This window comes from Coregonus clupeaformis, chromosome 4, assembly GCF_020615455.1.
Source record: "Coregonus clupeaformis isolate EN_2021a chromosome 4, ASM2061545v1, whole genome shotgun sequence".
NCBI classification, from domain to species: Eukaryota; Metazoa; Chordata; class Actinopteri; order Salmoniformes; family Salmonidae; genus Coregonus; species Coregonus clupeaformis.
The window spans coordinates 44,860-171,699 of NC_059195.1; the positions used below are offsets into that span (position 1 = coordinate 44,860).

Consider the following 126,840-nt stretch of genomic DNA (forward strand, 5'->3'; position numbering starts at 1 on the left):
ACCTCCTCGCCCTGGGCTGAGCAGCAGGGGGTGCATGATGGCGCTGGGCATGAGCTGGATGACACGATGGGGGGCAGCGTCCTGGCACCCGGGGCTGCCTGGGCAGGGGGCCTCGCGGGGCGTGGCGCAGCGGCCGTTAGGGGTGGCCGGGGACACCGACAGAGTGTACAAGTCCTCGGGCAATTGGTGGTTGCTGTCAGGCAGCTGGGAGGACGTCTGGAGGTGGTCCTCGGCTCCAGGGCGTGGGTGGTTGAGGTCCAGGGGGGAGAGGCGGGGAGCGGGTTGGATGGGCGAGCGGGAGCGGTGTCGGAGCTCGATGGTGGGAGGGTGCTGGGGTAGGGGCTCTGTACCACGTGGTGTCCGCCGTACCGTTTCTGCAATGAAGGGCATATGTTTCAAACATATTTACATGACGTCCAGTAGATGTCACTACACCCATTTACAAACGTCATCATGTCTCACAATGTATGTGGGTGGTAGATTATTAGTGATTGGTTTGGACTGCCCTCTACTGGGTAGGATATTACTGTACTTACAGTATTTGCAAGAAATAAATATCTTTGCTTCTGCTTACCAAACAACAAGGAAGTCATGAGCATCTTAATCATCTAACCCAATCACTTCCCCTATAAAACATGTAGAGATGAAGAACTGTAGATAATGAACTGCTAGACCAAAGGTTGTTTAAATATAGAAGCATTTCCTTGTGGAGCAGGTTTCACTGTCAACACTCCAACCCCACACCTCTCCTCCCCTCTCTCCTCAAATTTCCTTCTATCCATACCAGGGAAAGGAGTCCAAAGTGTAGCACGAAGAAGTCCCTCCCCTTGTCAGGTGGATATTAAACAGAGACGTAAACAGCTCTCTCTAGAGTCTAGAGTTGAGTTGCCATTGAACCACATTACTTTTGTCAGATTCACTTAAAGCAAACTTGAGATGTTTTCTCGCAATTATATTGCTACATGACCAACTGATTTTCTCTGATCGTGTGTTATTAAATACTTGAATTGAAGCCACTGTCTAATATTGTTGAGTAACTCCTGTGAAACAGAAGTCAGATCAGTTGGGTTCTTCAGGGGAATTTACTCACGACAAATTCCCCTAGACAAGAACAGAATTGTGAAATCCTTCTGGCAGACAAGTTTGATGAATAACAAAATAATAATGTCAGGAAAGTGATGCAATGGTCATACGTTCAATATTCCACTCCATGGTGGGCCTCAAATGTTGTTGTTTTTCCCCCATATGCTAATAAGTCAATTTCATATTGGTCTGATTGGACTGGCTCTCTAAGATCACGTTATAATAATCAACAACCATCCTAAAGTTGTTGAACTCAACGCCACCGTGTTCCCCCCATTCAATTCAACGCTTTCCTGTAATCGTCTCTCTCGATTCTTTCTTCAGTTTGTGTGATCTCAGGAACATCGTCAGGCTGGTGTTCAGTAGGGAGAGTGAAACGTAATGTACAACCTGAACTTGTCTGAACACAGATTTTCATTTGCCATTACAAAGCCTTTTGCTACAGTGTGCCTATTGAACATCACTGACCTTCCAGTTTGTGGTGCTGGAGAGCTCCCTCTGGCAGAGGGTGAAAGGAGTTGCCGGGGAAGTAGGCGGAGGGGTAGGGGACGTGTGGCTTCCTCTGCTTCAGGATGTGCTGCAGCAGCTCGTACAGGACGTCCCCTGCAGGAGACACAGGTCAGTGGTTAGAGGTCAGAGGTTACCGTATGAGCCCCTCCAATGGCGTACCACATAGACATGGCAGCTGCTGTCAATCAATGTCATCAAAAGGATCAGGCTCCGACCAGTGATCTTTACTGGAGTCTAAAAACATGTCTGGACCAAACAGATAGGAAATTATGCCAATAGATCAGGACAAGAGTCATAGCGTTGCTAATGATTCAGCATGCCAAGAGACAGTTGTAACTCCATATTCTTAGCACTCCAGATTGCTGGTTAAAGCTAAACAGAGTAAGACAGTAAAAAACACATACAATGTTTTTGGGATAAGGAAAGGTATAGGAAAGAAAAAAAAGTATATGCTCAATGTGTAAAAATTGCATTACTAAGCCACCCTGAAAGATTTAACTCATTACCTGTGTATGAAGGGCTCAGAGAGAGTATTTCCCCTCAAAGAAAATGGAGGGACTTTTTTTTTTCTCTTCAATTTGAGAGGCTTCCCGTCAGAACATCAAGGAAATGGTTCTCATAAAGGAAGTGAAGCCGCAGGCACACACACACTCCAGCACACACACGTACTGACACAGTCACACACATAAGGAAGTGAAGATGCCACAGGCACACACACACGCACACATACACCCCTTTCAGTTCTCACTTTCTGGCCCTGCTGTTTAACACGGCGCTGCAGGGGAAATTCCTGGTGTTAGCAGGTGACAGTTGAGGTCGGTTTGCACTTCCTGATCGGCCATTTACCCAACCAGTCTCCTACTTCCTCCCCCCAACAACAAAGACAGACAGCAACTCCACTAAAGCAGCTGCTGAATCGCCTGATATTGTTCTTCCTCTTGCTTTCTTCCAGCTGAGCAGATCTACTGACATATTTTACAAATATCGTCTATCAAAGACATTCAGTGTATGCTCTAGACACGACTATTATCTTAGGTCACTGTGCCATTTCTCCAAAGTCATTCCCCCTTCAATATTAATTAATTGTTAAACATGAGCATGTTGTTAGAAAAATGTGTTATAATAACATAGCAACCCTTTGATTTAACAAGGGCCGTGGGAAGTGGGCGTACCGGAGTGGGGCGAGCGGTAGCGGAAGTCCTCCTTGGTGAGGAGGAGCAGGGCCTTGCCGTTCATCTGGAAGCTGCCGCTGGTGTTGGGCCGCAGGGCAAACTCCCTCTCCGCCCAGCGCAGCCACTGGCCCACGTCCTCCCTGCTCCAAAACACTGGCTGCAGGCCTGGGGGTGGAGGGAGAGATGAGTGGTAGGAGAGAGAGAGAGGAAAGAGAGAGGAGGGGGGAGACCGGGGGGAAGTAAAGGAAGGAGCAAAGGGAGAGAGGAAGGAAGGAGACAGAGGGGGCAGTAAAAGGGGAAATGAGGGAAGGAGATCAAAGTAAAAGAGGGATTGATTAGAGGATTAGCGGAGAGGGGGAAGAGAAGGGGTATGAGGTGAGATAAGCAAAGTGCAGGAATGGAGGAGGTGGAGAACAAGAAAGAGGAAACTTAAGTCAGACATGTGCTCACATACAGTACATTCATTTCATATTTGCTTCATGTTTGTCAGTATTTGTGAGCTAACCTTGGTAGACATGTAGTTTGCAAAGGAAAGCCTGTGACTTTCTCTCAGTCAGTCTAAAACATAGTGTATGAATAAATGTGTATTAGACTAATCTAATAAATAGTGCATAATAGGCAAGGATACACTGAGGAATACCAGAGGAAATAGTGCTGACATTGTTCACCCTGCAGTCTCTGAAATATTTATTTCACTGCCGTGGGAATTTACGAGAGCGAAACATCTGCACTGATGGATTGCCCAAACGTATTAGTGACTGACTGCAATGAGCAATAGCCCAGGAATCAACGCTCACCACAAATGTGTGTCTACGACCATGACTTACAAAATGATAACCTTGTTCCTTGTAACCTAAACAATAACAATGTGGTTAAATCAAACCTTGAGGTGCATTCCATTCATTCTTTTAGGAAATGGATGTCATAAAATCACATTACATTCTTCGTTAAACCCACACAATGTGTTGCATGGACTAATAACGGTAAAAATCGTTTTAGTTTTCTGCTAGAGGAAAAGGGAAAACAATGGTGTGTTTGACTGCGGTAATCAGAGAGCAGTGGATGTCTAGAAAGTAAATAGCATGTAATTCATATCAGCTGGAAAGCCTTACCATGGGTTTATACAGCATATGAGTCAAGTCATATTGTTTTCCCAGTCTTGCTCATCATATTGCAATAGGGATTACTATATGTTTAGCACATAAATCATTGACAGAAAAGTCAGTGTTGTTTTGTGTCAGGAAATGTTTTCTCTGGCGTCTGTAGCAGGAGGGTATCTCTCCAGGAAGAGGGTTGAGAGCCCTGATCTAGATGATGTCATTGGGTACTGGGTGGCCTATATTTACATGAATATACCTGTGTATTTGTACTAGGATTTACAGTATCGTTGTGCCTCATGGACTCCCTCACACACACACAGAGCAAACCACCAGAGCAGCATCCATCACGCCCACACCAGACAAAAAGCGGCAGTTTCTACGTCTCACTTATCGCCAGGCCTCAAACACTTCCTCTTGGAATGGGACAGTTGTTATCTTTGGCCGGCGGCGCGCGCAATGTCAATGTCACACGAGTAATCGGAACCCGTGCTCTGTTTCAGAGTGATCGCTTCCCCCCGCCCGTCAAACAAAGGACGTTTTATACAGGGAACAATCAATATAAAAAGAAACCTCTCTTAGATTGCCAGTTTCCCATTTCCCTCTTCATTTCCATATTCAGAAAGATAGAGATAGAAAGAGAGAGACATTGGCAGGGCTTGTGATAGCCTTGTGAAGGGAAAGTTTATCTTGAATATAGCCTATGGACATAACCCACAGTAAACAACTTGATGAGTAGATGTGTCATGGAATGTTTTATGTAGTCTATTCCATCACTACACAGGGTACACAGTGTCTACTTACATAGTCTCTACAAACAGTCAAGCCAGAACCAAAGTCAGAAAAATACTACAGATTGTCACAGGGGCCAATTGGCACCCCGAGGGGTAACATATGACAGGTAAAGAGCCCTCTTATGAGTAAAGAGGTGTAAATCATATAACAGTTGGATACCAGTGTTCAAGAATAACATTGTTTGTAGGAATTTTAGAATGCCAAACAATGTCCCAATGAAATATGTTTTCATATCCTTTTACCCTTCCAATCTAGATGTATTTTTCTAATACCAGCTCTGGATTTTAGATTGAACAACCAAACAAAGCCATTGACTCCCGTGGTGAAAACAGAAACGCCATCAGTAAGTTACCAGTATCACCTAACAAGAGAACAGATCTAATTACCATATGCTCAGCATCCACCAGCTGTGTCGCCTACGGGTGACCCCTTAATCACATGACCTTAGTGATGTGTACAGCGTGCAGGGAGGCCCTGGTTGTGAGGTCACTGCCGTGGTATGTTCTCTCCAGGGCTGGAGAGAGAGGGGAACAAGAGAAGGAAGGCACAACGCTGCCAAAACCCCTCTGAGATCCGGCCTGCCGGACCCAGCCATCTGCACAGGGCCCAGTGGAGGAAGGAGTGGGGGGAGAAGGAGGAGGAAGGGGGCCCAAACAAACGTGTCCCACAACGCACTTGGGCAGGAAGCGATCCAGCATGGGCTCCGTTTCAGCACAGGAAACTTCCTGCGGTACGGTTAGGGAGCGACGCTGTGAGGTTTATCAACAGTCAGCTGCAATGAAGAGAGCAGAGTGAGAAAAGGATAGAACGCGGAGGGGGATAGAAAGAGGGATGGGAACCAGAAACAATAACGGAGAAGTGGTAGAAAAAGGGAGAGATATGGAGAGGTAAAGTAAGTATGAGGGGGGGGGGGGAAAGACAAGGAGAGGGGGAAGAGCAAACAGTATCCAGAGGGAGAAAAGAAGGGGTTGAAAAAGAAGGAAAGACCAACAGGAAGAGAAACGGATATTAAGAGTCAGCAGACACAAACACATGCGCAGAGAGAGAGAGAGAGCTCACAGAGGCAGCCAGAAAAAGAGAGAGTGACAGTGCCTCTGATTAGCCCTGCATCTTACTCTGTCCCTCACGGGCTCAGAGAAGTTTCCCCTTTCGCCCAATCCTTTTCACATTTCAGTTGTGTAAGAACATGCAACAGATTTCTTGTTTCAGTGTTCATGACCAAATCAATTTCAGCCCCCGCTCTCGTTTCACCATCCGTGTCTTTGTTGGACACCATCTCGGGTTTCTGGTGTGCAGTCTGTTTGTGTATGGGATGAAACAGTCTCGAACACGACCGGCGGATCCAACCGAAAGGCCCTTGACTAAACCGTGGGCTACTAATCCTCTCTGATGACACATAATTTTCACTCTGTGGATTTGCAGGCCCCCGCACGCACACACACACACACACACACACACACACACACAGTGGTGCTCGCTGTTGCCGGGGCAACTCGTAAGCGCTTGGGATGAATGAAGGAGAGAAGGGATGAGATCACTTGTATCTTGTTTCGTTGTTACCCTCCACAACCCCCCAACCTCTTTAACGCCTCTCACCCCACCCCTCTCTCGGCAAAACAGAACATTCAGGGGAAATATGTGTCCATTCTGTAGAACTCTAAGGTCAGACCAGTAATGTGTGTGTGTGTGCAGTTTTACCTGGAATGAATAACAAAATATTTTTTGTGAATGTACTGTAAATGCTATAGAAGTCTGCAAATACTTTTGACTGCTAAGGACTTTGGTCAAAACATCAAGTATGTTTCCTGAATCAATGCTCTCTCTAGTCAATTACCTCTGCTGCAAATGTTTGCTTTCCCTCTTGAATGAAGAGGCGGATATTGCTCTTTCATTCTTGATTGAAAATAGCTTTTCTTCATGCAGAGTAGGAAGGAGAAGAGGAGGGAGGGGAGGAGGCCTTTTGTCACAGACATGAGGGTGTGACACCTTACACATTTCCCCTACTCACACCCTCACTCTCCCAGTTTCTGTCCTTCACTTTATCGCCCCTCCTCCAAACTACATACTTCACCTCATTGGAAACTGCCTGTTCCAAGTCTAGCCGGATTGGATTTCATCCAGTCAAAACAAGCATAAAACAGATTACCAATCAAACGCTTGGTTTATGGGGAGGAAGTAGTGCAACCTGTTTGATAGTATGTTGCTCATTGGGGGCAAGTTGGCTCATGTACTGTAGTTTGTTTTCAATAAGTTCCTGCCTTCACTGATTCTATTTATGTTTTTTTATAAGAGAAGGTCCGCCCTCTTTTAGAAAATGCAGGAACGAGTAGTACTGTACTAATGCTGCACCTCAAAAGCTACACTTGTGAATCTTAAATGCACACCTACCAGCTACCATGCATTCCTTCTCTTTGGGCAAACAGACCACTGAACATGTACATGCTAGATAGAGGTTATTGTTCAAAACAGAGCTAGCTATACCCTTAAATGTTTCAACGGACTGCTTTTTAAAATCTTATTGTGGACACTGGTTCTCAAACGAGAGCTTAGAGCCATAGAATACCAACCAAGTACTTAACGTTAACCAAGAACGTTAACAGACCTTAAAGGATTGAAGGTCATATATGACATGCTGCATACTAAATCATGCAGATGTATTAGGAACATACAGTTGAAGTCGGGAGTTTACATACACCTTAGCCAAATACATTTTAAAACTCAGTTTTTCACAGTTCCTGACATTTAATCCTAGTAAAAATTCCCTGTCTTAGGTCAGTTAGGATCACCACTATTTTAAGAATGTGAAATGTCAGAATAATAGTAGAGAGAATGATTTATTTCAGCTTTAATTTATTTCATCACATTCCCAGTGGGTCAGAAGTTTACATACACTCAATTAGTATTTGGTAGCATTGCCTTTAAATTGTTTAACTTGGGTCAAACGTTTCGGGTAGCCTTCCACAAGCTTCCCACAATAAGTTGGGTGAATTTTGGCCCATTCCTCCTGACAGAGCTGGTGTAACTGAGTCAGGTTTGTAGGCCTCCTTGCTCGCACACGCTTTTTCAGTTCTGCCCACAGATTTTCAATAGGATTGAGGTCAGGGATTTGTGATGGCCACTCCAATACCATTACTTTATTGTCCTTAAGCCATTTTGCCACAACTTTGGAAGTATGCTTGGGGTCATTGTCCATTTGGAAGACCCATTTGCGACCAAGCTTTAATTTCCTGACTGATGTCTTGAGATGTTGCTTCAATATATCCACATAATTTTCCTTCCTCATGATGCCATCTATTTTGTGAAGTGCACCAGTCCCTCCTGCAGTAAAGCATCCCCACAGCATGATGCTGCCACCCCAGTGCTTCACGGTTGGGATGGTGTTCGTCGGCTTGCAAGCTCCCCCTTTTTCCTCCAAACATAACGATGGTCATTATGGCCAAACAGTTCTATTTTTGTTTCATCAGACCAGAGGACATTTCTCCAAAAAGTATGATCTTTCTCCCCATGTGCAGTTGCAAACCGTAGTCTGGCTTTTTAATGGTGGTTTTGGAGCAGTGGCTTCTTCCTTGCTGAGCGGCCTTTCGATATAGGACTCGTTTTACTGTGGATATAGATACTTTTGTACCTGTTTCCTCCTGCATCTTCACAAGGTCCTTTGCTGTTGTTCTGGGATTTAATTGCACTTTTCGCACCAAAGTACGTTCATCTCTAGGAGACAGAACACGTCTCCTTCCTGAGCGGTATGACAGCTGTGTGGTCCCATGGTGTTTATACTTGCGTACTATTGTTTGTACAGATGAACGTGGTACCTTCAGGCGTTTGGAAATTGCTCCCAAGGACGAACCAGACTTGTGGAGGTCTACAATGTTATTTCTGAGGTCTTGGCTGATTTCTTTTGATTTTCCCATGATGTCAAGCAAAGAGGCACTGAGTTTGAAGGTAGGCCTTGAAATACATCCACAGGTACACCTCCAATTGACTAAAATGATGTCAATTAGCCTATCAGAAACGTCTAAAGCCATGACATCATTTTCTGGAATTTTCCAAGCTGTTTAAAGGCACAGTCAACTTAGTGTATGTAAACTTCTGAGCCACTGGAATTGTGATACAGTGAATTATAAATTAAATAATCTGTCTGTAAACAATTGTTGGAAAAATTACTTGTGTCATGCACAAAGTAGATGTTTGTTTATTAACAAGAAATGTTTGGAGTGGTTGAAAAACAAGTTTTAATGACTCTAACCTAAGTGTATGTAAACGTCCGACTTCAACTGTACATCAGCCCAGCTAAAGAGGTTTCAGAGATGTTCAAGTGAATAGCTGTTCTCAGTTTGACCTCGTTGTTCAATCCAGAATTATTCTGTATTAAACCACAATGACCAAGGCCATGTCATGGAAATTAGCATGTCATCTATTCTAATGATATCTGCAGTAGCCCCTTCACTTAAAAAGGTAAACTGCCCCTTAGGCCATTTGAAACCAGAGAAGTTGGTTGTGCCATCGGTATGAGTTAGAAACATGAATTCTAGTGTCAAAATTAACTACAAAGTGTAAATAGGATAATTTTGGTCATAAAGTCAGTCTCGTCCAAAACGGAGTTCTGTAAATTAGTTTGTCATCCAATTTACTGGGGTTGGGTATGGATTATGATCATGCCCACTAGCACGTCATTTAGCAGACGCCCAGAACCTCCAGACAGTGGAGACAGGACCTGACCTGCCCACTTACACAGCGCTTCAGACTTGTTTACATAAGATAACACGTCGCCAACGTTATGATGAAATAACCCTTGGCCCTAAGCCCTTTATGGACTGGCCACTTTCTGATGTTTGATAGTGTCAATCACTCGAGTCTGCCACTTTTTTGGGCAAATGAGAATTGAGACGATCAGAGAGCACTTTTCCAAAACCCATTCGCAAGCATCTTGTTTCCCCCCACGACCTGTTTTGTATCATGATTCCCTTTGAAACACTGTCAGACAGCTGCACACTCTGGTAATAGATAGTGAGAAAGTTGAATTTTTTATTTATTATTTAAACGGCACCGATGCACACAATTCGCCAGTTATTTGATAAGCCGATTGTGGCCTGGCTGCTCAATGTGCCTGCTAGCTTCTACTTGCTAGCTTCATTGACAAACACAGAGTTGGAACTTCGCAAGCTAGCAAGTGATTTTGTACACTGATAAACAGTGTGTTGCTTGTGCTTTATTTACAATAGTTTGACAGCTTGCAGATGATGTTGTAAAGATATTATTTGTTCTCAGAAATCAGTCCTGAGCGCGGAGCCAGACTTTCCCAGCTCGATGGACTGTATGCAGTGCATGGACTAGTTTTTCATGCAAATGTTTTTACTTAAGGATTACTGCACCAGACACCTTAGCTAGACGCAAAATTGCACGACTAAGACCTCCTCTGCAAAATTGTCTAAATTAATTAATATTTTGAGGAAGTGGTTGTTGTTGCAACAGTGACTCAGGAGGGACAAACAACACATGCCAGGGTACAATAGACCCCTTTCTGTGTTTGCAAACATTGCCCCCTTTTTCTCCCCAATTTCAATCTTGTCTCATCGCTGCAACTCCCCAACGGGCTCGGGAGAGTCGAAGGTGGAGTCATGCGTCCTCTGAAACATGACCTGCCTAACCGCGCTCCTTAAGCAGGAAGCCAGCCGCACCAACGTGTCGGAGGAAACACCGTTCAACTGGCGACCGGGGTCAGCCTGCAGGCACCCAGCACGCCACAAGGAGCCGCTAGAGCGCGATGAACCAAGTAATGCCCCCCCGGCCAAACCCTCCCCTAACCCAGACGACGCTGGGCCAATAGTGCGCCGTGCTATGGGACTCCCGGCCGGTTGTGGCACAGCCCGGGAATGAACCTTACTGCAGCCAAGAGTCTATATACTGGAAAGAGTCTATATGCAAACATAACACAACCACATCAAACCACACCCCCAAGACAACTCTGGTTTGCCTTCAGTCATGGTCTCTAGCATTTCTTATTGAGCAATCTTCAAAACAAAGCCAAAGGAAGTGCAGTCACCCTTTAAAGGGAGCATGGGTAGCATTAGCAACATAGCTATGTCTTTTAAGCATCAATCTGTCTGGTGGGCTCAGTTTGCTCCCTGGTTGGTTTGGGGTGGGGAACTATGACCCCTACTTTCCCCCCAAAACCCCTTCTTTCCTTGATGTCATGTGGAGTGTGTTTCAAACAGGAAGAGAACGGGGCTGCTCTCCACTTGGCTGTTGGCATGTGAGAACAGTTTCCCTTTCAGAGAGAGAAAAAGGAACGAGGGGGGAAAACAACAACATTTATTCAGGAAGCGCCGTCTGCCCACTCAGGAAATTCCTGAGGACGAGAACGGCTTCCAGGGGCAGGAAATTTCCGCTCTGCAAGGCACTGGCATATACACACAGTCACACACACACACACACACACACACACACACACATATATATACAATGACTGCACACACACAGACACTCAAATACCCTTTTGTATGTACTGTACCGTAGATATGCATGCAAACATCTTTACAAATACAGCAAGACTCCAGAAACGAATATGCAGGCACACACACACACTGTACAATTACTCACAGTGACATGCGGACACGCACACACAGAGAGATTGATTAATACACAAGCACACAACAACATGCCTGTGCACAAAGACAGTCTCACACTCTCAGCCACCCACACACACACAGTAGAAACCCAGCTGTGAGCAAAGCAAACAATCTATTGAGAAAGGTTTACAAAGACCAACAGCAGCAAGCCAAGTTTCCAAGAAGAGGCTTCTTTCTCTGTCACCCAGCAAGAGATTTGTCATGTTCAATAAGCTTCGATGTTTAATGTAAACGGTGCTCTGCATACAACTTCCCACACAGACACTCACTCCATATTCTTTGACCTTGTGTTACTTTGCACAGGTGTCTCAATGTTACATCCCCATCAGTACCCACCCGACTTGTGACGTCAGTAAATAGTGTGAATCCCTTATTGCAGTGAGCCTAAATGACACCGCTACGCTTCTTAGTGTCTGCTAGGAGGGTGACCTTGAGGCTGACACATAGCAAGACAATTAAGTAAACACGATTAATGCATGTGATGGAATTGTGGGTTGAAAAGTCATCCACTTAACTCAAGTGCAAGCAAACAGTAGAATTGAGTGTTTTACAGTTATGTTTATTTCCTTTTCATTTGCATGGTCTATAGTTCAACAATATGCGACAACTAACAGACAGGAAATTGGAGGATTCAAGTGAAAATCCACCAATGTGATGGAGAGATGGAACCCTAAATTCACTACTTCAAAAACATTCACCCAGACACACGGGTAAAGACAAACCTCTCCCATTCAGAGTGGGGTGGTTTCTAACACTCCTGGCTAAAGGGGTTAAAAAGGAGAGTAGCCTTCTTTGAGAGTGAGGAGCAGGCTGCAACTCTCCCCCTGATCTAATCCACTTCCTCTTCAGGAAATGGAGAAGGCTGTTTTCTGCCCACACTGCAATTTCCTCTCTCCCTTTAAAAAAAAGTGTATTTCTTTCTTTCCCCCTGGACAAATTGCCTTTGAATGTGGACAGTTTGTCTCTCACAGTACATGTGCCAGTTGGATCCAGCTGTGTGATGTGTGTGGAGGGGAGCAAACGTGTTATAAGTTGTTTGAGGAAGAAAAGGGTACTTGATCATTGTCAGGAAGAGCGATGGCTTTGAGCCAAAGGAGGTTCTAATAAGAGGATTGGGTAGTGTAGGCCTACAGGTGAAGGTTTGTTGATATATTTAACAGAGTTAAAGACAGAGTCAACATGTAGAATGCAGGAAATCTTCCCTAATCTAAAGATTCAAATAAAAAGTTGATTGGAAGCTCACAGTCCAGGAGTGAAGAGTGACCGAAAAAGAAAAAAAAAATTTTTAATAAATAGAGAGACCACATTTACCACGCCCAGATAAACGGCCATAACAGACAACCTCAGACCAAAACAGACATGTTAAACGTTCTTCCCTTTTCTATGACAATGCAAAAGGGGAAGTGGAACTGGGGAATTTCCTCTGTATGGTCCATGTGCATAGACACTACAGGTAATTTCTTTTAGACATTGAGCTTACCACAAAGTGTGTTAATATACTGGTCTAATAATTGATGAGTACTGTACCATATTTTCGCCAAACACACATCAACAAACCCCCAATATTTAGGTCTTCTCACTTAAAAAGAGGAGGCTACATTACCAAAAAAAGGAGAAAATCAGAAAAATTTAAATTAGTGGAAAATAAGTTTGTAAAAATGCTCTCATAACTAACTTCTTTTTTTTTTGTTTTTTGTCGTGTTATTTCCTATGGTGAAGTAAAGCACCATTTAGTTTTAAGTTCCCACAACAACCCATTTGGCACACACTGGTAGAATCGACATTGTTTCTACGTCATTCCAATGAAATTATGTTGAACCAACGTGGAATAGACGTTTTAATTGACGGCTGTGCCCAGTGGGAAAATGTATATCCAAACTCACTGAAGAAATACAAATATCAATCTCACTAGTCTTCTAAACCCTAAAAGTCCTACATGTTAAAAGGTGCCTGGTTAAATATAAATAGTTTTTCATAAAGAGCAGGCCCAGTGACTCTACAACTCTTTAAACACCCGGTCTATATCCTGGCCGTGATCCAACCCCGCCTGTTGTTTTATTGGCTCAGGCAGTGGCCGGTTGAGACCTGCCGTCAGCTCCACCAGACAGCACACGGTTGTCATGTTCCCTCCTCTCCTTGTCCTTCTTACTTCTTCCTTCCTTCCTTCCTCCCTCCCTTCCTTCCTTTTTTGAGGCCCTTGGGGATTTTACTGGTCTTAAGAATAGGTAAAAAACATGGTTTCCACCAATGCTCTCACTTTTCCAACCATGTCAGATCAGTAAACACCTCAAATCAAAGTTTATTCGTACAGTGAAATGCTTACTTGCCACTCTTCCTCAACAGTGCAGAATAATGTAATGTAGCAAAGTTAATCAATATACGCATCTGCCCTCTCGATACAAATCAAATCCTCTCCACCTCACCTCATATTTACTGTCTTCTTGCTTTCCTTCCTGTCCATCCTGTCCTATTCTGTCCTGTATTACCTCCCTCGCTCTCCTATTTCTAGACTCTCCCCTGTCCAACCCATCTCCTACTTCCTTTCTTCTCCTGCCTTCTTTCCATTCTATACTCCTCCATTATACTGGGCTATTATTCTGTGCTGTTCTCTATTCTCTTGTACTGAGCTGTGCTGTGTTGTGTTGTGCTGTGCTGTCCTTCAGTACACTGAGGTGTTATCGTACTGAACACTGCCGTGTACTGAGTTGTGTTGGCTGTCACTGTCCTGCTGTGTTGCATTCCACCGTGTTCTACTGTGTAGTGTTCCAGTACAGTGACTCTGCTACAGTATGTTCCAGTAGACGTCTTGTGTTGGTCTCTGACCCTTGGTCTGCTTCAGCAACTAAGAGGGGGGATACATGAGTAGGTCTGTCTGTCCACATGGGGAGAGTCATGACGTGACATGCAAGTAGCTATAGTAAATCATGGCTTTCAATCAGCCATTTTCTGAGGTCAAAAGCTCTCAAAACCAATGTTTATGGGATAAGGAGAATGCAGGCTGCAAAGACAAAGAGATTTCTTTGTTGATTATGACTGTCATGTATTGTTTGTGTGCGCCTGTGGGTGTCATGAATTGTGTGGGTGTCATGAATTGTGTGTGTGTTATGTGTGTGTGTTTGGCATGCGTCTGCATGTGTGTGTGTGTGTGTGTGACTCACGCAGGTGCACTGGCAGCCTGGCAGGTTCGTCCTCCATTCGGCTGGCTGGCCTGGCTGTGGGAGCATGGACGGGGGAGGAAGTGGAGTTTGGCAGGGGGCTCGCGGAGGAAGGACTGAATGAGCTCCTCTCCTGCTATGAATAGACACACAGACACAAAGCATGCCTTAGTTACAAACCTCCCCGAAAACCATCCTTAAACCCAAACAGCCTGAGAATCACCATGCAGAGAAACTATAACACCCTTTAAAGACATTCTGTATCTAAGCGATAAGGTACCTACACATAGCCAATCTTTTTATTCATTAAATCATATTTGACTTATTTCAGAAAGACGCTGCTGCGTTTGCATGGTCAATGCAGCCAGTCACTAAACAGGAGGTTGAACTTACTGGTAATTCTGCACATTTACTTATACAAAATGTAACCCCTCAACATGACAATGTATACATGTGCTGTTGTGTAATATGTTATTGTAACATCATTAATTTGCCTCTTTCTGTTCAGCATCTTCTATGGAAAGCAACAGTTAACAGGTGAGTGTATGTCTGGGCCAATCAGTGCTGCTGAATATTATGTTTATAGGCATTGTATAACACGGATTGGTGATTCATTCAACCAGTCAATCTAAAATGGCTAGTTCCTATTAGCCTACTGTACCAGGAACTCACTGTGGGATATGTAGCAATAAGCTTTTAATCTCATTTTATTGCGCAGACTGCTCTACTCTTCAAGAATACTTTATGTTTTCGGAAGCCTATAGCCAACATTAGCACACTATATCAAGTCTTACTTTTAGAAGATTTGGCATTTGTACAGCCCAGATTTGACAAGGCTGTGTACGGTCAAAAAGGTGTTCAGGTACAGATGGGGTCGAGAGGGAGCAAGAGAGTGAGTGTGTGTGTGCGTGTGTTTAGAGGAGCATACATATAGCCTACATTAACTCTGCTACGTCTCTCTGCAAAACAATATAATTCCAAAATATATCTAGGCCTACTCTCCTAGGCTACATCCCAACAATCCCAAATAGTTTCCTTGTCACCTGAAATTTGAAGATCCAACTTTAGACCGTCATTGTAATGTAATAACATGATAAACAGCATGCCTTTTTGCACTGCAACTATTTTACATATTTTAGGCCTACATATTTCAGGTTTACATATACAAAATGTATTGTATAGAAAATAAATTATTATCTGTGTGTATGCTATATAATCGTGACAGATACATGTATATTCCCATGAATAGTTGCAACAAATAACATTAACCACATTTCGGGTGGTTTTCAAACAAGCCATATGCCGCGTTCACAACAACTGGGAACTCGGAAATCTCCGAATTCCGACTTCAGTGGTTCAAGACAACTGGTAACTCAGATAAAAACGAGCTCCGCCTGGGAAAAATCGTTTTGAATGGTCATCCAACTCGGAATTCCAAGTCGGAAACATGGGCATCTTTCTATAGCTCCGACTTTCCGGACTGAAATTCACTGACGTCATGATTAGACCTCGTTTTTTTCCGAGTTCCCCGTTCTCTTGAAAGCACCAATAGCCTATGAAAATGAACGTCGTGACGAAAAACGTTTATCTCAGGTGTGCTGCGAACTCTGTAAACTTGCGCGCAGCATGGATGGACTTACCAGGCGCTGCTGTAGTCTATAACACAGCCGCGAAACGTTCCCCTCAGCAACAGATGATTACCAACACAAACGATGCAGTTGTCAACAACACGACTGCGTCTAGCGCATCTCACCGCGGGGTCCTAGAACTTGATTCTGCTTTATAAAATCAACAAATACCTTGGTTGTGATCTGCGATGGAGATTCTGACATGTCTCGCTAAATTCAGGAAGTTCTCCTCTTCCCACTTTCCTTTTCCCGTTCTCTTTGAAATAAACCAGAAGAAAAAAAACACCCACACCCGACTCCCTGACTTGGGGAGGGTTACGGGCCACGTAATAAATACGTTTAAGGTTTGTTATCAATCCATTATATGCCCATGTTTATCATAAACGCGTTAAAGTTCTTTGTTTTCTGTTGGTGCTGTGCCCTACATTTCGGCGACGCGTTGGTTAATTCTCTTCCTGGAAGACTGGACTAAAAGGCGGACATCTCCGTGGTGCTGCTCATTGATTTGGATGTGTAAACGGCGAAATGACGTAAATTCCCAGCATTGAGCCCAGCCCCCTTGTCGCACAGGATTTGATTGCAGCCTGGATAAAAAGGCGTTCCTTCCATAGAATTATCTTATTGGCTTCCCGAGTTTCGTAGGCGTTTCTTGTTGGGGAGAAAGGTCTCCAAATAGTTCATTGCTAGAAAGAGACGCCTACGAGATCCAGGGAGCCAATGAGATAATTATATTCAGGGTACACACTTTAGTCTAGCCTGCAGCCAGACTCTGTTCTGCAGCCATTTCTCTCTTAAAGGGAAACCCCATATTGGGATATTGCTGATTGTGTTTACACATCTGCGGGTTTTCGCTCCACCCTTGTACATGAGCGATACATTAAGGTCACTAATTAGTAAGGATCTTCCCTCACCTGCTTGTCTAGGTCTTAATTGAAAGAAAAACCCAAAAACCTGCAGACACTCGGCCCTCCTTTGAATGAGTTTGGAACGCCAAGGTAGTGGGTTACGATCCCGGGACCACCCATACACAGAAATGTATACACGCACTGACTGTAGAAGTCGCTTTGGATAAAGCGTCTGCTAAATGGTGTGTACTTATGGGAACCCAACAAATAGAGGGTATCCTGAGTGGCGCAGTGGTCTAAGGCACCGTGCACGCAGTGCTGGCTGTGCCACCTAAATCCCTGGTTCGAATCCAGGCTCTCAGTCGCAGGCGGCGCGACTTGGGGAGACATGGCGGCGCAATTGCGTCCAGGAGTAGGGGAGGAATGGCCAGCAGGGATGCTAGCTCAGTTGATAAGTATAGGCGTTTGCAGGCGCGGGGTTGTGGGTTCCGATTTCCCAGGACAGTATAAAAAAAAATATGTATTCACTAACTTAAGTCGCTCCTGAATCAGAGCGTCTGCTAAATAAACTAAAATTTAAAAATTTAACCCATTCCATAGCCATAAAAAGTAGAGCCCAGTAAAAATGCAAATTAGTAGGCCCAGGTGCCACTGGGGCTGCAAAGGGCCCTGTTGGTATCAGGTAGAACAGAAAACCAGCAGGCTCCGGACTCGTAAGTAAGAGTTGGTACCTGGGTAGGCTATTATATGCATACTATCGGCTAACAGTGGCCCTACTCTCCCTATGTGTACTTTTGCATGAGGCCCAACATGGTGTTCGTGGTACACACTTTCAACATAGACCAGAAACAAAAGGGGATATCCCACTATCTGCCACCAATGTAATATGAGAGAGTCTCAGTTCTAACATGCAGCCGTGAGTGTAGTGTGTAACTCCCTGGCATCTGGTAATGGCAGCACATACCCAGTGTGGAAGGCTGCTGAGGAAGATGGCTCATAATAATGGTTGGATAGGTCAATGGAGTGGTATCAACCACATGAAAACCGTGTTGACCATTCTTACTCATTACAGACATTATTGCCGAGCCATCTCCAATCAGCAACCACTGACACTCACATAGTATGCAGCTTTACACTGAAAATTATGCACAAATGTAAGGATGGAAATTACACGACAAATTCATATGGTTTATATTTTTAATAATGACATAAAAAATTCTGATCACAAAGTGGTTGACTGACATGAATTTCCCATAGGCTAGGGTTTTTGGATGGGATGCATCTGACATCTACTGGGCATAGTTGGTATTTGTTTACAGTAAGACAGTAGAGCAGGGTTCTCAATTCCAGTCCTGGAGGGCCCAGGAAACACCTCTATTTTCATCCTCTCTCCTTCTAATCAGGGCGCTAATTCAGACCTGGGACACCAGGTGGAGTGCAATTAACTACCAGGTAGAAATTAAAAACAGAAGTGTTTATTGGGCTCAGGACGTGAAGAACCCTGCAGTGAAAAATAGTTCAGGAGATTTTTGTGAGCTGGTGAAGAGAGATTAGGAAGGGGAAGATAGAGGGAAGCGGATGATGAAGTGGAATCTGAATACAATGGCGGAGGTAGAATCAAGGAGAATTAAAATTATTGTTCAAAGAATGGAAAACAGAGAAAAAGTAGGGTACAGTGATGAGAATGACCCTTCCATTATCTAGTAGGAGTACGGTTTGTTAATAAGGAGCAGCTGAGCAGAGTACGAATCTTGGAAGAAACCATTTGAGTTCTCAAACTGGTGGGAAGTGTGCTGGGTAAAGTGGGGATGTAGAGGGTCACGAGGCGGGCTTATTTTAGAGTTTTGTGATTCTGTGGATCAGAAGAGACGTGTGTTGTGTCTTAATTGATTTGATAAGTTTGATGTTGTATGTGTCTCTTGAACAGGGCACCTCAAAGGGAGTTATATCTGGCATTTAGTAGGAAGTTGATTAGAAGGAATTCCTGGAGTGATTGAAGCACGTCGGAGTAGTGAATGGGAAAAAAGTGAAGAGTTGATCAGTTATTTTGTTTTTAGTCTTTATGTCCAATATGTATTTATTTATTTATTATGCTCAGAAAACCAGGAACCAGAACTAAGGGACCGTTGCTGCCAGTTGGGAACCCTGCTTTATGGCACGTTATTGGTGTGTATGAGAACCACCAGGGTTGCCAGGTGAAACAAGCATTTCTAAACCAAAGCGGCCCCTCAAAACCAGCCACAAGGCTGAAACAGGCCTGAAAACTAGACCCCCCATTTGTTTTCTGGCAAAAGAGAGGAGTTGCTATGGGCAATTAGGAAGGAATATTGTAGCGTAATTTGTAACAACATAGGCTAAAAAGCAAAATCGGTTGTCAGTAAAATAATGGTGTGTGAGCTTAGAAGAATATGTTGCAAGAGAAAAGATAATTCACCCTTATTAAATATTTTCCATCAATGGATATGATTGGATTTGTTTTGACTACTGTGATTATTAATAAGGCCCCAGGAGGTGTGGTATGTGGCTACAATATACCGCGGCTCAAGAGCTGTTCAGCCATATGCAGTAATTATATTATTACATATATGCCAACCACAAACCCTGAAATTACTTGCCTTCTGTCTCAAACTGAATTACCAAGCGTAATTAGAACAGTAGAAATAAATGTTTTGTCATAGCTGTGGTACACTGACTGATATACCACAGCTTTCAGCCAATCAGCATTCAGGGCTCAAACCCACCCAGTTTATAATTAAGCAATAAGGCTCAAGGGGTATGGTATCTGGCCAATATACATGGCTAGGGCTGTTCTTTTCATGTTTAGTAGCGCAGGGTGCCTAGATGCAGCCCTTGAGTAAATGTTAATATTAGCCATATACTCCACAAAGTCTAAGTGCCTTATTGCTATTATAAACAGTTATGCTAATAGTCGGCAGTAAAAATAAATGTTTTGTCATAATCAGCATTCAGGACTGTAAATAAATACAGTTTGTGCATGGCTGCATAACTGTAGAATAAATCCGACAGGAGTTTGAGAGTGATGAAATCTCTGTGCAAGAAACACTTGGAACAAACTAAAAAAGAAAAAAGAATGTTAGGCTATTTTCTGGCAATTGTGCCGTTATTATGTACCAGATGTTAAGACTACAAACTGTTATAAATGGCCTATTTGCTTGCTTGACATTATTTCAGGGTTTATAATTGCAATTGAACTTTTATATAGTTTGCTGAATTAGTTTCAGGTAGCCCATAGCCCCTGATAGGCCAACATCTCATTTCAGGGAAAAGTCCACAATTAAACTGACATTGAGTTGTGACCATGATTACAAATGATAACTTCCAATTTAATTAACTAACATTGCCATTAATAATTGCATAATAACACAAAGAGCTACAACAACAAACTGAAGTTATAGGCTATTTATTAAATATGTTTACCAGCTTCAGGTAGGCTACACCAGAAGTGGCACAAATTGATTTGCAATGACTCAGTGATATCATCATTTCAACTTGTTATTGCTTATCAAATGGTAAAACTCGATGTTTTTCCCTTTCAAATAGGAATTTGCTTCACCGTGCAGAGGTGGTACAAGCAGTACACACACAGCTTTTAGCTAGTTGAAGCGAAACACGTGCCTCAAGTATACTTAAAAATGCAGGGCTAGCCTAGGCAAACACAGACTATCTGAGTTGACCTTTTGTAATTTATTCTTATTTTTGCACTGTCTCTATACTGCACACTCTGAAGGCCCACTCCCTTTGCACTGTGATACTTCTGTACACATACATACCTCACACTCTCATTTGCTCACACACATAACATGCACATACATTTATACAGACTCTACACACACCCACTCATACAATAATCATATACGCTCTGCTCTATTTATCATATATCCTGATGCCTTGTCACCTTACCATACATATCTACCTCTATCAATCCCAGGACCCTGCACATTGTAAATATGGTACTAGAACTGACCCACTGTATATAGTATGCTTACTTGGATTTATCTTGTTCTTCTTATTTCTATATCTCATGTGTTTTTGTTCTACCTTGTTCTTTTTTTATATTACATTGTTATTGATTACTATATTATTTGGGGTTGGAGCTGCAAATGCATTCACTTCTTATGCATGTGACATTGAAACTTGGAAACTTGAACACCTTGCAAAATCTGTGCACCAATGAGTCAACAATGAGCAGCCTTATCCCTTGGTGCTTCTATGTGGTAGTATTGATCCCATAAGCAACTATATTTTTTAACGACTATGGAGGCTAGTGAGCTACGTAGGCACACCCCATTGAAATGATTTATTTTAGGATCCTGAGGACGGGGCTGTGCATGTATTTGGCCAGAGTCAAGCTGCTCTCCAAATTAATCAGCTGGTGATTATCCTTCAAATAAGTACGGTCTCATGGTAATTGACCATTGAAAATCAGCATAAAGGCGATTAGCATCTGGCTCCATGCACCTTTCCTACAAACCACTGATGGACCTTTGGAACATCTACATGTTAAAGTCAAATAAATCCATTTAATATAGCATGACCTACACCATAACAATAAATCCATTTGTTATTTTGAGTCAGGTCTAAAAGAAAATGTTTACCTATTCAGAGAATAGAATGGCATATTCTGAGACAAATTCATATGTTAGGCCCTGATCTGACTATGCCATGTGGCTGTAGGGAACACTAATTTATGAGAAAGATTTAGCAAAATTCCCATGGCGTTTGTTTATAGTAAGAAAGAACAATACAATTGAGCCTTACAGTGGCTGAATAAAATTGAAAGGATATTTTCTTCAACTGATTTCAAGTGGGCATCACGGCTATTCTGTGTTGTTTGATTAACTCAAGGAAACAGGTTCTTCGTGTGCTTAATTGAAAGTTATTTATGCAACTAGTTGTGATACAAATGTTAGGCTATATATATGGATTTTAATACATTCTAAGGCTGAATGATACGACTAATAATGTTTTGAAAAAGTCACATGAAAGGCTGCACACACTTCATCAGTCTCTCGTTCACAATTTGACAAGCACTTGATAATATTCTTACTTCCATCAGACTTTCAATTTAATCTGGTCTTTACATACAGTATATCATGAGTGCGCTTTGGCATATTAACTAACGAATTTATAGAGCAAACAATACAGATTGTCTGTGCAAGGTTGTTATATGGCTTTTTTTCTAGCTTCCCCAGTGATTTTACCCACCCCTATTAATAGCGACTGGCCGTTAGCAAGTTTGGTAGGCTACTAATGACCATCAGGCGGCATCAGGGCGCAGTTTTGGAGAAACCTGGTTACCGCTGACTCAACAGTCAAACAGGTTTTTGACTCTGAATGAAGCTTGTGACTGCCGGTGTGGCGGTGTAGCAGCAATTTTACGTTCCATTATTATAACCTAACAGATCAAGCCACTAGCCTTTTATAAAGGTGAACAGAGTAGTAGCCTAAGTTAGCGTTATAGCTGGGACAAATAACTTCTCTTTTTGAGCCTATACATCCTTCACTCCTTCCATCCTTGACGACATCACCCGATGATAGATGGATAGTGAAAAGGACATAATGGCTGAGCACACCACCAACCAAGTCATGTCAGATCAGTGATTATTTCTTTATATAGGCCTAATACCCATATAGCCCTCTCATTGATCTAATGAGCCTATATTTAGATAAATGATTATGTCAAGAAAGGGAGTTAATTAATGAATATTATATTGAAACAGCCCTCAGATTAGCTGCTTTAAGCATGCAGAGTGGTCCTAAAGGTTGCCTCTCCTCTTACAGACACGTTTGCGATAAAATCCTGCTTCATTGTTTCATTCCTCCATGGCCGTTGGATGGGCTTCTAATTTACTTTCACTTGCCCTGCTTGTCTGATTAGTGTACATGTTAGAATTACCCAATCTGATGAGCCGCTATAGGATTATAATGGGATGCAAATAAGCGGTGTTTTAGCAACAGATTTGGAGAGCAACTTGACATGGGACACGCACACACATATAACCCAGTCTCCCAGGATCCCAATATAATTTTATTTCCAATGGGTGTAGGAGTGCTCCGTAGCCTACTAGCCTATAGTACCGTTAAAAGGATAACAATTCAGGTAAGGGGTAAATACTATATTAATAAAGCACCATGGATAAGGTCGTTAATAGTTTATATTATGCACTGATTTTTTTGCAAGGTGGCGGGCATGCTGACAGCGACTCAACCCAGGTCAGTGACAGTGCCAAGATTAGTGGTTTTGTTTGTGCTCTTAACACACCATAGCCACATTAGAAGAGTGTATGCCTATAGTCATAAATTGCAGGGTTTAATGAAGTGTGCGTGCGAGTTATTAGATCATTAGGTTGATAGACATTAGTGCGCAGTGACGCCTGTTTGAACAAGTGTATTAGATGATTATTATGGCCGTTTGTTTGTTTTAAACGCACCCGTCTCTACCTATTTATCACCTTACACGGACTTGGATGAAATACCTAATCCAAGTCATTGGTTTCCTCTAATGAAAATGCAATCTCTTGGCAGTCACAACTCTTCTAGGTTCTAATACTTGCAATAATTTGGTTGTGTGCTAAAAGAGCAGGATTTTCTAGCATTACTAAAGCCAATTCTAAGAGTATAGTTTCAACCAGTCTTCTATCAGGCATTTCAAGGTGGCGCGCACACAGCGGCAGAGAGCCGAGAGGTATGCATTTATTAACCAAATCCCTACTTTAATCTTGAAATGCAACTGCGACTTTATTCTCAAAATGTGCCCTTTATTCTCAAAATATTACACACTTTATTCTCGAAATATTGCCACTTTATTCACAAAATAAAATGTTATTTATTTAAAAAGTACATTTCAACTTTGTTCTCAAAGTATCTACTTTATTCTCAAAGTATTTCAAGTTTATAAAGTACAATCTGTAAACAAAAAAATCCAGAGTACCTCTTACACCCATAATGTATATTTTATTTTTTTGTCTTCACTTGGGCTAATACTCTTCCATATCCTTTTATACCAAAAATCTGAGGGCACAAAGTATATGAGAGACCCTCTGGGGTGGTCTGAGGGGGCTAGGGCTTGTTTGGATGTTGGAGAATGTGGCATTTCAAACAACTGAAACAGCTTTTCCTGCAGTCTAAGTCATAATCATTATGCTTAATTCTATGTCAGAAATGTTTTGGTGCATGTTGAGCATACAGTGCATAAATTCTCCCCCAATCGCGCATTGCATTCGAACACATCTTGAACCCTCAACGCTGCTCAAAAGTATTTCCATTGACCATAGGCTAAAAGTTCATAAAATATAGGTCTAGTAGTTGCAATAAATTGTAAGAAACAGGCCTGGGCGTGTTATCATGCATTGATCAAATACCACTGAACAGTCAGTTCAAATGTTGATATTTGGTTGCATTGACAACCAAACACAATTCAATATCTACAAATTAATAATTGATATGTTGGATTCGCGTCTCCATCTCAACCCAAAATCTAAGTCTAAGAATAGGACTAAATCAAATAAAACTTTAAATGTAGTTTGATTTGATTTTGGTCCTAATCTTTAACTTAGATTTTTGGTTGAATAGAAGACGTGAATTCACATATGGTTGAGAGTATTGAAATCAGCCCAAGCTTGAAACCCCAAAGCCTACATGGGTTGTCTATTTTTTTGTTGAACCCTGGGTTGAATTGAAACAATAGTTGTTGATTTCTCAAATGCTACATAGGCCTATTAGATTATATATGACTTTTAAAGTATGGTAACATTTCATTTTCTCTGTTAAACCTACCCTTTAGAATGACTTCGATAGCAACAGTAAATCTATTTGGTTATTAAGAGATCATTAATAATAATTCTCACAATAGCACATTGGTAGTAGTCAGTGACAAATATCAAAGCTGTGCAGGGCTGGGCTTGGTTAAAATCCTGTATGGGAGACCAAAAGGTAGCTTTAGATCGATCAATTCTCCAGTTGGAGATGCTGCCGATCTATTGTTTTTTTGTTGATAGTCAATATGGCGTTGAAGGTCGTGATCGTTGTTTCAAAGGGCTAATTAAGCATATTTGTAATAGCTTGTCTATGTTGAAATTTACACCCTCAAAACCTTTCAAATCCATGTGCTTTGAAAAATTCTGCACAAAACATTAGGAATACCCTGCTTTTGTGAAAGCTATGATCCTTATTGATGTCACTTATTAAATCCACTTCAGTCAGTGTAGATGAAGGAGGAGACCCGGGGATTTTTTATTTTTAGCGCCTAGGGAGACATGGATTGTGTATGTGTACCATTCAAGGGGGAATGGGCAAGAACAAAAATGTTTAAAGTGCCTTTGGACAGGGGCATGGTAGTATGTGCAGGTACACTGGTTTTGAGTGTGTCCAAGAACTGCAGCTGCTGGGTTTTCTCGCTCAACGGTTTTGCACCTGTGTGTATCAAGAATGGTCCACCACCCAAAAGGACATCCAGCCAACTCGGCACAACTGTAGGAAGCATTGGAGTCAATGTGGGCCCAGCATTCCTGTGGAGAAGCTTCAGAGCACTGCTGTAGAGTCCATGCCCGGACCGAGGTGAGAGGAGCTACGTTCTGAGGGCAAAAGGGGGTGCAACTCCAATATTAGGAAAGGTGTTCAGTAATGTTTTGTACACTCAGTGTATTTTCCGCGTAGATTTCAGTCACATTACGTTGAAAATCACGTTAATTCAACCAGTTTTGTGCCCCAGTGTGATGGAAGGTTGTATCAAGAAAATGTTTACTTTTGACTACAGAGGAGGATGCCACTTCAACCATGACCTGATCTCGGGGGACAACAGCAGAATCCTGAAAAAGAACACGGACTGGAGGAACTGAACAGAGTCTGAGCTGTGCACTCTGCTGCTTCAGAATGATGGCTTCCTCTTACCACCAGTACGTCACACTGCAGGCCCCTATGCTAAAGTATACTCTGTCTGGTTAAGGTGTTGTGTTTAGTGATCATGATCTAAATTAAGCTAATGTTCCTCCAATCTTGTGCCATGGTGTGCAGAACTATAAATGGAATACTGTGTGTGTGTGTATATTTTTTCCCTTCAAACATTTTCCTTCTGCTAGTGTGCCTACAACTCCAACAGCAGATTTGGAGAGTATGGCAAATGCCAGGATAGCGAGACAGCTCCACATCTGTGAGATGTATCTCAGGGGTAGCTGCAACTGTCCCAGGTGTCATGATTTCTACGAACCCCACCCATTAAAAATCCTGCAGGACAGAGGGGTGCCCAACGAGCTCATTGCCTCCCTGAAGTCTGTGTACATGAACATCGAGTGGTTGCAAAAGCAAGACCGTGCCAAGCGGCAACATCAAAGAGCTAAAGCTAATGCAACCGCTAACACAAGTAACAAGTCTAACAGAGGCCCACAGAGTAGTCATGGTAAGGGCTACACTGTTATTAGCATGCTAACTCATAAGTCATTAAATAATATTGTGTTATACTGTAATATCGTTTTACTAATGTGTAAAGATAGTAAAGTGAGTTTGTATAATTTATGAGAACATAGCATTTAGTGGAACATAATGCTACTTCCTAATATCTTGTAAGTGTTAGAAGAAATAGTGTGTGATTATAGATACATTCTCATAACTGCAACCCACCTCTCACATGCCCAGGACCCACTTTGGGTCCCGACCCATGGTTTAAGAAACCCTGGGCTACAGTATAGGCTACTAAATAAAATATCCAGTGGCACTGGCTTAGCCATGATAAAGATAGCATGAATATATGTAGGCTACTCACCGGTGATGGCCGCGGTCAAAATATGCATAGTTTTCCGCGCTTTAATTGTTGGGAGTTGTTGAGAGAACATTTGGTAGCTTCTGCAGACTATAGATTAGTCTTCTCTTTTTTAAGCAGGAAGGCACATTGCTTAAAATAAGATTTTCCCACAGATTGCATTGGAGAGTATTTCGCGAAAAGGCCTATAGCTGCTCTTCACACAACAACTGCTTCCATAGCAAAATATAATCCGCCCAGAGAGCGGTTTGTGTCTATTGAAGTCAGGACTGGCAGCCATTGTGAGTGTACCATTGAGTTTACCAGTCAAATTACCAGGGTTAGAGGTTCCAAGACCCTTCCATGGATTATATTTCTATGGCCGCAACGCAACAAGCAGTTCGATATTTGGCGCGCTTGCTTCCCAAATTGCGGCTCTCTGGTGTATTATTTTGAATGCTTTTATAAATGTCTGTACAGACCGGAATAGGCTAATTATATATTTTTGGAAAATATATTTCAATTTATCAGATGATGCTGCAGCAACTCCAGCACCCCTATTTCCAGCTCCTATGCTCGCCAGACTCAGGGCACTCCACCTCCAAGAGACTGAGCATGATGCTGCTACTCCTGCTGCTACCGCTGCCCTTAACACAAACCCAGAGGTCAACGGACCTGGTCAAGGTAATACCAATACTGCTCTTAGCATGGTGGTCATGCGGTCATAGCCCATCATTGATGACAAGAATCAACCGCGTAGTTTGATTGTGCGAATTTCTTGTTTAAAATAACCTATAATTTCATGTGCTCAGTTAGGTGTATTTTGGTTGTGTATGTATTAAGATCCGATGAATGATGAACAAGTTCCCAGTCACAAGCTATCAAAATGTGTAACTTTTGTTTTTATTGCTGCTGATAAATGGAAATGTTCTGTTCTCTTTTTCAGATAAAACTGAAATATGTATGTACTTCATCAAGGGGAGTTGCATACAGGTGGTAAGACAGCATTTTTGCATGGCTGTAATTTTATGAATAATCAATGCTTATAGCTTAATAAACATAAGACTTCCAACTTGCCTAACTTTACTCATATTTCAGATAAGTGCTTTAAAGCCCACTCTACCATACCCTACCAGTAGGAGATGAGGAGGGACTAAACTGGACAGCTCTACAAGACAACGAGGTGATTGAGAAGGACTATTGCGACCCAGCTTAAAGACTTGTACAAGGTGTGCTCTACGTTTAAGAAGAATGAACTTGAATGGACAGTAACGTGCGTGGACACTTGGTCAATGGTGGGCAAATGTTGCTAGTGAAATGAGTTAATACAATTTATAAACTGGTGGTTGAGCCCCTGAATGCTGATTAGCTGAAAGACGTGGTATATCAGACTGTATACCACGGGTACTGATCAAAACAGTTATTTTTGCTGCTCTGTTTGTATTGTCAATATACCACGGCTAAGAGGCTGTGTCTAGGCCCTCTGTGTTGCGTCGTGCATAAGTGGCAATGTGTTCCGTGGTAATTGCAATATACCACACCCCCTCAGCCTTATTTCATAAATATGCTTCTAGTTAGTATGATATACAGCTTCCCCTGTTGCCATGATTGCTGATGGTTCGCTGTCCCTTTATCTTGTCTAGTCAGTCCAGCCTGTGTGTTTCGACACGATGACCTGCGGTCCTGAACAAAGCCGGGCGTCTCTCCACGGTCTCCTCTGTGCTCCAGCCTACCTTCATCCTCACCACAAGTGGGCCTGGTTCTGGGAGGGCCGAGTTTGACAAACTGGATCCAGGACGCATCAGCGGTGAGTAGACGGCGGGCAGTGTTGAATAGTGATGGTTGAATAGGACAGAGTTCAGTCCTCTTTTGATCAAAGTATGCAAATAATGCATAACCCTTTTTTCTGTTTTGCCCTACAGAGCCCGGTGGACACAGGGCAGCCACCATCACCAGTGAAGACCTGGAGAAGAGGTTCCGGGAAGACAACAAGGCTGTGACGGAGTTCACGCGGGGCTGTAACCAACTCCCAATAGTTTCCCAGGTGAAGCACGAGGCGACGTGATTTCCAAGATAAACCAACTGCAGCATTAAAACCACATACACCAAACGCAGTATATTACGAAATGATATGCGGTGATTCTTACCGGCCTACTACTGCATATCTAGTGACAAATTGAGATAGTTCTGGATGGAGTCACTACAGTAAAAAAAGACATCTGCATGTGAAGTGAACTGTCTAGTTGTTCGCGACAGCTCTGCTCCTTTTCAGGCCCATGATTCAAAGCAAACAAACAGTACAGCACCAAGAGAAAGGTTGTGAGAAGACGGCCTGTGTTTGTCTCCTTCAGCTCAGTGCACAGACTATCAAAACCAAGGTAAGATAAAAGTTGTGAGCGTTTTGTATGGATCAATTTGCTCTTTAAATGACTCTCCTTCACCACTAGGCTCCTTGTGTGTTCTCTTAACTTGAAAGTAGTCGATAGAAGAGAAAACGCTGAATGTAAATGTTTAAACTGCTAGACTACCAAATGTCCAATCTTTGCATGTGCCATTACAGGAACTATTGTCTGGTAGGACCTGTACAATTACAGCTCATTGTCTTTAATATGTATTCTTCTTCTACATTTCAGCAAAAGGGCTCCGAGCAATCACTCAAATTTCAGAGCTTTGGCAGGACACTGGGACAAGGCACAAACTCCTGGGAAACAGGATGCACAGGTGTCCTACCTAGATGCATGGAACCTGCTATTTTAGACCAATGGGAGATGGCTGTTTGTTTTGTTCCTGGACGCAAATAACTGCTCCAATCTGTCCCTATATGGTAGGCTAAGGTGTATTGTGACTGTATTCCTCTGGCCGCCCATCATGTACCTATCAAGAGTCGGCCTTCCGTGCTCGTCCAGTGGAGTTTAAGGAGATTCAAAGGGCTTTTTCAGAACACCATGAGAGGCTTCAGCATCACAAAGCCAATCGAGAGGATTCCAGAACAAAGCACTCTGGGAAGTCTTTCAGTGAGTACGTTCCCTAAACTACATAAACTTCAACTTTGACGCTTATCACCTACAAGGCTATTGATTGGTCTAGAATAGATGCTCACTTCTGACTGCTCGCACAATAATTGCACACATTTTACAAGCATTCTCTCTCTCAGCTTCTTTCTGTCACAAATATCATGGTTAAAAAGAAATACAAGTGATTTCCAATACATTCTGCATGCTGTCTGCAGTGCTTCTAAGAGGACATACACTGATTGCAAGGCAAAGGGGATTAATTGGCATTATTTTGATTTGCAAGGCAAGGGATCTCATGAAGAAGAACAACAGAGGGAGGAATGTACGGCCGGAGAAAACAACTTTTCCATGGCACAGACTCCAAATACCCCGATGCCATCTCCTTGGCACCAGCTTTGACTGGCGGATCTGTGGACTAATACGGAACAGCCTATGGGAAAGGTGGTATCTGCGTGCTTGTGCTGTTACATTTTTTCCAAATTATTGACATAAAGCGAGATGATATCATTTATATCATATATTTTCCTGTGATTAGTTATTGCTTACCCCTTTATCCTCCTCTCATCGCTCATCATCGCCTAACGTCCAATTTCGGGAGTTACTTTGCCAGGGATGCCATGCTCCAGCAGCTACACTGGCCAATCAAATACAAAGTCCATGTTTGTCTGTCGTTAGTGTTGGCAGGTGATTACACCAAAAAGGGCACTCCAGCTACCTCCGGCCCCCTCAAAGGACGGAGGGGACTCCCATCTTCTACGACAGCTTGTGGATGACGTCAGCAAGCCCTCCATCTTTGTGGTGTTTGAGAGAAGCACCAGGTGTACCCAAGAGTACCTCTATCCATTATGGTGAGGATGAGCTATAATGAATACACGTCAGCACCCGCACTGCATCACCAGCACCTTTATACACCGGCGCTGCCCCGAGCGCTCCGCTTTCCATACACCCAGCTGCCCACACGCCCACACCAGCACCAGCATACAACCACGCCAGGCGGCTGCCCCAGCGCCTCGAGGAACCTGCACCAACACACAACCAGCACACCCTGCACCTAAACACTAAACTCCTGTGTCATTACTTGAGGCCCATCTGTGAGCTGTGAGCTGTGAACCCTTTGATATTAAACTAGGTTTTTGTGATTTAGAAAATGGTTTAGCTTCTTTCGGTTAAATGTGTTTGACAAAATTATAGCCTAATCTTAGCATGCACCTTACTATGATTACTAGATGTGCTATTATCCGTTTTTCACAAAGTACAAGCATTTTTTGTAGTGCTATTGACTTGACTTTATATAATGGTAAATTACAATCTATCTATCTATCTATCTATCTATCTACAGAATATAAATGTAAATTATGCACCAAAAATTAAACCAAGTGATGAACAATTTTAATGATGGGTTGGCAGACATCACATAAATAATGTGCCTTGCATTGATGTGGCCTGGAAGCGTGCTCTGTTATGATTCCTGAACAGTCAGATAGCTGGAAACAATGACAAAGAAGCTGCCATGTGGGAATTGTGGGTGGCTTGCGTTCAATAGTTTTATCTTGTGCTTGATACCCTGTCTGTTTTGACCCCATAGTTGCGAGTTTGGGTTGGTTTTTGTTGGCTAAACAACCAACCTGCATCTATGAGACTGCTCCTTCTGGGGAGTACCAATATGGCAAAGGTGGCAAAGCCTCTCATTGTGTCACATATAATCTGCAATCTAGGGTTTTATATACATCATTTGGTAAAAACAAGTTGCTGGGTCCAAAAATCAACTTGTCCTCGTATCCATTCGGGTCCTGGTCTGTTAGTGTTTTTATTGACCAGGTCGTTTGCAGATCTGGAAGATGGCTTGAGACCTTCTGTTTCACTTCGACTGTGCTGAGCTAGTGCGTAGTAGCTAATTGCTACTCACGCTTACCCCCCCACCACACTAACTTTGCCATACTAAATGAGCTTCAACCCCACACCCCCACTTTGCCATATCCTAGGTTTAGCTGAAAATGACGCCCCTGCCATTCTCAACCCCTGGGAACTTCATCCTCATTCTTCATTGAAGAAATTACAACTTGCTAAGGTTTGTCACTAGGGGGTGCCATCCAACCAACCAACTATGTGGGTCTCATACTGTACCACTGAAGGAAGCCCCCATCAATAGTTCTATATCTTATTCCATATTATAAACTGGGTGGTTCAAGCCCTGAATGCTGATTGGCTGAAAGCCGTGGCATATCAGACTATACCACTGGTATGACAAAAAAATATTTTTACTGTTCCAATTACGTTGGTAACCAGTTTATAATAGCAGTAAGGCACCTCTGGGGTTTGTGGTATATTGGCCATATACCACACCCCTCGTGCCTTATTGCTTAAATAAGTCCCATATATTCTCCTGCTGCGAAAGGTTGCCTCCATGCTGATTTAAAATTGTTGCCTACACAGCTATCTAGCACTATGTGGACAACCTTTTCATAACAGAAGTCCAATTTGTGTTAACTGTCGCTGTCAACTACTTTATAGTCCTGACATGGAATTTTGCAGGCAAATAATGACACTCAATGCTGTTTTAAAATACTGTATGTGTCGACCTCAACAAAGCCCAACAATAAGAAAATAGAAATCGGTAGAAATGAATGGCACTTAGCCCAGAGGCCGGCAGAGGGCGATATAATGGACTCAGTTTCGTTAGTTTCGTTTTTACCTAAAGTTTGCCAGAAATAGAAAGTGAAAGTGAGTCAAGTCGCGTCTTTTCCATAGTATTTTTCCCCAAGGCTGTGGATAGTCAATGAGATCGATTAAGTAAGTGACATCTTTGCTTAAAATAAATAACTATTATGTTATATGCAGTGTTTTGGATTCACAAAAAATATACTATAGCCTGCAGTTGCATGCAGTTCACACAAAAAAATGCACCCCTTATGTTAGCTAAGTTTCTCAAAGTTGAGTAAACTCAGCTATGTAAAAATGTATGATGACGATCTAGTTATTGATTTGTATTTCACTCATAGGGAGAAGAACCCCATGGACTTCTCAACTCAACAACAGTAGTCCAGCAATCGATGAGCTAAAACGATAGCCCTGATGGCAGGAAGATTTTTCTCAGTGTTCAGCCGTAGTTTGAATCAACCTTTCAGGAGTAGGTTACAAGGTAGGGCTTGGACTATATGCATATGGTGGAAAGTAGATATTGAAACAAGCCAATGGGCTGGTTATTTTTCCCTGATCTCGGAACATGTTTTACACTATTCCCTATAACTGAACCCTACTGAGCCGCTATAGGGTCCTGAGTCTCCCTGTTCTGATCACATGGTCAGGAACAAATTCTGACCATAATCAACAGTAGCATCACTGCACTTTACACCACACACTTTGCATTGATCAATATGGTCACTAGCACAGGAGGCTGCTGACGGGAAGACGGCTCATGATAATGGCTGGAAGGAGTGAATGGAAATGGCGTCTAACACATGGAAACCATTCCACTGATTCCGCTCCAGCCATTACCACCAGCCCGTCCACCCCAAATTAAGGTGCCACCAACCTCCTGTGAGACATAATCAATTATTATTACTTAACTGTCTGGATAGAATTGAGGCATGCAGCTATGTTGTTCTGATCATATTGATGCCCATAGGCCTGATGAACTATGGCCTGTCATGCTGTGTGAACGCTCTGCTGCAGTCCTTCTCTGCCACCTGGGAACTGGTAGACCTGCTAGACAGGTAAGCAAGGTGGCAGGTTACAATACTTTGCTATTAAGAATCAACATGTAACAAAGACATTAGTTAGGATACTGGTGTTTAACAGGCCGCTTGTGGGAAAGCATTGAGTGCTGGGAATGTTATGTTCTTAGGTGGAACCCAGTTGATAAGTACAAGGAGAGTGTCCCTCTGCAGCTGAGGAAGGTGCTACTAGCCATGCAGAGTGACCAGTCCCAGCCTGCTCCTCATCAAGACTTCCTGCACTGCCTGGACAGAAATTACATCCGCCGTATGAGTAGTCTACCTGTCATTACAGGGAGAAAAAAAGCAATGACATGGGTCAATTTCACCCAACTCAAATTCGGACTTAAATTATGAATTACAAAGAATATAATATTTCTGTCTGCAACTTTAACATTGACAAGAATGTGTTTCTCAGTCCATGTTCAGCAGGATGCAGTTGAGGTATTCCTCTCCATTCTAAACCTTATCCAACAACAGATGAGTGACAAGGCCTTGGTATGTACTACTTAAATTTACATTTAATTAGATCAACAAAAAATAACAACAGGGACACCCAACAAAAAGCATGTTGGAGATGATACGATAGGAAGTTTCTCTGTCTGTGTTCTCCATCCCCAGGCTCAGGAGATTCAGTCTCTGTACAAGGTTACAGTGGAGACGTACCTTCAGTGTCTAGAATGTACATACATCGAATCTGGGACCAGCTTTCTGCTCAGCCTCCCCATGCACATAAAGGAGAGCCACAACTCCCTGGTGAGGGTTCCCTCAAACTTGGCTCAAGTTTTCTCTTATATTGGGATTCTGTTCAAAGTACTTAGCCCTGATTGTTATATTGCCCTTTTTTTAAACTGTCAAAGGAAGGATGTGGTTTGTTTAAAATGAAAACTGAGTCTCTGTGTCTTTCCCATACTGTTGTCTTCCAGGAGGACTGTATACGGTTATTCTTCGAGCTTCAGGAGCTAAGGGACAGGGATAACTGCTACTGTGAGAGGTGTGGAGAGAAGAAGCCATCCAAACAGGTCAGTTCTTTCTAACTGAAAGGATGTTCCAATGTAGAGACTGTTGTGATTTGCCTGTTCACTGAATTACTCCATCTTGGTTCTTATGTAGGGCTTCAAACTCATCTCCCTGCCCCCTATCTTGTGTCTTCACCTGAAGAGATTCCGTAATTCCCGTGGTTACACCAGGAAACTACACTGCAAAGTCACCTTCCCAGAAACCCTGAACATTTCTGAGATCTTGACAGCAGAGGCACTGTCACAAAGTTATGTACAGGTAGGTAGGCATATGTTTACCATTTTTGTTTGAGGTATACTAATATACAACATTATGCACATAAATAAAATGACACATGGGCCTACATAAACCCAATTACATTTTATCACAACATCATTGGAGGGGAATAGTACAGCTGTACTGACAGACATCAGTACAGGAATTGTTCATGCTTTCAGAGTGACAGCCAGTATAGTTTGTGTGCAGTCATAGTGCACTCTGGCGATGCCATGTTTGGACACTACACAGCGTACGTTCGTCACAAGAAGGACCAGAGCTGGTACTACGCTGATGATAGTAATGTACGGCAGGTAAGAGAAAATGAGTGGAAGAATGTTTACACCACTCAGCAAGTTTGTATTATACATATACGTTTCTTTGGTATCATTAAAAGTAACATAACATTTGCACAAACACAGGTTAGCTGGGAGGAAGTACAGAACACCTATGGAGGAAGTGAAAGGTAAGGATCTATCACAAAATGTTCAATTGCTTCTCTTTAGAATGGTGACAACGCTCAGTAATGTACATTATCAATTCTGGGGGGGCAATGCCGTCAGTTGACAGGTGTCTTATCCTTTGTTAACAGAGAAGGCACAGCATATATGCTGCTCTACAGACGAACCCCCGAGGGAAAGCAACAGGAGTGGTCCTCAGGCTGACAGAGCTAAAGGGATAAAGAGTGGAGACTGGAGACCATAGGAATCAAGGACCAAACACAAGGTGCACTCACTGCTGGGTGAACTACCTATTGTAGGGGTTGTTGTCTTCATGTAGAATTGGTAATAGAATTTAGGTTGATGATTTTCATTTTCAAATGATGGGTAATGGGTCATTGTTTATGTGCAATTACATTTATTTGTTTAAGTATATTTGATGTGGTGTGTATATGTTTTGAGATATTGTTTATGCTGGATACGTTGGACATTCATAGCACATTACTGAGTTTAGCCAATAGGTGGAGGCGAAGACCCTTCACCCTGTCATTAGTACAGTCATCTTGTAAGCTTCAGAGACCGCACGTTCTGAAACCACTATAAGACAGGGGTGGTTTGAAGAGAGTGCTGTGTTGAGGTATTTTGGGGGAAAACCTGAAAAAGGCCATTGACTCATTGGTGATAATATTTGCCTGTCATGGAAAAGATGTGACTCACTTAATTTCAGAACAATTGGTTAATTCAGTAGTTACCGTTACTCTGTTCTGTTTTGATTTCACTACCGTTATAATGCTGTCAACAGAGCAATAAACTGTCATTTTCACAGCTAGCACCTGACAATGTACTGCGTCTTCTTGCAGTTACTGAAGTGAGCCCTGCAAGACCTAAAACACCACCGTATGTGCCACAGGCTCTCTCAGTACTTGTACTCAAATGTGGCTTGGAATGACATGCATTGAAAGGTTATTATCTTCTGTAATCTTCTATTCTGTTATTTTCTTATCTTCAATTTTCTTCTTCGTTCTATTTATTCTATTGGCCATTGGCCTGTCATCTTTCTCTCACCACAGCACTAGACCGGGCAGTCAGAAAAGGAGAGTGAGGGACAGATAGAATATCCCCAATCCACCTATTCCTTCCCAACATACTGTGTAGTTCATGTACAACTTGGTATAGGCCGTCTGTCTGGGGAATCTCACACATAGTTAATAAAAACTGTTCCCACTACCTTAGCCAAGAGACTGGGGACCAGTTGAAATGGTGCCTGTGTGCTCGCAGCCTGCCTCGCACTGACAGAATGGAAGATGTCTGCACAGTGCCACAGGTAGTAGCCTACATGGGCATCTCCCACCCACAGTGCATTCAGTATGTACAGTGGTGATGTACAGTACTTTTGCTGGCATATCACTGTTCCTTTTAGATATTGCATTTCTAGAGTTGACGCTTGAGTCTGCTCTCGACACTATAGAAATGTGACAGTTTTGTCTTAAACCTCACTCTTGATTGGCAGATAGATTTTTTTGGGCTTCGTAAACAACAGGTGTAGACAAGCAGTGAAATTCTTACTTACTTCCCAACAATGCCAATAGAAAAATAACTGATGAGGAATAAACAGAAAAATAGGACAGGTGTGTTTGCATTTGGAGATCTTTGACTTTGATAGATGAAATAACAGTTTTGAATTTCAGTACTTATAGCAGTAAAACAATGACATATAACAATGCGTCCAAAATAATTCTGAACTTGGAGTAAGATGATAGACCTCTTTCTCTCTAGTTATCTCTCTTTCTCTCCTACTATAGTTGTAAATTAATTATTTATGCCCAGTTACAACGAGGCCAACACTAACCAGGTGTTATTGCATGAATGTCCCCTTATGATCACAGGATGGCTGGCGTGTGCCACAATTTTCACTCAGGGGGAACACCTGCCGTGACACACCCCTCCACACCCCATCATGTGGCTCCAGTGTACGCTTAACTTACCTTAACATATGCGACACATTAGCTTCTATTCATACGTGTGACACACGCTATGTGGATAAGAGCGTCTACTAAATGACTAAAATGTAAATGTAAACGTCTGCACCGCCATTGTTGAGCCTCCCAGTCTGTAGTCTGTCCTTTGTACTGTCATTACACCCTGGACAGTGGACACCTTATGGGAGGCACCTTATGAACCATTGTATTTGGAACGTTTTTAGTCGGTCTGGAGGGTATTGGTTACTGTATTGTGAGTACATTATCTACTCTTCTAGTTCTTGGCAAGGTGACTTACACTACCAGTCAAAAGTTTGGACACACCTACTCATTCAAGGGTTTTTCTTTATTTTTACTATTTTTTACATTGTAAAATAATAGTGAAGACATCAAAACTATGAGATAACACATATGGAATCATGTAGTAACCAAGAAGTGTTAAACAAATCAAAATATATTTTATATTTGAGATTCTTCAAAGTAGCCACCCTTTGCCTTGATGACAGCTTTGTACACTCTTGGCATTCTCTCAACCAGCTTCATGAGGTAGTCACCTCGAATGCATTTCAATTAACAGGTGTGCCTTGTTAAAAGTACATTTGTGGAATTTCTTTCCTTCTTAATGCGTTTGAGATAATCAGTTGTGTTGTGACAAGGTAGGGGTAGTATTAAGAAAATAGCCCTATTTGGTAAAAGACCAAGTCCTTGTTATGGCAAGAACAGCTCAATTAAGCAAAGAGAAACAACAGTCTATCATTACTTTAAGTCATGAAGGTCAATCAATCCGGAATATTTCAAGAACTTTTAAAGTTTCTCAAGTGCGGTCGCAAAAACCATCAAGCGCAATGATGAAACTGGCTCTCATGAGCACCGCCACAGGAAAGGAAGTCCCAGAGATACTTCTGCTGTAGAGGATAAGTTCATTAGAGTTACAGTGGGGAAAAAAAGTATTTAGTCAGCCACCAATTGTGCAAGTTCTCCCACTTAAAAAGATGAGAGAGGCCTGTAATTTTCATCATAGGTACACATCAACTATGACAGACAAAATGAGAAAGAAAATTCCAGAAAATCACATTGTAGGATTTTTAATGAATTTATTTGCAAATTATGGTGGAAAATAAGTATTTGGTCACCTACAAACAAGCAAGATTTCTGGCTCTCACAGACCTGTAACTTATTCTTTAAGAGGCTCCTCTGTCCTCCACTCGTTACCTGTATTAATAGCACCTGTTTGAACTTGTTATCAGTATAAAAGACACCTGTCCACAACCTCAAACAGTCACACTCCAAACTCCACTATGGCCAAGACCAAAGAGCTGTCAAAGGACACCAGAAACAAAATTGTAGACCTGCACCAGGCTGGGAAGACTGAATCTGCAATAGGTAAGCAGCTTGGTTTGAAGAAATCAACTGTGGGAGCAATTATTAGGAAATGGAAGACATACAAGACCACTGATAATCTCCCTCGATCTGGGGCTCCACGCAAGATCTCATCCTGTGGGGTCAAAATGATCACAAGAACGGTGAGCAAAAATCCCAGAACCACACGGGGGGACCTAGTGAATGACCTGCAGAGAGCTGGGACCAAAGTAACAAAGCCTACCATCAGTAACACACTACGCCGCCAGGGACTCAAATCCTGCAGTGCAAGACGTGTCCCCCTGCTTAAGCCAGTACATGTCCAGGCCCGTCTGAAGTTTGCTAGAGTGCATTTGGATGATCCAGAAGAGGACTGGGAGAATGTCATATGGTCAGATGAAACCAAAATATAACTTTTTGGTAAAAACTCAACTCGTCATGTTTGGAGGACAAAGAATGCTGAGTTGCATCCAAAGAACACCATCCCTACTGTGAAGCATGGGGGTGGAAACATCATGCTTTGGGGCTGTATTTCTGCAAAGGGACCAGGACGACTGATCCGTGTAAAGGAAAGAATGAATGGGGCCATGTATCGTGAGATTTTGAGTGAAAACCTCCTTCCATCAGCAAGGGCATTGAAGATGAAACGTGGCTGGGTCTTTCAGCATGACAATGATCCCAAACACACCGCCCGGGCAACGAAGGAGTGGCTTCGTAAGAAGCATTTCAAGGTCCTGGAGTGGCCTAGCCAGTCTCCAGATCTCAACCCCATAGAAAATCTTTGGAGGGGAGTTGAAAGTCCGTGTTGCCCAGCGACAGCCCCAAAACATCACTGCTCTAGAGGAGATCTGCATGGAGGAATGGGCCAAAATACCACCAACAGTGTGTGAAAACCTTGTGAAGACTTACAGAAAACGTTTGACCTGTGTCATTGCCAACAAAGGGAATATAACAAAGTATTGAGAAACTTTTGTTATTGACCAAATACTTATTTTCCACCATAATTTGCAAATAAATTCATTAAAATCCTACAATGTGATTTTCTGGATTTGTTTTTCTCATTTTGTCTGTCATAGTTGACGTGTACCTATGATGAAAATTACAGGCCTCTCTCATCTTTTTAAGTGGGAGAACTTGCACAATTGGTGGCTGACTAAATACTTTTTTGCCCCACTGTAACTGCACCTCAAGATTGCAGCCCAAATAAATGCTTCACAGAGTTCAAGTAACAGACACATCTCAACATCAACTGTTAGAGGAGACTGCGTGAATCAGGCCTTCATGGTTGAATTGCTGCAAAGAAACCACTACTAAAGGACACCAATAAGAAGAAGAGACTTACTTGGGCCAAGAAACACGAGCAATGGACATTAGACTGGTGGAAATCTGTCCTTTGGTCTGATGAGTCCAAATTTGAGATTTTTGGTTCCAACCGCAGTGTCTTTGTGAGACGCAGAGTAGGTGAACGGATGATCTCTGCATGTGTGGTTCCCACCGTGAAGCATGGAGGAGGAGGTGTGATGGTGTTGGGGTGCTTTGCTAGTGACACTGTCTGTGATATATTTAGAATTCAAGGCACACTTAACCAGCATGGCTACCACAGCATTCTACAGCGATACGCCTTCCCATCTGGTTTGCGCTTAGTGGAACTATAATTTGTTTTTCAACAGGACAATGCCCAAAACACACCTCCAGGCTGTGTAAGGGCTGTTTTACCTAGAAGGAGAGTGATGGAGTGCTGCATCAGATGACCTGGCCTCCACAATCCCCCGACCTCAACCCAATTGCGATGGTTTGGGATGAGTTGGACCGCAGAGTAAAGGAAAAGCAGCCAACAAGTGCTCAGCATATGTGGGAACTCCTTCAAGACTGTTGGAAAAGCATTCCTCATGAAGCTGGTTGAGAGAATGCCAAGAGTTTGCAAAGCTGTCATCAAGGCAAAGGGTGGCTACTTTGTAGAATCTAAAATCTAAAATATATTTTGATTTGTTTAACACTTTTTTGGTTACTACATGATTTCATATGTGTTATTTCATAGTTTTGATGTCTTCACTATTATTCTACAATGTAGAAAATGGTAAAAATAAAGAAAAACCCTTGAATGAGTAGGTGTGTCCAAACTTTTGACTGGTACTGTAGGTCAGGCGTTCCAAAACTTTTTCACTCAGGCCCTCCTTCCATTTCTATGGGCACAAGCACTGTTCATGACACAAACTGTTCACACCCCTCTTGTTGGCAGAGAGAACATTTTGCAGGTTTAATGCTTATTTCCTGCAATTCTACACATTTTGTCATGGGGTGCAGAGAAAACCTTGCAGTTTTAAAGCACATTTTCTTACAATTCTATATATTTTGCCATGTCTAATGTGTATTGACGTGATATTTGAATGACTACAAAATCTATGGGCTTAGAAACCTATCTAAAAAACTTAAGATGACATGGGCTACTTGATCTGGACATTTCTGACAAGTTATAAATAGCTCTCTAAGGTATGCAATGAGTGACGGCGGCAGGTAGCTTAGTGGGTAAGAGTGTTGTGCCAGTAACAAAGGTCGCTGGTTCTAATCCCTGAGCCGACTAGGTGAAAAATCTGTCGATGTGCCCTTAAGCAAGGCACTTAACCCTAATTGCTCCTGTAAGTCGCTCTGGATAAGAGCGTCTGCTAAATGACTACAATGTAAATGTGACATGACAAGAGTAAAACTGATGATGCACTACCCAATTTCAAAGTTGCACCTTGTGCATTCATTCTACTATTACAACTTTAGTAGTATGTTTTTTGGGGGGACCCCTCGCAGGGGGGTGCGCCTCACAGTTTGGGAATCACTGATCTAGGTGATGATATTCTACATGCTTTGCAGTGTGGCAGCGCTGAAGTTCTAGTGTTATCTTTGGACAAGGTTTGTGGTTTCCTAATGCTTTTGGTTCATTGTTTATGTGTGTGTACCAGTTGCTAGGAGAGTGTGGGTGGTTTATGGTGGATTTCAGGAGCTCAGATCAATGGTTTGCTTGAGAATGTGAGTGAATCTTTGTGACATATCCCTACCCAACCCAGTATTCCGTCTGTCTTGCCAAAGATGGCAGTTTCAGAATTCAACATGGCTTCCTTCAGGCATTTCTCAATGTTTTCATCCACTTAGGAGCTGTGAAAGAGGGGTGTTACATCACTGGTGTCATCCGTCCAGTCTTCCTTCCATCCTCTTGAGCAATGTTTACTGCACAGTATATGCTGTTATGCAGGGGATTCCATTCACAAAAATGCCCCTTGATTTTGAGGGTTTAGTAGTCTCATGCAACATTTTCAAATTCTTCTGAGGTCAATGACTTTCTTAGAAATGAGAGACAAACCATCCCTTTGTGTTGCCTTTGCAGTCACAATCCCTTATGTAGAAACAGGACATTCTCAATGGTGTTAGTTAGAATAGTTTGATTTACTGCTGAATTTTCACCTACTTCACCATGAAGAAGAGCCCATGTGCCTCCATATGTCCAATGACCACTACTTTAATCTCTGACATCCACCCTGTCATGACTAGGCCTACTCTTCTACTTTAATCCAAGTCAACCTATCAGCATGAAATCTCTAGCTCATCTACCGTCTGTCATGTGGTTAGGTAATGGGTTTTCAAAGAGGAAATGATTCTGCTTCACTCTCCGTGTTGAGTGTGCAGACCCTGGTGACCATGGTGAAGTGAAGATGTAAATCATAACAAACAAGAACTGAATGCGAATGTCTGTTGCATGACTTTGCTATTTCCATTCGTATCAATGTAAAATAAAATCATGGAATGTAGCACTGAAACTATCCACTTGTTGTCTCTTGAAAAGCAAAGGTGCGTGATTCTGACCTGCCACAATAGGTTTATCAGAAGTGCTAGCTGTATACCGTCTGGTGGTGAATGTAGACCTAAGCCTAATTCTTGTGAGATGGTCTTCCATCTGCTGAGCAGTGAGACGTAACATCCATCTGTCAGTTCATTGTGGAGGTATCCCTGTGATGTACTTTGATTGGTGGCCTGTGACTCATCACCTTTGCTTCTAGGGTCATGACCCTTGACTCATATTGATGTCAGCACTGACTGACTGTGAATGCAGGCATGTGTTCCTACGATACTCTGGCTAAATGGTATTCCTAATAGTCCTAGGTTCCTACCAGTAACCCTTGTCTAAGATTCACTCATACATTAAACTGTCTGGAAACAGTGGAATCATTTCTCTGGTCATATATAGGCTGCCGTGCTTCAGCTTTCCCCTTCTGAGTTCATAAAATATATCCTCTCCAGAGGGAGTCTGGACCTCATGAAGTTTACCTCTCCCCTTGGTCAGCTTTGCTCCCTATGAGTCTAGTTGGCGTGAGGGTCGTAAAACTAAAACCGCACATCTGCTGCATTTTCTAAGAGGATGTTGTATCATATGTCTGACCACCATAACTAAAGATTCAAGACTGAGGGAGAAGTGTGGTTCAGATTTGGTTCGCTTTGTGTTTTTAGACCTCTATAGTCCCCTGTAGCTCAGTTGGTAGAGCATGGCGCTTGCAACGCCAGGGTTGTGGGTTCATTTCCCACGGGGGGCCAGTATGAAAATGTATGCACTCGCTAACTGTAAGTCGTTCTGGATAAGAGCGTCTGCTAAATGACTCAAATGTAGACAGTTGGCAGTGTCTGCTGCTCACCCAGGAAATGAAGTCAGACAATCTAATCTTCTTCAGCACGTTGATTAACGGCTAACATGATATGATGTCCCAATCTCTATTCATTCTGCCTCTATTACTACCCCTCTGTTAGCACCTTATCTTCATTAGTTGTCAGACTGGGATTCCAGGCCAGATCAGTGATCGGTCTCACTCCGTGAGATAGGCCTTCTCAGGTTACGGTCCTCTCTGTTGACTTCACACAGGGCCCTTATAGCTGGCTCTGCCTGTGCATGCCATCGCAAAGTCTCTGTATTCTCTTGCTCCAACATGTACAGCGGCATTCAATGGTTCCCACGCTTACAGTGGCTTTTTATTTTGGCTGGTATTGCAAATGATTGCCAATGTTTAGATTCCTCTCATGTATACTTTGAGAATGTGGGTTTCTTGTCCAAGGAGTTACTCATGTCTCATGTAGCCTATCTAATTTAACAACATTCATATGCTATCAGAAGAGCAGTATGCTGCCATATCATGTCAGGAAATAGGGCATCGGTTTAGGAAATACATCACAAATTACTGTTCTGCTGAGAAATTACTGTATATGTTCAGGGAGAGTCCACTTTATGTAGACTATGACATAACGACTTGGAATGAATGTATGCACCGAAAGTAACCCTTCTCTTAGCAGTGCTGAAAGCCCAGACTATGGTTATTTAATCTAGCATCCTCTTGTCTCTCTCACTGTACTGTACAGGAACGTACAGTGGGGAAAAAAGTATTTAGTCAGCCACCAATTGTGCAAGTTCTCCCACTTAAAAAGATGAGAGAGGCCTGTAATATTCATCATAGGTATACGTCAACTATGACAGACAAAATGAGGAAAAAAATCCAGAAAATCACATTGTAGGATTTTTAATGAATTTATTTGCAAATTATGGTGGAAAATAAGTATTTGGTCAATAACAAAAGTTTCTCATTACTTTGTTATATACCCTTTGTTGGCAATGACACAGGTCAAACATTTTCTGTAAGTCTTCACAAGGTTTTCACACACTGTTGCTGGTATTTTGGCCCATTCCTCCATGCAGATCTCCTCTAGAGCAGTGATGTTTTGGGGCTGTCGCTGGGCAACACGGACTTTCAATTCCCTCCAAAGATTTTCTATGGGGTTGAGATCTGGAGACTGGCTAGGCCACTCCAGGACCTTGAAATGCTTCTTACGAAGCCACTCCTTTGTTGCCCGGGCGGTGTGTTTGGGATCATTGTCATGCTGAAAGACCCAGCCACGTTTCATCTTCAATGCCCTTGCTGATGGAAGGAGGTTTTCACTCAAAATCTCACGATACATGGCCCCATTCAATCTTTCCTTTACACGGATCAGTCGTCCTGGTCCCTTTGCAGAAAAACAGCCCCAAAGCATGATGTTTCCACCCCCCATGCTTCACAGTAGGTATGGTGTTCTTTGGATGCAACTCAGCATTCTTTGTCCTCCAAACACGACGAGTTGAGTTTTTACCAAAAAGTTCTATTTTGGTTTCATCTGACCATATGACATTCTCCCAATCCTCTTCTGGATCATCCAAATGCACTCTAGCAAACTTCAGACGGGCCTGGACATGTACTGGCTTAAGCAGGGGGACACGTCTTGCACTGCAGGATTTGAGTCCCTGGCGGCGTAGTGTGTTACTGATGGTAGGCTTTGTTACTTTGGTCCCAGCTCTCTGCAGGTCATTCACTAGGTCCCCCCCGTGTGGTTCTGGGATTTTTGCTCACCGTTCTTGTGATCATTTTGACCCCACAGGGTGAGATCTTGCGTGGAGCCCCAGATCGAGGGAGATTATCAGTGGTCTTGTATGTCTTCCATTTCCTAATAATTGCTCCCACAGTTGATTTCTTCAAACCAAGCTGCTTACCTATTGCAGATTCAGTCTTCCCAGCCTGGTGCAGGTCTACAATTTTGTTTCTGGTGTCCTTTGACAGCTCTTTGGTCTTGGCCATAGTGGAGTTTGGAGTGTGACTGTTTGAGGTTGTGGACAGGTGTCTTTTATACTAATAACAAGTTCAAACAGGTGCCATTAATACAGGTAATGAGTGGAGGACAGAGGAGCCTCTTAAAGAATAAGTTACAGGTCTGTGAGAGCCAGAAATCTTGCTTGTTTGTAGGTGACCACATACTTATTTTCCACCATAATTTGCAAATAAATTCATAAAAAATCCTACAATGTGATTTTCTGGAGAAAAAAAATCTCAATTTGTCTGTCATAGTTGACGTGTACCTATTGTCACGCTCTGGCTTGTTCATTTGGTGTGTTCATTTGGTTGTGTTTCCTTGTTTGGTCGTGTGACTCCCAATCAGTGGTAACGAGTGTCAGCTGTCGGCTCGTTATCTCTGATTGGGAGCCATATTTAAACTGTCAGTGTTCACCTTAGTGTTGTGGGTTTTTGTTCCTTGTCAGTCATTGTAACTGAGGACTTCACGATTCGTCATTGTTTGTTGTTTTTTGTAGTGAGTACTTTAATTTAATAAAGTAATGTTCGCTCAACGCGCTGCGCTTTGGTCTCCCTCATTAGACGATCGTGACAGAAAAACCCACCTTAACCAGATCAAGCAGCATGAAGAAGAGAGAGGAGGGACTTGGGAGCAGTTGAGTAGGAGTCTCGACTGGGCCAAGCCAAGAGAAGAGGAGAGAGGTTGGACTTTGGAGCAGTGGGGTGATAGTCTGGCGAGAACGATGGAGGCCTGGTCCACGAAGAGGAGAGAACCCCAGAAAATTTTTAGGGGGGGGCTCACGACGTCGGACCAGCAGGAGGCCGCGATAGAGCGGTCCAGTGGGTTGCCGGAGGAGGCCGTCGGGTTACGGGGGCCACTGGTCGAAGAGGGGATGGAGGAAGTAGAGGCACGGCGAGAGGTACTGGCGTGTGTTGCCAGTCCGGTCCGGCCCGTTCCAGATCCCGGTGTAGGGCCAGTGGTGTGTGTCCCCAGTACAGTCCGGCCCATCCAAGCTCCCCGCACCAAGCCAGTGGTGTGCGTCGTCAGCCCTGTCCGGCCCGTTCCTGCTCTCCGCACCAGGTCTGTGGTGCGCGTCCCCAGTACAGTCCGGCCCATCCAAGCTCCCCGCAACAAGCCAGTGGTGTGCGTCGTCAGCCCTGTCCGGCCCGTTCCTGCTCTCCGCGCCGAGTCTGTGGTGCGCGTCGCCAGCCCTGTCAGACCCGTGCCTGCTCTCCGCACCAAGTCTATGGTGCGTTTCGTCAGCCCTGTCCGGCCCGTTCCTGCTCTCCGCACCAGGTCTGTGGTGCGCGTCGCCAGCCCAGTCCGGCCCATCCAAGCTCCCCGCACCAGGTCAGTGGTGCGCGTCGCCAGCCCTGTCCGGCCCGTGCCTGCTCTCCGCACCAAGTCTATGGTGCGTTTCGTCAGCCCTGTCCGGCCTGTTCCTGCCACTCGCACCAAACCAGGGGTGCGAGTCGCCAGCCTGGTCCAGCCCGTTCCTGCTACTCGCACCAAGCCAAGGGTGCGAGTCGTCAGCCGGATTCTGCCTGTTCCTGCCACTCGCACCAAGTCAAGGGTGCGAGTCGTCAGCCGGATTCAGCCCATTCCTGCTACTCGCACCAAGCCAAGGGTGCGAGTCGTCAGCTGGATTCAGCCCATTCCTGCTACTCGCACCAAGCCAAGGGTGCGAGTCGTCAGCCGGATTCAGCCCATTCCTGCTACTCGCACCAAGCCAGGGATGCGAGTCTTCAGCCTGGTGAGGCCTGTTCCGGCCCACGCACCATGCAAAGGGTGCGTATCGTCTGCCAGGTCCGGTCCATTCCTGCCTCACGCGCCAAGCCAGGGGTGCGCGTCGGCAGTCCTGATCCAGCTAACTGGGTCAGATCGGACTGGGGCCACTACGGGGGGATTGTAGTAGGGTGGTGGTCAAGCCCGGAGCCGGAGCCGCCTCCGAGGAGCAATACCCACCCAGCCCTTCCCTATTTGGGGTGTAGGCGCGGTCGGAGTCCGCGCCTTTAGGGGGGGGTACTGTCACGCTCTGGCTCCGGGACTGTGTATTTTGAGCCAGGGTGTGTTCATTTGGTTGTGTTTCCTTGTTTGGTCGTGTGACTCCCAATCAGTGGTAACGAGTGTCAGCTGTCGGCTCGTTATCTCTGATTGGGAGCCATATTTAAACTGTCAGTGTTCACCTTAGTGTTGTGGGTTTTTGTTCCTTGTCAGTCATTGTAACTGAGGACTTCACGATTCGTCATTGTTTGTTGTTTTTTGTAGTGAGTACTTTAATTTAATAAAGTCATGTTCGCTCAACGCGCTGCGCTTTGGTCTCCCTCATTAGACGATCGTGACACCTATGATGGAAATTACAGGCCTCTCTCATCTTTTTAAGTGGGAGAACTTGCACAATTGGTGGCTGACTAAATACTTTTTTCCCCCACTGTATATGGAATTAGAACCCCAGGCTAAACGGTTGCCTCATCATTCCAAGCTCTGGGCTGAAGTGATAAGTCCACAGCACAGTGTTGTATCTGCTCCTGACACATTTGGGGTGTGTCCCAAAGCACCCTATTCTATATGTAGTGCACTACTTTTGGCCATAGGGCTCTGGTCAAAAGTAGTGCACTATATTGAGAATAAGGTGCCATTTGGGACGAAGCCTTGGATAGTGATCGTGTCGAGTGTGCTATGCATGCAATCAGTTCTCTCATCAGCAAAAAAGTTAATGATTTGTGCAGGGGGACATGTGGGGGGAGGCTCTTGTGTCCCGTGACTCAAACTCTTGTGACTCAAACTGAAACTGGTCTGCACAAAAATATGTTTTTGCCTCTCTGCTTGTGCCCCTTTGCCATGTTTAAACATTGATCCAGACCATATGTACTGTTCATTTGCTAAGGATTGTGGGCTAGGCTCCTTCGAGCTGAGGTATCAACTGTCAAACCTCTTTGACCTGTTCTCTTCTTCAGCCGCTCCTATTTCCGGACAAAGGCCCTCTAATGCAGGTAGCTGGTGTTGGCATTCCAGCCACATTCCTACCATGGGGAAGTTGCTGGGATCTGGAGGAAAAATGCAGGAAAACAAAGGCAGACTCTCATTCACAGGGTTTAAAGTTCTGTGGGAAAATGTGGGCAGGACAGGAGGTGGATGGCAGTGGAATGTGAACCATGGCATAGCTCACCAGTTACTATGACAGTGACACACACAGCCCTGCAGACTGATAGGGTGGAGGTCCATAGAGAGAGAGAAGGGCAGCTATATAACAAGGCGTGATTTTAGTCAAGAGGACAGAGCTTATTTTTGTAACATTTAGACCTAGACTGTCGTTTTAGATCTTCCTTTGTAGTTGTGTTTATAGACATTCAACAAACCACCATGATTGACAGAGATTGGCCGAGGGGACTTCTGATTATGAGGTCATATCCTCTTAACCCCAGACTAGACTGTCCTATGGGTCTTCTCAGTGGTGTTCTGCTCTTAAAGATGAGGAGGCATTCTGAACATAGCGTAGCATACGAATGATCAGTCTTCTGTTGAGCTAAGTCACATTGTCTGAAACCCTACATCGTTCTATGGTAGCCAGGCTAGTTCTACCACACACAATCACACTTTTTGAGGAGTGAGACAAAGGGAGTTCAAGGTTGTGCATCTTTTTTGCCTCAAAGGACATGGGTTTATTAAGGTTCTAACCTCACCTTACTCCAACTACTATGACCCTCCTCTGAGCCGTATCTGAGCTGTGGTCTGTGAAGATTAAGAGAGGAATTTCCATCAAAGACTTAACCTGATGTCACCCAGGAAGATTGATAAACATCCTGAATTCAATCTCTTGATAAACACCACAGTCATTTTAAAATGTGATCTTGTTTAGCACTTTCTCTTGTCTTAACCTGCCATCTTGTAATCTTCTTTTATGTATGTGTTGGTTGGTTCTTCTTACACACAGATATAATGAAGTGCATGCTTGTCTTGCAGTTTCTGAGACCTTCAGGCCACTGCTAGATTTAAAGGAAAACTCCACCCCAAAACTATCTTTTGGTATTTGTTTCATTAGTCTATTCTTGACATAGTCCCAAAATGTTTTGCTTTTCAGCAATCAGGTTTTCAAGATATGTAACTTTCAAAAAACATTTGCATTTTGCATCATATGATGATGCGTTTTGCATCAAATGATGCAAAATGCATCATACGGGGATGATTTCTGTATTTTGAAAGTTTCATATCTTGAAAACTTGATTGCTGAAAAGCAAAACATTTTGGGACTATGTCAACAATGGACTAATGAAATGGGGTGGAATTGTCCTTTAAGGTGTGGCACCTGATGATGCCACGGGTTTCCCTGTCATATAAGACTACATAACAGTCATTGGAAGTCACTGCACCAGCAGATTTATTTTACTATTTCCATTACACGCCTAAATAGTGCAATACAAATATTTATTTCTTAGAGAGGGGTTACAAAAAGAGCCTATACTCCTGGTGGGGAGTGTGTGTGGAGTGTGTGGTTGGAGAGTTTAATTATATGGGGAGATGAGAGGAGGCCTGCTGTAACCCACAGGTCCATTCTGGGAGGGGGGACAGCCTCTGATGTGGCTTTATAACATTTCCTAAAAAGCGCAAAGCCCTCTGGGATGATACCAAAACCAGTCATCACTGGAGTGGTGTGAGTGTGTGTGTATGTGTGTGTGCTTCGCTGTGCTGTATTGTTCATTCTTCCTTTGATATCTGAGGACACAGTTGGCTATCTGTGGCTTTCCACACACAAAAAAGAATGTCCTCCAGAGCCCTAGAAGAGACCAGGGGAGCACACTCTATCAGTCAGTTGTTTTCTCTCCTTTAGACAGTGTTGTGTCTTCAGGGGTGTGGTCCATTAGACCTGAAGGACTCTACAGAGGTCCTGCCTTGGAGCGTTTTGTGCTGTCTCACAGCTATGACATCAGTCATTAACACCCATGTGGTGGGCCACACCCATCTGTAGCCTGGGTTGTTATCTGAGACAGCTGGTGAACTAATATCTACTGTCGGCGTGTTTCTAATTCAGTTCTTACACAACCTTTGATTTTGCACCGGAAAGTGATGCAAACACCTATTAATATTGAAGAAAAATTAATTGTGTAATAGAAGTCTGTATTTCTGCAGTTTCTACAGTGAAATCCTCCTTGTTTTAAGTCTTCAGCTCCTTTGCTGTGACTGTGGGAGGCAAATTCATTCAGCTTGAGACCTAGCCCTTTCTAGTCTCCCAAGTGGCGCAGTGGTCTAAGGCACTGCATCGCAGTGCTAGCTGTGCCACTAGAGATCCTGGTTCGAATCCAGGCTCTGTCGTAGCCGGCCGCGACAGGGAGACCCATGGGGCGGCGCACAATTGGCCCAGGGTAGGGGAGGGAATGGCCGGCAGGGATGTAGCTCAGTTGGTAGAGCATGGTGTTTGCAACGCCAGGGTTGTGGGTTCGATTCCCATGGGGGGCCAGTATGAAAAATATAAAAAATAATGTATGCACTAACTGTAAGTCGCTCTGGATAAGAGCGTCTGCTAAATGACTAAAAATGTAAAAATGTAGTCCATACCCCCGCTCATCTGCAATCTGTTATGGCGGACTGGGGGATGACATCATTCTGGTCTCGGAGAGAGCAGTTGCTGGTAATTGGCGCACTCTCCTCCACCAGTGATGCGGGCCAAATGGAACACACACGGCGGAGCCAGGCAATGCAAGTCAGATGCACTGCTGGGTTTTTCCAGAGTGGCTGACTTGATGGGCGAGAGAGAGAGCCAGATACAAGAGGCCTCCGAGAGGGGGCTGCTCCAACTGTAAATGTCAGAAATGAATGAAGGGGCCTCAATCCAAAATGAAATCTGATATAATGCGCCCCAGGCTAGGCCTGATGTTTGATCTGATTCACAATGCAGCGCTGTCGTTGACGCCGAAGTGAGCTGTGCCTATTCTGGATGCATTTTCATGTGTTCTTGGATGCTTTTGTAGAATCAGAGCTAGGCCTACATCAATGAGTGCGCAGCTACCCACACGGTTTTCCATTAAAGTTGCATTGGAGCTCTGTACCTCTGGGGTGCTGTAGATCTCTCTGGTCAATAGGCCTATAATGGTGTGGGATATTAAAATCAACCCTCTGTATCCCAGTTTTCAAAGCGGCTGCAAACGTCTTAACGACGTGCAGGGCGCATGTTTCTGTATCTTTGCTCTTTATGATACAAAGGTCCACGAGGCATTCATTCACTGCTTATTCTGAAACCCTTAGCGCATGTTTGGTAATGGTAGGAAGATTACACATCTGGAAATAAGATTAGGCATTTGTTCAGAGTTTAGATAGGTTTCTTGGGGACGCAAATTACATCAGTGGGACAATAACATGCAAAAAAAGATAATCCCATTATCTTTGTAAACAGCCATTAGTTGTGGCAACATGAGCTGAGGCAAATTGGCTACAGTGAATATGTAAATAAAAGCATGCTTCTGCCCTCCCTTTGGCCAGCCATCCACCTCTGTCTTGCAAAGAATCCTATTTGTTTGTACAGAGAGCTGTGCAGTCATGCCACCATGTTTCCTGCTATGTGGTTGTTGAAGGCAACACCAGAGGTGAGGCATGTTGATTCTGTGATATTGTTGTTTGTAGAAATGTTGCATAAGCCTCTTCCTCATCTTTGTTGTTATCTGTAGGCGTTGTGAGAACATGTTCGCTGCAGTTGGCATGTATTGGGAAAACACCTAGAGTATGACAAACAAGTGAGGGCAGAGCTGAGAGTGTCGGCACGTGCCCATCTTCCGCCTTCTCACCCAACTGTTTGAGAGCGCTGGTGCCCCATATATTTATACGAGGCAGTCTGGGTGGTGAATGGTGGGCAGGGGTGAAGCTCAGCGTGCCTCGTAGATGGTGAGAAGAGATCATCAAAGTTCCTGTCAAGAACAAAGTACAGCTCGGCGTATGTGGGTAATGAGCAGAGTATGCAGAACTGTCAGAGGAAGAGCCCGTGCAGACTTACCAGCATTGGGCAGATGCCTCACTGACTATCAAAAGGAGATAGTGTACTGTAGAGTGGTTGTTGCAATAGCCAGGCCTTGAATTTGTTAATGCATCATATAAGTGGGTATCTTAGGCAAGATATTGCAGTAATTTATCACAAGTTTTTTGTCTTTGCAGTCACCACCTATTTAATTTATTTCCATTAAAGTGAATACATCTTTGAATCACACTTAATGTAAGATAAAATGGCTTTTTTTAAATAAACTATTCCTGATTATAATTGATTCTCTGTGGACTGTGTTGGGAAATGCTTACTAATTTTAGTTTGGCTGGTGTACGCCGTTACTGTGATAACCTAGCCTCCTGACTTCCTGTGACAAGTCATCTTGGGACAGGAAGTGCAGCTTGTGAATGGTGACCCAGCTAGCTCCAGTCAAAGCCTATCTCATGACACTGGCTATTGGCTTGACTGTGAGAAAATACGTTTCCAATACTGCTGAAGCATCTTTCCTTTTCTTCTACAGTAACTCACTGCCGAGGCATATTTTCCAGCACATCCTCTCCCAACTGGTGAGCTAGCTGTCGAGGCAGCAACAGTGCCTGAGGGAGGAAAGGATTGTAGCTTAAGGAAATGTGTTATCACTCTTCTTTGCCCCAGTAGATCCCTCATACGCTATACTGTACACCACACTTGGTAGAACCTTATCAGTTAGATGGGAAGAAACACATTTTGCGGCTCTGACGAATGACATGTTGTCTTTCTGTCCCCCCTCTTGATTTGAATTGTTCCTGACGTGTAATGTCAGCCAATGTCTATTCTAAGGTAATGTATATTGAAATGCATTTGCCAAATGTCATGTTGGTTCTTTTGGTTAGCCGGCACACAGTGGAAAGTGCCTGTATCATGTTCCCCTTGCATGTACCACTCTCTTGAGGAAGCAGACACAGCTGGTTAGTCTTACCTCTATTGTTCTTCTTCCCTTTTTAACAGTCAGATTGCAAGCAGGTCACCATGTAGACTAATAGCCTGTTTGTTTTGGGGAACTGGGAATCTCCATAGGACCCCATAGTCACACTAGTGTGTACCCACTGGGCACAGACGTCATTTCAATGTCTAGGTTTGATTTACATTTGGTTGAGTTGTCAACTAACGTGTATTCAACGTGAAATCAACAACAAATGTCACCATGTCATTGGATTTAGGTTAACTGTTGGGTGAAGAAAATAACTTTTTTCAAATCCAATCAGTTTTCCATGTTGATTCAACGTCATCAAAAAAAAAAGTATGATGTGGAAACAACGTTAATTTAACCAGTTTTTGCCCAGTGGGAATGCCCTCGGCCTGCAAACACACACTCAGTTGCACACTCCCAGGAGTAGTGATCTCAGAATGAATGACTACCATGACAGCAAAGGACATGGAGAAAAGAGCCGCACCTTCAATGCCATGTCATGTCTAGAAACATCTCGATCTGGATAATCACTCCTCCCACACTGTGCATTGCAGAGATTCCTGAAGAATCTTTGGTCTCTTTACCAAGACTTCAATTCGATTAGTTTGAAATTAAAATGTCCCGTTGCATTGTGGTCAGTTTCATTGCTCAATGTTTTATCCAGTTGCTCAGTTTTGTGCATTGTGCAAGATAGAATAAGTCCTCTGTTATTTTTCCCCATTGAAAGTCCTCCTCCTTCTCCCTAGAAGTATTTATGTCTACCAGGGCTAACCATAAAGAGAGCCTCCCTTTGCCTTCATTTCCTCAGTGACAGTGGGAATCCTGACCAAGGGCCTGAGCCCAATCACAGCCATCGCTCCAACCATAACATATGCCTCACTACTTCCTGTTATGGATGCTTACATAAGGATCGGAAACACAGACATCCAAGGTCGTCCAATTCCAAAAACAGCCAGGACACGTTCTCTGTATTTGGCATCACAGAGAGATCCAATAGGGTTATTGTTCTTTAACCACAACCTTGCTTTTTTATTATCAAGACATTCTTCAGATGATATAATTACAGTATGTGCATCACTGTGTGTAAGTTGATGACAGCAGGTGGATAAAGCAAGATGTTTTATTATGATTTATTTACATGGCTTTAGTCTGACATAGAATAATGGACAAATTCAGCTTCCAGCAGAAAGTTTGTTTTTTAAACATTGGATGTGTCACATTCATCATTCCTAGAAATCAAAAGGCTACAACGATCTGAGAGCACTGTATCTCAGATGGATTTGATAGATGGGGACCATCCAACAGTGCACTATGTAGGTCAGTGTGATGGCCTGATGGGCCGTTTTCCCAGTCCGGAAGACGACGGAAGATCCAGAGCGATGGGGGCCAAAACTGGACGAGAGATCCCCAGGGATGTGGCCTTGGTCCTGGGAAATGATGGCCCAGGATCAGCCTGGAGCATCTCAGCGAAGCCTCGGCAGCACTGTGAACCTCGCTCTCTCCTCTCACACAAGTGGACCGGCCAGTGTGGGGCTTGACATTGGAATAATAACGTTTAAGGGGAAAAAGACTCTGGGCCTCTATTCTTCTTCCCAGAGTTTCAGTGGGAAGAATCGATGACTTCTTCTTTGACCTCAGGGAGGAGGGAGGGATATGTCTCTTCAGAGGGGTATCTGGTATTAAAATGCCCAATGGAGCAAACTGAACAGTCCTTGTGGGAATGTTTTAGTCTGATTGTACAGTGCCTTCGGAAAGTATTCAGACCCCTTGACTTTTTCCACATTTTGTTACGCTACAGCCTTATTCTAAAATGGATTAAATAAAGAAATGTCCTCAGCAATCTACACACAATACCCCTTAATGACAAAGCGAAAACAGGTTTTTAGAAAGGTTTGCTAATTTATTAAAAATTAAAAACAGAAATACCTTATTTACATAAGTATTCAGACCCTTTGCTATGAGACTCGAAATTGAGCTCAGGTGCATTCTGTTTCCTTTGATCATCCTTGAGATGTTTCTACAACTTGAGCTGAGTCCACCTGTGGTGAATTCAATTGATTAGACATGATTTGGAAAGGCACACACCTCTCTATAAAAGGTCCCACAGAGGTCGAAGAAATTGTCCGTAGAGCTCCGAGGCACAGATCTGGGGAAGGGTACCAAAAACAATTCTGCATTATTGAAGGTTCCCAAGAACACAGTGGCCTCCATCATTCTTAAATGGAAGAAGTTTGGAACCACCAAGACTCTTCCTAGAGCTGGCTGCCCGGCCAAACTGAGCAATCGGGGGAGAAGGGCCTAGGTCAGGGAGGTGACCAAGAAGCTCTAGAGTTCTTCTGTTGAGATGGGAGAACATTCCAGAAGGACAACCATCTCTACAGCACACCACCAATCAGGCCTTTATGGTAGAGTGGCCAGGCGGATGCCACTCCTCAGTAAAAGGCACACGACAGCCCGCTTGGAGTTTGCCAAAAGGCACCTAAAGACTCTCAGACCATGAGAAACAAGATTCTCTGGTCTGATGAAACCAAGCTTGAACTCATTGGCCTGATTGCCAAGTGTCACGTCTGGAGGAAACCTAGCACCATCCCTACGGTGAAGGATGGTGGTGGCACCATCATGCTGTGGGGATGTTTTTCAGCGGCAGGGACTGGGAGACTAGTCAGGATTGAGGCAAAGATGAACGGAGCAAAGTACAGAGAGATCCTTGATGAAAACCTGCTCCGGAGCACTCAGGACCTCAGACTGGGGCGAAGGTTCACCTTCCAACAGGACAACGACCCTAAGCACACAGCCAAGACAATGCAGGAGTGGCTTTGGGACAAGTCTCTGAATGTCCTTGAGTGGCTCAGCCAGAGCCCGGACTTGAACCCGATCGAACATCTCTGGAGAGACCTGAAAATAGCTGTGCAGCAACGCTCCCCATCCAACCTGACAGAGCTTGAGAGGATCTGCAGAGAGGAATGGGAGAAACTCCACAAATACAGGTGTGCCAAGCTTGTAGCGTCATACCCAAGAAGACTTGAGGCTGTAATCACTGCCAAAGGTGCATCAACAAAGTACTGAGTAAAGGGTCTGAATTCTTATGTAAATGTGATATTTAAGTTTTTATTTATAATAAATTAGCAAATATTTCTACAAACTTTGTAATTATGGGGTATTGTGTGTAGATTGATGAGGGAAAAAAACAATTTAATAAATTTTAGTATGAGGCTGTAACGTAACAAAATGTGGAGAAAGTCAAGGGTCTGAATACTTTCCGCATGCACTGTATATCACTTGCTTCTCAAAATTGTGTATGGGACATGTTGTGTGTATAATATACCTGATACTCTCTGAGTGGTCCCTTTATAATGACATCGTCATAACCCTGGGCTCTGATTGGCCCTGGCCTTTATTATGACATTATGATATCCTCATAACACTTCTCTCTGATTGGTCCCTTCATAATGACATCATAACCCTGCTCTCTTATTAGTCTATCATAAGAACATTGTCATTACGAAAGGACCAATCAGAGAGCAGGGTTATGACAATGTCCTTATGATGGACTAATCAGAGAGTAGAGTTATGATGATGTAATAATGAGGGACCAATTTAACATTATACACGTTGTCTTATACTCATTTCTGATTGGCTTGAAGGGCATTCTACAGCGTGCATTATTTTCCTAGAAAGCAAGGTATCAGCATGGTAGAATTCCATGGCTATAGTTCATTCTTACATGTTTTATGTTTGTGCTGCTTTTGAAAGCAAAAGTCGAATTGAAAACATTATTGGCATTGTTGAATTCGATTTTCATAATAGCAAGCTAGGACTGATGGTTTGGTTAGCTAAACTAGCAAGTCTGTTTGTTTGTTTACCAAGGAAACTACTGTAGCTATCTAGTAAACTTGCTAGCTACTTCAGTGGATGTTGAACACATTTCTACCTGAAAATGGACATATTTCTAGCGGCAAATGTGTTAAATTATAGCCATGGTATAAAAGCGATAATCAACTCGAGCTCTATGCTGCTCTCTGATTGGTCCCTTCGTAATGCCATCATCATCATCAGCCTGCTTTGATACACCTCCCATTTATTGGGTGCCTCTAGCCTTGTATATGACAACACCAGTTTCAGGTCCTATTAGGTTCTTCATCTCAAGATTTGTATTTCAACTGGTTTTCACTGTGGAGAAAGAAAGTGCTTATTGCCTTCTTGCTAAATAAAGATCCAGCCTGTCGAACTGAATTTAGGCTCCCAGCTAAAAAAGGGCTGTGCCCAAAGTAATGTGTCATGGGAAAAAATACATGAGAAAACAGTGACCATAATTCTGAAGGGACAGGCAGGGAATTATGGGAGAACAATTAAACATATTTTCAGTGTAATTTGGAGGAGGAGGAACAGGGAAGAATAATAAAAAAGACATAGACTGACTAACACCACATTATGGAGCAATCAACACACATACCATTCATGTTTGAGTCTCATATTTCTCCAATTAAGTTTTGAGATGAGATGATTTCAGTGTGCAGTTGGCAGTATGTGAAATTCCTTGGCTTGGTCCGAAGTAACGCCCTGGTGGGTACAGAGCACTGACATACCAGCCTGATGGTACCACGCTCTGATCCCAGGGAGACCACCGCAATACTGGGCTCACCCTGGTCAGGTCAGCCTCCTCTGCCTCCCTGGTCCTCCAGGCCAGGAGAGAAATCACAGGATCAAAGCCAGGCCGTGTCCCGGGGCGACGGGGGAGAGCAGGGGGAATGGTCACTCCCGGTCACACCAACCTCACCACTCTAATTCATACAATGGCATTTCCTGCAGATAAGGGGATAAGGCTGGTATGCCTGGTGCTTGTCTTCGATCTTCTGTAGGCTATTTGGAATATAAGATTATGCAATCTTGTTGGAATGTTTTATTACCATCGTAATGTGAGAGTGTTTGTTTGTTTGCTTTGTTAATCAGCGGTCTGTGCAGCTGGACCGGTTTGTGGTGAGCGGTTGGGACCGTTGTAGCCACTGCCATCTCTGGGCGATAGGCCCTACCGCCCCCACCCTATGGTCCCTGAGTGGGCTGACCAAGCCTGTGCTGCAAGATTGTACTTGACCCAGCCAAGATTCCTAGAATGGCTTTTCACTTTGAGAGAAATCTGTTGGGAAATCAGTCAGAAAGACTTACTGTACCTCACAGACATGGATTGCTTTTTCCCCTTGAATTGCTTGAAGCCCAGCAGTGTCCCCAGCCATCGCTGTGTTTGAGGATAACGCTCTGTGCTTGCTCCAGACCTGTGTTCAAATACTATATGATATCTTTCAAATTCGTTGAGTGTTTGCTTTAGCTTGGCTGGAGTGCCAGGTGGGCGGGGTTTGCACTTTCGGGGACTTTTCTATTGGTCCAGTAAGCCAGGCAAGCTCAATCAAGCACAGATAAAGTATTTGAAATTATTCAAATTAATTTAACCCTGGTCTGCCTTGCACAACCCTTTTATCGGGATGAAATCCAAGTCCCACTTTGGGCTGCAGGATGACTTCCATCGTCCTGTTGAATGGCTGAGTCTGGCGACAGGGGAGCTCTCTCATCCTGCGTTCTCCCTCAATCTAATCAAGCAATGAGACCAATAAGGTGAATTAAGACGTGAGTTGAGATGGCTATCCTCTCACAGAGGTTTCTTTGTGCCTGGTATAGGAATAAGAGGCCCATGGTTAGCATGCATCACACACAGGAAAGGAACAGGGCCGGGGCAGCCTCCAGACCAGACTCAGGAGTCTACCCTTCCCTGCTAGCGATTTATAAGGAGTCGGATCACCTTGCTATAGCAGTTTTCAAAGCACTTTCTTCAGCCGTGCGAGCTAGGGCCCCATTTCCTCCTTTCTCTCTGGAGGGAAATGTAAGTGTGCTGGGGAGGAAATGTTGCAAAGACGGAGGGAAGTCACAGAGACGAAGAAAGCAATGTTATTTGTAGACCAGTGGGGCCAGCGCCTTAAAATAAACGACTCCAAAAATGTTTTACTGGAAACGGCTCGCCACTGATTAACACACCATGTTTTCAACAGGCTACAGAACAACTGCAATCATCAGTCTGGACAGAACTTTTGTTTGGGACAAGTATACTGTATTTATGGCCAGCTGCTCTGTTGGTCTATCTGCCCCCTGGGCCTTTCTTCCTGTTGGACATCCTGTTTCTGATGAATCGGCCTTTAAAGAGGAAGCTGGTGGTCACAAGGACACACCCCCTCAGCCCAGCACAACCAAATACAGCATCCTCCCCATTCAGAAAGCACCAGCCAACGCTGCTGACAGGAGCTCCCTCACCAGAATATTTTTTGTTTGCGTTCTTCCTTCCCCTGATCTTTGACTGCACAGACCAGGTCCACTTGTGACAGGCTGCCCACTGCCTATTGGCTCCCATTCAAACCACTTCCCTTCTTCAACGCCTTGAGATGTCTGTGATGTGAGGAGAGGAGAGGAAGGGGAACTGACTCAGTGGAGGCTGCTGAGGGGAGGACAGCTCATAATAATGGCTGGAATGGAGCAAATGGAATGGCATCAAACACATGGAAACTATATGTTTGATGTAGTTGATACCGTTCCACTAATTCTGCTCCAGTCATTACCACAAGCCCGTCCTCCCCAATTAGGGTGCCACCAACCTCCTGTGAACTGACTGTAGAGCTGACAGACAGAGCAGCACAGGGGGCCCCCTCAGCCTCGGCCTGGTTAGTTACATAACGCAGACTCCCTCTATCGAGTATGCGTTCACAGGAACTACATCACTCTCTCATAGCCTACACACACAACACACTCATGTACACATACTGCACGCTGTACGTACAGGTTGACATACAGAGACACAGACACCGTCTCAGGCTCATCAGAGTGCGCTCCTCCAGACGTCAGAGGATGAGTTTTGTTCTCTGTTCAGAGGAGAGGATGTGATCTCACCCAGTAAAAATCCAACCTATTTCGCTAGCCGCTCGTGACTTAATCCAAGCTCCCCCTTTGTGCTAGGCGCTCCCCCCTTCCTTCCCTCCCTCCAATCCTCCCCTCCCCTCCTTCTCTTGCTCCCTCACTCCTGAGTGTATGGAAGGAACAGAGTAGGCCAATGTTCTCGCAGAGATGCTGGTTACGGGTGAGAGACACAAGCTGATGGACGTCAGAGAGAGAGATAGAGGGAGAGTTGTATATAGGAAGGGCTGAGAGAAGAGGGGATAGAGGCACTGACTCAGGTCTGTGTTCAAGACCAATGACTAGACCCGGAAGTGCTTACTGTCTCAACATTGTCTTCTCAAATGTTGGCATTGGGTTTTGAATAAGGGCTTTCAGTTTCACTGAGAATCTCTAAATGTACAATGTGGGAAACACCCCTCTTTTTCCTGTTCTGAATGTATAGTTTTTTCCATTGCTTTCTCTCTAGCTCGTCTGACGGAAAATTAACTGTTTATGCATGTCTGCATAGACTACGTCTGTGTGTCTGTCTATGTTTTCTATGTAAATATTTTATTATCTTCCCTCAGACTTCAACAGGGCTCAAATTGAAAGGAATTACTTGGGCTGCAGTCGGGCCAACCCACATGCCTTTTGCTCTCTATGGTTTTTATTCTGTGCCAGGTCAGCTTTTCCTTCCCCTTGACTCTCGCATTCACTGGCTTCTTCATAGGTTCACTTTGCTCTGAAGAAGAACCATAGGAGTGATGGGAGTCTCTTATGTCAAATGCCTTCTACCCTGCACATACATAACTCTACTGAGTGTGTTAACCTCATTACCACACACAAACCTTGAAGCTGTGCTTGTCATGTCCATTGCAATTATAAGAGCACTGACATGATATTAGTGGAACATATGAAAGCTCCCAGTACCACTCTGCAGCTCTGAGATTGGTTCTCACCGCATTGGCTCCCAGTACCACTCTGCAGCTCTGACAGAGGTTCTCACCGCATTAGCTCCCAGTACCACTCTGCAGCTCTGAGAGTGGTTCTCACCGCATTGGCTCAGTATTGCAGCTCTAAGAGGTTCTCACCGCATTAGCTCCCAGTACCACTCTGCAGCTCTGAGAGAGATTCTCACTGCATTGGCTCACAGTACAACTCTGCAACTCTGAGAGAGGTTCTCACCACTGACTGTTGACACACAGGCATTCCAGCCTGGAATGCTCGTCTCTGCTGCAAATAAACCAAAATAGACTTTGTGCCTCTTCATGTGCCATCGTGGGGCCCTGAGTTTTCCCTGATGGGTCAGACAGTCAGGAAAAACTCTGGGCCCTGGCTATGTGGGCACGCTATAATCAGGTTTGGCAGTTAACTGGCACGTCATTGCGGTATTTATTTACCTGATGGTCTCGCTTGCATTACTCGCTCAATCACACAACGTTCATACATTTACATTTTAGTCATTTAGCAGACGCTCTAATCCAGAGTGACTTACAGTTAGTGAGTGCATACATTTTTCATAATATAATGATGTTGACCTTCAGGCCAATTTCAGGGATTAGTGAATATCTTTATTTTCCCCACTATCTTTCTCTCCCCCAGGTGTGTGTGTGTGTGTGTGTGTGTGTGTGTGTGTGTGTGTGTGTGTGTGTCTGTGCCTCTCTTTCTCTGACCCTGGTGTCATCCTGTGATCTGCTCTGATCTGGGGGCCTGTATGTCTCGGAGCCCCTGCTCTAATGGGTTCAGTGGGCTGGTATGCAGCAGGAATCTTTGGATCAAGGTGATTTCACGCTCCCCCACGTTTTCCCAGGGCTCGGCCCAGTCTCTGTTACCTCTGTGCGACTTGGAGTGTGTGATAGTGGCTGACACGTGTTATCATTAGACACATGCACACACAGTAGCATTGAGCAAAGGGAGGTTTATCTGTCTGACACCTCCATTTCCCCCAAGGTTTGGATTATGGCTGCCTGGTATGAGCATGGCAGCCATGGTCCCATATGGTCTCCAGCTGAGACTCCTGCCCTGCACACTATAACTGAGGTCGTCAACTTGTTTCCCCATAGGCCTATATTAATTGCATATCTGTCTGACCTGAAAGTGGAATGCAAACTGAATGCTTTCAGCCTGTCCCCTTTGAAGTAAAACTAATCTGACTAACCTTGACATTCCCATGGAGACAATTCGCCCTCTCTTTCTGGGCATTCCGTTCTCATAACAACTCAGCAGATGCTGCAGCAGTTTGTTTCTCTCAATGAAACTCCATATTTCATTCAGTTATTTTTGGTAATGATTGTGAAAGAGGAAATGTGTGTTATCATCCCAGCAAGATGTTGCTTTTTCAGCTCAATGATTTGTAGTTCCTCTTTCAACAATAGTATAGGTGATTGTTCTGTAAACATTGAGATAGTTGAACTAAGATAGTTGAACTAAAGAAAAGCTTGCGGTTTAGTTTGCTAGATTCCAAGCTCTTGATAATTAATCAATTAAGTGCCAATTAAGAATAGCCTAGTTATAATCTTATAATAACACGGTTATTTGAAATTCGTTAGCCGTAGTAGAAGCAGTAGCCTGGTTAAAGATGACAAACAAAGATGTAAGAGATACAGAAACCTCACAATGCTAGTGTGATCGATTAGGTTCATGTCTGACATTTCTATATTTTCGATTTCACTGCATCAGCGCATGTGTGAGGCCGGAGTTGGGGTGGGGAGAGGGACAAGTTAAACGAGTGAGGTGGCATTCATCCGGTTCCTGCTTCTAGCAACACAGCAAGAGATAGAGCAAAAGCTTGTTGTACAATCTATCACTATAGCCTAGCCAATTGTTGTGCAGAATGAGATATGCTTGCGTCATAGCCTATAGCCTACCCTGCGTTTATTCAGACTTCAATAAGAAGAAAGTAGCCTAAAGGTCAGAGCTGAGAGGAAACAGAGGCTATCGAGAGGCAGGACTACGCTGGAATAAACCCTGCAGTCTCACCCATGCTTCCTCCCGAATAGCCTACTTCTCCAGCAGTTTTACACTGTCCCCACTACTGTTTTGACGTTATAATTTTTTTCTGCAAAGGAAAGAACCGAACCATGGAACTTCTTTGCTTCGAGGACAAAGTCGTGAGAGCCCAAATTGACCCCAACATTCTCTATGACGACAGAGTATTGCAAAGTCTGCTAACCATTGAAGACAGGTTTCTACCGCAATGTTCGTATTTTAAATGTGTCCAGAAGGACATTCAGCCACAAATGAGGCGAATGGTTGCAGGATGGATGCACGAGGTTTGTGAGCGTTTTTAGCCTACATGTGCATTGATCAGGTATATTGCTGCTTGAAGGCATGTGTGCATTGGTCAGGTATATTGTTTGAAGTCATTTACTTCCCTCACTCTAATAAGTGTGCCTTGTATAATACGATTTGATTTCTCTAATCCAAATCAACATGTGTGTGCGTTTTTGTGTAAGAATGTTGCAAGTTGTTCATAGGCGCATGTTCTAATAACTCTGTAATAAGGTTGTGTATTTATTCAGATGGTTTATTGAAGTTTCATAGCATGGTTGTTTTGAGAGCTGACATGCATGTCGTGTAGCCGAATTTTAACAATTTAATTCACTGAGAAATGACCCATGCAATGCGTTGTGGTGCTTCGGAAGTTCCACCAGGCTAGTTAAAGTCATCACCATGCATTTAAGTTCGCGGAATGTCAACATCTTGGATTGTATTAGTCATGGAATCAGTCAAATGAAAGAAGACATTTTAAGCTTCATTTTCATGTTGAATCTATCCAATTTGAACGTTCTGAATAATTATGACCATTTTTGGAAAATATTATTTCCAGTTCTTGTTGCGTCAAAACAGCAAGCACGCACAGGCTACTTTCGTTTTTTCAATTATAAACCTTTATCAAAGACAAATTATTCTCACAATTTTCGGGAATGGTTTAGGAATGGTTTATGAACATTACGCATACAATTTCCCTGCTGTAGCTAATTTATTTATATTAGTAATTATTTTTTGAAAATATGTCGGACATGGCGAAATGAGCAGCGTGGGTGTTTGGGCATAACTTCCGCTACAGGCTATAATGAATGAGAGCTTTTTGACATACTTTGATATTTAAGCTTTTAATGCGGATCCACTGACTGAATATCGACAACATAGATCACATTTGGTTTTCCCATCATGCACAATTTGATATTTTCTTGTTTCTGCAGACATTAATGTAAATATTGATATAATAATAAAAAAATAGTAGGCCTAATATTATAATAATATTCTCTCCCACCAGGTTTGTGAAGAGGAGAAGACTGAGGAAGACGTTTTCCCCTTGGCTATTAATTATTTGGACAGATTTTTAGCGGTGGTGCCCACTAGAAAGTCTTATTTGCAACTTCTAGGAGCTGTATGCATGTTCCTTGCAACAAAGTTAAAGGAGAGTCGTCCATTAACTGCAGAAAAGCTGTGCATGTACACAGACAACTCCATCACACCAAGGGAGCTGCTGGTAAGAAACAATTGTTTTCTCATAATGCATGGAAAAGTATGCAATTACTTAAAACGTCATACATTCATGTATAGCCCAATAATTGTACAAGATTATACTTTTTTCTTCAGACATATTTAGTTAGATATGTCAGTGTACAGTTCTGGAGACTGATTAATTCCTTGGCCATACAGTAGGCCTATGCATGCATGAGGAGAGTGCCTGATCAGATCTGAACTGAAGTGGCCTGTGTTGCCATCTAGTGGCAGTTATTTGTCTTGTGGTAGAAGGATTTAAACATTTCCAACATTGTGAATCAAGAATTTGTAGAAAGGAACAGTAGTGCATACATCCACAAAGGGTTCTATTAAGATCCACTGGTTGAGGAAGTTTATATGCATTAGTTTCATAATATCCAACTGTGTTTTCTTGACCACTCTCTCTGTTGTTAATTGAATGATTGGTCTCGCTCAGGGGCCAGTTATTCACAGGTTATCCCACAGGGGACCCCCAGTTAACCAGCCCACCCTCCTAGCAACTCTTTAAAGCCTGTCACTCCCTAGTATCAGATAAGACATTCCTCCCTACCATTACATCAATATTTCTACAGTAAATGGCATGTCCCACCCATGTTGCTCAAGAGGCCAAATATGAATCACCATAGGAGAGCTATAGGACTGTGTCCTCTTCTCCTCTGCTGTCCAGCTGCTGGGGTTGCATCAGCACACAACCCTTGTGCTAGAGGTTTCCTTGGAAAAAGTCAATGGAAACTTATAGTTAGAGACTAGCCTGGTCCCAGATGTGTTTGTGCTGTCTTGCCAATTCTTAAGGTCACAGTAATGCAAACTCATGCTAGACGGCACAAACAGACCTGGGACCAGGCTAAGAAGAGACATGGTGAAATTGAGATTCTTTGTCAATGAGCCACAGCTGGTGCATCAGCTGGGAGAGAGAGGGGAATTCAGGGGGTTTCTAGCAAGGGCAGCTGTCCAGGAAGTGAGCGCAGCAGCGACAACAGAACAGACCTCCTCCCTGCACATCTTCAGTCTACATTCTCCACGGGCTTAGCATAGGTTAATCTTTTGCATGTGTGGCGCTGCGCTGGTAGGAAACATATATGGATGAATGAAGTCTCGCTGTATGGCTGACGCTTGTCCTGGGCTGCCCATATCATCTGAGAGAGCCGCTCAGAGAGGGGGCTGTCCCTGTCCACGCTAACAGAGGGGTTTCAGTAAACATGGGCGTTCACTGCCACAGCCTCTGTCTCGGGTTGACACATCATCTCAAAGAGGAAACCAGTCGGGGGATCAGCTGAATTTGTCACATTGGCTGTTTTGTTCCATTCCTTTTCCCCTTGGGGTGAGGCTGCTTTTAACATAAAAGCTCCCTGCAGCATGCTAACCAACGCGGGCGGTGCAGACCAAAGACTCTAGCTAAGGCTTGTGACAGGAAGGAAGCAACTGTGGCTGCGATGCTGCTGTCTTTTTGGCTGGGACTGGAACCAGTGGCGAGGCTCGACATGTCACATCAAATCAAATCAAATTGTATTTGTCACATACACGTGTTTAGCAGATGTTATTGCGGGTGTAGCGAAATGCTTGTGCTTCTAGCTCCGACAGTGCAGTAATATCTAACAAGTAATATCTAACAATTTCACGACATATACCCAATACACACCAATCTAAGGAAGGAATGGAATTAAGAATATATACATATATGGACAAGCAATGACAGAGCGGCATGGACTAAGATACAGTAGAATATTATAGAATACAGTATATACATATACTGGGCTCCCGAGTGGCGCAGCGGTCTAAGGCACTGCATCTCAGTGCTTGAGGCATCACTACAGACCCCCTGGTTCGATTCCAGGCTGTATCACAACCGGCCATGATTGGGAGTCTCATAGGGCGGCGCACAATTGGCCCAGCGTCGTCCGGGTTTGGCCGGTGTAGGCCGTCATTGTAAATAAGAATTTGTTCTTAACTGACTTGCCTAGTTAAATAAAGATAAAATAAATAAATAAACATATGAGATGAGTAATGCAAGATATGTAAACATTATTCAAGTGACTAGTGTTCCATTTCTTAAAGTGGCCAGTGATTTCAATAAGCAGCAGCAGCCTCTAATGTGCTAGTGATGGCTATTTAACAGTCTGATGGCCTTGAGATAGAAGCTTTTTCATTCTCTCGGTCCAATCTTTGTGCACCTGTACTGACCTCGCCTTCTGGATGATAGCGGGGTGAACAGGCAGTGGCTCGGGTGGTTGATGTCCTTGATGATCTTTTTGGCCTTCCTGTGACATCGGGTGCTGTAGTTGTCCTGGAGGGCGGGTAGTTGAATAACAATGAGAGAACCATGCAGACAAATATTCAGACAGAGAGCGGGAGCGAGAGAGAGAGAGCAAAGAGAGAGTCGAGGAAAATGTTGCTCTGGTGTTGAATGATATCTCCTCTGAATTGAGACAGACTTGTTGGTATGCATGGTATTTCATGGCAAACAGATGAGTAACAGGATCAACAATCCTCAAACATCCCCTCAATACCCTACAACAGAATAAAACAATTGATAAAAGTCCCATGATGGTAGTGACTGCCGATTACTGCTTATCACTTATTAACCATAATTTCACATTATTTGACTTTAATAAAGTATTTCAGTTGTGTATATTACAATTGTTTTATTTGATTACTATTATTTCATTCCAAGTCATCATCTCATCTCTATAGAGCTGCTGCCTATGCTGTCTGACTAAATCACTATTTTAGTAGTTCTTCAAAGTAAATAAGGCATACTTTTATGACTGCTGAATACCAACTATCAATGAATTAGATCATGTATTTTCAGGTAGAGACCTCGCGAAGCAACAGCTGCTCTCTATATCACGCATTTATCTCTCTTCTGTAGCAGGCATAAATTAAACTCAGACCGGACAAGTAGATGCGCAATGGATTATGGTCATTGTAGTTAATTACCACGTTTAATGCGCTAAACTATGTAGTATATTGGCCTGTTGGAAAGGACAACTCGCACAGTTCAGGCTCGATCTGATTTATCCCTAGAGAAACTGTAAGATGTGCGCATTGAGCTCACAGAAGAAGGAAAGTTCACAGAAGGAAAAAAAAAACGACGTCAGTCAATTAGTAGTTTAAAAACCGACATTTTGGTTAATCGTTCAGCAGCTTATAAACCCAGCTCATGCATTTTTTGACAGTAAGGCTGAGTAAAGTGGTGAATGCATAATAATGATCCACAAGACATTGCAATTCTTCTCATGCTTTGTTTTCTTCCTTCCGTCTCTGTCCTCTAGGAGTGGGAGTTGGTGGTCCTAGGGAAGTTGAAGTGGAACATGGCGGCAGTCATCCCAAACGACTTTGTGGATCACATCATAGGCAGACTGCCCCTGCCCAAAGAGAAGCTATCTGTGGTCCGCAAGCACACACAGACATTCATCGCCCTGTGTGCCACAGGTAATAACAGGAAATGACCTCAGGAGACCTTCTGCTTCCTGATAGGATAGTCTCTCCTCTTTCTCCTTCACAATCTGTCTGACATTGTGACTCATCGTTGATTGCACTCATCTGACCCTCTACTCTGCAGTCTAAAGGCAGGGACCACAAACACACATCCATCCAATGACTGCTCTCCACGTTTCTGTTTCCATCACTGGAACACTGCTCGTAGCCTAATGGGGTCATCTTTACATTAGAACGGCTGCTAAAAGCAGATGCAAGCTGTATCAGAGCACTTTGAGCATATAAGGCATTAATAGTATAGTTAAAGGAGGCTGGGAGAATCCTCTCAGTGCGTGTAGTGTTTAGGTTAGCCTCCCCCTGTGATGACAGTGGGTGGATGAGTCTCCTCGCCTGCTGTTTGGCTCCCCTTCCACCTCCTCCTCTGTGGACTAGGATGACTCGGGTGCAGCAGCTGGGTTGCTCTCTCGCTCTCTCTTTCTGAGTATTGTTTGTTGACAGAGGCCCTTCCAGGTTTGATAAGTCAGAACTGGCAGCCGGCAGTCTTCCTTCCTTCCTCCCCCAGCCTCTGTACATCTCTGCTGTGGAGCAGGATGGACTCAGATGCTGCTTCAGGCCCTTCCTAAACTCTAAGGGTGAATCCCAATGGGTTTGTTTCCTTTCCTATATCCTACTGTATGTCCTACCGCCTATGTCCTTGTTCTGATTGAATGGACTGCAGTAATAAGACAGTCCCAACTAGCTTACCTGTAGGCAGCTGCTGGTCTATTTCTCTCTTCTATATATTCAATCTTTCACATACGTTTTTTTCCTTGTCAGACAATTTTAGAGGGAGGAATTAAAACGTAGGGAAAAAGTCCACTTTGGTGTATTCAGATTTACTGCCATGTGTCTCTTTGATCCGATCTGGCCCATAAGTCCTTGTTTACTACAATATGGTATTCAAGCCATAGGCTCCTTCAATGAGGTTCATGCCCTGTGGCTGTTTAGTGCCATTTTAGTGTTGCATTTTTTATTTGGGCGTGTTTCAGCGGTCTCCCCACTATTCATAAGCGGCCCGTTTATATCATAAGCGCAAAACAGCCACAATAAAAAAAGAATCCGCTGTGGTTTAGCAGTAATGTAAATGTTTGGGGTTTTATGTGCTGTTCTGAATGTTGTTCTCATGACAGGGGAGCTCTCTGGCCTTTGCACAGCTGGACTCTTGAGGAGGAGACGAGAGTGGTTGGACTACTCCCTGGGGTTGATCCAAAGCTATCAGTCACATCCTCTTTCTATAAAGAGAGAGAAGGCCACAGCACAGAGACCAGGGTCTGTGCTTGGCTGGATTGTGCTGTGCTGGGGCTAGAGCTGGAGCTAACCCCAGTCCACGTTAGGGCCGTTTCCTTTCCTCCAGGCCTGCTTCCTCTCTCCCCCGCCAGCCAGCCATCCGGCAGGGCTGTTGTCGCTCAGGGCTCTGGGCCTGGTTGATGGTGGACAAGAGGGAGTAGTTCCTGGAACTTATTGCTCACTGAGTAGGAGGATTCCTGCTCTGTTTTCCTAATCACAGCTGAGGCAGAGTGAGGGAAAACACACAGACTCCACCACGGCCATTTTGGACATGTGTTAGACTGTGGGAAAGTTGGGTTAAGCTCTTTAAGAACTCATATTAAGAGATTATAAAGATGTTTGAACGTCTTTAAATGCTCAGCTCCCTTACTTCATTTGGACTACTCCTTGACTTGATAGTGCATCTTGTGTGAATGTGTTAATCTATGGGAAAGTAGAGTTCAACTCAGTTCGTAACTTATATTATAGACTTGTCCCTCTTTAAATGCTTCCTCACTTCCTTTGGACTACTCCTTGACTTGAATGTGTAACTACGATTCTGGTTTGTCACCCCTTGACTTGACTGTTGTGAACTCACTGATGTCCGACAGGTGACTGATGGATCACGTTGTCTCTTGTCCTCAGATTTCAGCTTCGCCATGAACCCCCCCTCCATGATCGCTTCGGGCAGCGTGGGGGCGGCAGTCTGCGGCCTGCAGCTGGACAAATCAGACCAGGCCCTGAGTCGAGACCGTTTGACTGACCTGCTGGCTAAGATCACCAACACAGAGGTGGTAAGTAGTGTCTATAGCCTGATCCCAGGTCTGTTTGTGATGTTTGGCCAATTCAGAAAGCACAAACAGATCTGAGATCAGGCTAGGTAAGTGCTACACGGCAGACATTTTAGGAGCATGGTAGGGAACTTTTGAAGAGTTGGTAATATCAGTGTTGGTGAGCGTATAGCGCAAAATACTTAATGTGTTCCAACATTGGGCACCGACACCCTCTTCGTCTGCCTGTTAGACTTAGCTATTCACCAACGTTTCTGGGCTTGGAGCACGGAGACCGTCCTGATAAACAAGAGCGATGCTACAGTATGCCTGCAGTAGTCGCACATTGAAGCTATTTACTTTTCATGGAGTCAGAGCCTGTGGGTCTTGGCTCGGGACCCAGACTGCAGCTATAAAGAGCAGAGGCGAGGGAATGTCTTCTTAGAACCCAGGGCCACATTCTTGTGGTAGGACACAGGCAGGCAGTTCCTTTGTATGGCTCCCACTTTAGCTCTCCTCTCTCCTGAAAGAGCATGTTGCTAATGCCTAACAGAGCCTCCATCTTTCCAGGGGAAATGGCAGCAGAGAAACGAGCACAGATTTCCTAACTCTTTAAGATGACATGCATTGAGAGCCCGCTCACACTAACGGTAGCTAACGCACTTTTGTACATCGCGCTGTTCTGTACATTTGACCTTATTTTAGCACCCCAAAAACATAATACTTCCAGGTCAACTGTAATATGAATACCATTGTAAAGCACATTTTCTCTGGCTTTTTTCACCCGATGTCACGGTTTCGGCCGAGGCTGCTCCTTCTCCTTGTTCGGGCAGGCTTCGGCAGTCGTCGTCCCCGGAGTACTAGCTGCCACCGTTCGATGTTTCATGTTTGTTTGGTTTTGTCTAGTTGTACACCTGTCCCTTGTTAGTGTTTGATTTTGTTTCCTATTTAGTTATCGTGTGTTGGGTCAGGTGTTATGTGTGATTATTTTTGTCAGCTGTTGCCTTCAAGGAGTTTCCTCTCTCGTTATTTTGTAATTTCGAGAGTTCGCACTGTGTGCGCTTTTTCTTGTTTTTGCGCACTGTGTGTTGTGCGTAATTGTTCGTGCCGCCCGGTTGGGTTGGCGACTCATTCCTGTTTTGGAGTAAACAAAGTCTGTTGAAGAACACCCTTGTTCCTGCGCTTGATTCCCTGCACCACATCCACACGCAGCACTCTGACAGAATCACACATCACACTATGGAATCAGCAGGAGCAGCTGCGCCAACGGACATTATGGAGGACCGTCTTCGTGGGCAGGAGGACAGGATCAACCAGATCGGTCACGCCCTGGATCAGGTGATGAACACTCTCCACCGATGGGAGACCAGCGGGGTACCCACGCCCCCACCTACCGGACCATCCCCATCGGTCAGTCCTCCTGTCCCCCTTCCGGAACCCAGCGGGATTCGGCTCTCCCTCCCGAGGGCGTACGACGGCTCCGCTGCCGGGTGTCAAGGGTTCTTGCTGCAAGTGGAGCTCTACCTCGCCACCGTACACCCGGCTCCCTCGGGACACGAGGCGTCTCCGCCCTCATCTCCTGTCTCACCAGCAAGGCGTTGGAGTGGGCCAACGCCGAATGGAGGAGAATAGACGCCGCTACGGTTACCTATGCGGAGTTCTCCCGCCGCTTCCGTGCCGTGTTTGACCATCCACCGGAGGGGAAGGCGGCGGGGGGAGCGTCTGTTCTACCTCCGACAGGGGATGAGGAGCGCACAGGCTTTTGCATTGGAGTTCCGGACTCTAGCGGCAGATGCAGGGTGGAATGAGCGGGCCCTCATAGACCACTTCCGCTGCAGCCTCCGGGAGGACGTCCAGAGAGAGTTGGCGTGCAGGGATACCACGTTGTCGTTTGACCAACTGGTCGACATGGCCATTCGGCTGGACACCCTGCTCGCTACCCGTGGACGTCCCGGGGGGGGGGTTGCCCATTCCACCTTCCAGCGCCTCCGAGCCGAGCCCTATGGAGCTCGGAGGTGCTGGCGCTAGGGAACGGAGGAGTAGGAACCCGAGGGGGCCGTTCCCTGCACCAACTGTGGCCGTGGAGGGCACACCGCGGCTAGGTGTTGGGGAAGGTCCCCTGGTGGAGGTGAGGTCAGGCCAGGCATTGGGGAGTCCTCCCAGGTGAGTAGGCGCCCTACATACCCAGAGCTTTCTGTCGTTCACCTAACCTTGCCTGTTTGTTTTCCACAGGTTGCACCTCGTTCCCAGCATAAGGCGCTGGTAGATTCAGGCGCAGCTGGGAATTTTGTAGATCGCCAGTTCTGTGTAAAGTTAGGGATTCCCCTCCTTCCCGTTGATAAGCCTTTCCCTGTACATGCCCTAGATAGCCGTCCGTTAGGATCTGGGTTGATTAGGGAGGTCACAGCGCCTCTTAAGATGGTGACGCAGGGGGGTCATGAGGAGACGATTCAGCTCTATCTGATTGACTCTCCTGCGTATCCGGTGGTGCTGGGGCTTCCCTGGTTGATTACCCATGACCCTACTATTTCGTGGCGAGAGAATGCTCTTACAGGGTGGTCTGCTCAGTGTGTGGGGCTGTGTCTGGGTGTTTCCATAGGGGCGACCTCGGTGGAGAGTCCGAATCTAATGCCAGCACTGCAGATTCCCCCTGAGTATGAGGATTTGAAACTGGTGTTCAGTAAGACTAGGGCAGCGCAGCTGCCGCCTCATAGACAGGGGGATTGTGCGATAGATCTCCAGTCAGGAGCAGCTCTCCCGCGGAGCCATGTGTATCCCTTGTCCCAAGAGGAGAGGAAGGCAATGGAAACTTACATCGCCGAGTCTCTGAGACAGGGATACATACGGGCCTCCACTTCACCCGCGTCCTCAAGCTTCTTTTTTGTGAAGAAAAAAGATGGAGGTCTGCGCCCGTGTATTGATTACCGCGGTCTCAATCAGATTACAGTGAAGTACAGCTATCCACTTCCTCTGATTGCGACTATGACGGAGTCATTACACGGTGCTCAGTTCTTCACAAAATTGGATCTTAGGAGCGCATATAACTTGGTGCGCATTAGAGAGGGCGATGAATGGAAGACAGCATTTAGCACGACCTCCGGTCATTACGAGTATCTCGTCATGCCATATGGGTTAATGAATGCTCCCTCAGTCTTCCAATCCTTTGTAGATGAGATTTTCCGGGACATGCAGGGGCAGGGAGTAGTCGTGTACATAGACGATATTCTGGTGTACAGTTCTACCCGAGGCTGAGCATGTAGCCCTGGTGCGCCGAGTGTTGAGGAGGCTGTTGGAGCATGACCTATATGTCAAGGCAGAGAAATGTCTGTTCTTTCAGAAGTCGGTCTCCTTTTTGGGTTATCAATTGTCTGCGTCAGGGGTGAAGATGGAGGTTGACCGGGTGTCAGCTGTGCGTAATTGGCAAACCCCAACCACTGTGAAAGAGGTGCAACAGTTCTTGGGTTTTGCGAATTATTACCGGAGGTTTATCCGGGGTTTTGGACAGGTGGCAGCTTCCATTACGTCTCTGTTGAAGGGGGGTCCGGTGCGCTTGCAGTGGTCAGCTGAGGCGGACAGGGCTTTTGGGAGACTGAAGGACCTGTTTACCTCGGCGCCGGTGTTGGCGCATCCGGATCCCGCTTTGCCTTTCCAGGTAGAGGTAGACGCGTCCGAGGCTGGTATTGGGGCCGTTCTCTCCCAACGGTCTGGCACACCACCTAAACTCCGCCCCTGTGCTTTTTATTCTAAGAAGCTCAGTCCGGCGGAGCGGAATTATGACGTAGGGGACAGGGAGCTGTTAGCCGTGGTACAGGCCCTAAAGGTGTGGAGGCATTGGCTTGAGGGGGCTCAACACCCTTTCCTCATTCTAACTGACCACCGTAACCTGGAATACATCCGGGCAGCTAGGAGACTGAATCCTCGCCAGGCCCGCTGGACTATGTTTCTAGCCCGGTTTGTGTTTAAAATCACTTACATCCCTGGGTCCCAGAACGGGAAGGCAGATGCCCTGTCTCGGCGATATGACACGGAGGAGAGGTCCGTTGAGCCCACTCCCATACTACCGAAGTCGTGTCTGGTTGCACCGGTGGTATGGGAGGTCGATGCCGAGATCGAGCAGGCATTACGCACCGACCTAAGTCCTCCCCAGTGTCCTGTGGGTCGGACGTACGTTCCGCTCGAGGTACGCGATCGCCTCATTTATTGGGCTCATACGTCCCCCTCCTCTGGACATCCAGGTATCGGCCGGACAGTTCACTGCCTTAGCACTAAGTACTGGTGGCCAACGTTAGCCAGGGATGTGAGGATTTATGTCTCCTCCTGTTCGGTGTGTGCCCAGTGTAAGGCGCCCAGACATTTGCCCAGGGGTAAGCTACAACCCCTGCCCGTTCCACAACGACCCTGGTCCCACCTCTCGGTGGATTTTGTTACAGACCTTCCCCTCTCACAGGGGAATACTACCATCCTGGTCGTTGTGGATCGGTTCTCGAAGGCCTGTCGTCTCCTACCCATGCCGGGTCTACCTACTGCCCTACAGACCGCTGAGGCTCTGTTTACCCATGTCTTCCGGCATTACGGGTACCCGAGGATATAGTGTCTGATCGAGGCCCCCAGTTCACCTCCAGAGTGTGGAGAGCGTTTATGGAACGGTTGGGGGTTTCGGTGAGCCTTACCTCGGGTTACCACCCGGAGAGTATTGGGCAGGTTGAACGTGTCAACCAGGATGTGGGGAGGTTTCTGAGGTCTTATTGCCAGGGCCGGCCGGAGGAGTGGGCGAGATACGTTCCGTGGGCCGAGATGGCGCAGAACTCTCTCCGCCACTCCTCCACCCAACTAACCCCTTTCCAGAGTGTGTTAGGGTACCAGCCGGTTCTGGCACCTTGGCACGAGAGCCAGATCGAGGCCCCTGCGGTGGATGAGTGGGTGCGGCGCTCGGAGGAGACGTGGAACGCTGCCCACGTTCATCTGCAGCGGGCCATCCGTCGGCATAAGACGAGCGCCGATCTCCACCGCAGTGAGGGGCCTGTGTACGCACCTTGAGATCGAGTCTGGCTCTCGACCAGAAACCTGCCCCTCCGCCTGCCCTGCCGGAAGCTGGGTCGGCGGTTTGTGGGGCCATTTAAAGTCCTGAGGAGGTTGAACGAGGTGTGTTACAGGTTAGAACTGCCTATTGATTACAGGAATATTAACCCCTCGTTTCATGTGTCTCTCCTCAGGCCGGTGGTAGCTGGTCCACTCCAGGATTATGAGATAGAGGAGATTCCTCCGCCCCGTTGGACATCGAGGGGGCTCCGGCGTACACTGTGAGGTCCATCCTTGATTCGAGACGCCGGATGGGGGGTCTCCAATATCTCGTGGAGTGGGAGGGGTACGGCCCGGAGGAGCGGTGCTGGGTGCCGAGGAGGGACATATTAGACCTGTCCCTGCTGACCGAGTTCCATCGGGGTCATCCTACGCGCCCTGCTCCGCGTCGTCCTGGTCGTCCCCGAGGCCGGGATCGGCGCACGGCTGGAGCCGCGCGTCAAGGGGGGGGTACTGTCACGGTTTCGGCCGAGGCTGCTCCTTCTCCTTGTTCGGGCAGGCTTCGGCGGTCGTCGTCCCCGGAGTACTAGCTGCCACCGTTCGATGTTTCATGTTTGTTTAGTTTTGTCTAGTTGTACACCTGTCCCTTGTTAGTGTTTGATTTTGTTTCCTATTTAGTTATCGTGTGTTGGGTCAGGTGTTATGTGTGATTATTTTTGTCAGCTGTTGCCTTCAAGGAGTTTCCTCTCTCGTTAGTTTGTAATTTCGAGAGTTCGCACTGTGTGCACTTTTTCTTGTTTTTGCGCACTGTGTGTTGTGCGTAATTGTTCGTGCCGCCCGGTTGGGTTGGCGACTCATTCCTGTTTTGGAGTAAACAAAGTCTGTTGAAGAACACCCTTGTTCCTGCGCTTGATTCCCTGCACCACATCCACACGCAGCACTCTGACACCCGATTTGTCCAACTTATCACCTCTAACATGTAAATAAAACACTATAAAGAGTTTATATAATGTCTCATTACATACCTATTTGAAGGTTTGTGTCGAAGGGTTTTTAGGGCGGTGCTAAATTTATCTTCACAATTAAACTGTGGGTGTCACGGTTTTTGATGATGGCTCGCAGTGATTATGCGCAAAAAATAAAATTGATTGAATTAACTATTGATGAACTCACAAGTAATTAACTTTACACTCACCATTACACTCACCATTGATCATTTCTTGTTTTTAATCTGCGAGAGAAGCGCTACACCTGGTGGAAAGTGGCTGTACGGCACAGAATGAGTTGAATAATGCGTGGCGTACGTTACGTCGTTTGATGCCAACACAGTCGCTACAGTCCCATTAGTTTTCATTGCAGCCTCGTTTGAATGCCGCAGTTGCCCACATATGTATGGGATGGAGTTAGCTATCGTTATATATATTAGTGGAGGCTGGTGGGAGGAGCAATAGGAGGACGGGCTCATTGTAATGGCTGGAATGAAATTAATGGAATGGTATCAAACAGATCAAACATATGGACACCACATGTTTGACTCTGTCCCATTAATTCCATTCCAGCCATTACATTGAGCCCGTCCTCTTATAGCTCCTCCCACCAGCCTCCACTGCTATATATATATATATATATATATATACAGCTCTGGAAAAAAGTAAGAGGCCACTGCAAAATTATCAGTTTCTCTGGTTTTACTATTTATAGGTATGTGTTTGGGTAAAAATAACATTTTTGTTTTATTCTATAAACTACTGACAACATTTCTCCCAAATTCCAAATAAATATATTGTCATTTAGAGCATTTATTTGCAGAAAATGACAACTGGTCAAAATAACAAAAAAGATGCAGTGTTGTCAGACCTCGAATAATGAAATAAAGAAAATAAGTTCATGTTCATTTTTAAACAACACAATACCAATGTTTTAACTTAGGAAGAGTTCAGAAATCAATATTTGGTGGAATAACCCTGATAGCTTTCATGCATCTTGGCATGCTCTCCACCAGTCTTTCACATTGATGTTGGGTGACTTTATGCCACTCCTGGCACAAAAATTCAAGCAGATCGGCTTTGTTTGATGGCTTGTGACCATCCATCTTCCTCATAATCACATTCCAGAAGTTTTCAATGGGGTTCAGGTCTGGAGATTGGGCTGGCCATGACAGGGTCTTGATCTGGTGGTCCTCCATCCACACCTTGATTGACCTGGCTGTGTGGCATGGCGCATTGTCCTGCTGGAAAAACCAATCCTCAGAGTTGGGGAACAATGTCAGAGCAAAAGGAAGCACGTTTTCTTCCAGGACAACCTTGTACGTGGCTTGATTCATGCGTCCTTCACAAAGACAAATCTGCCCGATTCCAGCCTTGCTGAAGCACCCCCAGATCATCACCGATCCTCCACCAAATTTCACAGTGGGTGCGAGACACTGTGGCTTGTAGGCCTCTACAGGTCTCCGTCTAACCATTAGACGACCAGGTGTTGGGCAAAGCTGAAAATTGGACTCATCAGAGAAGATGACCTTACTCCAGTCCTCTACGGTCCAATCCTTATGGTCTTTTGCAAACCTCAGCCTGGCTCTTCTTTGCTTCTCATTGATTAAGGGCTTTTTTCTAGCTTTGCACGACTTCAGCCCTGCCCCTAGGAGCCTGTTTTGAACCGTCCTTGCCGTGCACTTCACCCCAGCTGCCGTTTGCCATTCTTTTTGTAGGTCACTTGATGTCATCCTACGGTTGTTGAGTGACATTCGAATGAGTTGGCGATCATCCCGGTCAGTAGAGAGTCGTTTTCGCCCTCTGCCGGTCTGTAGCTTTGTTGTCCCCAATGTCTGCTGCTTGACCTTGTTCTTATGAACCGCCGTCTTTGAAATTTTAAGGATGGAAGCAACCTGACGCTCACTGTATCCCTCTGCCAGTAAAACCAGAATTGAACCCTTCCTTTCCTCACTCAAAACTTTCCTTTTCAACTCTTTTGGCATGGTCAATAGTAATTTTTTGATTAATATTACTTTTGAGGTACTATTAGCCATCCAGCGGGTCCTATTGCAAGAGGATAGTGATGACCACAGCAGTGGTTTTTATAATTTTCCTCGTTAAATAAGATTATGTTCAGGTGATCACCTAATCAGTACCTAATTCAGTAGAATGAGGTGTGCCTGTGTTGGAATTCAACAGACACTGGAATGGAATGGCTGTCATACATGTAGAGATGCTGATTTAAGAAAAAGTTGCAGTGGTCTCTTAATTTTTTCCACAGCTGTATATATATACAGTGCCTTCGGAAAGTATTCAGACCCCTTGACTTCTTCCACATTTTGTTAGGTTACAGCCTTATTCTAAAATTGATTACATTTTTCCCCCCTCATCAATCTACACACAATACCCCATGCCAAGAGTGTGCAAAGCTGTCATCAAGGCAAAGGGTGGCTATTTGAAGAATCTCAAATCTCAAATATATTTTGATTTGTTTAACACTTTTTTGGTTACTACATGATTCCATATGTGTTATTTCATAGTTTTGATGTCTTCACTATTATTCTACATTGTAGAAATTTTAAAAATAAAGAAAAACCCTGTAGTGAGTAGGTGTGTCCAAACTTTTGACTGGTAGTGTAAGTATTCATAGCAACACCCACCCGTAGTATGCGTTCCAGCAGGTATATCTCACTGGTCATCCCCAAAGCCAACACCTCCTTTGGCCGCCATTCCTTCCAGTTCTCTGCTGCAAATGACTGTAACGAACTGCAAAAATCTCTGAAGCTGGAGACACTTATCTCCCTCACTATCTTTAAGCATCAGTTGTCAGAGCAGCTTACCGATCACTGCACCTATACACAGCCCATCTGTAATTAGCCCACCCAACTACCTCATCCCCATATTGTTATTTACATTGTTATTTATTTTGCTCATTTGCACCCCAGTATCTCTATTTGCACATCATCTTCTGCACATCTATCACACCAGTGTTAATACTAAATTGTAATTATTTTGCACTATGGCCTATTTATTGCCTTACCTCCATAACTTACTACATTTGCACACACTGTATATAGATTTTCTATTGTGTTATTGACTGTACGTTTTGTTTATTCCATATGTAACTCTGTGTTTGTTGTTTTTATCGCACTGCTTTGCTTTATCTTGGCCAGGTCGCAGTTGTAAATGAGAACTTGTTCTTAACTGGCTTACCTGGTTAAATAAAGGTTAAATAAATAAAATTAAAATTAAAATTCAGACCCTTTACTCAGTACTTTGTTGAAGCACCTTTGTCAGCGATTACAGCCTTGAGTCTTCTAGGGTATGACGCTACAAGCTTGGCACACCTGTATTTGGGGAGTTTCTCCCATTCTTCTCTGCAGATCCTCTCAAGCTCTGTCAGGTTGGATGGGGAGCGTTGCCGCACAGCTATTTTCAGGTCTCTCCAGAGATGTTCGATCGGGTTCAAGTCCGGGCTCTGGCTGGGCCACTCAAGGACATTCAGAGACTGTTGTCTTGGCTGTGTGCTTAGGGTCGTTGTTCTGTTGGAAGGTGAACCTTCGCCCCAGTCTGAGGTCCTGAGCGCTTTGGAGCAGGTTTTCATCAAGGATCTCTTTGTACTTTGCTCCATTCATCTTTGTCTCGATCCTGACTAGTCTCCCAGTCGCTGCCACTGAAAAACATCCCCACAGCATGATGCTGCCACCACAATGCTTCACCGTAGGGATTGTGCCAGGTTTCCTCCAGACGTGACGCTTGGCATTCAGGCCAAAGAGTTGACGCTTGGTTTCATCAGACCAGAAAATCTTGTTTCTCATGGTCTGAGAGTCTTTAGGTGCCTTTTGGCTAACTCCAAGCGAGCTGTCATGTGCCTTTTACTGAGGAGTGGCTTCCGTCTGGCCACTCTACCATAAAGTCCTGATTGGTGGAGTGCTATAGAGATGGTTATCCTTCTGGAAGGTTCTCCCATCTCCACAGAGGAGCTCTAGAGCTCTATCATAGTGACCGTTGGGTTCTTGGTCACCTCCCTGACCAAGACCCTTCTCCCCCGATTGCTCAGTTTGGCCGGGCGGCCAGCTCTAGGAAGTGTCTTGGTGGTTCCAAACTTCTTCCATTTAAGAATGATGGAGGCCACTGTGTTCTTGGGGACCTTCAATGCTGCAGAATTCTTTGGGTAACCTTCCCCAGATCTGTCCCTCAACACAATCCTGTCTCGGAGTTCTACGGACAATTCCTTCGACCTCATGGCTTGGTTTTTGCTCTGACATGCACTGTCAACTGTGGGACCTTATATAGACAGGTGTGTGCCTTTCCAAATAATTTCCAATCAATTTAATTTACCACAGGTGGACTCCAATCAAGTTGTAGAAACACCTGAAGGATGATCAATGGAAACAGGATGCACCTGAGCTCAATTTCGAGTCTCATAGCAAAGGGTCTGAATGCTTATGTTTTTTATTTTTAATACATTTGCAAAAATTTCTAAAAACCTGTTTTTGCTTTGTCATTATGGGGTATTGTGTGTAGATTGATGAGGAAAACAATTAATTTCATCAATTTTAGAATAAGGCTGTAACGTAACAAAATGTGGAAAAAGTCAAGGGGTCTTAATACTTTACGAAGGCACTGTATATGTATATGTGCTGTAGATGCGAAAATCTATAATTTTACGTCACAGACTAAAGGCCAGTTCAGCAGCACACAGGGACTCAGGGGCCACAGTCAGTCTTAAGACTAGGAACAACCCAGCATCTCTCGATAGACCTGTGGTTATTATGTGGCCATGGCAACGCTGGCGCTCAGACTGCTGCCCATTAGGTTTTAATTATCCGTACATTTCAAAGGAATGTTGGCCTCTTTGCGAGCTGTATGCACTCTTTAGGGTCTGCGCTTTCGGCTCAGTAGAGTCAGACCTCCCATGAGAGGACGCACGGAATCAGGGAAATGACTTTGGAGATTCACCCGCTGTCTCCTGGGTGATGAGAAAGGTTTCTTTGGTCTCAGGGCTGCTGTGTTCCTCTCAACAACCCTATGGCCCTTGGTCAAAAATGTTGCACTATAAAGGGAATATGGTACCATTTGGGAGTCCAGCCCGTTATCGACTTTAGGACTATTAGGAATGTTCTCCCCACACTTCAGGTGTGTTTGAGAGGATTCAAGGGCCCATTGAGTCGCCTGGTGTCTGTGTGCGCTGGTACCCATTGTTCTAGTGACTGACTGGTCATGAAACAGGCACGACCACCTATCACAAGACCCATAATTCCCTCCCGGCCTGGCCTGCCATGCATGTGACCAAAGCTATTCCAATAACAGTCAGATGTCAAACGTGTAACTGTGTGACAGCGTTAACTGTTTGTCCACAGGTGTCTGGGGTCAATCAAGAGTGTGTGTGTGTGTATGTACAGCCCCTAAAGTAGAGGTGTTAGTGTATTGATGTCTCTTCTCTGTGTGTGTTGCAGGACTGTCTGAAGGGGTGTCAGGAGCAGATAGAGCGGGTGTTGGCCAGTAGCCTGCAGCAGGAGCAACAGCAGCAGAGGCAGGAGGCCCAAGGCAGGCCGGGCAGCAAGACCATAGAGCAGCAAGACCAGTCCAGAACCCCAACAGACGTATCCAGCACCCCAACAGACGTACGCGACGTCAACCTATGAGCTTCCCACCACCACCACCATCTACAAGAGTGACGTCCACCAGCGAGCTCCCAGCAATCACGTCACTCTGTCAATCTATGGGATCCAACAACATTCGCAACGTCAAGCAATGAGCTGCCAGCACATACGCCAAGTCAACCAATGAACTCCCACCACTAAATGCCACACCAATCTATGAGTTCCCACCCTTGTGTGTTAAGTCAACCTGTGAGGTCTCACAAAGTTTGGGATGACAGTCTATGAGCTGCCAACAGCATCATGCTGGAATTATCAACTGATGAGAACTTTTATAAACAAGATAGAGAATAGGTTAAAGAAAATTGGGTGGCTCCCATCTATATTTAGCTGGTCACAAATTAACATATGTGCCATATTAAATTAAACAAGCTATTTTAGACACAAAATCTATTTGAAAACTTGATAGTGCCTTAGGTTTGCAGAAAGGAAACCTGAATAGATTTGCATACTTGAATTATAAAAATATAGAAATATTAGTTTTTTACTTGATAAAAATGCAAAATATAATTTTTCACTCGAAAAAAGCTAGCAAAAACATTTAGTTATTATTCATATTATTGTATTATAATTATTGTTATTATAAATATTGTTATCATTATTTCAATATAATTTAGTTTTATGATTATTATTATAATAATTGTTAATCATTATTAAGCATTTATCCATTTCACAGTGAGTGGGCGTTTCCCTCAGTTTCAAATACAGGAAGCCCCTGTAGTACTGTGTGCATTACATTACAGTAAGTGCTGGTTTGGTTCTGCACAGTGTTCATACACCTTTATTTAGGAGAAGCTAATGTACAGGAGGAGGAGAGCTGCATCTCCTGCCTGCTAAACTGTGCATCTGTAGCACTGCTTCCTATTTATGCTCTTATATGCTGGCCAGGAGAGGGCTGGGCCCACTCACACAGAACACACAGAGAGAGAGTGAGAGAGGGGGTAGAGACACACTGAGGAGACCTGAGGGTGTGTAGATACTGCCCCCTAAGGGTGAGAGTGAGGACAGAACAACTATCAGCTGTTAAGGTCTTGATTTCATTGCCAAGTTAATACCAAGCCAATATTTACTTTTCGAAATGAACAAGGCTATTTTTGTTGTTATATGTTATTGGATTGTGTGCTCTGAGAAACTCCTGCACATTATACAAAATTTATTGAGGATCATATATACCTTTTATACCAGGGAGCACTGTTTAAGTCTGTCAGTAAAGTTGGCGTGAAAGCATGTTTTTGTTCTGGATCAGCCAAAGCCAATACTAAGGAAAGGAAGACGGCATGATGGAGGGATGGTCTTAGTCTGGAGATGAGAATGAAACAACAGTTGTTTGTTTGTGTCAGATGGATTGTTAAAAAAGTTTTGTAGAGTTGGAGTGTATGGAAAATTTAGAGCAGTGAAAGTTTGGCAAAGGTGGAGTAGCCTATTGGAGAGTGAGAGGAGATGGCAAAAAAATGAGGTTTTGAGAGTGGAACTAGAGACGGCACGATTGGTGCCATGAAATGAAGGACTGCAGACAGTTGAAATGAGGGGGAAATGGATGAAGACATGGTAGGAAGCTCTCGAGTGGCACACCGGAACAAGCCTGTTCTTGATTGGAAGGGCTGCAGACGGTTATCATTCTGATAGGTCAAGAGTTGATCACGAGGGAGCAGTTTGGTGTGCTGGAATGTTTCCTGTAAGGGCCATACTGTTGTTAAATCCAACTAGATATTTAAGTCATGATCAAAGACTTGGATCAACCTAAATGCACTTTTAAAAACATGTTCCATAAAAGCTTAAGGGTATGGTGATCAAACGGGGTAGATGGGTTTTCTAATGTTTTATTTTTTTATTATGATTTTTTTTCTTTAAGTTATTTGATATTCTCTGGGCTGGATTCCCACTTAGGGTGATGCACAATGACTAGAAAGCATTTCCTGACCAATTAGTAGGAGAAGGGTTTACCAACGTGGAACCAAATCAATTGCAATGCAAACCTAGGAATGCTTTAAAACAAATCACATCTAGACTTGATTCTTTGATTACATCCATTTAACTTGAATTTTATTTTTGCCTGGTTCATATCCAAATCAATATGATGGTCCTAAGAAAGGATTACACATCATAATGTTTTTTTCTGGTTCATTGTTTTTTTGCAGTTTGTTTTGCTCCACAGTTCAGCTTGTTTGTCAGAAGAAAAAAAATGTTTCCTTATGGGGTGATACTATGTAAAAAAATTACTTAAAAAACATACAATCTTTAAACCTATAGGCAGAAAACTTTGCTCTTTACTTTTGGCATGCATTTTCAACAATGCAGAAAGAACTTAGAACCTATTTGCTTGTTTTTCTCATGAAACACAATTTTCTAAAAACTGAGAAAATATATGAGTAAGCCTTTAATGTTTTGTTTATGTTAATTACTTACATTAATTACTTCAATTAATTTCTAAGTGATGAAAGCCAAAATAGATCTGTTTATGTTTGATATCTTTTTCTTGCTGCTATTAAGCGTTTTGTTTTTCAATCTTATAATTGTGATATTCACTTGAGTGTGCTGCTAAATTATGAATTTTAAAGTATCCTATTGTTTCCTTGCTTTTTCCTTGTTGTATGTAAACTGTAGAGAGTGGTAAAGTAAGAAAGTGGGACATGTCTTGGACTGGAAGTACCATCTGCAGTTTTCTCAAATAGCATGTTTTACTCTCTTCTTTCCATTTATCTGGTGTTCTGTCGTTTCCTTGCTACATTCTCCCCTTGAAATGTTGTTGTAACTCAGGTTCATTGGACAATACCTCACAACTCAGCAGTTTTTTCAGGGAGTTAGAGGAATCAAATCTGACTCTGATGCATTTTGATAGGTTATAGATTATTTTCCTGGATGAGAGGCAGGAGATCCACGTGGCACCTCCTCTCTTTATACAACAGAAATTCCTTCTCATCTGTCAGATTACACTGATCTGTCGTTGGCCAAGTAGAGGACCATATACCAGTTATTTCATATCATACCTGGTGCTAAATAAAAGACGGCTATATAAAATGTATTTGGAAGATTAAAAAACAATATATTTGTATATAATTTTTCCTACTTATGAGTTACAACTTAATTGGCACATTTAGGATCAGTGTATTGGATTAAGTGGAATTAATTTTGTGAGGTACCCATTTAGTCAGAGTTTTTTTTTAATCATCAAAAAATAATGTTTGTGTTTAATCCTTCAGTGTGGAAATCTGTGGGTTTCCAGTTTGTTTTGACCCCCACCACTGTCAACCACATGTACCTCAGAAGTGTCTGATCTACAACTTCTGTTCAATAAATTTGACCCCAAAAAAAGAGTGAAGCATCTTTACTGGCTAGTAATGTAGCGGTCTTCTTTTCTGTGCTGGTTAAGGGAAGGTTAACCTCATCGCCAGGCTGAAATTGCTGGTGCATAGAGAGCCAGCTGGTGGACGAGATTAAGGGAAGGTGACATGTGTAGAGTGATTGGGTTGGTGGTGGTGTACTGTGCAGTCAAGTAACTATGCAGGCCCATATGAAGGTACGTTAAAGCTTGAGGGTGCTAAATGGCTTCTCATTTGATTGAAGATATACTGTACCAAAAGGCTATTGTGTGAGTCTGCAGCTATAGGCTTATCTGACACCTAGTGGCTGTGGGTTCAAACTTTTTATGGGGGGAGATCCTTACGCCAGAGCCACAGACTCCTTCACACTTGCTACTCTTCTCTTTGTAATTTTGACATCGAGAGTTGCAGAAACGTATACAAAAGCACAAATAGATGATAATTGAACCCACAACCTCTTGGATGTAAGTCAGTGCTTTGACTATTAAACCACCAAGTCTGTACCCCTTTCCTACAGACAAATGACCTAGCGGCCTCATGGGTGGAATCGTATTAATATTTTACATAATTTCATACTGAATAAATATTATTAAAAATATATATAATAATCTGGTGTTTCTATGTCAAACAGTTTGTTATACTTCAGTCTTCTGTGATGTAGGGCGGCAGGTAGCTTAGTGGTTAAGAGCATTGTGCCAGTAACCGAAAGGTCGCTGGTTCTAATCCCCGAGCCGACTAGGTGAAAAATCTGACTGTGCCCTTGAGCAAGGCACTTAACCCTAATTGCTCCTGTAAGTCGCTCTGGATAAGAGCGTCTGCTAAATGACTAAAATGTAAATGTATGTATATAAAGGGTCATATTGGGATGAAAACAAAAAAAGTATACATTTCAACTCAACTGACATGGTACAGGTGTCTTCTTTTTTTAAGTCCATAACCATGTGTGTGAGGTGTATACTTTTGTTTCAAAGTAGACTTGTTTAAGACTACCAAGAATCACTCTGTGACCCTGATTTAGTCCACTGCAGTAAAAGGTTAATGATTCTTCTTCCTATGTTGTATGTTTGACATTAAGAGTTGTAGAAATCCACACTAAAGTGTAAGAGTTGAGGATTGAACCTACAACTCTCAGGTGCAATGTATGGTTTTAACCTCAGAGCCACAGACTCCGGCATGCTTTCTATACTCTTTGTAATTTTGACAAGGAGAGTTGCAGAAATGCACACAAGATGATATTTGAACCTACAACTGCGGTTTAAACCGCAGAGCCACAGACCTCTTCACACTTCTTACAATTCTCTTTGTATATTTGACATAGAGAGCTATATACACTGCTCAAAAAAATTAAGGGAACACTAAAATAACACATCCTAGATCTGAATGAATGAAATAATCTTATTAAATACTTTTTTCTTTACATAGTTGAATGTGCTGTCAACAAAATCACACAAAAATTATCAATGGTAATCAAATTTATCAACCCATGGAGGTCTGGATTTGGAGTCACCCTCAAAATTAAAGTGGAAAACCACACTACAGGCTGATCCAACTTTGATGTAATGTCCTTAAAACAAGTCAAAATGAGGCTCAGTAGTGTGTGTGGCCTCCACGTGCCTGTATGACCTCCCTACAACGCCTGGGCATGCTCCTGATGAGGTGGCGGATGGTCTCCTGAGGGATCTCCTCCCAGACCTGGACTAAAGCATCCGCCAACTCCTGGACAGTCTGTGGTGCAACGTGGCGTTGGTGGATGGAGCGAGACATGATGTCCCAGATGTGCTCAATTGGATTCAGGTCTGGGGAATGGGCGGGCCAGTCCATAGCATCAATGCCTTCATCTTGCAGGAACTGCTGACACACTCCAGCCACATGAGGTCTAGCATTGTCTTGCATTAGGAGGAACCCAGGGCCAACCGCACCAGCATATGGTCTCACAAGGGGTCTGAGGATCTCATCTCGGTACCTTATGGCAGTCAGGCTACCTCTGGCGAGCACATGGAGGGCTGTGCGGCCCCCCAAAGAAATTCCACCCCACACCATGACTGACCCACCGCCAAACCGGTCATGCTGGAGGATGTTGCAGGCAGCAGAACGTTCTCCACGGCGTCTCCAGACTCTGTCACGTCTGTCACATGTGCTCAGTGTGAACCTGCTTTCATCTGTGAAGAGCACAGGGCGCCAGTGGCGAATTTGCCAATCTTGGTGTTCTCTGGCAAATGCCAAACGTCCTGCACGGTGTTGGGCTGTAAGCACAACCCCCACCTGTGGACGTCGGGCCCTCATACCACCCTCATGGAGTCTGTTTCTGACCGTTTGAGCAGACACATGCACATTTGTGGCCTGCTGGAGGTCATTTTGCAGGGCTCTGGCAATGCTCCTCCTGCTCCTCCTTGCACAAAGGCGGAGGTAGCAGTCCTACTGCTGGGTTGTTGCCCTCCTACGGCCTCCTCCACGTCTCCTGATGTACTGGCCTGTCTTCTGGTAGCGCCTCCGTGCTCTGGACACTACGCTGACAGACATAGCAAACCTTCTTGCCACAGCTCACATTGATGTGCCATCCTGGATGAGCTGCACTACCTGAGCCACTTGTGTGGGTTGTAGACTCCATCTCATGCTACCACTAGAGTGAAAGCACCGCCAGCATTCAAAAGTGACCAAAACATCAGCCAGGAAGCATAGGAACTGAGAAGTGGTCTGTGGTCACCACCTGCAAAACCAGTCTTTTATTGGGGGTGTCTTGCTAATTGCCTATAATTTCCACCTGTTGTCTATTCCATTTGCACAACAGCATGTGACATTTATTGTCAATCAGTGTTGCTTCCTAAGTGGACAGTTTGATTTCACAGAAGTGTGATTGACTTGGAGTTACATTGTGTTGTTTAAGTGTTCCCTTTATTTTTTTGAGCAGTGTATTTGACAGAGAGAGTTTTGTAAATGTAGACTAAAGCACAAGTTGTTTGGGTATTATATCTTCTCACTAACAATTACAGTACTGAATCATCAGGGGTGACATAATAGTGATGAGTAACTACTATATAGCACCCCCAATGTTCTAAGAATTGTTACATTGTTCAAAGAATTGTGTTTGATCGGGGAACAATCTTAATAAGAGTAACATTTGTATTTGTAGTTAACTAGAAATTGTATTATTCATTTCTCACCTTCTGCAATGCCATTGGTCTGTTAGAGTAGACCTCTTCACAACGTCACGTCTACGCGTCACAGAACTAGGAAGAACCTGTAAACATTGTCTGCTTAGCCAGAACATATTTGTCTTAGCCTAAAATGCTTATATTTAGCTTGACAGTTGTTAGACAGTAAGTAAATACCACCACGTTTCTGTTTTGTATGCTGTATGTATAATATATTTCATAAAATGTGCCTAAGCTGCTGCATACGTGACAACCCTATTGAACCACTTCAAGCAAAGCTATCCGTTGCAGCCAATATTGGCTAGCAAGCGTGTTGCCTATTCAAATGTATCATCCAACATTATTATTCTGTGCCAAAGCGGATGCCTATCTAAGTCCATAGGTTTCTTATTCTGTCACTATTTCGAACGAGTGTCACCCTGAGTGTCCTCTACATAGACCGCATATAAAGCCTCTCTCCCATGCAGCCTCGTTGAAAGACATGCAAGTGATCAAAGCTAGGCTACTAAGTTAACCTTTAAGCTTTGTGCACCTCTAGAATTTCTCTGATGTGTTTCCTCAGAAAAATGCTGTGCATGTACCTTTCAAAATGATTCTCTTCTCACTTTCACAGTGGGGAGACACAATACAACAAGGACAAGTTGCTACAAGGTATGTTGAAAAGCCTCTGTCATTTTGTAAACATTCCAACCTTGACCAGTAATGACCTTCACTCGGACATCCTGTGTGATTTAAAACCAAAGGCTGTCAGAACTAGCTATAAACCTTTCCTTGTTGCTCATGTATCAGCTGGTAGAGTCAAAGTGATTGATTGATACTCATCTGTTTCCATGTTCACTTGGGGGGGAATGATGTTAAAGGAAAGGTCACTCACACAAACACTGACTAATCCCTTATCCAACTGGTTTTCTAAGTGTGTATACCTGCTGGTCTTGTGCTGTCAGGTCAGGGGGTGGATACTCCCCTGTCAGAGCCGGGGCTCCAGCAGGCAGAGGCTGCAGGACTGTACCTCAGAGAACTCAGGTTCTCCAACGTGTTTGTCAGTAACCTACAGCGCGCCAGACAGGTGAGTTCTCCTGAGATGTCAATGGTGCTCCACGTGATGTCAACTTAGGTTACGGTTAACTGACCACTAATCTCGTCCACCCAGCCGGCTCTATGTAGCAATTGAGCCTGGGAACAAGGTTAGGTGACCACCAGAAAGATTAACAATGCACAGCAGATGTAGAATGTAACCTCTATTTAGTTTAGACTTAGAATTGTGGGCACCGGCTATACTGTCACTGCCTATATTTTTGCACAAAATGGCAGGAGATGTTGGGAACTGATGTAAAAGTAAAATAATTCCCTACAACAACACCTTTTCAGTGGGAAACACTCAGATAAGACATTAAAATCACTTCAATAATTCCTGGGACTAAACTTCTCAATTCTATATGTTACTGTGAAGGAGGGAAGAGAGCAGAGGATATATTCAACCACAGATATAGACTACAGGATATGCGAAATGTCAGTGGGTAGAACTAGAAGTACAGTAACGAAGGCAATGTTAGTATCTCGTAATGGCCTAGTAGCTGATTTGGGTGCAGAGATTAAGAAAATGCTGTCATTGTTCACACATCCTTATCCTTTGTCAGACTGCAGAAATCATTATGAGGAACAATGTTCACTCCTCGGGCGTTGAAATGGTCTTTGACCCCTTACTCAGAGAGAGGGTAAGTCTTTCATATGCCTCCTATTTCCTATTGCATGTGTGTAGTATGCAATTGATCTAACCCAGTCTACCTCAACAGGGACCCTAGAGTTTGACATTCAAATATAATGCATAAAAAATGATCATCAAAGTGGTTCATCAATCATACAGGGTTTTGGGATCGCAGAAGGACGGCCCAAGGAGGATCTGAAGAACATGGCTAACGCAGCCGGCCAGTCGTGTCGAGACTATACTCCTCCTGGAGGGGAGACCTTGGAACAGGTTAATCTGTGATCTGAACATTTTATCAGCTTTCCCTTTGGTCCTGCTGTTGGCCTGCTGCTGACAGCTCAGAGCTGAATTCCATGGCCAACAGTGCCATGCAGTGGTTCAACTCGGAACTTCCGGGCAGAAGCTCAACACATATTTATAATATAATATAATATAATATGCCATTTAGCAGCATATTTAATAGATTTTTCTTCTTCTAGGGAGATAAGTATTATTTTTGTCCTTGAATAATTTAAACGTGTGTCTGTGTCTCCCTCCAGGTAAGACTGCGATGCAAGAAGTTTCTAAAGGCCCTTTACCAGCGCATGGTTGACGACCACGGCTGCTCAGGACAGAGTTCTGCTGCTGTAGGGACAGAGGGCGGGGCCGGTGCAGTCGAGTCTGGCACAGATGAGCCCCTGGCTGGTCTGCCTAACGACGGGATGGAGGGTGTCCCTGTCCATGCCCTGGTGGTGAGCCACGGGGCCTACATCCGCGTGGCCGTGAGACATTTTGTGGAGGACCTGCAGTGCTCTCTGCCTCAGGGCCTGAAGATGTCCAAGGTGTTGTCAGCCTGCCCCAACACAGGCATCAGCCGCTTTGTCCTCACCGTGTCTCCCAGTGAGTCTGGCCTGGCGCTCTCTGCTGTCCGCTGTGTTTTCACCAACAGGAAGGACCACCTGACCTCGCGTAACATATGTTACATCACACATTAAAGATAGACAAGGCAACACGAAAGGTTTAGTCACTACTCTGTTCTGTTTAAATAGTATTTACTGTAGCTTACAAACCACTAAAAGTAAAGAATATCTGGGACAGGGACCTGTCTACTGTTGATGATGAGTTGGGGGAGATTTGAGTAGGGTCATCGAAGAACCCTAATCACCAATTGATTCATTGTTCATTTTGTACACAGGGTAAATAAATTTAGCATTTTTGCACAGTTTATATCATCGCCTATTTTAAAGCTTTTTAAGTAACCTCCACATTGTGTGACCTATGTAACCATGGTGACCTAGGCTCTTTTATGCATATGTATTGGAAGTGCTCCACAGTGGAGAGATTTTGGAGACCGGTATCTTCTACCCTATCTGATGTTCTTGTTGGAGTCACTATACCTGTCCTTAATGATGACTCATCACGCACACTGTCACTCCAACAATGACGTATAATGCTGACAGGTTTAACAACAGCAGAAAATATGCTGGCACTGCAATGGCAATTACACAAAAAAATGTACTACCTCAGTTGTTCTTTTGATTGTTTGATTCTGTATTTATTTTTCTAGAGATCGGGGTGGGTTGCTTGAGAGGTCGGATGGTGCAGCTTGAATCAGTCTGAAGTTGGATCCATGTCCCTGTTGTATTATCATGTGTCTATTTTACATAATTTTTTGCTCCGTTGTCATTGAGGTTTGTCTGTTTTCCCGGTCTATTGAAAAATGTAATCAGAAATTGATCACAAGAAAGGAATGACTACTGTTACCTGACCACAGACAATGACACTGAGAAGTAGAGGACAGAACGTATTATGGGAATACAGGGTAAATGATTTGCTCTTTAGCTCTCAATGGACCCTTTTTACAGTAGATCATTGCTCAGTACAAATTATGCAAAACTATTTGCAGGATGTATGTATGTCCTGTGTCAGTGGATTTCCCAGTCTTCCAGTAATTATCCATGGAATGTTCTAGAGAAACTAAACTCTTCCTGTATCATAGTCCAATGAAATGAGGACTTGTTTGGAATGTTTTAGTGTGGATAATGTAATGGTTTGTTTCCACTACTAAGTCGATCATGTTGAAGATTTAGTTGTATTTTTTTTGGCATATTATACCAAAGGCAGAAAAGTGTGAGGAATGTCAGTATATTTTAGAGCGTTTACAATTCAACATATGGAGTTCTCTTATTGTGGTCCATGTCCATTACAAGATAATAAATTACACGCTATCAAAAGGTGGTGTCTTTTCTGTGAGAATGGTGTGCTATACATGAATTCAACAGCAGGAGTGCAAGCAACCAGTCGCTGCTACATAGTTACAATTATATCAGACACTTGTATCATAACTGTTGAACCATAGTTCACCATATACTCAGACATGGCCGTCCCACTGGAATACTATTTTTACAAGATGGCTAAGAGCGGGGGATACTAATGTTTACAAACTAGCTAAAGGTTACACATTTAACGTTTTTTTTCTTCTGTATTGTTACACAGTCATTTTCATATGCAAGCAGTATAGAGTATTACAGTATTGTTTGGTATTTTTGTATTGATTAATAACAACCAAAAAAAGGCTTCAATATTGGTGTTTAACATGTTCAATGCCCATGTATCTCAAGCGTCCAAAAATGGTCACAAGCTTCCTCTGATCATGCACAAATTTAATTGTCACTAAAGGTTGCATAAGAGGCAATAGAGTGTGCAAGTCTTGTAGTTTCTTTATGCAGAGCAGGATTTGAACCTGTGCATGTTTGCAGGTTGGGAAATATCAGGTTTAATCACCCGAGGGGCCACTTCAGAGTTACAGACTTTCTCATGTTTAAAACCTGATAGAAATCACTTTGTTTCAGTGCTCAGGCCGAGAGTGACAGGTCAAAGAACTGGGGCAATTGACAATTATGCTGCAGCTACTGACCTGTGTCTAGATTGTTCCAGAGACAACCATGAGTAATGTTCCAAAGGCACCAGTGGCAGCATAAACATCTGTACTAAATCCTTCAACATGAATGTGTGGATTTGCTTAAATCTTATTCAACTCTTCCTTTGAAGGAATATTGCAATATTTGAATAAATTGCCTTAAAAATATTGATAAATATCTACAGTATCATATCAATCTAAAAAATTTGCCTTCACCCATGACCGCCGCTGAGATTTTTAAGGCTCCTCTCAGATGTGACAGCCAGGTCAATGTGGTTTAACCTCAAAGTGAAACAGGACAAAGGTTAGTGGTCACCGTAATTGTCACGGATTCTGCCGAGACTGCTCCTCCTCCTGGTTCGGGCAGGCTTCGGCGTTCGCCATCCCCGGAGTACTAGCTGCCACCGCTCTGTTTCGTTATTTGATTGCTTTTGTCTGTCTGTTACACCTGTGTACATTTGTGTGTTGATTACGTGTCTTATAAGTTCCGTGTTTTTGCACTAGACTGATTGTGTGTTGTTATTGCTGCCACTTTGTCGGAGCTACGTGTTTGCACTCTGTTTTGTTTCGTGTTTAGTGTTTACGCGTGTGCGTAATTTTCCCTCGCCTCTTGGTGTTATTCGAGGTCGGGGTTTTTCCTCATAATCATCTGACTATTAAAGTCTGTTGGACTTAACCTCTGTGTCCTGCGCCTGACTCCTCCACCACATCCACATCGGTTCAAGTGACAGAACAACACACCACCATGGAGTCAGCAGGAACGGCGGCGGCACCCGAATCCCTGGAAGACCGGATCAACTACCAGGACACCATGATCCGGCAACTCGGGGCCGCCATGGACGAGGTGTCCAACACTCTGCGCCGATTGGTGAATCGAGAGGTGCCCACGCACTCTTACAACATCCCATCACCAACGGCCAGTCCTCCTCTCTCAGCACCGGAACCCAGTGGCATTCGGCTCTCGCTCCCGAGGGCATATGACGGTTCTGCAGCCGGGTGTCAGGGATTCCTCCTGCAGGTGGAACTTTACCTTGCCACCATACACCCGGCGCCCTCGGGATACGAGAGCGTCTCCGCCCTCATCTCCTGTCTCTCCGGCAAGGCGTTGGAGTGGGCCAACGCCGAATGGAGGGGAATAGACGCCGCAACCATCACCTACGCGGAGTTCTCCCGCCGGTTCAGGGCTGTCTTCGATCATCCACCTGAGGGGAAAGCGGCGGGAGAGCGTCTATTCCACCTCCGACAGGGGAAGAGGAGCGCACAGGAGTTCGCACTGGAGTTCCGGACACTAGCGGCGGATGCGGGGTGGAATGAGAGGGCCCTCATCGACCACTACCGGTGTAGCCTACGAGAGGACGTTCGTCGTGAGCTGGCCTGCAGGGACACCAACCTGTCGTTTGACCAGTTGGTGGACATTTCCATCCGTCTAGACACCCTGCTGGCTACCCGCGGACGTCCCGAGTGGGGGTCGTCCATTCCACCCTCCAGCACCTCCGAGCCGATTCCCATGGAGCTCGGGGGTGCTGGCGCTAGAGAGAGGAGGAGAGGGAACCCGAGGGGGGCCATCCCCTTCACCACCTGTGGTCGTGGAGGACACACCGCGGCCAGGTGCTGGGGAGGGTCTCCTGGGAGAGGTGACAACAGGCCACGCACTGGGGAGTCATTTCAGGTGAGTAGGCGCCCCACTTACCCAGAGCTTTCTGTTGGTCACATGAGTATTCCTGTGAGGTTTCCACAGGTGGCACCTCATTCCCAGCATAAGGCGCTAGTAGATTCAGGCGCAGCTGGGAACTTTATTGATCGGGCATTTTGCTGTAGGTTAGGAATTCCCCTTCGGCCGGTAGAAGCTCCATTTCCTGTCCACGCATTAGACAGCCGGCCGTTGGGGTCGGGCCTGATCAGGGAGGTCACAGCACCACTGACGATGACGACGCAGGGGGGTCATGAGGAGATCATTCAGTTTTATCTGATTGACTCTCCTGCGTACCCCGTGGTGTTGGGCCTTCCCTGGTTAAGCACCCATGATCCTACCATAGCGTGGCAACAGAGGGCTCTTATGGAGTGGTCTGCCCAGTGTGTAGGGAGATGTCTAGGTGTTTCCGTAGGGACGACCTCGGTAGAGAGTCCGAACCAAGTGCCCGCACTGCGCATTCCCCCTGAGTATGAGGATTTAGCACTCGTGTTCAGCAAATCGAGGGCAACACGGCTACCTCCTCATAGACAGGGGGACTGTGCGATAAATCTCCAAACAGGAGCGGCTCTTCCACGGAGTCGTGTGTATCCCCTGTCTCAAGAGGAAACAGCGGCTATGGAGACTTACATAGCCGAGTCCTTGGCACAGGGATACATACGGTCCTCCACTTCCCCGGTCTCCTCGAGTTTCTTCTTTGTGAAGAAGAAGGACGGGGGATTGCGCCCGTGTATTGATTACCGTAGTCTCAATCAGATCACAGTTAAATACAGTTACCCACTTCCACTGATTGCGACGATGACGGAATAATTACGTGGAGCGCGGTTCTTCACAAAGTTGGATCTCAGGAGCGCGTACAATCTGGTGCGCATTAGGGAGGGGGATGAATGGAAAACAGCATTTAGCACCACCTCGGGTCATTACGAGTATCTCGTCATGCCATATGGGTTAATGAATGCTCCTTCAGTCTTCCAATCCTTTGTTGACGAGATTTTCCGGGACATGCATGGGCAGGGTGTAGTAGTTTACATCGACGACATCCTAGTGTACTCTTCTACACGAGCCGAGCATGTAGCCCAGGTGCGCCGAGTGTTGAGAAGACTGTTGGAGCATGACTTGTATGTCAAGGCAGAGAAATGCCTGTTCTTCCAGGAGTCCGTCTCCTTTTTGGGTTATCGGTTGTCCGCGTCTGGTGTGGAGATAGAGGTAGACCGGGTATCGGCCGTGCGTAATTGGCAAACTCCAACCACTGTAAAAGAGGTGCAGCAGTTCTTGGGTTTTGCTAATTACTACCGGAGGTTTATTCGGGGTTTTGGACAGGTTGCAGCTCCCATTACGTCCCTGCTAAAGGGGGGTCCGGTTCGTTTGCAGTGGTCGGCTGAGGCGGACAGGGCGTTTGTCAAACTGAAGAACCTGTTCACCTCGGCTCCGGTGCTGGCGCATCCGGATCCCTCTTTACCATTCCAAGTAGAGGTAGACGCGTCCGAGACCGGTATTGGGGCAGTCCTGTCACAACGGTCCGGCACGCCACCTAAACTCCGCCCCTGTGCGTTCTACTCCAAGAAGCTCAGCTCGGCGGAGCGCAACTATGACGTTGGGGACAGGGAGCTGTTAGCCGTAGTCCAGGCCCTAAAGGTGTGGAGGCATTGGCTTGAGGGGGCTCAACACCCTTTCCTCATTCTGACTGACCACCGTAACCTGGAGTACATCCGGGCAGCTAGGAGATTGAACCCTCGACAGGCTAGGTGGAATATGTTCCTAACCCGGTTTGTTTTTAAGATCACATACATCCCAGGGTCCCAGAATGGTAAGGCAGACGCCCTGTCCCGGCGGTATGACACAGAGGAGAGGTCCAACGAGCCTACTTCCATATTGCCGGAGTCTTGTTTGGTGGCTCCGGTGGTATGGGAGGTCGATGCGGAAATCGAGCGGGCACTGCGTACCGACCCTACTCCCCCCGAGTGTCCTGTGGGGCGGACGTACGTTCCGCTCGAGGTTCGTGATCGTCTTATTTATTGGGCTCATACATCACCCTCCTCTGGACATCCAGGTATTGGCCGGACCGTGCACTGTCTTAGCATTAAATACTGGTGGCCAACGTTAGCTAGGGATGTGAGGGTTTATGTCTCCTCCTGCTCGGTGTGTGCCCAGTGTAAGGCGCCTAGACATTTGCCCAGGGGTAAGCTACATCCCCTGCCCGTTCCACAACGACCATGGTCCCACCTATCGGTGGATTTCGTAACCGACCTACCCCCCTCCCAGGGGAATACCACCATTTTGGTCGTTGTGGATCGGTTTTCCAAGGCCTGTCGTCTCCTTCCAATGCCGGGTCTCCCTACTGCCCTACAAACCGCTGAGGCCCTATTTACCCATGTGTTCCGGCACTATGGGGTCCCCGAGGATATTGTGTCTGACCGAGGTCCCCAGTTCACCTCCAGAGTTTGGGGAGCGTTCATGGAACGGTTGGGGGTCTCGGTAAGCCTTACCTCGGGGTACCACCCAGAGAGCAATGGGCAGGTGGAACGTGTCAACCAGGATGTGGGTAGGTTTTTGAGGTCCTATTGCCGGGACCAGCCGGAGGAGTGGTCTAGGTTCATCCCCTGGGCAGAGATGGCCCAGAACTCTCTCCGCCACTCCTCCACCAATTTAACACCTTTCCAGTGTGTTTTAGGTTATCAGCCGGTCCTGGCACCATGGCACGAGAGCCAGATCGAGGCCCCTGCGGTGGGACGAGTGGATTCGGCGCTCGGAGGAGACGTGGGACGCTGCCCATGTCCATCTGCAGCGTGCCATCCGTCAACAAAAGGCGAGCGCCGATCGCCACCGCAGTGAGGGACCGGTGTACGCACCGGGAGATCGAGTCTGGCTCTCGACTCGAAACCTGCCCCTCCGCCTGCCCTGCCGGAAGCTGGGTCGGCGGTTTGTGGGGCCCTTCAAAGTCCTGAGAAGATTGAACGAGGTGTGTTACAGGTTACAACTGCCTATAGAGTATAAAAATATTAACCCCTCGTTCCATGTGTCTCTTCTCAGGCCGGTGGTAGCTGGCCCACTCCAAGAAGATGAGATAGGAGAGACCCCTCCGCCCCCTTTGGACATCGAGGGGGCCCCGGCGTACAGGGTCCGGACCATCTTGGACTCGAGGCGCCGGATGAGTGGTCTCCAGTATCTCGTGGAGTGGGAGGGGTACGGTCCGGAGGAACGGTGCTGGGGTGCCCAGGAGGGACATACTCGATCCATCCCTCCTGACTGAGTTCCACCGTGGGCATCCCACGCGCCCGGGTCGCGTCCTCCTGGCCGTCCCCGAGGCCGGGGTCGGCGCACGGCTGGAGCCGCGCGTCAAGGGGGGGGTACTGTCACGGATTCTGCCGAGACTGCTCCTCCTCCTGGTTCGGGCAGGCTTCGGCGTTCGCCGTCCCCGGAGTACTAGCTGCCACCGCTCTATGTTTCGTTATTTGATTGCTTTTGTCTGTCTGTTACACCTGTGTCCATTTGTGTGTTGATTACGTGTCTTATAAGTTCCGTGTTTTTGCACTAGACTGATTGTGTGTTGTTATTGCTGCCACTTTGTCGGAGCTACGTGTTTGCACTCTGTTTTGTTTCGTGTTTAGTGTTTACGCGTGTGCGTAATTTTCCCTCGCCTCTTGGTGTTATTCGAGGTCGGGGTTTTTCCTCATAATCATTTGACTATTAAAGTCTGTTGGACTTAACCTCTGTGTCCTGCGCCTGACTCCTCCACCACATCCACATCGGTTCAAGTGACAGTAATGTGTTCCTTTGACTAAAATACCTCCAACATGTTACTTAGTGAGAGTGAAACAAAAATAGAATGTGGAAATGTTTATTTTTAGACAATGATGGTTTGGCAGAAACTCAGATATGCCCATTTTCTCCATAATGAGATGCGGAAACATGAGACACGCAACCTTTATGACTGGAAGCTCGAAGTGAATGAGTCAATGGTCAACCTGCTTACTCACTTAATGTGACACATAGAGCTTCCTCACACATTTAGTCTGTACTTATATGCTTGCATCATATTTAGAATTCTAGGATGAAGTGGCTGCGTGTATACAGTTCTTCATCCTGAAGTTCTAAAATATTGATCTGAAATATAAATTAATTAATAGGAAAAAGTCATATTTTCTTCATCAACATAACACATTTTTTCAAGATAAATGTCACCAGCCCTCACACACATAGCCTACTCATAACTTACAGGTTTTCAGAATTCCTCTTTAACAGTTAAGCATCTATATAAATAGGCTACTATAAATAACAATAAATGAATGGATTTAAATAAATAAATACTTGCAACTTTCTTGGAATTGGCTTTATATCTTGCTTTTGGTGGCCAGAATCTATTACCTGTAGTTTCTATTTGTTCTGATACCCTGTATAGTGGACCATTCATTTGACATTAAATGTTTCACTTGAAGAAAATGCATTATAACATGCAGGCCTACTGGCATTTTCAACATTGTAGTAGGCCTAATTTTAGTTTCATGTTACTAGTATTTTCTTGCAGGGTTCTTGCATTGTAGAACATTTTATAAAGTGACTTCAGCTCATCTTCCTTTTTTCTTCAAAAAAGATGCAACATTATTTCGGGTTTCAGCATGATTCTCATAAGAATCCTCCCGTAAACAGAGCGCAATCAAATACAGAATTTGCGTCCTACAATTAAAAAGCACGGAAACCAATAGTTACTCACTGCACTATAGTGAAGAATGACCTAAATAAAATGTTCCAATGTGGTTCTATTTTGGCTACAATTTAACCTTATGACTACATATAAATTACTAATATGCCCTAATAAGGGTGTCACGGTCCGACCTTCTGGTTAAAACATTCAGGGTTGTTTCCAGACCAGCTGGAAAAGACCCAACGTGAACATATACATAGCTTACATTGATAAACCCAGGTGTACAACTGCGAGTGTCCTGTCCTCTTATCCCATAATTCCATTCATGATACGGGGGCTGGGAGGGGGGTTTAGGGAATGCACGTTCCACGGGTCGTCGGAGGGAGACTGAGGGGTCTCCCGGGAGATGTTGCGTCCCTCGGGGAGTTCAGCCTCCTGGTCCATCTCCAAGATGTCATCCAGCTCCAGCATAGCCCGGGAGTCCTCATCCTCCTCCGTTTGACCCAGCATGTTGTACGGATCAGAAGGGTCAACCCCCCGGTTCCTCTTCTCCCGGTGCAAGAGGCGCTCCAGGGGCACGGTGTTCTTCTCCGACAGGAAGAGGGAGGTTTGCGGTAGATTCTGACCCACCGTGTACACTTGCTTTATCCCTTCCAAGTTGAGCAGAATAGCAGTTCTGCAAGAGTAGTACACGTTGCGGTGGTTTTCCAATAGCTTGTGGTAAAAAAGACAGTCTTCCTTGTGGCAAACAGTCTGTAAACAGATGAATTGATTAATTTACTCAAACTGACCATTTAGAAACGTACATCAATTAACTTAATTGTCAAAGTGTTACTGAAGTACTAAACACAAGAACACTTCGACCAATGTAAAAATTTGATATTATATCGGCTGTGTGTTTGGATAAAAGTGGTCTGAAATCCGTGCTTAAAAAGCGCATTTTTGTTAGGCATATGACAGAAAGAGCTCAAATGAGGAAACTTCTCTCACGAGTATTATTCAAAATGAGAAAACATTTATTTTAATCCAATGGGTAATGAAAATTGGCATTTACTTACAGAGCTGAAAGGGTTTCCCAGGGCATCCATGCACAGGTAGCGGTTACTTTTGACTCCAAGTATCGCCACGCGATCTCTTGTTTCCGCCTTCAATAAAATCACACCTGTTGACGAAATGAATTGTGTTAGCCTATAGAAGTAGATTAAAGCCAAAGACTTAAAACCACATTTCTATTGAAACAAACGCCAAAAATGTAATAAGAACTTACTGTATGAGCTTCGAAGTGTGGTTTTGCGCAAGTGGCCATTTAAACTGATCTCAAGGTAGAAATTGTTCACGTCTGAAGACGTCTGCAGGTGTACGTATCTTCTCGGATTCCCCCAGTTGGATCCCAGGAGAGGTGATGGGTTTGGAAGAGCGTCTACTAGTCGAAATCCCTGAAGAACAGCCAGTAAGAGCACAAGGACGGAGTCCCTCAGTCCAGATTTCTTGGTTATTTCCATATTTTACCCCAAAAACACAGAAAATGTATCCAGAGATTTCGGATGTAGCTTTGAGTTCTGCAGCAAGCTGTTTGCAAACTTCAGCTGATCTGATTGTCCAAAGTTTGAGAACGGCTCTATTTAAAGGGACCGAAGTGCCACTCCTGCTCACATCCTTTAGCCTACGCAGCGCTCGTCCCCAACGCAGATGTGGGTCTTTCTCTCGGCGGAAGGAAGCGGGTGCATCTACACCTGACTGTTTGTCTAAAGGTATTGGTCACCAAATAACGTAGTAGTCTCATTGAGCAATGTCTGTACAAAAGTGACGTCTTCTTTTTTTTTCTTCAAACATCAGCACTTTCATAATCATGATCCTTGGACTAATCCTTAAATCACATATGTCATCATAGTGTGTGCATATACCCCTCTGTCCAGTAAGCATATTATAATAGACCTAGATCTTTTTTAGAGATATAGAAACATATGAATAATTTCACATTGAAAACACTGATGTCAAGGATAAGCACTTTATTGAATCCAGTTTTACCCATTTTATAAAGCTATTGATAATCTATACAACCAATTCCCAAGGTTTCCTAGCCCTAATCGATACAACCTATTCCCAACACCTTTCCAATGTTTTGAAAACTGAATTTTATGATAATAATTTAACATTATGGTACAATCTGTTCAAATTAAATGAAAAGATAACATCTTAGACTTAGATCAATATTTGACAATTTAAAAACACTGATCTAATTTAGTGCAGTATTTCTATCTAGTATTTTCTATTTCATAATAAAAACACAAATCCATGCCTGAATAATACTGATTAAGTTCCAAATTAACATTACACTGTGTGTATAGGTGATGATGACTGGGGGAGCTAGACTTACTTCAGTCTACAGTCCAATCTTACCCCTTGAGGGGGTAACTTTGTATACTCTTGACTCATGTTAAGAATCAACACTGTCACTTCTTGTTTAGGTTACCTCCTACACGCGTTGCACAACCATTGTCCTGTCTTCCTTTGGATTCCTACACACAGTGGTGTAAAGTACTACTTAAGTCGTTTTTTGGGGTATATGTACTTTACTTTACTATTTATATTCATGGTACTTTTACTTTTACTTCATTACATTCCTAAAGAAAATAATGTACTTTTTACTCCATACATTTACCCTGACACCCAAAAGTACTCGTTACATTTTGACAGGAAAATGGTCCAATTCACACACTTATCAAGAGAACATCCCTGGTCATCCCTACTGCCTCTGATCTGGCAGACTCACTAAACACAAATGTTTCGTTTGTAAATTATGTCTGAGGGTTGGAGTGTGCCCCTAGCTATCCGTAGATAAATAAAAAACAAGAAAATTGTGCCGTCTGGTTTTCTTAATATAAGGAATTTGAAATGGTTTATACTTTTACTTTTAGTTGCAGTTGTGTTTGAACTTGAGTGAATTACTGGTGTGTTCTCTTCAACCCATTTGTGTCCAGGCAAAATGCAGGATCCTATGTCCATTGGAGGCTAGTCCTTGTATTTGTGGGGACACTTGATCTCGAGGACCGTATACCCATGGCAGTCGTCCAGGAAATCCCATCAGGCGAATCGGATAGGAAGGGTAGGGCATGGTAAACAACTAGGCCTGAGGGTTTCAGGTGAAAGTTGATGTGCTGGTCTGTCATCTGCCGACAGCATTCCTTTCTTGTAGTTTCCTTATGCTCAATGTCCCATTTCACTGCGGGCACATGGGAAATGCTAACAGTGTCATACTACATGATGTCCTTCACAGCTGACTCACTGTTGTAGTGAATGACCTTGTGCAATCACCCTGTTGAAGGTTGGGGAATAGGGACTTTCCTTCTGGGAATAACTTGGGCCAACCTGTATGGGACTGGTGGGCAATGTTCCCTCTAAGCTCCCCGGGCCTGCCACACAGAAGAAATATCAGCCTGTGCAGAGAAGCACGAGATTGAACTTCACTCAATTTTCTAGTTTTCCCCTTTAGTTAACACTATCAATGTTTCCCTCTACTGTGGGAATTGTGATCGAATCAACGCAATATTAGCAACTTTCAATGCAACATACCGAAACAAAATGAACTATGCAAGACTTACAATGCAAAACAAACTATGCAAGAGATTTTCTAGTAGGCAGAGTGCAATTGGAGTAGGATTCTATTGCATTGACAGGCACGACTCAGGCCCATACTCTACACAGACCGTTGCGCCATAACCAATCAGAGCTGCAGTATCCCTATATGCAAATAGACCATTGCCATATATGGATCTGTTCCGTTCACTTTGAACTGGACTGTGTTTACAGCATGAGTGGTCGAGAGTAGATGTGCTTGTTTTGAGATCAAAACATGTAGCCACGTGTGCACATTTGTTCATATTCTTTGCTAGTAATTTAGTTATTAGCCCAGTTATAGCTAATTTCTAGTCATCAATGGGGGAGTGGTTGCTTCCTACAAGAGCACAAAACATATGCATTTCTAGACATCTTTGAAAAGTGAGTCAGGTAAAGAGCCTTTTTTCTATCTTAAAGGGGCAGTGTTTTATTTTGAGACAGGCTTGAATAAGTTAAGTAGCCAATAGGCAGAGGGTAGCATAATTTGTCTGATTCTCTATAATAATGGTATGGGAATAATAATGCATTTTATTTTGTAAAGTGGTTTCTTGCATCAAACAACACATTTTCAGTCGCCTCCTTGTCTGAAGGACAAGTGGATAAACAGGTTAATGTCAAGCCCTGCATGTTTTTTCCAAAAGTCTCATGGAATGTAGGCCTACATTGAACACCACACATTGGCTGCTACTATAGGCTGAATTATAAAACAGCTATTTTCATGTTAAAATGTTATGGGATGCATTTTCTCCATTGTTTTTGATGGTAGTCCACTCTGATAGGCCTGCATTATGATAAAATAGCCACAGTAGCCTACTTGGCCACTGTTATAACTAACTTGAAGCGGATACAGCCTCAGTGTTCACAGTAAATGTGCGGCAGAAGTTGCACAGAATTTTTACAACTTTAAAGTTTGCGCTCAGCAGACCTGAAATTTGCTCGGTGCCCAATTTTTTTTTTACGAACATTGCCAGTGGGTATAGTTCATCTTCTGACTCAGAGGCCGTGACTGTATCACTCTCACTCCTGACTAAAACCACTGCTGACGGGCAGAATCTGATGTAGCTGAGCAAGAGCTTCCTGCTGTTCCTTCTTGGAGAGGCCTGGTGGATTTTGCCGTTTCCTACATTTGCAGGTGACCTCCTTGCCATGCCTTGGGTGTGACATGTCTAGGTTTTCTGCTGCACAGCTTGTTACATTTCTCTTCTGATAGCCTTTCCACAGACACCTAATGTCAGTGCATGAGAACTCTCTATTGGCAGTGGCTTGTGTGCACCCCTCAACAGCAAACAAAACAGCAACTATGTAGCTGCAGCACAAGTGCAGTGGGTTGCCACTACATAGCCATTCTTCGTGTCTAGACACACCCAAGGTTTGTATGGCAGTTCACTGACTCTCTGGCCTGGGTCCACTGTGGCTGCCGCAAATGTGACTGGGCTTTCTTCAGATAAGTCATGGCCTGATGCTCTTACTTACTAATTGTATTCATCAAGTGATTTGTACGCATGTAACGCTTCACCTGTGCAGGGACCAGAGGTATTAATTAGGTAATTATATATGGACATATATTGAACAGGAGGTAATTTGTTGGGGTCTGTACACCACCCTTCTTGTAAACTGTATGGGTCTTCAATGCAAAGTTGTAATTTTTGTTGGTATCTTTTGTGGTCAGTGTTCTCCAATGTAGGTTCAGCCATAATTGTGTTCCTGATCTATTCTCTACCTCTCTTCACTCTTTCTCTTCTCTGCTTTTCACTCCCTCTCTCCTCTCTGCCTCTCACTCCCTCTCTCCTCTCTGCATCTAACTCCCTCTCTCCTCTCTGCCTCTCACTCCCTCTCTCCTCTCTGCCTCTCACTCCCTCTCTCCTCTCTGCCTCTCACTCCCTCTCTCCTCTCTGCTTCTCACTCCCTCTCTCCTTTCTGCTTCTCACTCCCTCTCTCCTCTCTGCCTCTCACTCCCTCTCTCCTCTCTGCCTCTCACTCCCTCTCTCATTTCTGCTTCTCACTCCCTCTCTCTCCCTCTCTCCTCTCTGCTTCTCACTCCCTCTCTCCTCTCTGCCTCTCACTCCCTCTCTCATTTCTGCTTCTCACTCCCTCTCTCCTCTCTGCCTCTCACTCCCTCTCTCCTCTCTGCCTCACTCTGCCTACTCTGACCTCTTTTCTTGCCTCACTCCCAAATGTTTGGACCCTCTCTGGCACTGTAAAACAGTTTACAGTTATTATTTTATGATATATTATGTAGTCTACTATTATTTTCAGCTAAGTTATGCGTGCTTGTTTTTTTCTTCATTGGGATAGCGCAGAAGTGTCTCAGAGTGGGAGTGCTGATTTAGGGTCAGCTTAACCTTTTATAGATTATATTGAATGAACAAGGGGGGAAACGTAACGCAATTGAGACTCGATTCATGTTTAGATGGAGTATTTGGCTGTTTTGGGCTGCCAGAGCCTGTCTACTTCTGAAAACAACAAAAGGTTGTTGTCCCTTAAGGAGTAATGGTAATGTTAGGCTCCTTAAGGGACAGATCTAAATGTATTAGGGGGGAGGGCCTGGTCCAACTCAAGGTGTCATAATTTTTTTAAATAAATATTTCCACATGACCCTCCCCCTGTACTTTAAAATAAATTAAACACCCTCCCCCTCATAGAATTCACTCAAAATAATGTTTACGACCACCATTAACAATAACTGTAGAGACCCTGTGTTTATAAACGTGGATATCAACTTTGCCACTTCAGCATGCTTTTGTGGCACAGTCGATGCCTCGCAGGGCTAGGTTGAGGGTTCGCCAACCACCACAGACGAGCTCACTCTTCCTGCCTGTTTCATTACACTATAATCAGAGCTGGCTGCAGACAATGATCAGCTAGGGGGAAATCAGATTTTCAACATTTTGAAGCCATTTATAATTAAATTAAATATACTGAACAAAAATATAAATGCGACATGCAACAATTTAATTGATTTTACTGAGTTGCAGTTCACATGAGGAAATCATACATTTAAATAAATAAATTAGACCCTTATCTATGGATTTCACATGACTGGGAATACAGATATGCATCTGTTGGTCACAGAAAAAGCAATATCTCAGACTGGCCAATAAAAAGAAAAGATTAAGATGGGCAGTCTGAGATATGGCTTTTTCTTTGCAACTCTGCCTAGAAGGTCAGCATCCCGGAGTCGCAGCTTCACTGTTGACGTTGAGACTGGTATTTTGCGGGTACTATTTAATGAAGCTGCCAGTTGAGGACCTGTGAGGCGTCTGTTTCTCAAACTAGACACTCTAATGTATTTGTCCACTTGCTCAGTTGTGCAACGGGGCCTCCCACTCCTCTTTCTATTCTGGTTACAGCCACCTACACTGTATTTCTGATCAATTTGATGTTATTTTGATGGACAAAAAAATTGTTTTTCTTTCGAAAACAAGGAAACTTCTAAGTGACCCCAAACTTTTGAACGGTAGTGTATATATATATTCTATATAAAGGAAGAGAAGCTTAGGCCTAACCCCAGAGAGATAGAGATATGCCGGTGGCATGCTACGACACTGACATGCATTTCTTGTCAGATGTCTACTGCGTCTGCGATACAAATATGGGACTTACAGAGGGTAATTCATTCATTTTCAATCCAAATATTTTGTATAAAGATAAGCATTATATTGTTAGATTATAGGAGTAACTCTGGTAGGCCTGAAACAGTCTTCCTCACCTCAAGTTCAACTGTTGGAGTCAGTTGGAGCACCGGGGCACACTGCCTTCATATCATAGACCTGCAGTACCTAAAGCTTAATAATAGCCACACCATACCAAACCTTCTCAAATGTTTCTAAACTTTATTATGGTAATCAATCAAAAGTAAGTAAATCCATTGTTTATAGAGAAAATACGAGAAGAAGAGCAAATGTAAACCAGGGGGAAAATGCACTACCCTCCCCTGTGCCCCCCAAAAAACACACAACCCTCCCCTGTGCCCCCCAAAAAACACACAACCCTCCCCTGTGCCCCCCCAAAAACACACAACCCTCCCCTGTGCCCCCAAAAAAACACACAATCCTCCCCTGTGCCCCCCAAAAAACACACAACCCTCCCCTGTGCCCCCCCAAAAACACACAACCCTCCCCAAAGCAAAAGGTTTGACATCCCTCCCTTATTTTGTACAATGAATCTTGCTCCTCAATGCAATCGCTATCTGCACAGATATTGGGTAGGCTGTTATTATTCTTATGTTAATCACAGTGATAAGCAAGCAAGTTAGACATTGAAGTAGTCAATTATAGGGAATATGGTGAATTGTCGTCTAATTTATTTGTTTGATTTCTCGATAGGCATCAGCTTGTTTGCCCGTTAGCCATGACTGTAGCTAACTTTATGCCAACTGGTGCGATTGCTAACCTTTCAAACAGTCACACACAGCAAGTTTCAAGTTTGAATGTCAAATGCACAAGTACAGTGAAATGTCTTTCTTGCAAGCTCTAAACATAAGCAAAATAACATATGAAACATCTTATATTGCTGAATATGGGATTTGTTGTAATTTATATAATTACAAAGTCCCTACCTTGTAGATTACTCTCAATATCAAGTCGATTCAGACGATTCCGAAACAAAACCGAGTACTCCTTTTTCTCCATCCAGAACTACATTAGCTTGCTATTGTGACATCATGGGGATCTCAGGTATACCGTTTTTCATCCTGAAGTACTAAAATATTTATCGAAAATATAATAAAATAATATAAATACATTGGAAAAAGTCATATTTTGTTCATAATAATTTATTTTTTCTAGATAAATGTCACCAATACTCACACATAGCCTACTCACAATTAATCTAATGTAGCAGACATAAAAGAAACGCCTGAGCTGAGTCCCCACATCCATTTTTCTGGGGGAACGGAAGCTATATCCCAACATAGGCTAACTCAGAATTCCTCTTTAACTGTTAAGCATCCATATAAATACTATAAATAACAATAAATGGATAGATTTAAATAAATAAATACTTTCTTTCAACTTTCTTGGGATTGGCTTTGTTGCTTGCTTTTGCTGGCCAGCACCTATTACCAACCTGTCATTTCTATTTGTTCTAATAGCCTGTAGGGTATAGGCCTACCATTAATTCCTGTTTTAAATTAAATGTCTCACTGCAAGAAAGTGCCCTAAAACATATAGGCCTACTGGCATATTCAACATTGTAGCAGGCCTAATTTTAGATGGAATGTTTTTAAGTTTCATTATCATAATCTGTCCTTGTACTCTTAGATTTAAGTTCTGCATTCGACGCTGTTGACCATGATATCCTTCTGGACAGACTGGAGAGGTGGGCTGGCCTCTCCGGTCCAGTTCTAAATTGGTTTAGGACCTATTTAACCGGTCGAGAGTTTGTTGTCACCCTTGGTGAACATAACTCAAAGAAAATACATATCACATGTGGCGTTCCACAACATTCGATTTTGGGTCTGGTACTGTTCAATTTAAATATGTTACCCCTTGGAGGCGTTATCAGAAAGCAAATAATTGATTTTCACTGCTACGCAGATGATACACAACTTTACATTTCTGTGTCACTAGAGGATTTTAGCTCCACAGATAAATTATTAGACTGTATTATTGATTGAAATACTTGAATGGCTCACAACTTCCTCCAGCAAAATCAAGACTGAGGTACTTATTGTTGGAGCCAAAGCCCAGAGAGAGAATCTAACACATTTTAATTCACGGGCAATAAAGATAAAACACCAGGTAAAGTAAAAAACCTAGGTGTTATTTTAGATTCTGAACAAAATTTAAAATCACACATTAGGAATGTAACCAAAATAGCTTTTTACCACCTGAGGAATATTGTCAAGGTGCGGCTGTTTCTCGCTCAGGCTGATACAGAGAGACTCATCCATGCTTTCATTACAAGCAGGCTTGACTACTGTAATGCTCTCCTGTCTGGTCTACCCAAGAAAGCCATTGGTCAACTGCAAAACATGCAGAATGCTGCAGCACGGGTACTGACCAAGACCAGACGGAGAGCACACATTACACCGGTTTTAAGGTCTCTGCACTGGCTGCCTGTGAATTTTAGAATTCATTTTAAGATTTTTCTATTGGTTTTTAAATCCATCCACGATTGTGCACCCCAATGCATGTCAGACATGCTTTTAAGTTATGTACCCAGTAGGTCCCTCCGGTCCTCTGGCACTGGCCTTTTAATTATCCCAAAGCCTAGGACCAAGAAGCATGGAGAGGCAGCCTTTAGTTATTATGCCCCCAGCCTCCAGAATAGCCTGCCAGAGAACCTGAGGGGGGCTGAAACTGTGGACATATTTAAAAGAGATCTTAAAACACATATTTTAGCTTTGCTTTTCCTTTGGGTTCTTTTTAGTTGTTCAGTTTGTGTCATTCTTTTGTTTTTATATTATGTTTCTTGTGTAGTAAATATTTCAGCTTTTATTTTCATTGTTTTTTATTTTTTTATTCCTGTAAAGCATATTGTGTTGCATTCCATGTCTGAAATGTGCTGTATAAATAAAGCTTGATTTTATTTGATAACCAGAGTATTTTCTTGTAGGCTTCTTCCATTGTAGAACATTTAATAAAGTGACTTCAGCTCAACTCCCTTTTTTTCTTCAAAAAAGATGCACAAATATTTCGGTTTTCAGCATCATTCTCATAAGAATCCTCCCTGTAAACAGAGCGCACTCAAGTGCAGAATTTGCATCATATAATTAATAAGCACGGAAACCAATAGTTACATACTCACTAGCTACTGTGCTATAATGAAGAATGAACTAAATACAATTTTCCATCTTATGACTATATACAAATGACTAATATGCCCTAATAACCCTGTCACGGTTAGACTTTCACAACTGTAATAATTGGGGTTTCTTTCCAGACCAGCTGGAAAAGACCCAAGGTGAACGCGCACACAACTTACATTCTTAAACCCAGCTGTACAATGGCAAGTGTCCTGTCCACTTATCCCACCATTGCATTCATGATACGGGGGCTGGGAGGGGGGTTTAGGGAATGCACGTTCCACGGGTCGTCGGAGAGGGACTGGGGGGTCTCCCTGGAGATGTTGCGGCCCTCGGGGAGTTCAGCCTCCTGGTTTGTCTCCAAGGTGTCATCCAGCTCCGGCATAGCCCGGGAGTCCTCATCCTCCTCCGTCTGACCCAGCATGTTGTACGGATCAGAAGGGTCAACCACCCGGTTTCTCTTCTCCCGGTGCAAGAGGCGCTCCAGGGGCACCGTGTTCTTCTCTGATAGGAAGAGGGAGGTATGTGGAAGATTCTGACCCACAGTGTACACTTGCTTTGCCCCTTCCAAGTTGAGCAGAATACCAGTTCTACAAGAGTAGTACACGTCGCGGTGGTTTTCCAATAGCTTGTGGTTAAAAAGACAGTCTTCCTTGTGGCAAACGGTCTGTAAACAGATACATTCATAGGTTTACGTAAAAACGCAATATAGAAACGTACATCCATTAACTTAATTGTTTAAGTGTTGCTTGAGTACTAAACACAAGAACACTTCGACCAATGTAACAAAAAAACAACAAAAAAAAGTGGTCTGAAATCTGTGCGTAAAAGCGCATTTTTGGTTTATGTCAGAAAGGGTTCAAATTAGTAAAACGTGCCATTCAATTATCTCACGAGTCTTATTCTAAATGATAATAAAACATGTACTTCAATTAAATTAATCATGAAAATTAGCATTTACTTACAGAGCTGAAAGGGTTTCCCAGGGCATCCATGCACAGGTAGCGGTTACTTTTGACTCCAAGTATCGCCACGCGCTCTCTTGTTTCCGCCTTCAATAAAATCACACCTGTCGAGGAAATTAATTGTGTTAGCCTATAGAAGCAGATTAAAGACAAACATTTAAAACCAAATTTCAATTGAAACAAACGCCAAAAATGTAATAAGAACTTACTGTATGAGCTTCGAAGTGTGGTTTTGCGCACGTGGCCATTTAAACGGATCTCAAGGTAGAAATTGTTCACGTCTGAAGACGTCTGCAGGTGTACGTATCTTCTCGGATTCCCCCAGTTGGATCCCAGGAGAGGTGATGGGTTTGGAAGAGCATCCACAAGTCGAAATCCCTGAAGAACAGCCAGTAGAAGCACAAGGACGGCGTCCCTCATCCTAGATTTCTTGGTTATTTTCATATTTTCCCCAAAGAACACCGAAAATGTATCCAGAGATTTCGGATGTAGCTGTGAGTTCTGCAGCAAACTGTTTGCAAACTTCAGCTGATCTGATGGTCCAAAGTTTGAGAACCGCTCTATTTAAAGGGACCGAAGTGCCACTCCTGCTCACATCCTTTAGCCTACGCAGCGCTCGCCTCCAACGCAGATGTGGGTCTTTCTCTCCGCGGAAGGAAGCGGGTGCATCTCCACCTGACTGTTTGTCTAAAGGTATTGGTCACCAAATAACGTAGTAGTCTCATTGAGAAATGTCTGTACAAAAGTGATGTCTTTTTTTTCACACATCAAAACGTTCATAATCATGATCCTTGGACTCACATACCCTCTGTCATCTCAGTGTGTGCAATATACCCCTCTGTCCAGTAAGCATATTATTATTACCTATATATTTTTTTGAGATATAGAAAAATATTAATCATTTCACGTTGAAAACACTGAGTCAAGGATACGCCCTTCATTGAATCGAGTATTACCCAATTTATAAGGTTATAGACAATCTATACAACCAATTCCCATGGTTTCCTGTTCTTAATCGATACAAGCTATTCCCAACACCTTTCCAACGTTTTGAAAACGTAATTTTATGATAGTAATTGAACATTATGGTACAATCTGCTCGAATTAATGATAAGACAACATCTTAGACTTAGATACATATTTGACCATTTAAAAACACTGATCTAATTTAGTGTTGTATTTCTCTCTAGTATTTTCTATTTAATTATAAAAACATAAATCCATGCCTGAATAATACTAATTAAGCTGCAAATTAACATTACACTGTGTGTATATGTGATGACGAACGGACCCATTACATAAAGTATGGTCATTGGTGTCAGCCATCACAAACAGTTCCGCCATTGCAGAGTTTGACCAGCAGAGGGAACCACAAGGTAATTTATGCCACAATATGGATGGCACAGGGGTTTCTAGTGTGGGACCAAATAAAAATAAAATGAGAAGTCATAACTATCTTATTTCAAATAGGTAGCCTATTGCACTTTCAAATGAATTTTATTGTGTGTTATTCTGTTTATATGTTGTAAGTACTTTGTCTTTTTATGCACCCGACTAAATGCATTTCCCACTGGTGGGACAATAAAGTTGATCTAATCTAATCTTCAGACATTATGATTTCATGTTAGACACTTTTCCCATCCGTAAACTACTGCTGATTTGCCTTTGTTGTTGGTCCTTCAACATAAGTGTTAACATTCTATAAGGGGGTTCAGGGGTCACATTTTGCGGAGCAGTGCCCCAGAACCTTCAAATAGTATATCACTTGAAGTATTGCAATAGGCTATAGAGGGCATGGTGCACTGGTCAGTGTGCATCATACACTATATGTTTGGTAAGTCACTCATCTTTGTGAGTGAGATGCTAGGATGAGATCAAGTTGATCTCGTCCTAGGTGACGTGTACATTCTTCTCTGTCACCTTTAACAAACCCATAGAGCCCAGAGCTCAATAAGAAACCAAGAAAACAACATGTATAAAACAAACGTTTATTGGTATCTCAGGAATACAGTAGAATGCTGTGCACAGCACATACGTACAAAAATAAAAGGAAAAACATTTTCAATATATCAGTATTCTTACGTAGCCTCATCAGTTTTTCAGAAATAAATGATTGCAGAAGTCTACTATTTTACAATCGTCATAACAAATTAAAACTAAGGCAGAAGGTGAGGTATATGTTAACAGAGAGGAGGGGCATAGGTGGAAGCTCACTCCCCTTAGTGCAGGGGTACAAAACCAAGAGAGAGAACATTTTGCCGAAACACACAAGGGAAACACATGCAGACACACACTACCAATCATGCTTGGTGGGCTTCAGACAGCTTTAAGAGTTAGCAGAGCATGATAACAGGATGCGTTCTCTGCTGAAGTTAATTGACACAATTCCCAAATCATTTAAAAAAAGAACTAGAATTTATTGCGGTCGTATGTTTTGGTCAAGTCTGATAGGGAACAGAATATGAACCTTTAATCTTTAGGCTTCCAGCTTTTAATTGCCTCACTAACCCGTTACCATGCTCAGACTTAGGAAAGACAAAATTTTATAGGCTACTTTAAGATAGCACACTTTCACTTTCCACAAGCAGCACAACTTTCAATATTTTCAAGATCTCTGATAAGGTGCACCTTTGACATCTTGTTGACTTTGAGGGAGGGCGTGCAAGACTCTTACACACACACACACGCACGCACACACACACACACACACACACACACACACACACACACACACACACACACACACACACACACACACACACACACACACACACACACACACACACACAGGTCAGTTCCACTTCACATCCTGGTATGTTGACATGAGGATTTAGCTGTTCAAATGAACTCACATTGAACTTATTAAATACATATTTGCCTCACTTTTATTAGAACAATGTATGAGATTCTTTTTTTGTTTTTACTTTTACCAATGTCAATAACTATCCCATAATGTTTTCATGTAATACCACATGCAGTCACAGCAGCAACAAGGCTTTAGTCTGATCTCTGAAACCACTATTTAACCAATAGCCAAACAATATCATTTACTTACACTACATAGATTCTCATTACAACAAGTTAGGAAAGGGAGATTTGATCCAAGGCCACTACACCGTGTGACAGATTCATTGTATGGCCAAAAATAATCCATCCTAAAAAAGTAAATTCCTGTTGCACATCACTAGTCGGTAGGTAGCTGCTGCCCTTTAGAGAAAACGTCCATCAATCCTGAATATAACCTCAACTGACACTTGTAAACTTCGGAAATCTGTTTAACAGTTACACTGCAATATGAAACCCCCCTGCAATACTCCAATGTGACACTAAAATCTTTAGACCTCTCTGTTAAGGTTGCAAAAGTGTAAGGGAGGGGTTGTTTTAGATAGGGTTGGAAGCTCATGTCCACAGTATTTTGACATGAGAGCCTTGGTTCTCAGGCAGAGCCAGGTGATTCCTCCTGAAGAGCAGTTGGTTGGTTGACGTCACAGTGGCCCACAAGGCCTGCTGTAGAGACACAGAGAACTGGGAGGAGAGAGGCTTGCAGTGACATTGCTCTTTGCCTCAAGGACTGCATCAAGTCTGCAGAGGTCCCCTCCCGGAAGTATTTGGATGTAGGCTACGCACAAGTGTGTGAGTGAAGGGGTGTGAGAGGAGCAAAAATGAAATCTGCATTTCACATTAATGCAGGGCAGGCGCATCAAAACAAGTGTTTGATCTTCGGCAAGAGAAATTAAAAAGCTACAGTCTATGATTCGAAAAACAAAACGCTGCCTAGCCAATAGTTAATATAGTTTTAACCTATTTTTAACCCACAGTGTTTGTTTACAGTTACATTGTTCACAAACAGTGGAGTAAACCAAGCTTATATTTTGGGTTCTGATGGGGTAAGACAGCTTAACTAAGGTCATGAGGCATTTTAAAGTTATATTATTTAAGAATTAATGGCTATATAGGAGATCATTACATTTAAAGTACAACAATTGATGCACCAATCACAAACTGTAGCTTTAAAGCCACGCATATAAGAGCAATTAAGAACAAGATGGAAGTCTTGGAGGCCACTGATGGTCTTTCTATGGAGACCATTCAAACAGTGCATAAGGGATTCCATAAATAAATAATAAACCCAGTACAGCCCTGTATGTCCCTTTAAAACGGATCAACTAGCCTTTCATGAAATTCATTGAAAATGAATCAAATAGAGACAAACATAGATTTGATCGGAGTGGGGGGGGTTGGGTGACCCAAATAGCAGACCACCCTGGACACAGTCAGGGTCAACACTGGTCCATGACTCTGACCGTGAACTAAAAAAGGACTAAAGCAGGAGAGGAAGCTCCTGGGTTACTGCTGGAATCCCAAGGTCCCTCCAGCCCCATGGGTTTTCACAGGGGTATCTGACGACCGGGGTGGTACTGGTTAAAGGGGAGTATGTGGGGAGCAGCCAGTCATTCTGGCCGAGACACATTCTTGCAGGGGATTCAACAAACAGAGACAGCAGGCAGGCAGCATCCCATAAGTCTTTCCTAGGTTAAAATAGTCCCGCTCCTCCTCGGCTCCACCAAAGAGAACATTCCCAGAGGGTGACTTGGGGTGGGCAGAGTGAGAAGCCTCAGTTTTCAAGTAACCAGCAGCAGAGGAAAGAACACTATCAACTACGAGGCACTGCACTGTCCTTCAGTCCGGTGCCACACATTGACTCTAGGAACTGAGCCTCCCGTAATTACATTTAAAACCATCCAAATACAGCTTCCAATAACTTTCTGCCACTGCAGTGCTGCTGCAGAGCACACTGATCTCAGAGGATTTCCCACAGCAGAGTCTCTCTCTATGGGAATTCACCAAACACATTAACAAACAACTAAATAAATAATCATGTATGGGAACGATTCTCAACAACAACAAAAAGACATCAGGCACCATCATTGATGGTCATTGTGCAACCTGAACTACGCCACTTCCGGGCGATTGAGATTGAAGCTACGTAAAGCTCCTGGTTCTTTTTTCTATGTTTCACATTTGTCAATATTTACATCATTTTTCATTGGCTTAATAGACATCTTTATCCATGGCGATGCACAAAAGCTTGCAATTTTACATTTCACACACTTACCTAAAGCCAAACGCTAAAGCTTTCAGGTATATCAGCAGTCCCAGTTTGTGAGCAGATACATGTTTTAATGCTAGTCCCCTTTTCAGTTCATTTCAAGGCAGGATGCAAATGAGCTCTGAGCCAAAGGAGGTTTGAATCCAGTCTGTAACACATAACTGCCCCACCATGTTTAAATGACCTTGTGGAGAGACAAGAGTCCCACATGGTGGTTAAACTTCTACTGTGGGTGGGCATCTGAGTTTCTCACTTTCTCTACCACCCCACACTCATGGCTGAGTTCTCCTCTAGCCTTCTCTCTGTGTACCAGAGTGTATGTTACTTAATCGATCTAATTACAGAAAAATAAAATAAACCAGAGATAGTCCTGCCCCCCTGAGGCCCTCTTCGGAGTGTCAGCCCTATTTCTGACTACAGCGGGTGTCTCTTACATGCAAGTTTAAGGGGGCCACAAATGGGACCACCAAGGCACCTTCACATCGTGCAGCAAGGGAAGTGCATTTATGTAGTCTCGTTCTCTATCCCCTTTTTGCTAGAAAATAGCAATCTTGAACACAGGGGAGTGAACCAGCAAGTGCTCAAAGGTCTCAGAGAAAGGATCAACTAAATAGGTATTACTTTGAGCATACAGTAACTCCATGCATCCCTTTATCCAGTCAAGTGGTTCTTTGAGGTAATAAAAAGTATCCATTTCCCTCCTAAAAGCTAAGGATATTAGTCATCCACCCCAAAGACGGGGTGAAGCTGCCCCAGTATCTGTGAGTTAGAGATGTCTTTAAGGCCCAGGAAGCTCCAATTCAAACTCCCATTAGACAGCTATGCAAGCGTTATAATGTCAAAATACGTTCGTTACTCACCAAATATGGAGTTTGGCTGAGCAACTATCTTCATGTACTTCCAAAAAATATGTAAATAAAAATTGACAAGCAACAGGAAAAATGGCTATTCAGCACACCTCCAATCACTCATCACTCATTACTGCCACGCACAGGTCGGAAGTCTACAACATCTCAATACATTGGAGATGCTGAATAGGCATTTTTTTGGTTGCTTGTAAATGTTTATTTAGACCTTTTTTGGAAGTACATACCGGCCGTAATGGGATTAAATGAAGATAGTTGCTCAGCAAAACTCCATATTTGGTGAGTAACTAAAGTATTTTGACATTATAACACTTGCAGATCTGTCTAATGGGAGTTTGAATTGGATCTTCCTGGGAGTTAGAAGATAGACACGTCATCCTCATCGTCAACATCTCTAACGCACAGATACTGGGCCAGGGTGAAGCATACTTCAGTTACGGCACGCACCAAAGTAAAGTGAAGACTGGCAAAGCCTTACACTCCTCAATCGATAATGATAAAAGTGATAAGCAGCAAATAATGGCATATACAGTTCTAATACAAAGGTAGCTATCCAAATATACATATATAAAGATAATAAATACTTGTGTAGTTTTTGCAGTCCTTTTGTAATGGTTTATATGTATATTGTATAATTCTATATTACCTGGGAGAACATCCACATGTGCAAATTCGTGAGTTATTGCCAGTTCTGATCATAATAATCGGGGGAGGAAGTGTGTGACAGTCATGGCGGTGGTGGCCTTGTTGCCTCTCTTTGCGCGGCCATGTTTGCTGAGGGCAATGTAGGAGCCCTTGTAAACCGAAGACTCGTAGGCATTGTAGTTGTTTGGCAGCAAGGTCTCCTTGAACTTGCACTCGTCCCGGAAGAATTTCTAAAAATGGCAAATGGAGAGACTGGGTCAACAAAAAGGTCACGTGAGGAGGACCACAGGATGAACATCACACTACAAGCGTGCTTTTAAGATGACCTTTCCTTTGGCAAAAGCTTAGATGGATGGCATACTTCCTCTTGCTGCACCAGACCACATGACACAGTGCAGTAGACAAATGTTGTTGGGGAACATTTGAGATGGATGATATTTGCTCATTATTAAAGGGGCAGTGCAGTCAAAAACCTAATTTCCAGTTTTTTTTATGATGTTTCCAAATTATGAGGTTGAAATAACACTCTGAAATTGTGAAAACGATGATAATGCCCTTTTAGCGTAAAAGCTTTTGGAATAAAACGCCTGGAATGTCAGCCTGTTAAGGTGAGATGGAGTTTTTGGCCCACAGCATGACATCATAATCTGATCTAGTTGTTCTGACCAATGACCGGTCATCTTTTATTTGCATATGTGTCCTCCTACTGGGAAGGGGTAAGTGGGGTAGGCTCTAGAGCAGGGTTGCCCAACCCTGTTCCTAGAGAGCTACCCTCCTGTAGGTTTTCGCTCCAACCCCAGGTGTTACTAACCTGATTAATCTTATCAACCTGCTTATTATTAGAATCAGGTGTGCTAGATTAGGGTTGGAGCAAAAACCTACAGGACGGTAGCTCTCCAGGAACAGGGTTGGGCAGTCCTGCTCTAGAATCTAGACGATCCTATCCACCAATCAGGGTTGTGTATGTAAATATATTTAAATTTGTATCAACACGCCTACATGATCAGACAGCATTTCAATGGCAAAAGGAGGTTCAGTGAAATAAATTATAAAAAATAAATGTGGAGTTATTTTCATGATCTAAACACACACAGTGATTTATTAGACATACAGTGATGATTTAAATGAGTAATTACAAATACTGCATGCAGGCTTTAAATGAGCACTTCAAACTTAAAACACCACATGCTCTAAATTTCTGTTGTAAAACAGTCATTCATATTCAATAATTGCCAAGTTCTATAGTAATAATATTTTATATCATTTGTCATGATTCAAGTATTGTGTTTTCTGCCAAACTAACAGATACATACAGACAATAATTTATTTCAAGAGTAATCCAAATACAGAGGAAACAGACAACTGGACTAAATGTGGTTAAAACGAGTTCAGATATGCCTTCCTCCTCAACGTCATGATTAATCATTGCCTGCTGATTTACAATGTCTTGTCAAGCTGAACACATTAAATACATTTCAGCAAGTTGTAGATTTCCTCCACAGCAATAGATTTGGATGTTACTGCAGCTAAATACTACTCAGTTCAGTCAGTTTCTAAACCTAGAGGCCCAACATCGCGAGACTTCCGGGAACCCCTGTGAAGCAGACTCGGCAGAACAGACCAAGATTTGGGGTTTTCGAAGTCAAATGAGAGAAATGAAAAATTATTCCTTAGTTGTTAATTTTCTCGAAATCTAAAGGCACAACCTAGATTGACACTTACATGTTTTCATTTTTGGCAAAAGCAACTTTATATCAAAGGAGTGCCTTTGATTTGATGGCCTGCTCATGCGCAGTTCGGCACCAAACGACCACGTAGACCCGATTATGTGTTTCTGCGCATGAGCTTAGCTAGCCAACGTTGCCATGACATCACCTACAAGCGCGATAGGGGATTTCTATTGGAGATGCAGTTTCTACATACTGTAAAACTTAAATTAATAGCCAGGGCAGTTTATTTGCTTCAATCACTGAACACAACTGGCGCTTACTAGAGACAGGCTTCTATTTGAGCCAGGCATCTATTGCTCAATGAAATGTTGAAAAGACTACCACACTGTTTATTGTGACCAGTATGACCAGTATAAACATTATAACACATCCATCGCAGATCAGACTTGCAATGACTACGCTGCCTATCACACACCGCGATTTCAGCTTCAGCATCATTCTCTCACTCTATGTATCCACTGTAATTGCGAAGACCATGTCAAACCACACTGCTGTCTCATCCATGGCAATAATGTTGCTCTCCTGTATCTTCTATTGCGCAGTCTTTACCATACGCACTGAAGTTCACTTGTAAACAATGCATTTAGATCCAGGGTTTATTTGAAACAGGCGTTTATTTGCGGAAATGTGTGACGATTCCCGGCTATTAAAAGGAACAGGCGGCTATTTGAGACTCCATTTAATTGAAGTTATATGGTATCTTCATACTGAACCAACTTTGAGAGCAGGCCCAAAGCAGGGTGCAGTTTTATAGGGTAAAATGTCAGAGCCAAATGTTTGCCAATTCAGACCAATTTACAGCAGTCGGCCAACACTATACTATATGGTGTAATATGTTCATCCAACAATGGGCCATAAAATCAATCTTAATATCATAAATGCTAAAGCACCGTCACTTTAGATTAGTAGGCCTACCTTGAAAGTTGATTGATTCCTTCAATAAATAACTTCAGACTTCATCGTGTTATATCGTCTTATTCAACAGATCATATTTCAATAATATATATATTTTTTTTATCGTTTACGAAACCCCTTTCCATTTTGCTACACAGGCTACAGAAAGACCATACTGAAACAAGTTATACCCTGGGCAATTGGGAATTATGAATAATTTACAATGGAATCATTTCGTGCCTCATGAATGTCCCCATCAGTGAGGTAATATTTGATTCATAGAGAACAAAATTACACAGAGGCTCTACTTAACAAAACAAAATATAATTTGTAATAACATATTAACATATTATTATCTCAAACACAATGCGTTTTTCTCCATCTCTCTTGGAAACAGCATGCCAGCAATAGAGGGAACTACAATTGCGCACACCTACCGTTCCATACAATCTTCCTCTGCTGTTCATTGCGACAAACAGCTCACTTCTCACTCCATACATACTTATCACTCCTCTCTCCACGGTAGAGATCTCTATTAGACCTAGTCAAACAAAGCATGGTGTTATACAGATGTACCTTGTCAAATTGACAGTGTATCAATGCGTTTTATTATGGGGGAACAAAGACGTGCACAATGCAGCGGTGGGTGTAACCTTGTAGGTGGCTACTCTGAATGCATCGTCTTTGTTCTGTATCATTTGGGGAGCAATGCTGTTAATTTCCTACTGCCCAAATGAATATCTATCATAACTGCACTTTCTGACGTGCATGGCAATCCGTTTCTGGGCCACAGAAGGAGCCAGTGTAAAAATAAGTTGCCGTCTATATTGGTCCAAGCATTCATGTCATGTTTTGGCCTGGGAAGATATTTAGCACTGACTGATACAAGGTTTTTTAATAGATTTGTCTTTGCTTTAAGAGACATTCAATGTTGCCGACCCCAATGATTAAATATCATGCAAGACTGACAAGGAGCTCTCAAGTCGCCTTTACTTGGGACCGCTCATATTATACGTTCTCTATTGAATTACATTTCAGGATGCGACTCACTGTACTGGTTCTCATTATGTCCACCGTTTATCCTGCCGTCAGGGAGGATCTGCAGGTGAAATCCAATGCCCACGTTGCAGTAAAGTCGCCGCACTCTCTTGATGCCCAGCAAATAGTCACTCTCCCAGTTCATGTCCGATTTCGCACCAGAGATGCCCAGAACGGAGCGGGAAAAGAGGGTCTCCCACCTTTGCTCCAATAAAGTTACATTAGTCCTGCTTGGAATCGGATATGATGACACAATCCCCAATAGAGACCCCAAGAGAACAATTGCAGTCAACGTCCAGTGCGTGCTGGCTTCGTTGCACATACCGATGAAGAACCTTTGCACAATGGCCATCCAGTTTACCTTCGGGGCACGTGGTCAAAGTTAATGGCCCTAAAAATACCTCTCTTCTTGTTTTTCTTCCTTCGGCATGGTGGTAAAGGCTTATTTTTGGAAGGCAGATCAGGTCTTCTGGCATGAAATGATAGCCCGAAAGAGGAGGAGAAAAAGGAGAGAGCGTGACAGAGCTTGAGGTGGTGGTGATTACCATCTTTTGCAGCTCCGCGCCTCTCTCGATAGGCAACGCTGGCTGTGGAGAATACCACTCACCAAAAACCTATGTCACCTTGCCAGGCACTCGCATCTTTATATGACATCACTCTGACTTCATTGCTGCCCGTCAAAGTGAGGGAGGGGAGGGAGAGGAAGAAAAAGTTGCAACCCAGCAAGTGTATGCAGCTAGCGCTGAGCTGCAAGTCTGAGGAGAATATGTGCAGACGCTGTCACTTCACATGTGAGATGGGGCAGGGGGAGAGGAGTTTCATTGGGTAGAGTTGAGCAATCATGGGATGGGATGGGTACTTTGACGGAGCCCAAATTGGGACGCTGGTCATATGTCTGACAGGCTGCTTCCTTATTTAGAATGAAGGTGTAAAAACAGTCCAGTAGTCACCGGAGAGCAATGGCAATCCTGTCCGCCACTTCCTTTGCTGTTTGTTCAGGAAGTTTACACAACAACACATTTCGGAATGCCTGGAAAGATTTCTGGTTATTATAGAGAGAATGCACCTGCCACCGATTAAAAAAGGAAAACCGATATTAACATGTCACAGGAATGCGAGTGATCTTTCCGTCTCCGGGTTCCCTTACCCCCAACCTTCGGGATACTGGAAAACGCGGTGTTATTGTCAGCTTTGAACAGACTACAGAATGCATACACCGCGGGGAATGCCCATACGTCAGCGAGTACCATTCTACGTGGTTCCCCAGGTGCTCTGGGTGCCAAGGAGCACAAGTCAAGTCATACCTTGGCAACGACTAAGAGGGGCGCTGTTGCTGATACACAAACGACAGGTGATATGAAATCATTGCTTTGCTTTGGCAAAATGCTCAATTTGAAAAGCCAAAACATATTGTGTGCTACATCAACATTTTTATATCTATACATTTCTTAAAATCAGAATGTAGACCAGTTTCCATGAGAAATAACATTTTAACCTATAACATTGTATTAGCATGTTATTACATAGCAATGATTGCATTGTAATTGTATAGGTATACAGGAATGGAGTTGAGCAGCCTGATTTTTATCCTTTCACAAGTGGATAAGGACTGTTCTTCCATTTGTGTAATAACATAAAACACTCCATTCCTATACAATAAGCAATTACTGTTGTTAATGTGTAACTTCCAAAAGTGATTGCTATAAAAATTCTAATTGGGACAGTTGTAGTGGGGTACCAAAGTGTCAGAGCATTGCAATATTTTTCACAATTCTACAGTTCAAATGAAAGGGGAATGTGGAACAATAGAATAGGCAAGCATGGCAGTGAGTTTATTCAGCAGGCCCTGTGCCTGCACAGTGGCCAGCAAACAGTTACAGTGGCCAGCAAACAGTTACAGTGGCCAGCAAACAGTTACAGAAGCCAACAAACAGTTAAAGTGGCCAGCAAACAGTTATAGAAGCCAACAAACAGTTACAGTGGCCAGCAAACAGTTACAGTGGCCAGCAAACAGTTACAGAAGCCAACAAACAGTTACAGTGGCCAGCAAACAGTTAGAGAAGCCAACAAACAGTTACAGTGGCCAGCAAACAGTTACAGTGGCCAGCAAACAGTTACAGAAGCCAACAAACAGTTACAGTGGCCAGCAAACAGTTATAGAAGCCAACAAACAGTTACAGTGGCCAGCAAACAGTTACGGTGGTCAACAAACAGTTACAGAGGCCAGCAAACTATTACAATGGCCAACAAACAGTTACAGTGGCCAGCAAACAGTTATAGAAGCGAACAAACAGTTACAGTGGCCAGCAAACAGTTACGGTGGTCAACAAACAGTTACAGAGGCCAGCAAACTATTACAATGGCCAACAAACAGTTACAGTGGCCAGCAAACAGTTACAGTGTCCAGCAAATAGTTATAGAAGCCAACAAACAGTTACAGTGGTCAGCGATCACTGCCTCATTGCCTGCGTCCGTAATGGGTCCGCGGTCAAACGACCACCCCTCATCACTGTCAAACGCTCCCTAAAACACTTCAGCGAGCAGGCCTTTCTAATTGACCTGGCCCGGGTATCCTGGATGAATATTGACCTCATTCCGTCAGTAGAGGATGCCTGGTTGTTCTTTAAAAGTGCTTTCTTCTCCATCTTAAATAAGCACGCCCCATTCAAAAAATTCAGAACTAAGAACAGATATAGCCCCTGGTTCACCCCAGACTTGACTGCCCTTGACCAGCACAAAAACATCCTGTGGCGTACTGCATTAGCATCGAACAGCCCCCGCGATATGCAACTTTTCAGGGAAGTCAGGAACCAATATACACAATCAGTTAGGAAAGCGAAGGCTAGCTTTTTCAAACAGAAATTTGCATCCTGTAGCACTAACTCCAAAACGTTTTGGGACACTGTAAAGTCCATGAAGAATAAGAGCACCTCCTCCCAGCTGCCCACTGCACTGAGGCTAGGAAACAATGTCACTACCGATAAATCTACGATAATCGAAAATTTCAACAAGAATTTTGCTATGGCTGGCCATATTTTCCACCTGGCTACACCTACCCCGGCCACCAGCTCTGCACCCTCCGCTGCAACTAGCCCATGCCCCCCCCCCCACTTCTCTTTCACCCAAATTCAGATAGCTGATGTTCTGAAAGAGCTGCAAAATCTGGACCCCTACAAATCAGCTGGGCTAGACAATCTGGACCCTTTCTCTCTAGAATTAGCCGCCGAAATGGTCGCAACCCCTATTACCAGCCTGTTCAACCTCTCTTTCGTATCGTCTGAGATCCCCAGATATTGGAAAGCTGCCGCGGTCATCCCCCTCTTCAAAGGGGGTGACACTCTAGATCCAAACTGTTACAGACCTATATCCATCCTGCCCTGCCTTTCGAAAGTATTTGAAAGCCAAGTTAACAAACAGATCACCGACCATTTCAAATCCCACCGTACCTTCTCCGCTATGCAATTTGATTTCCGAGCTGGTCATGGGTACACCTCAGCCACACTCAAGGTCCTAAACGATATTATAACCGCAATCGATAAAAGACAGTACTGGGCAGCCGTCTTCATCGACCTGGTCAAGGCTTTCGACTCCGTCAATCACCGCATTCTTATTGGCAGACTAAATAGCCTTGGTTTCTCAAATTACTGCCTCGCCTGGTTCACCAACTACTTCTCAGATAGAGTTCAATGTGTCAAATCGGAGGGCCTGTTGTCTGGACCTCTGGCAGTCTCTATGGGGGTGCCACAGGGTTCAATTCTCGGGCCGACTCTATTCTCTGTGTATATCAATGATGTCGCTGTCACGATCGTTACATGAACCGGACCAAGGCGCAGCGTGATATGCGTACATCTTTTAATGAGTACTACACAATACAACAAAACAACAAAACGATACGTGAAGTCCTAAGGTTAACAAAACACAAACCTCTCCGGAACAAGATCCCACAAATAACAAGAGCAAAACAGGCTGCCTAAGTATGGTTCCCAATCAGAGACAACAAGCCACAGCTGCCTCTGATTGGGAACCACCCCGGCCAACATAGAAACACATGAACTAGAACATGAACAGAGAACACTAAACATAGAAACTAACACCCTGGCTCAACATATAAGAGTCCCCAGAGCCAGGGCGTGACAGTCGCTCTTGCTGCTGGTGACTCTCAGATCCACCTCTACGCAGACGACACCATTTTGTATACATCTGGCCCTTCATTGGACACTGTGTTAACAAACCTCCAAACGAGCTTCAATGCCATACAGCACTCCTTCCGTAGCCTCCAACTGCTCTTAAACGCTAGTAAAACTAAATGTTTTGGCTCAACATATAAGAGTCCCCAGAGCCAGGGCGTGACAGTACCCCCCCCCCAAAGGCGCGGACTGCGACCGCGCCAACTAAACCCAACAGGGGAGGGGCCGGGTGGGCATTCCGCCTCGGAGGCGGATCCGGCTCCGGGCGTGACCACCACTCTCTAGCTACCCCCCCGTAGCGCCCCTGGTCTGGTCCCGCTGGCTGGAGCTGGACTGGACATCGGTGGAGCGGATTGCTTAGGCTCCGGTGTGGAGCAGCTGACCGGTACCTGACCAGGCACCGGTGAAACAGGCACGGGCTGTGCCGGACTGACGACGCGCACCACAGGCTTGGTGCGGGGAGCAGGAACGGGCAGGACCGGGCTGACGACGCGCACCACTGGCTTGGTGCGAGGGGCAGGAACAGGCCGGGCCGGGCTGGCGACACGCACCACTGGCTTGTTGCGAGGGGCAGGAACAGGCCGGAACCGGGCTGGCGACGCGCACCACTGGCTTGGTGCGGGGAGCAGGAACAGGCCGGACCGGGCTGGCGACGCGCACCACTGGCTTGGTGCGAGGGGCAGGAACAGGCCGGGCCGGGCTGGCGACGCGCACCACAGGCTTGGTGCGAGGGGCAGGAACAGGCCGGGCCGGGCTGGCGACGCGCACCACAGGCTTGGTGCGAGGGGCAGGAACAGGCCGGGCCGGGCTGGCGACGCCAGCACCACTGGCTTGGTGCGAGGGGGCAGGAACGGTCGGGCCGGGCTGGCGACGCGCACCACAGGCTTGGTGCGAGGGGCAGGAACGGGCCGGGCCGGGCTGGCGACGCGCACCACAGGCTTGGTGCGAGGGGCAGGAACAGGCCGGGCCGGGCTGGCGACGCGCACCACTGGCTTGGTGCGAGGGGCAGGAACGGGTCGGGCCGGACTGGGAACACGCACCACTAACTTAGTGCAGGGAGCAGGAACGGGTTGGGCCGTACTGGGAACACGCACCACTAACTTAGTGCGGGGAGCAGGAACGGGTTGGGCCGTACTGGGAACACGCACCACTAACTTAGTGCGGGGAGCGGGAACGGGTCGGGCCGGACTGGGAACACGCACCACTAACTTAGTGCGGGGAGCAGGAATGGGTTGGGCCGTACTGGGAACACGCACCACTAACTTAGTGCGGGGAGCAGGAACGGGCCGGACCGTACTGGGAACACACACCACTGGTCTTGTGCGGGAAGCAGGAACGGGTCGGGCCGGACTGGGAACACGCACCACTAACTTAGTGCGGGGATCAAGAACGGGCCGGACCGGACTGGTGACACACACCACTTGCTTAGTGCGAGGAGCGGGCCTGGGTTTCCTCATAAACCTCCGCTCCCTCTGCTGCCTAACCAGTTCCTCTCGCCGTGCCTCTACTCTCTCCTTCTCCCTTATCGCCTCCAGTAGCTCCTCCCTCTGACCAACTAACTCCTGCTCCCTCATGACCAATAGCCCCCGTAACCTGGTGGCCTCCTCTCCTATTCTGCAGATTCGCCCTGTAGCTGCCTCCTGCTGCCCCGTCGTCCACGCCGTGTGCCCCCCCCAAAAAATTATTGGGGTTGCCTCTCGCCTGTCCGTCGTCGGCACGGTTGGCGCCGCTTCTCCTCTCCTGCCTGGACATCCTCCCTCATCGCCCTCCGGTAGCGGACGGCCTCCTCCTCGGTGATCTTCCCCCAACCGAGTAGGACATCCACTAGTGTTACCTCCGGCGTTTGCTCCTGGACACGCTGCTTGGTCCTTAATTGGTGGGATCTTCTGTCACGATCGTTACATGAACCGGACCAAGGCGCAGCGTGATATGCGTACATCTTTTAATGAGTACTACACAATACAACAAAACAACAAAACGATACGTGAAGTCCTAAGGTTAACAAAACACAAACCTCTCCGGAACAAGATCCCACAAATAACAAGAGCAAAACAGGCTG

The 126,840-nt window shown here is 44.3% G+C and overlaps 7 protein-coding genes and 1 pseudogene across 14 annotated transcripts in view; 4 read left to right on the forward strand and 4 right to left on the reverse strand.

The window, feature by feature from the left end:
* LOC121548828 (transcription factor ETV6) overlaps nt 1–16,588 on the reverse strand; it is a 17,991-nt gene extending 1,403 nt beyond the window's left edge. Inside the window, exons 1-6 of one of the 5 annotated variants that reach the window (XM_041860469.2) lie at nt 16,079–16,585; nt 14,442–14,574; nt 5,044–5,429; nt 2,766–2,930; nt 1,552–1,686; nt 1–374 (exon numbers count right to left, since the gene is read on the reverse strand). The exon at nt 1–374 is cut by the window's left edge and continues 220 nt beyond it. In XM_041860469.2, the coding sequence (XP_041716403.1) occupies nt 1–374; nt 1,552–1,686; nt 2,766–2,829 (573 nt within the window). In that variant the 5' untranslated portion in view covers nt 2,830–2,930; nt 5,044–5,429; nt 14,442–14,574; nt 16,079–16,585. Of the gene's footprint in view, nt 375–1,551; nt 1,687–2,765; nt 2,931–5,043; nt 5,430–14,441; nt 14,575–16,078 lie in introns of all 5 variants that reach the window. The other 4 variants (XM_041860445.2, XM_041860435.2, XM_041860463.2 and 1 more) reach the window with 4 other exon arrangements.
* A 9,079-nt stretch (nt 16,589–25,667) lies between these two features.
* Nucleotides 25,668–30,544, forward strand: LOC123482618 (annotated as a pseudogene).
* A 1,836-nt stretch (nt 30,545–32,380) lies between these two features.
* LOC121555231 (ubl carboxyl-terminal hydrolase 18) lies at nt 32,381–35,936 on the forward strand. 2 transcript variants are annotated; one of them, XM_041869053.1, is made up of 11 exons: nt 32,381–32,469; nt 32,679–32,818; nt 33,305–33,392; nt 33,524–33,660; nt 33,811–33,890; nt 34,014–34,148; nt 34,319–34,414; nt 34,506–34,670; nt 34,850–34,981; nt 35,090–35,133; nt 35,260–35,936. In XM_041869053.1, the coding sequence occupies exons 2-11, from the start codon at nt 32,752–32,754 to the stop codon at nt 35,330–35,332; spliced, it is 1,017 nt and encodes a 338-aa protein (XP_041724987.1). In that variant the 5' UTR covers nt 32,381–32,469; nt 32,679–32,751; the 3' UTR covers nt 35,333–35,936. The 2 variants fall into 2 exon arrangements, with proteins under 2 accessions (XP_041724987.1, XP_041724994.1); XM_041869060.1 differs by having other exon boundaries at nt 34,554–34,670.
* Nucleotides 35,937–62,400: 26,464 nt separating this feature from the next.
* LOC121548857 (G1/S-specific cyclin-D2) lies at nt 62,401–84,886 on the forward strand. 2 transcript variants are annotated; one of them, XM_041860486.1, is made up of 5 exons: nt 62,401–63,169; nt 64,177–64,392; nt 67,682–67,841; nt 69,798–69,946; nt 75,136–75,176. In XM_041860486.1, exons 1-5 carry the CDS (start codon nt 62,978–62,980, stop codon nt 75,166–75,168), a joined length of 750 nt encoding a protein of 249 aa, XP_041716420.1. In that variant the 5' UTR covers nt 62,401–62,977; the 3' UTR covers nt 75,169–75,176. The 2 variants fall into 2 exon arrangements, with proteins under 2 accessions (XP_041716420.1, XP_041716411.1); XM_041860477.2 differs by lacking the exon at nt 75,136–75,176 and adding an exon at nt 81,369–84,886 and having other exon boundaries at nt 62,403–63,169.
* Nucleotides 84,887–88,117: 3,231 nt separating this feature from the next.
* Nucleotides 88,118–91,948, forward strand: LOC121555249 (fructose-2,6-bisphosphatase TIGAR B-like). Of its 2 annotated transcripts, XM_041869069.2 has the most exons (7): nt 88,118–88,209; nt 88,658–88,695; nt 88,989–89,110; nt 89,682–89,759; nt 89,909–90,019; nt 90,289–90,628; nt 91,296–91,948. In XM_041869069.2, exons 1-7 carry the CDS (start codon nt 88,178–88,180, stop codon nt 91,346–91,348), a joined length of 774 nt encoding a protein of 257 aa, XP_041725003.2. In that variant the 5' UTR covers nt 88,118–88,177; the 3' UTR covers nt 91,349–91,948. The 2 variants fall into 2 exon arrangements, with proteins under 2 accessions (XP_041725003.2, XP_041725000.1); XM_041869066.2 differs by having other exon boundaries at nt 90,289–91,948.
* Nucleotides 91,949–98,246: 6,298 nt separating this feature from the next.
* On the reverse strand, nt 98,247–100,627 carry LOC121555267 (fibroblast growth factor 23-like). The gene is made up of 3 exons (XM_041869081.1): nt 100,248–100,627; nt 100,039–100,142; nt 98,247–99,733 (listed from the first exon to the last, which is right to left on the reverse strand). Exons 1-3 carry the CDS (start codon nt 100,480–100,482, stop codon nt 99,287–99,289), a joined length of 786 nt encoding a protein of 261 aa, XP_041725015.1. The 5' UTR covers nt 100,483–100,627; the 3' UTR covers nt 98,247–99,286.
* An 8,939-nt stretch (nt 100,628–109,566) lies between these two features.
* Nucleotides 109,567–110,755, reverse strand: LOC121555274 (fibroblast growth factor 23-like). The gene is made up of 3 exons (XM_041869091.1): nt 110,521–110,755; nt 110,312–110,415; nt 109,567–110,013 (listed from the first exon to the last, which is right to left on the reverse strand). Exons 1-3 carry the CDS (start codon nt 110,753–110,755, stop codon nt 109,567–109,569), a joined length of 786 nt encoding a protein of 261 aa, XP_041725025.1.
* A 3,792-nt stretch (nt 110,756–114,547) lies between these two features.
* On the reverse strand, nt 114,548–121,401 carry LOC121548871 (fibroblast growth factor 4B-like). Its single transcript, XM_041860497.2, has 3 exons — nt 120,607–121,401; nt 119,994–120,097; nt 114,548–117,162 (listed from the first exon to the last, which is right to left on the reverse strand). Exons 1-3 carry the CDS (start codon nt 120,944–120,946, stop codon nt 116,983–116,985), a joined length of 624 nt encoding a protein of 207 aa, XP_041716431.1. The 5' UTR covers nt 120,947–121,401; the 3' UTR covers nt 114,548–116,982.
* Nucleotides 121,402–126,840: the final 5,439 nt, after the last annotated feature.

Coding starts and splice junctions, on each gene's coding strand:
- LOC121555231 (XM_041869053.1), top strand. CDS start 32,752: ATGGCAGGAAGATTTTTCTCAGTGTTCAGCCGTAGTTTGAATCAACCT. Junction 32,819..33,304: donor TTTCAGGAGTAGGTTACAAG/GTAGGGCTTGGA, acceptor TGATGCCCATAG/GCCTGATGAACTATGGCCTG. Junction 34,415..34,505: donor AGAAGAAGCCATCCAAACAG/GTCAGTTCTTTC, acceptor GTTCTTATGTAG/GGCTTCAAACTCATCTCCCT.
- LOC121548857 (XM_041860477.2), top strand. CDS start 62,978: ATGGAACTTCTTTGCTTCGAGGACAAAGTCGTGAGAGCCCAAATTGAC. Junction 63,170..64,176: donor TTGCAGGATGGATGCACGAG/GTTTGTGAGCGT, acceptor CTCTCCCACCAG/GTTTGTGAAGAGGAGAAGAC. Junction 64,393..67,681: donor TCACACCAAGGGAGCTGCTG/GTAAGAAACAAT, acceptor TCTGTCCTCTAG/GAGTGGGAGTTGGTGGTCCT.
- LOC121555249 (XM_041869066.2), top strand. CDS start 88,178: ATGCTTATATTTAGCTTGACAGTTGTTAGACA. Junction 88,210..88,657: donor AGCTTGACAGTTGTTAGACA/GTAAGTAAATAC, acceptor TCACTTTCACAG/TGGGGAGACACAATACAACA. Junction 89,111..89,681: donor ACCTACAGCGCGCCAGACAG/GTGAGTTCTCCT, acceptor ATCCTTTGTCAG/ACTGCAGAAATCATTATGAG.
- LOC121555267 (XM_041869081.1), bottom strand. CDS start 100,482: ATGGAAATAACCAAGAAATCTGGACTGAGGGACTCCGTCCTTGTGCTC. Junction 100,143..100,247: donor CACACTTCGAAGCTCATACA/GTAAGTTCTTAT, acceptor TTTCGTCAACAG/GTGTGATTTTATTGAAGGCG. Junction 99,734..100,038: donor TGGGAAACCCTTTCAGCTCT/GTAAGTAAATGC, acceptor ATCTGTTTACAG/ACTGTTTGCCACAAGGAAGA.
- LOC121555274 (XM_041869091.1), bottom strand. CDS start 110,755: ATGAAAATAACCAAGAAATCTAGGATGAGGGACGCCGTCCTTGTGCTT. Junction 110,416..110,520: donor CACACTTCGAAGCTCATACA/GTAAGTTCTTAT, acceptor TTTCCTCGACAG/GTGTGATTTTATTGAAGGCG. Junction 110,014..110,311: donor TGGGAAACCCTTTCAGCTCT/GTAAGTAAATGC, acceptor ATCTGTTTACAG/ACCGTTTGCCACAAGGAAGA.
- LOC121548871 (XM_041860497.2), bottom strand. CDS start 120,946: ATGGCCATTGTGCAAAGGTTCTTCATCGGTATGTGCAACGAAGCCAGC. Junction 120,098..120,606: donor ACATAATGAGAACCAGTACA/GTGAGTCGCATC, acceptor TTGTTTGACTAG/GTCTAATAGAGATCTCTACC. Junction 117,163..119,993: donor GAGGAAGATTGTATGGAACG/GTAGGTGTGCGC, acceptor TGCCATTTTTAG/AAATTCTTCCGGGACGAGTG.